We start from the raw sequence: 141,187 nt of genomic DNA, 5'->3' as shown, positions 1-141,187 counted from the left end.
ATCCACCTGCCTGGGCCTCCCAAAGTGCTGGGATTACAGGCGTGAGCCACCGTGCCCTGCCCAAACTTGTCCTATTCTTGACCCCACATGAACAGAAATAAGAGGTAACAGGACTGTCTCAAATAACCTCAATCTCATATGCACATTAATGTGAATTTTTGGATGCCCTGAAAGGCAGATTTTGTGTGCAGAAAAGATTATCCAGGGGTTTTCTTAAGTTTTAAAAATTACTATTCAATTTATTAAAGTTATAAATAAAAGGAAAAACCTAGTTTGTCCTTACACTTTTAATTTCAGCTTAAGTAAATTATTATTTTAATTATAGATCTAGCAAATTTAACAATCACTTCTAAGAAGGCTCTGATTAATTTTGGTCTCATTTACGAACTTAAACTCCTTTAAACTTTTCATATTGCATTATTCATCACATATAATATATTTGCTTAACTTCCTAAGTATAATTGGCTGACAAACCTTCTTAAGTGCTGAAGCAATTCTTATAAATTGAATGCATTTAGCATATAAATATGAGCTTGAAGTCTGACTGGCTGTTCCAGTACTATGTGTAAAAGAGGAAATCCCAAGTCCAGATCATTTATTCAGTTACACATTTAAAATTTTAATCATGAAGCAATCTATTATTTTAATAGACTGAGTTCTCTTAAATATTATAAGAATGTAAAATAGAAAAACCACCTTAATATAAAAGATGGCTGGATGCGGTGGCTCACGCCTGTAATCCCAGCACTTTGAGACACCAAGGTGGGTGGATCACCTGAGGTCGGGAGTTCGAGACCAGCCTGGCCAACATGGTGAAGCCCCATCTCTCCTAAAAATACAAAAATTAGCCGGGTGTGGTGGTGCATGCCTGTAATCCCAGCTACCTGGGAGGCTGAGGCAGGAGAATCGCTTGAACCTGGGAGGCGGAGGTTGCAGTGAGCCGAGATCGAGCCTCTGCACTCTAGTCTCGGCGACAGAGTGAGACTCCATATCAAATAAGTAAATAAATAAATAATTAGGATTTTGTTCTTTTTACATTTTTGTATATAATTCAAGTCTTCCTGGGGGCAAAAACTACTTACTCACTAAGGGAATAATTCAGTCATTTCAAACCATTTTTGAGGGTCTCTACTCAGCTGTTTGATGTTGTGTAATGATTCAGGATTCTTCTCTGTGACCCTGATGGGCCATTCTGAGGCCTATTTATAGATGCTTATCTAAAGACCTTCTGTGTGGGTCGTCTCAGAGACATTGGGACTGCCTTTGTCCACAACCTTGGGTTTGAGTCTTATCACTACCGAATTCTTCCCTCTGTTCATGGAAATATGGTAACTACATCAACGAGGTAGTTTCTACAGAACTGATTGGGTTTTTTGTTTCTTTGCCTCATAAGATATAAAAATGTCTAAAGGGCTTGGAACGTCACAGTATTAATAGCTGACGCATATGGACGGCCTACTATGTACTGGGCATCATTCTATGTGTTCTTCATTCGTTAATTCACTCAATCCTTTTTTTTTTCTTTTGAGATGGAGTCTCACTCTCTCTCCAGGCTGGAGTGCAGTGGCATGATTATATTCACCTAGAAGTTTGTGAACACTGTTCCTCTTTCAGCAATCCATGTTATAGATGCTGCTGGATTTTAGGCATCCAGAAAGGCCTGAGATTGTCAGCTATTTGTTGACAATTCAATGGGCATAAAAGGTAAGCGCTTAAGATAACCAACTATTAGAAGACTGAGAATGAGGGCGGATCACGAGGTCAGGAGATTGAGACCATCCTGGCTAACATGGTGAAACCCCGTCTCTACTAAAAATACAAAAAATTAGCCGGGCGTGGTGGTGGGCGCCTGTAGTCCCAGCTACTCGGGAGGCTGAGGCAGGAGAATGGTGTGAACCCGGGAGGTGGAGCTTGCAGTGAGCCGAGATCGCGCCACTGCACTCCAGCCTGGGTGACAGAACGAGACTCTGTTTCAAAAAAAAAAAAAAAAAAAAAAGAAGACTGAGAATGAGAGTGGTGGGGAGTATTCAGGGGACAGGAGAGCAATACACTCTGGTGATGTCATTTTGGTTCATTATTCAGCAATTTTTTTTTTGATGGAGTCTTGCTCTGTCGTCCATGCCAGTCTCAGCTTGCTGCAACCTCCACCTCCAGGGTCCAAGCGATTGCCCTGCCTCAGCCTCCTGAGTAGCTCGGATTACAGGTGCCTGCCACCATGACTGGCTAATTTTTGTATTTTTAGTAGAGATGGGGTTTCACCACATTGGCCAGGCTGGTCTCGAACTCCTAACCTCAGGTGATCTGCCAGCCTCAGCCTCCAAAAGTGCTGGAATTACAAGTGTGAGCCACTGTGCCTGGTCTGAATTAATATTGTTAAAATGTCCATACTACCCAAAGCAATCTATAGATTCAATGCAATGTCTATCAAAATTTCAATTGCTCATCTTTAAGTGGAGGCCTCTGGCAAAAATAAATAAATAAATACATACAGGAAAAAGAAAAAAATCCAGTAGAATCCTTCACAGAAATAGAAAAGAAAAATCCTAAAATTTGCATGGAATCAAAAAAGGCCTTGAATACCCAAGCAATCTTGAGAGAGAATAACAAAGCTGGAGGCATCACGTTCCTGCTTTCAAACTACATCACAAAGCTACAGTAATCAAAGCAGCATGGTACTGGTATAAAAAGACACATAGACTAATGAAACAGAATAGAGAGCCCTGAAATCAACCCATGCTTATACTGTCAACTAATCTTTTACAAAGGTGCCAAGAATACACAATGGTGAAAAAGTAGTCTCTTCAATAAATGTGTTGGGAAAACTGGATATCCACATGGAAAACAATGAAATTAAACCCATGTCATACACCACACACAAAAATTAACTCAAAATCGATTGAAGACTTAAATGTAAGAACTGAAACTATGAAACTCTTAGAAGAAAACAAAGGGAAAAAGCTCCTTGACATTGGTGTTGGTAATGATTTTTTGTGTATGACACCAAAAGCATAGGCAACAAAAGTAAAATAAACAAGTAGGATTACATCAAGCTAAAAAGCTTCTGCACAGCAAACAATCAATAAAATGAAAAGATAACTGATGAAATAGGAGAAAATATTTGCAAGTCATATATCTGATAAGGAGCTAACATCCAAAATATATAAGGAACTCATACAAGTCAATAGCCAAAAAATAAATAACCTGATTTAAAAATGAGCAAAGAAATAATAATCGACATTTTTTCCAAAGAACACAGTAAGTATATGAAAAATGTGCTCAGCATTGCTAATCATCAGGCAAATGCAAATCAACACTACATGAGCTAGCAACTCACACCTGTTAGAATGGTTCTTTTGAAAAAGACAGAGATAGTAAGTGTTGGCTAAGATGTGGAGGAAGACAAGGGAAACCTGGACACTGTTGATGGGAATATAAATTGGTACAGCCATTATATGAAACAGTATGAAGATTCCTCAAGCAATTAAAAATAGTGCTACTATTTCATCCAAGAACCCCACTTCCGGATGTGTAGCCAGATAAAATGAAATCAGTATCTTAAAGAGAAATCTGCTCCATCATGTTCATTGCAGCATTATTCACAATATCCAAGATGTGGGAGCAACATAAATGTCCACTAGATGAATGGCTAAAGAAAATGGGAAATATATACAATTGGAATATTATTCAGCCATAAAAAAGGAAATCTTGCCATTTGTGACAACATGGATGAACCCAGAGAACACAATGCTAAGAGAAATAAGCCAAAAACACAAAGAAATACTGTATGTCTCACTTATATGTCGAATCTAAAGCACACACACACATACATGTAACTATGTGAGGTGATGGATTTGTTAATTTGCTTGGTTATGATAATCATTTCACAATGTATACATATATCAGTGTGTCATATATCAAATCGTCATGTTGTATACCTTCAAAATGGTCATTTTTTTGTCAGTTATACTACCAGTTTTCTCAATAAAACTGGGAAAAAACAAAACAACGTATAGTAACAATGGCAAAAAAGAAGCCAGTAAAATATATCCTATTGTTCAATCCAAATAATCAATGGTAGAGCTGACTGTAAATTTTAAGAAAGAGGAAAGTATAAACATTTATTGAGTGCTTGCTTTTTTTTTTTTTTTTTTTTGAGACGGAGTCTTGCTCTGTCGCCCATGCTGGGGTGCAGTGGCATGATCTCAGCTCACTGCAAGCTCCGCCTCCCAGATTCACGCCATTCTACTGCCTCAGCCTCTCGAGTAGCTGGGACTACAGGCGCCCACCACCATGCCCGGCTAATTTTTTGTATTTTTAGTGGAGACGGGGTTTCACCGTGTTAACCAGGATGGTCTTGATCTCCTCACCTCGTGATCCGCCCGCCTCAGCCCCCCAAAGTGCTGGGATTACAGGCGTGAGCCACCGTGCCCGGCCTGAGTGCTTGCTTTAAGCCAGGCATTGTTCTAAGTTCTTTCTGTACCTGTATCATCTCATTTAACCCTCAGAGTAGCCCTGTGAGGTTTTGTACTACTATCAGCCCAAATTAGTCTTTTAAATGTTTATTTATTTTTGAGACAGGGTCTTACTCTATCACACAAGCTGGTGGAATCTTAGCTCACTGTAACCTCGAACTCCTGTATCATCCCAAATTTAAACGAGTCAAAGGGCAGTTAAAGGACCTCTCCAAGAACACAGAACTAATGAATAACACAATACAGATCCAGACCTGAGCCCAGGCTGTCTGGTTCCAGCACCTGGTTCTCAGCCTTTGCAGTGTAGTGCAATTTTTACCAAAGAGTTCCTGAGATGAAAGCAACATAATTAAAAAAAAAAAAAAAAAAAAAAAAGGCCAGGTGTGGTGGCTCACACCTATAATCCTAGCACTTTGGGAGGCCAAGGTGGGTGGTCAGGAGTTGGAGCTTGACCAACATGGTGAAACTCCGTCTCTACTAAAAAAATACAAAATTAGCCAGGCATGGTGGCATGCACCTGTAATCCCAACTACTTGGGAAGCAGAGGCAGGAGAATTGCTTGAACCTAGGAGGCGGAGGTTGCAGTGAGCAGAGATGGCGCCACTGTACTCCAGCTTGGGCAACAAGAGGAAACTCCATCTCAAAAATAAAAAATAAAAAAATAAAAAAAATCACAGATGGAAGCTTGAGCTGATTTTAATGAAATCTCTGTGAAGCAGGGAGGGAAAAAGGTGTGCTAAAATTATATCACTTTTAGAGCAGAGAATTTTATACATATTGATGAATTCTTTTTAAACTTTTCAAAAGTGCTAACAGCTAATTTTATTTATCCCAAAATAGGAATCACTTTGTTTCTCTTGATTATAAAAATGATATATAGTCATGGTAAAAAAATTAAACACTCCATAAAGTCCATAGAAGGTAAATGTCATTCTAATTCCCACTACCCACTGATAACCTGCAGTGCAGTGTGGTGAATGACCTTCTAGACATCTTTTTTTTTTTTTCAAATATGTACACAGATGACTATGTGTATATCAGATCGGCATGTGGGTGTGTGTATAGGTGTATCCACCTACCTCCATGTCAAGAAATATAGATCTTGCCAGGCAGTGGCTCATGCCTGTAACCCCAGCACTTTGAGAGGCCGAGGAGGGGGTGGATCACCTAAGGTCAGGAGTTCGAGACCAGCCTGGCCAACATGATGAAACCCCATCTCTATTAAAAGTACAAAAATTAGCTGGGCATGGGCACACCTGTAGTCCCAGCTACTCAGGAGGCTGAGGCGGGAGAATCGCTTGAACCTGGTAGGTAGAGGTTGCAGTGAGCTGAGATCGCACTACTGCACTCCAGCCTGGGTGACAGAGCAAGACTTCATCTCAAAAAAGAAAAAAAAAGAAAAGAAAGAAATATAGATCTCCAGTATCCCTTTAACAGTGTAGAGTAATCCACTGTATGGATGTGCCATTATTCATGTATATAGTCATAAGTTGATGGATCTAAATGTATGGTTTTCAGTTTTTTGAAATTACAAACAGGCTGCGATGAATATCCTTAAACACACGTCTTCATGCACTTGCCCAGTTGTCTTCCTGGGATACTGTTGGTGGAATTTAGAGAAAAATCACTCACATTAGGGAGGGTATATACTGCTGACTTTGACCTATCAAATCCAGCCATGGATTCTCTGCAAACTGAGGAGCCACCCAGCTCCCTGAACAGTGGTCTTATTCTGCTGGGTCCTTGTGAGGGCGTAGCATAGCCTCACATCCTAAATCAAAGTCAGTTCACTGGCTGCTGCCCGGGTAACTGGCAAGAGAAAAGCGCCTTTGCCTCTCCGCAGCCGGGGAATTTCCAAATCCTGAAATTGTCCCGTCCAGACACACTAAATAGTTTGGCCACAACAAACTCTGCGTCCGCCTCCCTCCCATCTGTCTGGGCTGGGCATGCCTGTAATAAGTTTTTCATTCTGTGACAGGCTGGAGCATCCTTTTCTTAAAAGAGACAAAGGAGATAAAAGGGCCTGGGCTCAGAATTTTGCAAGCAGAACACACGGAGTCTGTGCCAAGACGGAGATGGTGGCTCAATGGCCAGCTAATTCTTGTTTATCCAACAAGCTGTGCTAGTTGCTGGGGAGACCCAGAGAAATGAGACACAGTCGCTGTTCATTGGGGTTAGCTGTGTAGTAGAGTTGATAGACCCACGGGGCCATGGAGCGGGTGTTGGGGGTGGGGCAGAGGCTACTCCACTATCACAGACTTCAGAGTCTTTCCAGCAAGACTAGCCACATAGTCTGCCTTTAAAGTCCCCTGGTAAGTCACTCAAAATGGTATTTTCAAGTGTCTAGCGTTTACATCTTCTGGGTGTTGGGGATCGACATCTGTTATCACAGGAAATGGTGCTTTTATTATCATCGGAACAGGTGGATGGGGATGTCAGCCCTCCTCTGGCGGGACCAAAGCACTGGCCATCTGCAAAGGGAGGACATTTGGGTGTCCTCGGACTTGGGCAAGGGTGCACCGTAGGCTTTAGAGAGCCCAAACCAATTACCCTCCAAATGTCCTCTATACCTGGTTTTTCTACATTCGGATTCAGGACCCAATCTGCTTACATCCACAAATCTCTTTTAATTTGGAACAGTCCCTATTTTCATACCGTGAATTGAAGGAATTAAGCTACTGTCCGATAGAATATTCTACCTTCTAGATTTCACTGACTGGTTTCTTACTGCGAGTTTGGATAGTTCTGTCTTGTCTAACATACCTCACTGAGTAATTCAGAGGGAGAAAGCAGAAAAAAAAAAAGTCAGTGAGCATAGAAAAGATGAGAGATGAGAATTATGGAATTACAAATTTTACTTAATGGGAATTTCCAGAACATTTCACCAAGTAACTGCAGACATTACATTATTTTCAAGCACGTCTGGAACATTTATGAAAATTGACCATTTATCTTGCCAAAAAGCAATCTTTTGTTAATGCCAAAAGGATGGACTGAACAAACAATATTTTCTGACCACCATGTACTTCAATAAGAAATAAATAACAAAAAAGCGTAGAAATAGAAAAAACCTTTAAATAATTCATGGGTAAAAAAAGAAAGCATAACAGGTTTTAGAATATGCTCAGAAGCAAACAACAATGAAAATTCCACGTATCAGAACATGTGAGAGGCTTATGATATAGGAGAAAAAGGCTGAAAATCCAACCAAACATTTAACATGAGAAGTTAGCAAGAGAACAGCTGAGTAAATCCTAAACAGTAGAAAAAAGAAAATTTACAGGTAAGAACAGAAATAAATGAAACAGACAGCAATCACAAAATAGACGTGACAAACAAAGCCAAATTGTTTTTTTGAAAAAACTAATAAAACTGGCAAACCTTTGGCAAGACTAATTAGGAAATAGAGATGGGACCCATAAAGTATAGCAGAATTGAAAGGAAATTGGCTGGGCGCCGCGGCTCACGCCTGTAATCCCAACACTTTGGGAGGCCGAGGCAGGCAGATCACCTGAGGTCATGAGTTCAAGACCAGCCTGACCAACATGGAGAAACCCCGTCTCTCCTAAAAATACAAAATTAGCCGGGCGTGGTGGTGCATGCCTGTAATCCCAGGTGCTTGGGAGGCTGAGGCAGGAGAATCACTTGAACCTGGGAGACGGAGGTTGCAGTGAGCCAAGATTGCACCATTGCACTCCAGCCAGGGCAACACTCCGTCTCAAAAAAATTAAATAAAAATAGAAATAAAAATAAAGAAATGAAACATGACTTCGATGAAGAATCAATTTTAAAAATGTAAAAATATGATGCAACTTTATGCCAATAACTTCGAAAATGTAAATCAAATTGCACATATTTTACATTTAAGACATTTTAAATGTAAACAATGTTTTAACCATTTAAAAAATTGAATTGGTGACTAAAAATCTTCATATCAAAGAAACAGCAGGACTAGACTTTTTTTTTTTAAACAGAAGGGTTTTACCAAACATTTAAGGAATGAATACTTTCAAATACAAACTATTCCAGCAAGTAGCAAAATTACCAATACTCGCTAATAATTTTTACGAAGTTGGCTTAATCTGCTTGTTATCCCAACCAAAGACTGTTTGAGGAAGGAAAATATAGGACAATCTTTTCCGTAAACAAAATATCAGTAAACGGAATCCAAGATAATATATCACGACCAAATTGGATTAGAGTACACTAGAATAGATTAGAAAATTAAGTAACGTAATTTTTCACATTAACAGATAAAAGGAGAAAAACCATAGGATCATCTCAATAAATGCAGAACAGGTGTTTGATGAAATTCAACCTCTATTTATGATTAAAAAACTAAACAAATTAAGAATATAAAGAAACTCTTTTAACATAATAAAGGATGTCTTTTTATTATTTATTTGTTTATTTTATGAGATGGAGTCTCGCTCTGTCACCCAGGCTGGAGTGCAGTGGCGCAATCTTGGCTCACTGCAACCTCTGCCTCCTGAGTTCAAGTGATTCTCCTGCCTCAACCTCCTGAGTAGCTGGGAATTACAGGCGTGCGCCCCTACGCCCAGCTAACTTTTGTATTTTTAGTAGAGACAGGGTTTCACCATGTTGCCCAGGCTGGTCTTGAACTCCTGACCTCTGGTGATCCACCTGCCTTGGCCTCCCAGAGTGCTGCGATTACAGGCATGAGCCACCACGCTCAGCCATAAAAGATGTATTTTTTTAAAAAATTCTCCACAGTGAAGACTTTAGTAAATATTAAAATGTGAAGATCAATAACAAGCCAGGGAAACTTACTTTCACCATTCTATTAAACATTACGAAGTATAGTAGGGCCAGGAAAAATGAAGGATATAACATTGGGACAGAAGACAAAACTGCCATAACTTCCAGATAATATGACTACTCTCTCTCATAGTGGAACTGCCTAGAACAGTGCCTGGCATGCTGTAGGCACTCAAAAAATATTTGTTGATCATTACTAGTGTGTTTTCATGCCTTCCAGGATTTTCAGTGCACATATTAGGAAATGAGCGCATTCTAAAAGAAAAGAGTTATGAGTTCATACTGATATTTCCAATTCAAATTTATGATTACAAGAGTTTAACTCAAAATATTTGATTTAATACTTGTACATATTTTTTTCTTTCACTGAAAATCTTGGTTTTTGTTTTGTTTTGTTTTTAGAGATGGGGGCTCTTTATGTTGCCCAGGCTAGGGTGCAATGGCTGTTTACAGGCACAATTGTAGCACACTACAGCCTTGAACTCCTGAGCTCAAGCGATCCTCCTGCCTCAGCCTCCCAGTCTATAGGTGTGCACCAGTGCACTCAACTGAAAATTTTGTTTTTTTTAATGAGCAAACGTATGTATTATTTGGCTTATCCTGTAATATATCTATAGGTATTCCAAAATTAATAATTTCAAAATTACTACTAACAACAAGACGCTGAATATAGTTTGACATTTCTATGTAGTTCTTATTGTCTTTAGAATATTTTCCACTAGGAATGTACACTTAAAATACTGTGTTTTAAAGTAACATGAAATAATTTTTTAATGTGCCTATGCTACTAACTTGATATATTTTAGTTTAGCTTGTTTAAATTTGTTTTCAATTTTTAGGGATTTTTTTCTATTTTGATTTAACTTTATTTTGTATTTATGTAAAATTTGTTTTATTTTAAAGCGAAAACTGTAAAACCAGGTGTCTTCACAGAAGTCTCCTTTCCATCCTACTTTACCCTGTTTACTGCCTTCCTCTTCATATGGTATAAATTTTTGGTTTGGTTTGTCTTCACCTTGCATTGCTCCCTTTTTGGAGACACATATTTTTCTTTTTAATCACATACAACACTTCTTTATCAACTTGATATATCAGATTTTGTATGATAACATCAGGGTTTCAGACTATAAATCCAAATTATTCTCCCAAGCAGTATTATCTAAATCCAAAACCATCTTTAATCTTTACCTAACCCCCTCCCCACACACTTAGAAGTTTTTTTTTTTGAGACAGAATCTCCCTCTGTTGCCCAGGCTGGAGCACAGTGGCACGATCTTGGCTTACTGCAACCTCCGCCTCCCAGGTTCAAGTGACTCTTGTGCCTCAGACTCCTGAATAGCTGGGATTACAAGTGTGCACCACCACACCTGGCTAATTTTTTTTGTATTTTTAGTAGAGATGGGGTTTCACCACGTTGGCCAGACTGGTCTCGAACTCCTGGCCCACTTAGAGGAATTTTATTTTAAAATTATTTATTTGTTTTTTGAGATGGAGTTTCACTCTTGTTGCCCAGGCAATTGCCCAGTAAGGGAAATTCAGAGGTCAAATGGTTAACCTGCAACTCTACAGTTAAGCAGAGTCTTCTAAGTCTCTCTACTTCTCTTTTCTTTTCTGCCTTCTTTGAATCTGCTGTTATTAAGCTACTGGTGTTGAGATAAAACTTACTATTTCCATGTTACTTGTTTTTCTTATACATTTCAGCCAGTTCTAGCTAAAATGGAAACACTAGAAACTCACTTGAAGCTGCAGAAAAAAGAACGGTAAGAAGGTTCTCAAAACCAAACTGCCATAGAAACTACTTTACCCAAATTTTGGTTCACAGCTTTCCTTAAATTGGAGCAAACAGCTTTCCTTAGCCATGTGAACAGGTTCCAATTTCATCAGAAAAATAATTTGGATCCAGCTATCTTTTATGAAGTGGTGAGTCTGTACTGCTACCTTATGGCTGGAGTTCCAAAGTAAAAGCTATTGGATCTTTGTGCACATAGGTATACATGTTTAGATATCCTTGTGTGTACATACATGTATTATGTTGCATATTGTGTCTAGCATGCTACCAAATTGGATTATAAGTAAATGAGTACTCATAAATTAAATAAGTCCAGATGCTTTTCAAATTCACATGAATCTTTGGTAAAGAAAGCTAAAATTATTGATAGAAATGTCTTCAGAATTGTCAGCATACATTTTCATCTGAGTTTATTAACCAAATGGTTTTATATTTGTCTCTGTCTACATGTTAAGGTGTCAGAGTTTCACATAAAGGTTATAGGACTATAAACCCAAACAAAACCAAAATTATCCTTGTGTAATTTTTTTTTGACAAAAAGACTAGATTGTTGGTTTAATTAAAAGAGCCGAATCTTCTGAGTTATTGGCAAAACGTGTTTACCTTTAAGGTTCTTGGGTGTTCACCTGCTATTCAGACTTTTAAAATGGTTAATAAATAAATAACTTTATTTATTTATTTATTTTTGAGATAGGGTCTTGCTCTTTTGTCCAGGCTGGAGTACAATGGTGCAACCTTGCCTCACTGCAACCTCCTCCTCCCAGGCTTGAGTGATCCTCCCACCTCAGTCTCCCAAGTAGCTGAACTATGGGTGTGTACCACCACGTAGTACCAGCTAATTTTTGTATTTTTTTTGTAGAGATGAAGTTTCTCCATGTTGCTGAGGCTGAAATAAATTTAAATAATGACTAGATTTGTGTAACATCTCAGTTTTCAGAAGTAATCTAGATAAACTGTTAAAAATGGAAATAATTGAGTACATGTAAATGAGATAAATGCTTGTAAGTGGACTTCTTGTATAATTTAAAACCTTCACATTATTTTGAATTAAATAATAGATGCTTTTTTGGATGTCTGGGTCATTTCCAATTAAGAAAAAAATAATGTGTGAAAACATGTTATAATATTATAATATGGGAAAACGTAATATTATGGAATGGTTTATAATATTATGGAATAGTTTCATCTATAAAATGCTAATATCTAACAAACAGTTCAGGATTTCTTGCTTCATATAGGTTTTTACTAAAATTTAAGGTTACCAAGAATAAAAATTCTAATTAATATATAATCGTGTAAGTTGTGTTATTGAAAACTAACACAACACTTTTATGTAATTTGGGGATTATTTAAAAGTTACTTCTAAAAGAAGGTAGAAAGGACCAGTAAGTAGGAGAGAGATGTTAAGAAAGTTGTGGTTATGAAGATCTGTTTTTGGTAAGAAAGTTTATAAAGAAAAGAAAACGATTTTGTATAAAAATATAGCCTCATATGATAAATTTTTTTCCTAAAGAAAAATGATTATTTACGAAAGAGAGAAGCATAGGACAAGTCAGAAATTCCAAGCGTGTCATAGACGGTCTGTGTAAGTTGCAAAATGTTCATGAAGGGGAATTTATAAAAGGAATTTTGTGGGTTTTTTTTTTTTTTGAGATGGAGTCTGCTCTGTCGCCCAGGCTGGCGTGCAGTGGAGTGATCTTGGCTCACTGCAACCTCTGCCTTCCAGGTTCAAATGATTCTCCTGCTTCAGCCTCCCAAGTAGTTGGGTTGGCCAGGCTGGTCTCAAACTCCTGACCTCAGGTGATCTGCCCGCCTTGACCTCTCAAAGTGCTGGGATTACAGGCATGAGCCACCACGCCAGGGCTATAAAAGGAATTTCATCTTGTGGTTAAGTTAGCTATGATTAAAAGGGAATTATTTATGATAGTATTTCTAAAGAACAGTCCCCTATGTTAAAATGGGGCTTTCTTAAGGTATTGATTTGCTCTTAATGAAATTACAAGAAAATTTGCTTTTTAATTCTATATCCTGTTTCTTTTGAAAACTTCTCAGATTCATATCTCAAAAGTTCAGCTTTTGTTGTATCTCACTGCATTCAGCTTTTTCTCCCTTTGAGAAGGCCTAAGATGATAACTCTCCTTCAACTTTGTCCATCAGCTCCTGTAACTTTTTCCCCTCTGGTTTTAATTGCTGTGGCCAGATGCTGAAATGTTTTATCTTAGAAGTCTGTAAAAGCAGTGGTTTCCTCCAGTATAACTTGATTCTGTTGTCTTGGCTTTTCTTGATATGTCTAAATTTTCAGCTAATCAGGAAACTTCTCATGCAATTACTAAGAGTCATGTATTCCCCTGTTATACTCATGATCTTGAACACACACTTTCTGTGTCTAATTAAATTAAAGCACTTTTTTTCAACAAGTTTGACTTCCAGGTTGTCTAAATGGGCTTCCCATAAGGAGAAGCAGTCACACTGCAGAAAGTTTTTCTTTGCCTTTTTGGCAACTGGCTCAAGAAACAAGATTCTACATTTTATGGAGGTAATTCCTATGCTGTCTGTTTTTTTGTTTTGTTTTGTTTTTTTTTTTTGAGATGGAGTCTCACTGTTGCCCAGACTGGAGTGCAATGGCACGATCTCGGCTCACTGCAAGCTCCACCTCCCGGGTTCAGGCCATTCTCCTGCCTCAGCCTCTTGAGTAGCTGGGACTACAGGTGCCCACCACCACGCCTGGCTAATTTTTTGTATTTTTAGTAGAGACGCAGTTTCACCGTGTTAGCCAGGATGGTGTCGAGCTCCTGACCTCGTGGTCCGCCTGCCTCAGCCTCCCAAAGTGCTGGGATTACAGGCGTGAGCCACAGCGCCCAGCCCCTATGCTGTCTTTATTAGGTTTTGTTTGTTTGTTTGTTTTTGAGACAGAGTTTTGCTCTTGCCATCCAGGCTGGAGTGCAATGGCACGATCTGGGCTCACTGAAACTTCCACCTCCAAGATTCAAGCAATTCTTTCTCAGCCCCCTGAGTAGCTGAGATTACAGGCATGCACCACCACACCCAGCTAATTTTGTATTTTTAGTGGAGATGGGGTTTCACCATGTTGGCCAGGCTGGTCTCAAACTCCTGACCTCAGGTGGTCCGCCTGCCTCGGCCTCCGAAAATGCTGGGATTACAAGCATGAGCCACCGCACCCAGCTATAGGTTTTCGATTGCTTAAAAAAACTGAGATTTAAAAGGGTTAAGGCTTTTATGTCCATTTATCCTTCTGTATTGCCTTTAAAGTCTTTTAGTTATCTCCTTGTTTAAATGAGTAACTACTATTTTACAATGACCGTTATTCTGTTTTGATAAAATGTTTTGAGCTTTTTAACATCTTTGAGAAACATCCTCAAATCGAATCCTAAATTAAGAGCCTGACTTATTGCTGAGGTTTATCAAAGCTATAAAAGTTAATCACTGGAAGGCTGTAAAATCTTTTTACAGCTTCCAGTCAGGTCATGAACTCAAGTATCACCACCTTCAGCCTCAAAAAAGACCTAAAAGGTGCTATTAACTAATCTTTGTGCTGTTAAGTTATAGGGCTTTGACTCCTGGATACACATATCTCATCTAAAGAAGGCATTGGCTCCTGCCAGTCTCTGACACTAAACTCGAGTTAGCAAAAGCCTCATCTTTAGACCTGGGCAAAGGCGACAATCAAAGCAAACTGCTTTCATGAGACATCGGGATAGGTTTGTATTGAACAACATTAAGATTCATTTAATAATTTTGCCTCTATCTGAAACAATAAAATTTGTTCTATGCCTTGATACTAAATAATTTAAATGTTTAATGACCTATAAGCTTCCTTTCCTGTCCTCCTCAGAACTAGGCAGGGCTTACGATCTTTTTGTTTAAAACATTGCTAATTCTTTATGTTTTGTTTTACCTTCAAAATTTGAAACTATTCAATCCCTGCAGGCCCAGGGACTATTGCATGAGATTTTAAGGGCTGACTTTGAGAGATAAAATTATTTCAGAACCTCCAAATCGAGAACTAGCACACAGATGCCTAAACGGCCGAACAAAATGCTTGTGTTTTGTATAGCTAATTTCTACAAGCCAAGATTACAGTAGTTCAATGCATTGAATTTATAGAGAAGTCAATTTTAGAAGCTTGCCTGTTGGCTTTTGGTTTTTGGCTCTTAATTGCTTAAAGGGGGTTTCCCCTCTGGCCTAGAATGTTTAATTAGCTATAAGTCTTTTGATTTTAAGTCCCTTTGCCAAAGGGGCTCCACTGAGGGACGTGATGAACTTGGGGCAGATAGCGTGGATATTGGATAAAATAAAAGCTTGGCCATTGATGCTACATCTAGCATACCTTGAAAAAAAGGGGGAATATAAACAGAAAAACAATCCTAAGCCTCCCAAGAGACAGAATGGACCCCCTTTCCCTCCCCCACCTTCCCCCATCTTGGCCAAAAGGGATCCCAAAGAAACCTGAAAAACTGTTCAGTCCATGACAGAAAGCAGGGGGTCGGACACACCTTGCTACACCTTCCCCAACTGACCATCATTACCATTAAAATGGAGATCATAAAACTGACACAACTTTGAAATTCTTTGTTTCCCTCCATTTCCCACCAGGTGCTCCCATGCACAGCGCTTGCTTATCTAATTATGTGCTTGCTTAGAAATTCCAGGGACCAGTTTTGAAACAAGCCAGGCAGAGAGACCCAGCTGCAGAATCCTCCCCTCAGGGGGTGTTAGGAACAGTTAGCCCACCACCATTGAGTCGAAGTCAGGATGATGCCAAGTGGACCCCTGTAGAGCGATTACTCAAGATAACCATCAGAAACAGACACGCACACCTACACCCCCCTTTTCATAAGTCCCGCATATTCCCCACACCTTTTTCCTTCTTAAATCCCTTCACTCAGCCCAGAAGGCAAAGATGGTTTCTTTGAGGCTTTAGCCTGGCCATTCTCCCATCTGCTGGCATTTCACCACTAGAAGCTGCTTTCCTCTCGCCACACCTTGCTTCTTATGCTTTGACTTGTGAGCAGTGAGTAGCCAGACTTGAGCCAGTTACAGTACTGCCTTCTCTAACCTGTTCTTCAGGAGAACATTTCAAGTAAACTATTTACACTCCTTACTAGTTTCTGTAATCTCAGTGGGTGTCTCCCTCAACAGACCTTGTCATAACCCCATGTAATGGATCAGCTGGTAGACTGAAAGAAAAAAAAAAAGAAATTACCTTCCTTCTAGTTGCTGATCACCAGAGCTAGGCTAACTTCTTACCCTTTTCTAACTCTTCCCATAATGCTAAGCATCCTAACCTCAATCATGGCACTATTCTCTGCTTACCATCCTTCACCCCATTCTGTCCTCCCTCCCTCACCCTCTCTTTCCCTCTCTCCCTCCCCACCACCTTCCATCATGGTCTGACTGTGAGTGGAGGGGGTCTTCTGTTGATGATACTTTTTCCTACTTAAGAAATTGGGATACAAGTTAGAATTCACATACCATAAAATTCACTCTTTTAAATGGTAAAATTAAATGATTTTAAGTATATTCACAGGGTGTAACCATCATCATAAATAACTTTAGGACATTTTTTGTTTTGAGATAGAGTCTCCCTCTGTCACCCAGGTTGGAGTGCAGTGACGTGATCTCAACTCACTGCAACCCCTGCCTCCCAGGCTCAAGCAATCCTTCTACCTCAGCCTCCCAAGTAGCTGAGACGGTGTGTGCCACCATGCCTGGCTATTTTTTGTAGAGATAGGGTTTCACCATGTTGCCCGGGCTGGTATCGAACTCCTGACCTCAAGTGATCTGCCTGCCTTGGCCTCCCAAAGTGCTAAGATTACAGGTGCGAGCCACTGCACTCAGCCCCTTTAGAGCATTTTTAACACACACACCACACACACACACACACACACACACAAAACAAAACAAAACAAAACAAAACAAAACAAAAAAAACCCAACTCTGTACCCATGAGCAGTCATTCCCTATTTTCCCTAGTTCCCCCAGCCCTCAGTAACTACTAATCTACTTTATGTCTCTATGGATTTGCCTACTCTAGACATTCATTAAATGGAATCATTTAATATGTGGCTTTTTTTTTTTTTTTTTTGAGACGGAGTCTCACTCTGTTGCCTGGAGTGCAGTGGTGCAATCTTGGCTCACTGCAAACTCTGCCTCCAGGTTCAAGTGATTCTCCTGCCTCAGCCTCCCAAGTAGCTAGGATTACAGGTGCCCATCACTACACCCAGGTAATTTTTTGTATTTTTAGCAGAGATGGGGTTTCACCATGTTGGCTAGGCTGGTCTCGAACTCCTGACCTCAGGTGATCCACCTGCCTTGGCCTCCCAAAGTGCTGGGATTACAGGTGTGAGCCATCGCACCCGGCCTAATATGTGGCCTTTTATGTCTGGCTTCTTTTACTGATCATAATGTTTTCCAGGATCATCACCTTGTATCAGTACTTATTTTTTATTTATTTATTTTTTTTTGTAGGAACAAGATCTTACTATATTGCTCAGGCTGGTCTTGAACTCCTGGGCTCAAACAATCCTCCTACTTCAGCCTCCCGAAGTGTTGGAATTACAGGTGTGAGCCACCGTGCCCGGTCTTCATTCCTTTTTATGGCTGAATAATATTCTCTTGTATGAATGTATGACATTTGGTTTATCTGTTCCTTAGTTGATGGATTTTTTTTTTCTACTTTTTGGCTATTGTGAATAATGCTGCTATGAACATTCATGCACAGATTTTTGTATGGGCATGTTTTCCTTTCTCTTGGGTATATACCTAGGAGTGAAGTTGCTGGGTCATATGGTAATTCTGCTTCTTGAGGAACTGAGAAAATATTTTCTAAGAGGCTGCACAGTTTTACATTCCCACTAGCAATGTATGAGGGTTCCAGTGTCTCCACATCCTCATTAACACTTTTTATCACCTGTCTTTGATCATTTTGGCCATTCCCATGAATGTAAGTGGTATCTTATTATGATATTGATTTGCATTTCCCTAATGACTAAGGCTGAGCATCCTTTCATATGCTTATTGACCATTTGTATATCTTATTTGGAGAAATGTCTTATTGAGTCCTTTGCCCATTTTAAATTCGGTTGTCTTTTTGTCGTTGAGTTGTAAGAGTTCTTTACATATTCTGGATACTAGACCCTTCTCAGGTACATGATTTGCAAATATTTTCTCTCATTCTCTGGGTTGTCTTTTCACTTTGTTAACAGTGTCTTTTGACACACAAAAGTTTTGAATTTTGAGGAAGCCCCTTTAATCTATTTTTCTTTGATTGTGCGTGCTTTTGATGTCATAGTTAAGAAACGATTGCCAAGGCTGGGCATGGTGGTTCACGCCTGTAATCCAGGCACTTTGGGAGGCCATGGTGGGTGGATCACTTGAGGCCAGCAGGTCGAGACCAGCAGGTCGAGACCAGCCTGGCCAACATGGCAAAACCCCTTCTCTACTAAAAATACAAAAATTAGCCGGGTGCAGTGGCAGGTGCCTGTAATCCCAGCTACTTGGGAGGCTGAGGTGGGAGAATCACTTGAACTGGGGAGGCGGAGGTTGCAGTAAGCCGAGATTGCACCACTGCACTCAGCCTGGGCGACAGAAAAAGAAAACAAACAAAAAAAAGAAATGATTGATGAATCCTAGGTCATGAATGTATACACCTATGTTTTCTTCTGAGAAGGTTTTACACCTTTAGCTCTTATCCAATCCTCTTTACCATTCTTCTCCCATTGTTTCTTTATCATCTTTTTTATTAAATCAACTTATCTTTACTTTCCTTCACATCATCTCAAATCAAAACTTCCAGAAACTTGCTTGCTGCTTCCCAGCTTTTCACAGTAGCTTGATTCCAACGCCATGGATTTGTTTCCAAGTAATCTCCTCCCCACATCCCATATCCTTGTTCCTTCTTTTTAGTTCATGTAAGTGCAACAACACAGTGACAAGCTCACACTGCCTTGCCAGCATCCACGCTGGGCTCCTGCAAAAATGATCTTTATGGTCACTTGCTGTGTCCGATGATGTGAACCAACCTAGGCCAATTTGGCCAAGCCAACTCCTAGCTTTGTTTTGGTAGATGTTGTTTAACTGTTAAAAGTTCGAGGTCGATAAGGAGGTGTGTCTATTTATGTAGCAGAATTTGGAGTGGGGGAAGCAAGTAGCACCTCCTTTTCCACCTCAGGACACTCTCAGACAAAAACTGAGTTTAACACCAACAGACTCTCGTTTTAGAACTAAAATGTGCTTATCACAGTGACTGCGATCACTTTAAAACACTTCATCATAGATAGTGTGTACCAGTGGTCAGCTGGCATCATATTAGAGGTGGATTTCAGAGGAAGGGACCACTTTTGCTATCATATCTAGAACAATACCTCAGGCTTGCTAAAAAGTAAATTTAATGTCAGAAATGAGTTTTCACTGATGAAATTAACAACTTTTTAATTAGTATGATGACTCTTAACGAAAGGCTCTAATGGTTAAATTAAAGATATTAATTTCCAAATTTGGATATTTTAAGGTTTTTTTAGTTACTGAGTTCTAATTTAATTACATTTTAATAAGAGTATATACTCTATATGATTTCAATCCTTTTAAATTTATTGAGACATCTTATGCCCCAGTGTATGTCTAAACTTGGTAATGATCCATGTACATTTAAAAAAAAGGTATATTTTACAGTTTTTTGATGTACTGTCCTACAAATGTCATTTAGATTAAGCTGGTTGATAGTGTTGTTCAAATCTACCGTATCTTTATTGATTTTTTTATCCATTTGTTCTATCAATTACTGAAAATGGAGTATTAAACTCTCCCACTCTAATTGTGTTTTTTCTGTTTTCCTTTTAGCTTTATCAGCATTTGTGGAATGCGGCTAAAGCAATTCTTAGAGAAAAATTTATAGTTTTAAATGCTGTTATTAGAAAAGGAAAGAGGTTTGAAATCAGTGATCTGTGGTTTCATTTTGATTATATAGAAAAAGAAGAGCAAATTAAACCTAAAATATGCAGGAGGAAGGAAATAATAAAGATAAGAGTGGAAATGAAATAAATAGAAAACAGATAGGCAACAGGCCAGGCGCGGTGGCTCACACCTGTAATCCCAGCAATTTGGGAGGCTGAGGCGGGCGGATCACGAGGTCAGGAGTTCAAGACCATACTGGCTAGCACAGTGAAACCCCGTCTCTACTAAAAATACAAAAAAAATTAGCCGGGCATAGTGGCGGGCACCTGTAGTCCCAGCTACTCGGGAGGCTGAGGCGGGAGAATGGCGTGAACCCAGGAGGCGGAGCTTGCAGTGAGCTATCACGCCACTGCACTCCAGCCTGGGCAACGGAGCAAGACTCCATCTCAAAAAAAAAAAAAAAAAAAAAAAAGAAAGCAGATAGGCAACAGAGAAATACCTACAAAGCCAAAAATTGCTTCTTTAAAGTGAGTAATAACACTTCTGACTAAAAATATAATACTGAAAAACAATGACATGTAATTCAAGAAGGAGTAAATCAGTGGTAAAGTATTCTAAGGTCTTGAATTTTTCAGGAGGGGGTAGAATAAGATATTAATTTTAAACTTTGTTATATATGCCTGCAGAACCTCAAAGGTTATCCCTAAAAAGAAAATAAATTGAGCATATAAATTCAAAGCAGTATAGGAAATAGGAAATACAAATAGGAATAGGGAAAACAAATAAAAGAAGCCCAATCAGTAAAACAAAAAACAAAAAAACCAGAAAGAAAAACAAAGAAGCATGAAAAAAATGCAAAAAAGAATAAGATGATAGAGGTGAGTTAAAAATAACAATAATCACAGAGGCATATGGACTAAACCCACCAGTTAGAGGACAGAGATTTTCAAAATGGATTACCTCTCCCCCATCCAACTTTCTAAGAGATGTATTAAAAGTCAAAGAACACAGAAAGCTTGAAGATAGAAAGATTTTTTAAGTGCCAAGAAAGCAAGTTTATGATACTAACATCAGATAAAAATATTCTTTTTTTTTTTTTTTTTGAGACAGTCTCGCTCTGTCACCCAGGCTGGAGTGCGGTGGCGCAATCTTGGCTCACTGCAAGCTCCGCCTCCCGGGTTCACGCCATTCTCCTGCCTCAGCCTCCCGAGTAGCTGGGACTACAGGCACCCACCACCACGCCCAGCTAATTTTTTGTATTTTTAGTAGAGACAGGGTTTCACTGTGTTAGCCAGGATGGTCTCGATCTCCTGACCTCATGATCCACCTGCCTCAGCCTCCCAAAGTGCTGGGATTATAGGCGTGAGCCACCACATCTGGCCCAGATAAAAATATTCTTTAAAGAAAAATCATTACTAAGGATAGAGAGGGTATGTACATAAAGTATTTTAATTCACCAAGATGATAAACTGACTTAAAACTTGTACATATCTTATAGCCTTAAAATGAATACAGCAAGAATCAACAGAAAAAAGAAAAGAAACCCAAGAAGAACTTGACAAATCCACCACCATTATAGAAGATTCTAACATATTTCTATCATTGGTAGATCATGCAGAAAAAAAAACCTGTAAAAGTGTAAAAGATTTGAACAATACTGCTAACCAGCTTGATTGAATGCTCATTTATAGAATGTTTTGCATAAGAATTAGATAATACACATTCATTTGAAACTCCTGTGGAACATTTGTGAAAAGTGACCATATATTATGCCATAATCAAGTCTCAACAAAGACCAAAGATTGAAATTATACAGATCACCTTCTGTGATTATATTGCATAAATTATAAATCAATGACAAAAAATAAATTATTAATACATTTGGAAATGAAGATGTTCACTTTTTATACAATCCATTAGTCAAAGACAAAATTCTAATGGAAATTAGAAAAATGTTAAACTGAAAGATGATGACAATATCACATATTAAAACTTGTGGCATGCAATTAAAACAGTACTTAGAGAAAAATTGATAGCCTTAATTTCATACATTGGAAAACAAGGGAGACTAAAAATTAATGAGTGAACCATCTATCTCAAGAAGTTAGGGAAAAAACTGCAGCAAAATAAACTCAAAGAAAGAGAAGGAAGCTAATTACTATTGTCTGAATGTTTGCGTCTCCCCCCAGAAACATATATTGAAATCCTAACCCCCAATGAAATGGTATCAGGAGATGGGGCACTCGGAGGTGAACAGGTCATGAGGGTGGGGCCCTCATGAATGGGATTATAAGAGGCACAAAAGAGATTATCTGTGTCTGCCATGAGAGGGCATAGCCAGGAGGCACCCTCTATGAACCTGAAAGTGAGCCCTCATCTGTTCTAAAGAATCTGTTAGAGTCTTTATCTTAGACTTCCCAGCCTCTGGAACAGTGAGAAATAAATTTCTGTGTTTATAAGCTATCCAGTCTATGGTATTTTATTATAACAACCTGAGCAGACTAAGACAGAAATGAAAAAGGGTAAGCCAGGTGTAGTGGCTCACACCTGCAATCCCAGCACTTTGAGAGGCCGAGGTGGGTGGATCGCTTGAGCTCAGGAGTTGGAGACCAGCCTGGTCAACATGGCAAAATACCATCTCTACTAAAAACACAAAAATTAGCTGGGCGTGGTGGCATGTGCCTGTAGTCCCAGCTACTCAGGAGGCTGAGGTGGGAGGATTGCTCAAGCACGGGAGGTCAAGGCTACAGTGAGCCATGAACACACTGCTGCACTATAGCCTAGGTGACAGAGTGAGATCCGGTCTCAAAAAAAAAAAAAGAGAGAGAGAGAGAGACAATAGCTTAGTAAGTGGCATAATCCATCTTTCTGGCTTCTCAGCATTTGTATACACAAATCTGACTTTCAAATAAGAGGACAGGCCGAGCGCGGTGGCTAACGCCTGTAATCCCAACACTTTAGGAAGTTGACATGGGCAGATCACTTGAGGCCAGGAGTTTGAGACCAGCCGGGCCAACATGGCAAAACCCTGTCTCTACCAAAATACAAAAATTATCTGGGCATGATGGCACACACCTGTAATCCTAGCTACTGGGGTGGCTGAGTCAGGAGAATCGCTTGAACCCAGGAGGCAGAGGTTGCAGTGAGCCAAGATTGTGCCACTGCACTTTAGCCTGGGCAACAGACAGAGACTCAGTCTCCAGGAAAAAAAAAAAAAGACAACTGTATGTTTACACTAAACAGGATGCAACTATCCTTCATGCAAATGAAGGCATTCTCAGTCTCTCCCCAAAATGGGGAGATGCAAAGATTCCAACCACATTGTATCCATCTCTGGACAATGTTAATAACCCCTCAAATCCAGTCACAGTGCCGGCTGAATATTCCATTATCTAAATACCGAATTGGAAAGTTAACTTCCAACAAAACTTATCAAAAAATAAATAATAGGAAGGGAGAGAAAGGAGGAAAAAAAGTGGTTAACATATACAAACACATACACACACACACAAACACAGCAAACAAGGAAGAAAAGGTTCACTACTGCTACAGTCCTTGTTTCTGTAATAGGCCATGTGGCTGTAGTTGACATTTCAATTCTGTCTTCCACTCTTCCTTGTGCATATCTTTTGCTCTCAACTGGATAGACCTCTTTGCCTGATGGAATGACCTAAATCTTCATCCTGAGGTGTCTGGATCCTTAGTGGTCCTGCCTTTTTTGACTGTCATGTTTTTTCACTCATTTTTATGGTTGGACATGGAAGTCGTAAGGGGCATCCTAGAGCATCCTTGGGGGTTCAGATGTGTTCCATTCTACTTCCACCATGTGGCAGCAACCCAATTTCTCCTTGTAATAGGGATCAGTCGCCCCAGGCAGTAGAGTAACCCCTTTCTTTTCTTGGTTCAGTGGCATGAAGACTCCCAATGGCCAGCAGCAATCCCAACATCCAATTCAATGGAGCTGCAGTTGTATCCTCTGGTGGAAGGATTCATCTCTTGGGAGCCATGACCATGACCTCCAAACCTGCAGAGCTCAGAGCTGTGGAGATGGGAAGAAAGATTCTGCAAGCAGGTTATTAGGTGTGCAGTGAGAGGAGCCGCTCCCACATCTATCTGGAATTCCATATTCTGGTGATGAGAGAGAAAGTACCACATACTAATTTCTGATCCAGAGCATAAACTGCATCCTGTAGGATAGAAGTCAAATCCTTTCAAGTTCTTCATTCACCCTGGACGATTCTCTCTTGAGAGATCATTTATCGTACCAGAAATCTGGTATAGTAAAGCAGATTTTGGAGGCAAAGACAGGGAGGTGAGGCCTGAGGCTTGAGACAGAAAGAAAAGAGGACCATAGAGACAGGGCACACAGAGGGGCCCAGACTTTGTGTTGTTCATGTCCTTGAGTGAGGGGTTAGGAGGGATAAGAAGAGTCAGTAGAGGAGTTATCATAAGAATAACAGAATCGCCACATGCATTGCTATAAAAACAGAGTCTCAAGGAGAGAGGGTCAGCACTTCCAGGCACCACAGGTTAGCCAGCAGAGAAGGATGAGCTTGGCTCTGGGCATCCCTTGCTAGGGCACCCATTCTCTGTGAACTCTTGTGCCTGAATCTCATTGACTGGCTTTCGAGGCTTAAAGCAGAAAAGCATTGTGTAACTTGGCTTAGGAATTGCTCTTAGGCAAATCTATAGATCCCGGTCTCTTTACATCTGCTCTCCCCAGAAGCCAGCAGTGGGGGCTCCCCTTTCTCCACTGATGGGTCCAAATGGAAGTGTTCCTGGGTATTTTTGGTTCTCAGCCCCATCTTCCAGCCTGGAGGGGAGGCATGTAACAGTTCACAACATTAGCACTGGTGAAAATCCAGTTACTCCAGCAGCAAGAGCACAACCTATGAGAGGCAGGGGGGTTCTGCCCTCAGACTGCCTCTTGTACAGGGAGAGACCTTGTGTTGATAGGACTCACCTGTTTGGCACAGGAGGCACCCATCGGCGCTGTTCATGGTCCTGAACTACAGCTGCTGGTCTCTCTTTTTTTGTTTTTGTTTTTTTGAGACAGAGTTTTGGCTCTGTTGCCCAGGCTGGGGTGCAGTGGTGCGATCTTGACTCACTGCAACCTCTGCCTCCGGGTTCAAATGATTCTCCTGCTTCAGCCTCCTGAGTAGCTGGGATTACAGGCACCCACCACCACGCCCAGCTAATTTTTGTATTTTTAGGAGAGACGAGGTTTCACCGTGTTGGCCAGGCTGGTCTCAAACTCCTGACCTCAGGTGATTCACCCGCCAAAGTGCTGGGATTACAGGTGTGAGACACCGCACCCGGCCCAGCTGCTGGTCTCTATTGCACTCTCCTTCCACTTTCCAGAGTCAGTGGTGACTTCAGTCCAGCCTCTCCCAAGAATTGGGAATCAAGTTAGCAAGGACGTGAGAGGAGAGGAAAAAATGGCTGGAATCCTTTGGAGAATACTGCTGTTGAGACCTTTCCAGGGAGAAGAAAATGGGACTTTTTCTTTTGGTCATCTTTGACAAAGTTTTACAATTACCAAGACCTCTGAGAAGCTAGGAAGCGCATGACACCACTACACCACATCCCTCTGCTGGTAAGTTCATAGAAGGGGATGGAGACCCAGGACTGTGAATTCCAGGAGTGCAGGGTCCATATTGGACTCCCTTATCCCTTGCCAGTGTACAAGGCAGGCATTCAATAAGTGTGGTTGAACTGATAAGATATTGGGTGTAAGAGACTAAGTACAGGAATACCTCAGAGGTACGGTGGGTTTGGCTCCAGGCCACCACGATAAAGCGAATATTGCAATAAAGCAAGGCACACAAATTTTATTGTTGCTGAGTACATATAAAAGTTATGTTTACTCTATATTGTAGCCTATTAAGTGTGCAATAGCATTATTCTAAAAAAGTACATACCTTAAAAATATTTTATTGCTGAAAAGGCTAATGATCATCTGAACCTTCAGTGAGTCGTCACCTTATTGCTGATGGAGGGTCCTGCTTTGATGTCGATGGCTGCCGACCGATCAGGCTGGTGGTTGCTGAAGGCTGGGGTGGTGGTGGCAATTTCTTAAAATAAGACAACAATGGGCTTGGCATGGTGGCTCACGGCTGTAATCCCAGCCCTTTTGGAGGCCAAGGTGAGTGGATCACCTGAGGTCAGGAGTTTGAGCCCAGGCTGGTCAACATAGTGAAACCTCGTCAACGTGGTGAAAAATACAAAAATTAGCTAGGCATGGTGGCAAGCACCTGTAATCCCAGCTACTTGGGAGGCTGAGGCAGGAGAATCATTTGAATCTGGGAGGTGGAGGTTGCAGTGAGCCAAGATCACGCCACTGCACTTCAGCCTGGGCGACAAGAGTGAAACTCTGTCTCAATAAATAAATAATAAATAAGACAATGATAAAGTTTGCCACATCGGTTGACTCTTCCTTTCATGAGAGATTTCTCTGTAGCATGTGATGCTGTTTTATAGCATTTTACCCACATTAACATTCCTTTCAAAATTGGTGTCAATTCTCTCAAACCTGCTTTATCAACTAAATATCTTTTTTTTTTTTTTTTTGTGAGATGGAGTCTCGCTCTGTCGCCTAGGCTGGAGTGCAGTGGCGCGATCTCCGCTCACTGCAAGCTCCGCCTCGTGGGTTCTCGCCATTCTCCTGCCTCAGCCTCCCGAGTAGCTGGGATTACAGACGCCCGCCACTACACCCGGCTAATTTTTGTATTTTTAGTAGAGACAGGGTTTCACCGTGTTAGTCAGGATGGTCTCGATCTCCTGACCTCATGATCCGCCCACCTCGACCTCCCAAAGTGCTGGGATTACCGGTGTGAGCCACCGCGCCCAGCCTTTATCAACTAAATTTCTATAATATTTAAAATGCTTTGTTGTTATTTCAACATGTTCACAGCATCTTCACCAGGAGTAGATTCCATCTCAAGAAACCACTTTTGTTGCTCATCTGTAAGAAGCGACTCATCATTCACTCAAGTCTGATCATGAGATTGCAGCAACGCAGTCACGTCTTTAGGCTTCACTTCTACTTCTAGTTCTCTAGCTATTTCCACCACGTCTGCAGTTCTTTCTTTTACTGAAGTTTTCAACTCCTCGAAGTCATCCACAAAGGTTGCACTTAACTCCTTTCAAACTCCTGGTAGTTTGATATGTTCATAATGGCACCTAGAATGATAAATGCTTTCCAGTAGGTCTCAATTTACTTTGCCAAGATCCAGACTTGAAAGCTGAAAGGACTCCTTGGCCCATGGGCTGCAGAACGGACATTGTGTTAGCAGGCAGGAAAGCAACATTCATCTCCTTGTGCACCTCCAGCAGAGCTCTTGGATGACCAGGTGCATTGTCAATGAGCAGTAATATTTTGAAAAGAATACTTGAAAAGAATATTTTTTTCCGAGCAGTATATATCAACAGTGGGCTTAAAATATTCAGCAAACCATGCTGTAAGCAGATGTGCAGTCATCTAGGCTAGAGCACTGGCAGAGTAGATTTAGCATCATTCTTAAAGGTCTTAGGATTTTCAGAATGGTAAATGAGCATTGACTTCAACTTAAAGTCACCAGCTGCACTATCCCCTAACAAGATAGCCTGTCCTTTGAAGCTTCAAAGCCAGGCATTGCCTTCCCCTTTCTAGCTATGAAAGTTCTAGATGGCATCTTCTTTCAATAGAAGGCATTTCATCTACATGGAAAACCTGTTGTTCACTGCGGCCACCTTAATCAATGATCTTAGCCAGATCTTCTGGACAATTTGCAGCTGCTGCATCAGCACTTCCTGCTTCACCTTGCACTTTTATGTTATGGAGACAGTTTCTTTCCTTAAATCTCATGAACCAACCTCTGCTAGCTTCAGACTTTTCTTCCACAACTTCCTCACCTCTCTCAGCCTTCATAGAATTGAAGAGAGCTAGGGCCTTGCTCTGGATTAGGCTTTCGCTTAGGAGAATGTCATGGTTGGTTTGATCTCCTATCCAGACCACTCAAACTTTCTCCACATCAGCAATAAGCCTGTTTCACTTTCTTATCATTCATGTACTCATTGGAGTGGCACTTTTAATTTCCTTCAAAAGCTTTTCCTTTGTATTCACAAGTTGGCTAGCTGCATAGTGGAAGAGGCCTAGCTTTCAGCCTGTCTTGTTTCTTGACATGCCTTCCTCATTAAGCCTAATCATTTCTAGCTTTTGATTTAAAGCAAGAGATATGTGACACTTCCTTTCACTTGAACACTGAGAGGCCATTGTAGGGTTATTAATTGGCCTAAGTTCAATATTGTTATATCTCAGAGAATACGGAGGCCAGAGCAGAGGGAGAGAGATGGGGAACAGCTGTTGGTGAAGCAGTCAGAACACACACAACATTTATCAACTAAGTTTGCTGTCTTATGTGGGTGTGGTTTGTGGTGCCCGAAAACAATTACAGTGGTAACATCAAAGACACTGATCACAGATCCCTGTAACAGATATAATAATGATGAAAAAGTCTGAAATATTGTGGGAATTTACCAATGTGACACAGAGACCCGAAAGTGAGTACCTACTGTTGGGAAAATCATGCCAACACACTTGCTCGATGCAGGGTTGCCAAAAACCTTCCATGTGTAAAAAAACACAGCATCTGTGACTCAATAAAGTGAATCCCAATTAAATGAGGTGCATCTGCACTCAGGATAAGTTTTGCTTTCGTCCCTCCTCTAAGGAGAGCAAAAGAGCTCAAAATTGAGGTCCAAGTATGTGTCAGGCATTTGATATTAGGGTCTTTCACTTAATTCTCACAGGAGATTTATCACAAATTTCCCAATCAAGATTCAGCCTTATAGAAGTGAGCCTCCTGAGTGAGACTTTATGGCTCCTAAGTGGAGAATCTAGGGCTCAAACCCAGGTCTTGCTGATCCCATGTTTTTCTCACCATCACTGGATACTTCCTTCTTATGCAAGGAGAGAAATGCAAATTCTACAAAAGAAAAATGGGCTTGCGGTCTAGACAATCATCTTGGTTAATGTCTGGAGGTCATGTTAAAAGGTTAGAAAGTTGGTTTTGTCTGCTGGGCATGGTGGCTCATGCCTGTAATCCCAGTACTTAGGGAGGCCGAGGCGGGAGGATCACCTGAGGTCAGGAGTTCGAGACCAGTCTGGCCAACATGGTGAAACCCTGGCTCTACTAAAAATACAAAATTAGGTGGGTGTGGTGTCATGTGCTTGTAATCCCAGCTACTCAGGAGGCTGAGGCAGGAGAATCACTTGAACCCAGGAGGCAGAGGTTGCAGTGAACCGAGATTGCACCATTGCACTCCAGCCTGGGCAAAAAGAGAGAAATTAAAAAAAAAAAAAATTGGTTTTGTGACAGCAGCTGTTGCTAATCAGGGTGTGGAGTCAGGAGCTTAGGTCTAGGGTTGGAGAGCTTAGGAGCTTAGGTGTAGGAGCTTAAGTCTAGTCAGGAGCTTAGGTCTAGGGTTGAGCTCAGATCTCGACATGGACCAGGCTTTTCCCCTGTCTCAGTGCCTCATTTATGGTTCAGTTTCAGGCAGCAAAAGTAATGAATGATTTCCAACCACAGAAGCCGTCACTGGGAGAGCCAATAAAGATATGACAGATCTGGCAGGAGAACAAGATCCAGCCCAGGTGATGGGGTGTGAGGCTTGGTCTTAGCTACAGGTAGGTCGTTTCTCTTAGCTCCTGGATGACTCAGCTTGGCAGCCACCCAGACTTCTATCAGGACCCAGAGGTGCTGCCAGCTCTGGAGCCGTATCAGGCCAGCTTTCTCCCCATGTCACCAGGGAATGGAGATTTTTCTGGTCTGCTGGGGCTTTTCCTAATTCTGCGTGGTCGGCTTGAGTGCTACTCTCCACCTATTGCTCCATCTAGGCTGCGTTGCCCTTATGAGCCATCTTCACAAGGTACGTTTGGAGGATGTCAGTATGTCTTTCAAAGGATTTGTAGACATGCATTAAAGTACTTATGGAGTCAATGTCCCCTTTGCTTCAAGCTTCTCTCCTACTGTAGGAAATAATGTCTACGGTGGTCCATTCCCAAGGCAAAGTGCCTCGAATAGGCTTGGGCCCACAACCTGCAGATGGACAGGATATACTAGGCCCCTGCTTGTCGGGGCCCCCTTAGTTACCCTCACCCAAAGCAAAGAGTTTAGTCTAGAATGAAAGTTTACTAGCCTGCAAAATAGCTCGCTTTATCTATTCTTATCAGCTTGCCTGACCACCTGGGTCATAAGTCAAATACTTGAAGACCACCTTAGCTGACTATGATTGCAGTGCATTATGGGCCACAACAAACTGCAGCGAGACAACCCTAAAACAAACACCTAAAAGCCCCAACCCAACAACCAATAGGTGATGTCTGGGAAGATTGTGACCCCATAGTACTCAGCCTATGAGGAACTGGGGGAGGGACTTGCCCACTAGGGGATAAATTGCTTGTTGTAACTGTACTGGGTGTGCCTGCCTACCAGACACCAGATCTTGCAAGACTGTCATTAAAAGTCTCACTTCTGGCTGGGCGTGGTGGCTCATGCCTGTAATCCCAGCACTTTGGGAGGCCAAGGCAGGCAGATCACCTGAGGTTGGGAGTTCAAGACCAGCCTGACCAACATGGAGAAACCCCATCTCTACTAAAACAAAACAAAACAAAACAAAACAAAACAAAACACTACAAAATTAGCTGGGCATGGTGGTGCATGCCTGTAATCCCAGCTACTTGGGAGGCTAAGGCAGGAGAATCACTTGAACCCGGGAGGCAGAGGTTGCGGTGAGCTGAGATGGCACCATTGCACTCCAGCCTGAGTGACAAGAGTGAAACTCCGTCACAAAACAAAACAAAACAACAACAACAACAACAACACAAGTCTCACTTCTGCAATTCTCTGTGTCTCTAAGTTCATCCTTTGGGTTTGGACAGGTGAGTGTGTTTCTCATACTACCCACACTGGTGGGCCCCACAGGCTTCCTGGTTGGTCCGGGAGTGGATGCCTGATGCAGGCTGCGCAAATTAGATTCTCTCCTCTGGAGATTTGGAATCGAGAGCCAGTGGTTCTCACAGGTTAGTCTTGGCTGTCAGACCTGAAAGGTCAGGAGATCTGGGGCTGAGGGTGCCCTTTTGGGACAGGCGTCAAGTCCTTGTACAAACAGAGAAACCAGACTGACAAGGGGGTGGGATGAAGGACCTGAAGGAGAAGCAGAGCCACAGAGGACCGGGCAGAGAGAGGGGCTGCCTTGGTGGGGACAGCCTGTAGGCAGCGCCGACGACGTGGGTCTGGTGCTGTCCCCACTGTGGTCTCAAACAGCAGACTAGTGCCCATTCAGCACAGAGTTCAGGACAGTGGCGCAGCTGACACCCAGAAAGACACCACAGTGGAAAGTCTGGCCTGACGCTCCCAGCTCTCTCCCTGCCATGCACTGACTCCATGTCCTGTGAGGAGGAGGTGGGAGGAGAGTTTTATTAGGGGAATTCATTTGTAATAATTGCCTAAGTATTTGCTACTTAGGAGAACATGGATCTGCAAAGGGTCCATGACCCTTTGAGTCAGAGTTTTGCTCTTGTTGCCCAGGCTGGAGTGCAATGGCGCCATCTTGGCTCACTGCAACCTCCGCCTCCCAGGTTCAAGTGATTCTCATACCTCAGCCTGCCAAGTAGCTGGGATTACAGGGGCCCACCACCATGCCCAGCTAATTTTTGTATTTTAGTAGAGACGGGGTTTCACCATGTTGGCCAGGCTGGTCCCAAACTCCTGACCTCAAGTGATCCGCCTGTCTCGGCCTCCCAAAGTTCTGGGATTACAGGCATGAGCCACCACACCTGGCCTGCAAGGGGTATTTTTAGGTGTTAGAAGCATCTCGAGGCATCCTTTCTCAACGTTTTCACACTACAGACCACTGAATGGGCATTTGGCACATTCATAGATCATCAATTTGTAATTCAAAAAAAAGTAAGAGTTTCATCAATGATTTTAAATTTAAAGAGAGTGTTTGAAACATTAATAATGATCTCATATCCATGAGATCTTCATTCCTTTCTTCCTTTCTCTCCCTCCCTCCCTCCTTCCTCTCCTCCCTCCTCCTTTCTTCCCTCCCTCCCTTCTCTCCTTCCCTTCCTCTCCTCCCTCCTCCTTTCTTCCCTCCCTTCCTTCTCTCCTTCCCTTCCTCTGCTCCCTCCTTTCTTCCCTCCCTCCCTTCTCTCCTTTTTGCTGCTGCTTTGCTGTTTGTTGCCATCAGGGCAGGGGTGGAGCAATAAGTGGGTTCCACCCCCAGCCACACTGTGATTGGCTCAGGAGTGGACACGTGCCCTAAGCCAGTCTAATCCCTGCGAACCTCAGGACCTTCCTGGGAATTGTGGGACACACAGACTCTCTGTTGGTCCAGATAGGCGGGGTGTGCTGTGGGCTTGGCGCTGCTGTAACAATTTTTCTACCACAGGAGACGCTGGTCTGAAAAGAAGGCAACGCAAGGAAGAGAACAGAGCCAAGGCACCTGCAGCGAGCCAGAGCCAGAGCCCTGACATCACAAATGCTCTAATTGGTTCCATTTATTGTTTAATCCACTTGAAATTGAATTTCTGTCATCCCTGACTGGAAGTGTACTGACCTGCATACTACCTGTGTTTCCTCACAGCGGGCTGAAAAGCTGTGCCAATATTGAGCTCATCCAGAATTAGACGAAGTTTGTATTCTTTTTATTACTTCCTTTAACCCTGAATCAGGGTCCAGAAGCATTTTGTTGACCATTAACTCTTCTCTGTGAATAAAGCAGCGTGAGGAACAACCTCTTTTATTCTCAGAGCAAAGCTCTTTCCTGCTCAGCCACAGTGGCTTCAACTCTGGCACGGGTCCTGAAGTGCCATTTCTAGCACATGACTCACAAAGTAAATAATCTGTAAATGAAAAGCCTCTTATCATACTTTGGCACGAAAAACAAGGCGACAAGCCAGGCAGCATTTTTCCCTCATGTTTGAACCCCACATGCACCAAGGGCTGTTTTATGCCTTGCACATGAGGAGTTTGGTTTGCTCAAAAGCAAAGTATTGGCTAACATGTGCGTGCACTAGTAATTGCGTTTCTGCTTTGTGTGGTCTGTTATCTGATAGAGGAGCTTTGTCAATATCCTTTGGATCTCTCTCCAAGCGTAGTCTTCATTATGATCACTGAGCTCATTTACAGGCTTCTTGGCAGTTTTACGACTGATATCTAGGTGCATTTGCTAAGAGGACAGCAATTTAGAATGATATTTCTGTAGCTTTAGTCTCCTCTGCACCTTTAATAAGAAGAATAATCAATTTTACATTAGAAAGTTATTTTGTGCTTGTTCTGGAAAAAATGGAATTGGTTGCTTTTTCTAAAGATAATGAGAAACACTTTTTATGGCTCCAGACTACTATATATCAGCATTTTCATTTTAACAGTAATATATCGAGGACTAGGGGCAAATGGATTGCTTGTCCAATAAATGAAATGTTCAAGTATTCTTCACTGAACTTAGACTCACAATTTTCATTTATGGTTGCATGTGTAAAATCACCACTCAAGAACTTGTTTGTCCTTGAATATATAGTTTTGTATTTCATAGTTATATTGCAGAACTATTCACTCATTATGTTTACAGCGCCCTTCTGAGAATTTATGCTGCCATTTTCATCATTACTTTGCATTTTATAGAACCTCTTTTGAGTCATTGATCCATTTTGGTAAATTGGAGATACAGTGTGACATATCTACTGCAATAACCATGAAATTAAAAAATAACAAACATAAACTACAACTTGCAAGCGAGAATCCCTATGTGAATACGATTCAGTAATACTTTGTCTTAAGTCTCTTTCCCCCGGTTCTCACCTACTGAATCTTTTTGCTTTTCTGTCGGCCAGGAGGTGCCGGGTAGATAAGGAGCATACTGGGTAACTGTGTACTCCGTGCCCAGGCCTACTCGTGCCTCTGTGGGCTGGGCACTGACACAAACTTCTGCCAGATGTTGCCCTCTTAAGTGGACAGAGGATAGAAAAGTAACCTAGAAATGATGACAAATGTGGCTTCTTTCCAGCGATCACATCTCTTCCCTTTTCCTTGGCTTACTTATTGGTTCAGACCTTCACAAAGAAGTTGACCAAGTGCAGTGACAGGATGATGTCCTGCATCATTGGGGTTAGGTGTGAACATGTGATTTGCTTTGACCAATGAAATGGGAGTGAAAGTGACACATCCCTGCCAGGCACAAGCTTTAAGGGCCAGGGAACAACATGCATCATCACTGCCTTGACCCTGTGATCAATGTTCCAGACAGGGGTCTGTGTCAGCCTGTGTCCCTTAGTGAGGACTGGGTATGGACTGCCCCTCCCCACTTCATGGATATTTAACTTAAGCAAGAAAAAGGCTTCATGAACTTAGGCCACTGAGATCATGGAGGTTTGTTCCTGCAGCATAACCCAGCCTCTTCTGTCCAAAACAAGTGGGTACACAAATCCAAAAAGGACAGAAATCCTTTTGCCCAGTTCCCTTCCTGAGAGCTGACACTGACTGGCACCCAGCCTCAGCCCCCAGCCCAGGGCCCTCGTTTATAAACACTCATCTGTGTCCAAGTTTTATTCTTCTAGTTGCCATTCTTCCATTTTCTCTTTGCCAGTAACACACCAAAAATGAGAGATTTTCTCAGTATTGGTATGGATTTTCAATTAACAACAACAACAACAAAATACTCCCAATATAATAATTCTTAATTTTTTTTGAAACAGGTTTTCGCTCTGGTCACCCAGGCTGGAGTGCAATGGTGTGAACTCAGCTCACTGCAACCTCTGCCTCCCAGATTCAAGTGATTCTCCTGCCTCAGCCTCCCAAGTAGCTGGGATTACAGATGTGTACCACCACACCTGGCTAATTTTTGTATTTTTAGTAGAGACAGCATTTCGTCATGTTGGCCAGGCTGGTCTCGAACTCCTGACCTCAGGCGATCTACCTGCCTCGGCCTTCCAAAGCGTTGGGATTACAGGTGTGAGCCACCGCGCTCAGCTTCCCAACAGGAGTGCTTAAAAACACTTGTTTTTAAAAACGAGTCCAGGCGTGGTGGCTCACACCTGTAATCCCAGCACTTTGGGAGGCTGAGGCAGGTGGATCACCCGAGGTCAGGAGTTCAAGACCAGTCTGGCCAACATGGCAAAACCCTGTCTCTAGTAAAAATACAAAAATGAGCCCGGCATGGTGGTAGGTGCCTGTAATCCCAGCTACTCAGGAGGCTGAGGCAGGAGAATCGCTTGAACCCAGGAGGCAGACATTGCAGTGAGCCACGATCACACCACTGCACTCCAGTCTGGGTGACAGAGTGAGACTCTGTCTCAAAAATAAATAAATAAATAAATAAATAAATAAATAAATAAATAAATAAATAGAAAAGAGAGTGTTGAGTCTAAGGGCGACAGTGGTAATCAAAACACAAAGATCAATGCACTGTTCAAAGATTCCCAGTGCGCTGTGCTGCTAGAGTTGCTGAGTCCTCACAACCCGGGCTCGTGGCTTGAGCCTGGTCCCACCGGGGCGGCGGTGGGGGTGTCGTGGCCCGGGGTGGGTGGGATTCAGGCTGCTGGGGGGGGGGTGCTGCAGCGGAGGGGGCTGGGGAGGGCGGCACCCCCCATTGCGCCTCCTGGGCCCTGCGTCCCCTGGTGGGCTGCGGCCGCAGCAGGTGGCAGCACCGGCAGGCACTGGAGGTGGCACATCCCCGGGAGTGAGCAGCGGGATAGATCACCGGCTGCAGGGCAGGGGGCGCCGTGAGTCGCCCTGGCTGAGCTGCCGGAGGGGAGATTACTCAGCAGCTGGTAGTGAAAGGAGATGCCTGGGCAGATTGGAGCAGAACCGAGACTCAAAGCCGGGACTGGATTGCCTGTTCTTTTTTTTTTTTTTTTTTTTTTTTTTGAGACAGAGTCTCGCTCTGTCACCCAGGCTGGAGTGCAGTGGCGCAATCTCGGCTCACTGCAAGCTCCGCCTCCCGAGTTCACGCCATTCTCCTGCCTCAGCCTCTCCGAGTAGCTGGGACTACAGGCGCCCGCCACCACGCCCGGCTAATTTTTTGTATTTTTAGTAGAGACGGGGTTTCACCGTGGTCTCGATCTCCTGACCTCGTGATCCGCCCGCCTCGGCCTCCCAAAGTGCTGGGATTACAAGCGTGAGCCACCGCGCCCGGCAAATTGCCTGTTCTTACAGTCACTGACCCCGACCTGTTCGAAGACTGGCAAGATTCTGTGAATATGGGGGAGGAAGAGCCAATGATTCCCAGCAGAAGACGCAACATTCTCCAGTGTCATAAACTGGATAGTATATGCAGAGTATGTGGAAAACGCTAGCTGGGTTGTTCCCCAAGCAATGCAAACGCCATCGTCCCTTCCCTCCAAACCATGCCTTGTTTGTACCAAGAACTGCACAGAACATGAGGTGTCACCGAATGAGAGAAAAAGGACCCAACACGGCGCAACCGCTCAGCCCAAGAGGCGGGTGTATTGTCCTCAGCCAACATCCGAATGACGCTTGCAAACTGAATTTCGTGCGGGGTTTCCAAAAACAGGCATGTTTTCCAGATGCTTTGACATCCTCTTTTTAAAAAGTGTACAAGAGGCCAGGCCCAGTGGCTCACGCCTGTAATCCCAGCACTTTGGGAGGCCGAGTCGGGCAGATCATGAGGTCAGGAGTTCGAGACCAGTTTGACCAAGGTGGTGAAACCCTGTCTCTACTAAAAATACAAAAATTAGACAGGCATGGTGGCCCGTGCCTGTAATTCCAGCTACTCGAGGGGCTGAGGTAGAAGAATTGCTTGAACCTGGGAGGCAGAGGTTGCAGTGAGCCAAGATCACACCACTGCACTCCAGCCTGGGTGACAGACCGAGATTCTGTCTCAAAATAAAATAAAATAAAAAAGTATACAAGGCTGGCTGCAGTGGCTCATGCCTGTAATCCCAGCCCATTGGGAGGCCGAGATAGGCGGATCACCTGAGGTCAGGAGTTCGAGACCAGCCTGACCAACATGGCGAAACCCTGTCACTACTAAAAATACAAAAGATTAGCCAGGTGTGGTGGTGGGCACCTGTAATTCCAGCTACTTGGGAGGCTGAGGCAGAAGAATTGCTTGAACCCAGGAGAGGGAGGTTGCAGTGAGCTGAGATCACGCCATTGCACTTCAGCCTGGGCAACAAGAGCTTAACTCCATCTCAAAGAAAAAAAAATACAATATTTTAATAAGCCACCTTCTTTTCTTTTTTTTTTTTTGAGATGGAGTCTTGCTCTGTCGCCGAGTCTGGAGAGCAATCGGCTCACTGCAACCTCCGTCTCCTGGGTACAAGCGGTTGTCCTGCCTCAGCCTCCCGAGTAGCTGGGATTACAGGCACCCGCCATCATGCCCAGCTAATTTTTGTATTTTTGTAGAGACGGGGTTTCACCATGTTGGCCAGGCTGGTCTTGAACACTTGACCTCAGGTGATCCATCCACCTTGGCCTCCCAAAGTGCTAGGATTACAGGTGTGAGCCACCACACCCAGCCACCACCTTCTTTTTTATACATCTTAACTGTGCCTCTCTCCCTTGTATTTTGTGGGGGTCATTTGTCTTTTCACAGCATTCAAATGTTTCTATTTGACATCAGTCTGTGGTTTATTCGTAGCCTTAAAAGTCAGATCTGGCCAGGTGCGGTGGCTCATGCCTGTAATCCCAGCACTTTGGGAGGCTGAGGCAGGCGGATCATGAGGTCAGAAGATCGAGACCATCCTAGCCAACATGGTGAAATCCCATCTCTACTAAAAATACATAAATTATCTGGGCATGGTGGCCCATGCCTGTAATCCCAACTACTCAGGAGGCTGAGGCAGGCAGATCACCTGAGGTCAGGCGTTCAAGACCAGCCTGGCCAACATGGTAAAACCCCGTCTCTACTGAAAATACAAAAATTATCCAGGTGCGGTGGTGGGCACCTGTAATTCCAGCTACTGGGGAGGTTAAGGTGGGAGAATTGCTTGAACCTGGGAGGGGGAGTTTGCAGTGAGCCGAGATCGCACCACTGCACTCCAGCCTGGGCGACAGAGTGAGACCGTGTCTCAAAAAAAAAAAAAAAAAAAAGATGGTCTTTGTGTCTTAGTCCATTTGTATTGCTGTAAAAGAATTCTTGAGGCAGGGTAATTTATAAAGAAAAGACGTTTATTTGGCTCATGGTTCTGCAGTCTGCAGGCTATACAGTAAGCATGGTGCCAGCATCTGCATCTGGGGAGGGCCTCAGGCTGCTTCCACTCAGGGCAGAAGGCAAAGGGGAGCAGGTATCACATGGCAAGAGGGGAAGGAAGAGAGAGAGGGGAGGGAGGTGCCAGGCTCTTTTTAACAATCAGCTCTCAAGGAATGAATAGAACAAGAACTCATTCATTACCTCAAGGACAGCAGCAGGCTTTTGAGGAGGGATCTACTCCCATGACCCAAACACCTCGCACTAGGCCCCAACTCCAACATCAGGGATCAAACTTCAACATGAGACTTGGCTTTCAACATGAGACTTGGCAGGAGACCATGCAAACCACAGCATTTGGCTACATTGTATTCCCTTTGCTTTTTTGTCAAAGATCAGTTGACTGTTTATGTGGGTTTATTGCAGGGCTCTCTATTCTGTTCCATTATCTATTTGTCTATTTCACCAATACCACATGGTCTTGATTACTATAGCTTTTAAGTAAGTTTTAAGTCAGCTAACTTCAGGCCTCCAACTTTGTTCTTCTCCTTCAGTGTTATGTTGCTATTCTGGGTCTTTGGCCTCTCCATATAAACTTCAGAATGTTTCTTGATATCCACAAAATAACTTGCTGACATTTTGATTTAGATTGCATGGAATCCATAGATGAAATTGGAAAGAATAGACATCTTGGCAATATCAAGCTTTCCTATCCATAAACATGGAATATATTTTCTTTTCTTTCTTTCTTTTTTTTTTTTTTTGAGACAGAGTCTCACTCTATTGACCAGGCTGGAGTGCAATGGTACCATCTCGGCTCACTGCAACCTTCGCCTCTTGGGTTCAAGTGATTCTCCTGCCTCAGCCTCCTGAGTAGCTGGGATTACAGGCACGAGCCGCCACACCTGGTTAATTTTTATATTTTTAGTGGAGATGGGGTTTTACCATGTTGGTCAGGCTGGTCTCGAACTCCTGACCTTGTGATCCACCCACCTCAGCCTCCCAGAGTGCTGGGATTACAGGTGTGAGCCACCGCGCCCAGCCATATCTTTTCATTTATTTAGTTTTTTATTTCTTTCATCAGTTTTATGGTTTTCCTTATATCTATCTTGTACATTTTTTGCTATACTTATACCAAATTATTTCTTTTTTTGAGTGCTACTGTAAATGGTATTGTGTTCTTAATTTAAAATTCACTTGCTCATTGCTGGTATAAAGGAAAGCTATTGACTTTTGTATATTAACCTTGTATCCGGCAACCTTTATATAATTGCTTATTAGTTCCAGAAGTTTCTTTTTGACAATTCTTTCAGATTTTCTATGTAGACAAATGCTATGTGGTATGAATGTTTGGATCCTCTCAAAATTTATATGTTAGGCTGGGTGCGGTGGCTCACGCCTGTAATCCCAGCACTTTGGGAGGCTGAGGCGGGCAGATCACAAGGTCAGGAGATCGAGACCATCCTGGCTAACATGGTGAAACCTCGTTTCTACTAAAAATACAAAAAAATTAGCCAGGTGTAGTGGCAGGCGCCTGTAGTCCCAGCTACTTGGGACGCTGAGGCAGGAGAATGGCGTGAACCTGGGAGGCAGAGCTTGCAGTGAGCCGAGATTGTGCCACTGCACTCCAGCCTGGGCGACAGTGTGAGACTCCATCTCAAAAAAAAAAAATTGTATGTTAAAAACTGATCCCCAATGCAATAGTATTAAGAGGTGTGGCTTTTGGGAGGTGATTAGGTCATGAGGGCTTCACTCTCATAAATGGGATTAGTGCTCTTATAAAAGAGGCCAGAGGGAGCATGCTTGCCCCTCCCACCATCTATGAGGAATGGGCCCTCACCAGATACCAAATCTGCTGGAACGTTGATCTTGGACTTCCCAGTCTCTACAAATGTGAGCAATACATTTCTATTGTTTATAAATTACTTAGCTTAAGATATTTTGTTATAGCAGCCCCAATGGACTAAGACAATGGTCATGTTATCTGCAGACAAAGACAGCTTTATTTCCTTGCTCCTGATCTGTATACATTTTATTTCTTTTCCTGTCTTATTGCATTAGTTAGGACTTCCAGTAAGATGTTGAAAAGCAGTGTGAGAGAGGGGGCATCCTTGCTTTGTTCCTGATTTTAGTGGAAAAGCTTGTAGTTTCTCAATTTGCCTCAATTTTCACAGCTGGTATTTTGTCACTGGCTACCGGCTACCTGCTATGACTATTTCCCCTAATAAGTTAAGATTCGTTTCAATACAATGTATAACTCTTGAAGCTGGTGACTTTTAGGGAGGCATTGTTAAACAAATGCAAATAGTAAATCCATTTTATCATGAAAGTTGAATTTGATTTAGCATGCTCAGTTGCCAACTCCTTTTATCCATAATCTCCCTTTGCGTGGAATAATTTTGAAGCCTATTTGCTTCAATGTTATTTTTAAAAGTATTTTCAGTTTTTGAATTTAGTGACACCTCTTCAATTAAATTTGCCTGTCTACCAGTGACCACAGGATTTGACTCAAACCTTGCAGACTATCTGAATTTGCCTAGTGCTTGTATTCCAGGCAACTTGCAAACTTCCCAAGACTTCTATTTCTATAATGAAACAGGATACAGTTGTCACACTTTGAATTTGTGGTTATTTAATCTGATTCTGGAGCCCACTTGAGCACAATTAGAGGAAAGACCCTAAGGAGATTCAGTTTTTTTAAAAGAATGAGCCAAACATTTCAGGCTACAACAGTCAACCCTACATAGATAACAAACAGCATCTACTATCTCAAGCCTCCCAAAGTTGCAATGCCGGGGCTACCATTTGTGCTCTCTGAGTGATGGACAAACTTGGGCAGCTAACCTTTACAATCCTACGTGCCTTCCAAATTTAGAAAAAAGGAAAAAACAAAACAGACAAGAATTAGTCATTATAAACTCGTACTTGCAGGCATGAGGTAGACGCTATCCTGCGTGTTTCGTAAACAAGTGACATTTTACCAAGGGTGGAGGTAGGAGGAAATGCGGAGTTGGTGTTTAATGGCTACAGAGTTTCCATTTGGGATGATGAAAACGGTATGGAGATGGATGGTGGTGATGGTTGCACAACACTGTGAATGTACTTAATGGTGAATTTGATGTTGTGTGTATCTTACTACGCATTACTTTTATTTTTATTTTGTTTTTTTGAGACGGAGTTTCACTCTGTCGCCCAGACTGGAATGCAGTGGTGCAATCTCGGCTCACCGCAACCTCTGCCTTTCAGGTTCAAGCAATTCTTCTGCCTCAGCCTCCCGAGTAGCTGGGATTACAGGCGCGTGCCAGCATGTCTGGCTAATTTTTGTATTATTAGTAGACACAGGGTTTCACCATGTTGGCCAGGCTGGTCTTGAACTCCTGACCTCAAGTGATCCACTCGCCTCTGCTTCCCAAAGTGCTGGGATTACAGCGTGAGCCACTGCGCCTGGCCCGTACCACACTTTTTAAAAAGGCCTTCTGTGTGCTGATTCCGCTGCCTGCTCAGCCCTGTTTCTGCTCCTCATGGCCCTAAGGCCACCTCCCTGAAGCAGCAGCAGGTTGTAGTTTCTGGCCTCTCCTCTCCCACACCTGGCTTCTACTCGCCTCTCTCCTCTGCTCGGCTCTGCTTCCTGCCTGCCATGCCCTCCTCTTACTCTTCACCTGCTCATTCCACTCCCATCTTTCTGACTTAGGAACTGAACATTTGGGAATCAGATGCCTAATGAAAACCAGCTGTGGGAGTCATAGACGGTCTCAGCCCTTCCCCTCTCTTTTCTTTTCATTTGCAGCCAAGTAGCCATTAAGTCAAAAGGCACGGGGGCAGGATCTGGGGACCCTGGAATTAATTATTGACATTTACCTTGGTTTGGCCCCCAGCAGCTTTGATGCAAACTCCACCCTTGTTGGGAGCCCCATCCCCTGCCCCACACCACCCAAGAGCATTTCTTTTCTTTTTCTTTTCTTTTTTTTTTTGAGGCAGAGTCTTGCTCTTTTCGCCCAGGCTGGAGTACAGTGGTGTGATCTCGGCTCACTGCAACCTCCGCCTCCTGGCTTCAAGCGATTCTCCCTGCCTTAGCCTTCTGAGTAGCTGGGATTACAGGCGCCCACCACCACGCCTGGCTAATTTTTTTGTATTTTTAGTAGTGATGGGGTTTCGCCATGTTGGCCAGGCTGGTCTTGAACTCCTGACCTCAGGTGATCCGCCCACCTTGGCCTCCCAAAGTGCTGGGATTACAGGGGTGAGCCACCATGCCCAGCCCTTAATAATGTTTTCTGATGATAAAAACAACACTCACTCATCACAGGCAATTTGAAAAGCAGAGAAAAATTGCAAAAGGAAATTATCCCTATTACCATCTAGAGATGGTGAATACTTGAATTTTTTGTTTAAACTTTGAATTTTATTTCAAATTGACAGAAAATTGCATAAAAAGAGGATCCATATACTCTTTGCCCAGATTCATCAGCTGTGAACATTTCCCCGGTTTGCTTTAACCCTGTGTTTGTTCTATCAATCGTGTGTTTCTCATTTGGATTATAAAATTGACACTTTGCTTTATTCTGGTGTTCCTCAGCTTTGGTCTCTTTGGTGTTTGACCATGATTATGTGACAGATGGAGGCTGGCCACCGTGTCCCTGGCTGCACCCCAGGCCCCAGCCTAGCCCTCATTTGCACCATGGGGTGTGATCATCCCCAGCTCCCGGGCACCGTGCCATGCCAAAGTCAGGTGTCGCCATGCCAGGGCTGTGGGCAGCCTGCCAACAAGACTGCAGGTTCCGCCTTTATAGCAGAGTGTGCACCAGCGCTTCACTGCTCCTGCCTTCTGTCCTTGTGACCTTGTAAGATAAGGGCGTTAGGCAAGGAAAGTGCAGGTAGCAGCAAGGGAAACGAAGGAGATGTGAATGAAATAGTTCAATTCAGGTAGATCTGGGCATCACCAGGCCCGAGGAAAGGTGTATTTTCACTGATGAAGGAAACCATGTTTTGTTGTTGTTGTTGTTGTTTGTTTTTTGTTTGAGACAGAGTCTTGCTCTGTTGCCAGGCTGGAGTGCAGTGGCGTGCTCTTGGCTCACTGCAAACTCCACTTCCTGGGTTCAAGTGATTCTCCTGCCTTAGCCTTCCAGGTAGCTGGGATTACAGGGGTGCACCACCACACCTGGCTAATTTTTGTATTTTTAGTAGAGACGAGGTTTCACCATGTTAGCCAGACTGTTCTTGAACTCCCGACCTCAGGTGATCCGCCCGCCTCGGCCTCCCAAAGTGCTGAGATTACAGGCCTGAGCCATCGCACCTGGCCGGAAACCATGTTTTAAGACATGTTTTAAATGCTGAAACCAAATGGCCAACAATCGTATCTAAAAGGGAAAATATAATCAGAGATTTTGAGACATCTTTTAGTTCCCGAGGAATGGAATCCTGAAAATATGGAAGTTGAGTATTCTTTCTTTTTAATTTTTTCAGAGACGTTGTGGATACAATTTCTTCAGACTTGTTCTACTTTATTCATGTTCTACATTGTCAGAGATTCTGTGGATGCATCACTTTAATGACAAAGTTATAATATTTTAAGCATTGTTAAATTAGATGGCAGTTAGAATAGGAACAATTAGTAAGCTGGACTTAAGGGTTAGTTGAACACTCTTCTCACAGTTGACAGTGTACTCATAGGAAATGGTACAACCTTGGCTGAAGTACCTGCTTTTTGAGTCATAAGATCTGAAATAAGGACATTTTCTGTACATTTTTGTAAAGTTTGCTGAAGTGGTTTAAAATCCATTTTGACATAGTTTCGGTTCCACCTGAATCAGCATTCTGAAAAGAACATTCCAGAGGTTTCCTGAAACTTACAGAGCTGAAAAGCCAGTGTGCCTCCTGGAGTCGGGCTGGAGAAGCAGATTTGGGGGCTGCAGCAGAGGTGTCCTGGCTGGGGTGAAGGGCAGAGCCAGTTCCTGGAGGGAGGGAGCCCAGAGAAAGGGCGGGTGGCCTGAGCTGAGCTAGAGAAGACCTAGAAAGAGGCCAGGAGGAGAGGAGAAGCCTTTAGGGGAAGGAGCTGAGTTCACCACCCTGGAGGTCCCAGGAAGCAGAGAAAAGGTGACACTGACTCACTGCTGCAGGGGTCGGGAGTACCTGGGTCTCAGCTCTGCCCTTGAGTCCAACACCCTTCGTCTCTGTCTCTGAGTCTGGCCTCTGCGTCTTCCTGCTCCCATTCCCAGTTTCGTTTGCATTTTCTGTCCCAGGAAGCTCTCTTTGGTCTTTGGAGCTGCATATATCTGTAGACAGCGGACCCTGCTGCCACATGGCTGGGCCTACCGCTTCTGTGGCTTGGTCACACTCACATGCACGCACGTACGCATGAACACGCGCACACACACACATGCATACACACGCGCACACATGCATGTACATGCACACAGGCACACACGCACACATGTGCATGCTTGTACGAACACACACATGCACACACGCAGAATCAGAAAAGGATCCTGCCCATAGCTCACCCCAGACTCCCCTGGGTGTCGCATCTTGTACCACCCAAAGTCAGGGTGTCCCAGCCGTCTCCATTGCTTCCCATGCTCTGCCATTCCCAGAAGCAGGGGGCTAGCATGTGACAAGGAGCGCTTAGGCTCAGGTATAGTCAGTCTGGGTAGCAGGGACCAAATCCCAGTGGAAAGGCACAGACTGGTGAGTGAGTGAAGTCCTGGTGTCCATCTGATGCTTCCAGAGGGCAGGAGCCAGCCTGGACTGATCTGCACCACACAGGGCCCCAGCCCAGGGCTTCCCACGGCATGGGCGAACCGGGTCAGGTGGGCTTCACAAGGTGCGGGAAGAGAAAAGACACTGGCCTGGGAATCGGCCACCTGGCTTTCTTTCCTGGCCCTATGGAGGGAAGGGAAGGAACATTGAACTCCCCCAAGTCAGGCCCTGGACCGAGTCTCCCACTCAGTTGTAGAAGCCATCATGCTGGAAAGTGGTTTTATCCCCGTTGAAGAGAGGAGGAAGCAGTTCCACTGAGAGGTGAGGTCGTGATGAATGTGTGCATGAGTGTGTGCGTGTGTGTGGGTGTGTGCGTGTGTGTGGGTATGTGCATGTGGGTGTGCATGTGTGCATGGGTGTGTGTGTGTGTGCATGGATGTGTGCATGTGTGTGTATGCATGTGTGTACATTGGTGTGCATACATGTGTGTATGCATATGAGTGCATTGTGTTCACATAGGTGTGTGTATGGGTGTGTGTGCATGTGAGTGTGTGCATGTGTGTGAGTGTATGTGTGTATGTGGGTGTGTGCATGTGTATGAGTGTATGTGTGTGTGCATGTGTGTGTGCATGTGTGGGTGTGTGTCTGTGTCTGTAGGCATGTACTGAGGGGCTGGGAAGTCTAGTCAAGATGGGGATATGTCCTGGTCCTGTTGAAAGTCTCCCTGCAGCACCTCTGTAGACACTGACTGTAGCGAGATTGAGAGTCAGAAGGTTCTCCACCATCCCAGTGAGAGGTGATGGTGCAGGCTGTGGGGACAGAGATTAGCAGGCGAATAGGGATAAGTTTGGAGGTGGCATTGGGAGGACTCAGTGATGAACTGGGTGTCAGGAGAAAGAAGAATCCTGGTAACACCTTGGGTTCGGGCTTAAGCTCACTGCTCGCTGGGTGAATGCTGGTGTCCTGTGTAAAGTTGGTGAAGTCTGAGGAAAAATACACTTTTGGGGGGAACCCACAAGGAGTCAGGAATGTGAATTATGATGCCCATCAGACGTCGAGAGTGGATGCCCAGTAGGAAGTGGGTGTCCGAATCTCGGGCTGAGGCGAACTTGAGGACTGGAGAGGTGAGTGGTGCGCACGTGGGGCAGGCCGATGTCTGCTGGGAGAAAGTGGGAGACACAAGCGGGGAGGACGCCCAAGTCTGGTACTGGTGTTTACAGATCCTGGAGAAGAGGAGGAGCTACTGAGTGAGCAGAAGAGAGAAAGCCGCGGGTCAGGGGTGTCACCAACAATGAGAGAGGAGACGGCTCAGGAAGAAGGTGTGTGCAGCTGGGTCATCTGCTGCCGGTGGAGGGGCAAGGTGAGAACTGAAAACTATCCCTTTCTCCTGGCAACCTGGAGGTCGCTGGTGTTGTGGCCAAGAGCAGTTTTCTTAAGAGTGTTGGGGAGGGGACAGGAGCCAGATTGCAGGGGGATGAAAGTGAACAGGAGGCAGGAAACTGGGACAGAACATGTAGATTTTACATCTATAAATCATATATAATTTTTTTCTATGAAGGGATGCCAAGAATGGAGGAAAATATGGCTCCACAGGGTGGAGATTGCAGTCCACATGGCTTGCTGATGGGAAGGAGCCTCCAGTAGGGGAGATGGTGTGGAAAGCTACAGAGGGAAACCCACTGAAGGAGAGGCCGAGCCCTGAGCAGGAGCAGAAGGCTGGGCTTTGACAGGGCACAGACTATGGCAGGCCGTGAAGTCAGGAATTGTGTCTGTTTTTGTTTGAGTCTGTATCCAGCTCCTAGAATAGCACCTGTCACATAGTAGCTGCTCAGTAAAAACAATGTTGCATGAATGAATATGGACACCCAAGGAGGCAGGGTTTTAGAGGTGGAGTGAAGGTGAGTGTGATCCTTTCTGCTTTTTGGTGCTCAGTGACGGCTGAGGTGGGGTCATGGGCCGAGGACTGGGAGGGGATGGGCTGGGAACGGGTAGCTGCGGGAGCAGCTGTGCAGGAGAGGAGCTGTGCTCACTGTGCCCCGGGAATGCCAGGAGGATTCATTTCTCATCCACTGGACAACACCAGCTGAATCGAGGCCCATCTTTCCACCCCTGAATTGCAGCTCCACCTTGGCCATATACCAGCTTCCCAAATATCCTTGATTCTGTGTGTGTGTGGCATTTTCCTCATCTCTATTTCTGCTCCTGGTGCATATACTACTCTTTTGATTACAGTAGCTTTATAGCATTCCTAGTTTCTTTCTTTTTTTTTTTTTTTAGACGGAGTCTCACTCTGTTGCCCAGGCTGGAGTGCAGTGGCACAATCTCGGCTCACTGAAACCTCCGCCTCCCAGGTTCAAGCAATTCTCCCGCTTTAGCCTCTCTAGTAGCTGGGATTACAGGTGCACGCCAGCATGCCCGGCTAATTTTTGTATTTTTAGTAGAGACAGGGTTTCACCATGTTGGCCAGGCTGGTCTCAAACTCCTGACCTCAGGTGATTCTCCCACCTCGGCCTCTCAAAGTGCTGAGATTACAAGCGTGAACCACCATGCCCGGTCAGCTTCCCTAGTTTCTGATATATTGTAAGTACCCCCTCATTTCCTTCAATCACAATTATTCTGTCACTTGGACTTAAATAACCCGTTTACTATTTTTAAAAAAGAAAGAAAGCTAAGAGCAATCATGGTGATTCTATTTGCATTTGTGTTGTATTTCTGTCTGTCAATGTATTTGGGATATTTTATGTCTGTTAGTAAAACTGTTCCCTTCTTAAAAAATACAGGCTTTGAAACTTTGTTTTCTTTCAAAAATGTTTGTATTGGAATAAAACTTAGAGTTAATTGCAAAAGCTTAGGTTTGCAGCTGATGTAACCCCCGGCCAGATGGGGTGGAGGCTTTCTCCAGAATCTTAGGCGGTTCATGCCTGTCATTCGAGTTGTCCCCCCTCCACGGGAAACTGGTGTTCTGACTTCTATTATCGTAGATTAATTTTGCCTGTTTTTGAACTTCATAGAAATTATACAGTATGAATTCTTTTATGTGTGACTTCTTTTGTTCAATATTACTATCGTGGGTTTCACTGATGCTTTATATGCCACGAGTTCATTCATTTTTATTGCTGTATAGTATTCCATTGATGGAAAGAGTACAATATATTTACCATGTATAACATATTCACAATATATTTTAATATGTTTTAAATTATAATATATTAAAATTACATTATATAATTTATATATTAAAATAATTTTATATATTATAATATATTTTAACATATGCCATTGTTGCTGGACAGACCAAGTTATTTTGAGTTTTTGGCTGTCATGAATAAAACGCCATGAATGTTCTTTTTTTTTTTTTTTTTGAGAGTCTCGTTCTGTTGCCCAGGCTGGAGTGCAGTGGCACCATCTCTGCTCGTTGCAACCTCCACCTCCCGGGTTCAAGGGATTTTCCTGACTCAGCCTCCCGAGTAGCTGGAATTACAGGTGCATGCCAACACGCCTGGCTAATTTTTGTATTTTTTTTAGTAGAGATGGAGTTTTGCCGTGTTGGCCAGGCTGGTCTCAAACTCCTGACCTCAGGTGATCCACCTGCCTCACCATCCCAAAGTGCTGGGATTACAGGTGTAAGCCACTGTGCCCAGACTGTGAACGTTCTTATGCAGCCTTTTGGTGGACATAGCATCCATTTCAGTTGGATATTATAATACCTAGGAGTGGCATTGCTAAGTCATGGAGTAGATGCTTACTTCGCCTTAGTAGCTGCAACGAAACATTCTATGCTGCCCCTTTTATGCTACCATCAGCATTGTAAAAGAGTTCCATCCTTGACATATTTGGTGTGGTCAGTCTTTTGGATTTTAGCCATCCTGGTGGTGAGGGGATAGTGGTATCTCACTGTGGTTTTACTTTACATTTCTCTGATGATTAATGACGTTGACCACATTTTCATGGGTTCACAGGCCATTTTGATATTCACTTTTGTAAGCTGCTCCTTCAAGATTTTGGCCCATTTTTATAATGGGCTCTTTTTCTTACTGATTTTCTGGAGCTCCTTATATATTTGGGAGATAAACCCTTTGTTAGGTAGATGTAGTGCAGACATCTTTTCCCAGTATAGGCCTTTATATATATTATATATATATATATATATAATTAGATAGGCCTTTTCACTCCCTTTATGGTGCTTTCTGATGAAAGTCTGTGCTTTTCTTACTAATTCCTGGTTATTGTATCGTTTTATTTCACATTGTGGATGAGGTTAAAAGTTGTCGATATAACACACACTAGTTAAGACAACATCGTGGAGAAGGGAACGCGGCGCGGAGGATTTTCTCCTCTAGGCTGCTTCTGGTTTTCGGAGACAGTCATCAGTCATACTGACCCTCTGGTTTTAGTTCCTTGGGTGGTTTCCTCCGGGAACCACTATTTCTTGATTTACTAGCTCTTGATGGTATCTACTGCCTTCTCTCCGCGAATATGAGAGTTTCGCTCTTATAATTCTCCAGAACTTCCCCTTCCCTCCTCTCCCCTCCCCATGTAGCTGCATCAGTGCCCTCAGGTCGCCCATGGGCAAACGCCCACAGCTTCAAACACTTGCTGAAACTCACCCAGAAACAGAATCACTTGACTCAACCTTGTGAATCAGCCGCTGACATTTCCCTCACTCCTCTTCCAGCCTCCCTCTTCATTCCGTCTTGACTTCTTTCACTTTCGCCTTCACGTTATTAAGGTTGAGAATGTTTATATTAATTTTGTGAACATATCTCAGCCTCCTATGTCCTGTCTATAGATTGAATCTAAATGTTGAAAACCCAGTCTTTGGGGTTTACATCACCGTACTTATAGGAACGTCCGTCTCACCAACCTCGGTCATGATAACTTCCCTCTCCCGGACCTTCCTGTCTTAATGCTGTTCCAAAAAATATCTTCTTCACGTGGCATGCAAATGGTTCTGCCTTTTTGATTTTCCACCGATGACACTTACAATCGTGCCATGATCTTGTTGGCCTCCTCTTTGGACCGTGGCTGTAGAGTGTGGAAAAGTGTTAACTCTTCAACCTTTTCTGTCTGTCCAGTGCAGAAAAGGGTTAACCTTTCCACTCTGTGAGCCCCCCGCCATGTTTCCTTTTTTTTGAGATGGAGTCTCACTCTTGTCACCCAGGCTGTAGTGCAGTGGCACGATCTCAGCTCACTACAACCTTCGCCTCCCGGGTTCAAGTGATTCTCCTGCCTCAGCCTCCCAAGTAGCTGGGATTACAGGTGCCTGCCACCACACCTGGCTAATTTTTGTGTTTTCAGTAGAGACGGGCTTTCCCCATGTTGGCCAGGCTGGTCTCGAACTCCTGACCTCAGGTGATCCACCTGCCTCGGCCTCCCAAAGTCCTAGGGTTACAGGCATGAGCCACTGCACCCGGCCTCCCCCATGTTTCTAGGTAGCCATGGTAAGTTTCTTTTGCTTGCAACCAAAGATCCCTAATAGGTAGAGAAGGTGATCCAAGATTCCAGGAAACAGGAAACAGGAAACAGAAAGAACTTGCCTTGGGGAGATGAAACAAGCTCGGGGTGAGACAGGGCAGCACTGATCGCTCCACAGCACCTGGCTGTGTAGCTGCTCTGGGTTGGACTCGCCTGCCCAGCATCCCTTCCTCCACTGCCTTTGGGGAACCGCCTCTCCTTTGATTGTCATCTTGATGGATTTGTGGACAGACACCCCAGGCCCCTGCCCTCTCCAGGACTAGGGCCCGTTCAGAACCCAAACCCAATCTGACTCCCCTGGAGCTCTGACTCTGAACAAAATAAGACAAAACCAGAAAACACGGTCAGAGCAATGTGGATCCCAGTGGTTGAGCCCTCCAGGGCTGTGCATGTGCTCCTGGACTCTGCACTGTCACTCGTTCTTGTGCTTCCTGATCCCAGATTCTGTAATTTACCCTTCAACCCCGTGAGCTCTGTTATGTTTCTCGTTAGCTATGGTCCACTTCTTTTGCTTGAAACCGAAGATCCCTAATGGATAGAGAAGGTGACACGAGATTCCAGGAAACAGGAAGCAGAGGGAATGTGCTGTGGGGAGACAGAGGCGCCACAGCCCCGCATCGGCGACACCTGGCTCCAAGCAGTTTTTTTCTCTGGTTCTTGAGCCTCTCTCCTCCCCGACTCACCCTCTCTCCCTGAAGGTGTCTTCTCCGCTCTCGCCTTTGGGATGGCCTCTTCCTTCCCCTTTTCTGGTCTCCTTCCCTCTGGGTCCCTGCCCTGTCCGAGGCTTCAGTGCTCCCTTCTCTGACGATGCCTCCCAACGCTGACTCCTGCTGAGCTTCTCAAAGCTCCATCTCCTGGCCAAGAACATTCGGTGTCACCTTCTACCCTGTGCTGACTCCTTCCTGCTTGGTCCTGTCTCCTTCCTGTTTGGCCTTTTGGTCACACTTGTCTTTCCTCAGTGAGGTCTTTGGAGCCCAGCAGACCTAACCTCAAGTTGGGTTTCTGCCTTTTCTGCGCTGTGTCTTTGCACAGTGGCTTCACCCATAAAACGAGGGTCATAACGCTTGCCTTCACTGCAAGGAGATCGTAAAAGTTAAATAGGAGCCTGTGTGTGGAGTGCAGATACAGACAGTGATCAATGTTCCTCTATAAACAGAAACAGAGTAAAAAAATCCTCCAAGACCCTCTACCTCCACCTCTTGTGAATCTAAAGGTCTCTTGCTGCTGTGTTTTTGAGCATAAATCTGTTTATTAATTTATCTCTAGGTCATTTCTCTCATTTCCTTCCTTCCTCCCTCCCTCACTCCCTCCCTCCCTCCCTTCCTTCCTTCCTTCCTTTCTTCCTCCCTCCCTTCCTCCCTCTCCTTCCCCTCCCTCCCTCCCTCCCTCCCTCCCTCCCTTCCTTCCTTCCTTCCTTCCTTCTTTTTCTTTCATCTCACTCTGTCATCCAGGCTGGAGTGCAGTGGCATGATCATGGCTCATTGCAACCTTGACCTCCTGGGCTTAAGTGATCCTCCCACCTTTCAGCCTCCTGAGTAGCTGGGAGAAGAGGCATGCACCATCACGCCTGGCTAATTTTTGTATTTTTGGTAGAGATGGGATTTCACCATGTTGCCGAGGCTGGTCTCGAACTCCTGGGCTCAAGCGATCAGCCCTCCTTGACCTCCCAAAGGACTGGGATTACAGGCGTGAACCACCATGCTCAGCCCTTTCTCTAGGAATTGTGTGTGAGCTGACGAGATTTCAGTGTGTGCCTAGCCCATCCTTTTGAAGGCTAGGGTTGTCGGTGGTTCTCGGAGGGGGTCCAGCCTCTTGATACCTTGGTCTTAAAGCTCAGGAATCTCGAAGAATCAAGCTCCGTTTAGGCTGCTCCTCTATGTTCACTCCATGTTCCGCTCACAGGGGCTGCTTACCGCCCATGCTTCCCTTTCGCCCTCCTTCCCCTCTCCTGGGATTAGAGAGCTCATGGAAGCACCGATTCTGCATCTCATCAGGGGACCTGCTGGGGACCACTCAGGAAGGGTGTGGGAAGGTGGCCTTCGGCCGCTGGTTCAGATTTGACTCTGAGAGCAAGGGAGTGGGAAGATCTCGGCTCTCTTTAGAACACTGCTGTGCCATCAGTCTCCTGAAGGTCACACAGGTGGCAAATACACGCCCCAGGCTGGGCTGTCTCTCGGCTCACCTGTGCGGCACTCGCTGAACAGAATTGACAGTGACACGTTCAATATCATGCACCCAGACGCCTCTGCATGCGAGACCCCTTGTGTCATGACTGTCCCTGCCATTCACAGCCCTCTAGCCTGGCTGACTCCTATCTGCCTTTAGGATTCATTTCAGGGACCACCTTCTCAGGGAAGCCTTCTCAGCCCTGTCCCCTCTGGGTTTTGTGAAATGCCCCAGCTCTAAGCACCCCCACCTCCTCAGCACATTCCCCTCATCGTGTGGTGGTTACCCATTGTACCCAGGGATGAAACTAGACTCTCAGTGTCTTGAGGACAGAGTTAGTGGCTATTGATCTGTAGGGAGCAAAGAAAAAACATCCCCTTCGCCCTCTGAAGTTTTGCTGAAAGAGGAACTCACAAAAGGCAGACAACTTGGCCGGGTGCGGTGGCTCACCCCTGCAATCCCAGCACTTTGGGAGGCCAAGGCGGGCGGATCACCTGAGGTTAGGAGTTCGAGAACAGCCTGGCCAACATGGAGAAACCCCCTGTCTACTAAAAATACAAAAAATTAGCCAGGTGTAGTGGCAGGCTCCTATAATCTCAGTTACTTAGGAGGTTGAGGCAGGAGAATTGCTTGAATGAGGGAGGCGGAGGTTGCAGTGAGCTGAGACTGTGCCACAGCACTCCAGCCTGGGCAACAGAGTGAGACTCCGTCAAAAACAAAAACAAAACAACAACAACAACAACAACAACAACAACAACAAAACAGACAAATTGGAGAAAAGGCATGCATGTTTTATTTAACGTCTATGATGGAGCCTTCAGAATGAAGACCAAAAGATACAGGGGAAGTCATCCATTTTTATGCTTAATTTCAACCAGGTATGGGCAGCCGTGTAGAAATATAGCTGGACAAAAAGGGTTTGATCTAATGCTAATAGACTGAGGGGGAAATCCGGCAGGGCTTGTCTCTCTAGATTATTCTTGGCCTCTCTGAGCAGCATTCCTTCCTTCTGGGTGTGGAGCAAGGTCCTCTCTGGACTGGGAGTCTTATGACCTACAGTCAAAGTAGGTCAGAGAATTTCTTCTTTCTTTTCTGCTTTCTTTCTTTCTTTCTTTCTTTCTTTCTTTCTTTCTTTCTTTCTTTCTTTCTTTCCTTTTCCTTCCTTCCTTCCTTCCTTCCTTCCTTCCTTCCTTCCTTCCTTCTCTCTCTCTCTCTCTCTCTCTCTCTTTCTTTCTTTCTTTCTTTCTTTCTTTCTTTCTTTCTTTCTTTCTTTTTCTTTCTTTCAGACAGGGTCTCGCTATGTTGCCCAGGCTGGAGTGCAGTGGCACAATCTTGGCTCACTGCAACCTCCACCTCCCAGATTCAAGCAATTCTCCTGCCTCAGCCTCCTGAGTAGCCGCCATCATGCCTGGCTAATTTAGATATTTTTAGTAGAGACGGAGTTTTGCCATGTTGGCCAGGCTGGTCTCGAACTCCTGACTTCAGATGATCCACCCACCTCGGCCTCCCAAAGTGCTGGGATTACAGGCATGAGCCACCGCACCCAGCCCAGAGAATTTCTTTATGAACAGTTTTTATATAGAAAGGCAGAGACAAAGTTAGAATAATATTTTTGGGTTTTATGGCTGGTTTGGGGGGGAAAAGTAAAATTTTTAGGTTTTATGGCTGTTTGCAGTGTGGGGGTGGAAAGGGGATTCGAGTTCCTATGGCCACCTTAGCAAGAGAATGAGACTGAGGACAAAAGGGCAGGCAAAGGTCAGAGAAAAACTACTGCTTCTGAGGCTGCTTCTCAGGCCTTCATTTTGAGATGTCGTTTTCTGAGTCCCAACATGTTCTTTCACTGAGTTTTCCCCAAACATTGAAAAAGCACTGACCATGTGCTAGGAGTTCAAAACCAAAAAGGAGGGTTGATTTTAGTCAAATGGGAGATAGTTTCAAAATGTGTGGCTCATGGCAGGGAAATGAGAGCACTGGAGACTACTGGAACAGAACTGCCTGGCCCGGGAGAAGCCAAGGAAGTCTTCCTGGAGGAGGAATGGCAGAGCGGACCTCTGCTACTGCAGCAGGAATGCCCCCAGCTGCTGCTGGGGAAAGGCTTATGTTGGCTGGGTTTGCCTTTGGGGCAGAGTGGCTCGTTGTTCCCCTTGCCCAGCGAGGGTAGTTCTGGGGAGAGTTGCCATGCTCGGACCCCATTTCCCATCATCCCCAACACTTTGCATTGGTTCTTTCCAGCAGATGTGAAGATAAAAAGCTGGCCGGACTTCCCACTCTCCTTCCGCTTCTATCCCTGTGTGCAGAGGCCTCCGAGGAGCCCTCTGAGGTTTCTGATTTGCGACCTGGAGGAAATTGCCCACGTGCTCGGAGGAATGCCTGCATGACACTCTCGTGTGAGGGAGAAATAGACATCTTTTGTATTAAACCACTGCAGTGTCGGGTTTTATTTGTTCCCTATGCAGTGCCTCTTACTTCACCAGCACCCAGCCTACCAGATCGCTTGAGCTCTGAACCTCTGGTGGAGCTGAACGGCGGGATTAGGAAGTGATACCAGTCTTTGAAAGTCTCCCTCACTGAGTCACTCGATCCTCATTCACTCAATGCTCATAAGCCGAATACCTGGCACTGACGATGCAGAGATGACACTGCCCTGCTCTTACAGGAGGCACAACCCAGTGGAGAGAACAGGCGGAAAGTCCAGCAGCCACGCCCCTCTCTCTCTACTCATTTTCCCCCAGGGTCTTCCTGGGCTGATGTTTCCTAGAGAGTTGAGGGAGATGTTCCAAGCTGAGCAGGTGAAAGGGACAGTCCTAGGGAGAGGGCCATCTGCCAGAGAGGTCGGTGGCAGGTAGGAGCAGGGACACGTTGTAGGTGGAGGAGAGACATTGGTCCTGGGGCTGCTAGGGGCTGACATGCTGATGTTAACTGCCGGGATCACCGTCAGCCAATCAGGGCTGCCACGTACAGTTGCTCAGCCTTGCACTGCTCAAGGAGGATGAGTAGAGGCTGACACCTGGGGAAATGTGTCTGTACAGAGCAGGGGTACTTTTTTCTGACTATCACAAAGGTGCCAAATGAGTCAAGTGCCCTGATACCAGTGAACTCAGGGTCAGCACTTAAACTCATTGCTTATTAGTGATGAGACTGCACAGAAGTAGGGGTGAGAAGTGGGGGTGAGGGTAAGAGAAATAATGCAGCCACTTCTGCTGCTGCACGTGAGTGGCACCTTCTTGCTTAAGCCTCACGGCATCCATGTGGGCGAGGGGTTCTTCTGGTGCAGGGGAGGGAGTTAAGGTTAGGTGGCTTGCCCAGATCTATATTCGGGACATCTCAGAGCCTCAGCCTCCCTGTCCATGTAATAGCAATTGATAGACTCCCTCTGAATAGGGTGAACCTGTGTCCCTTTTGCCCTGGATGGGGATGCTCTAGGCCTGCTGTCCCTGCCATGGGGGACGGCACCCCTGTCACTCTTGAAAGGGTCCCGGTTCAGATGAAAAGTGCCACAGTGACCCTACTTCCAAGGCAAGGTGTGAGGCTAGAAATGACCAATTGGCAGAAAGAGCTTGCCAGGGCAAAGGCATCGCCTGGCAACATAGTCAGGGAGGACAGAGCCTGAGAGGGAAGCGCTGGGGCTGCCCAGAGAGGCATCTATCCAGGAAGCTGCACAGAAGGGGCTGAGGGTGCAGCTGAAGGACAAGCACCTGAATTCAAACTCTGACCTCACTCAAAGAGCTCCCCGCTGCTGGCCAGCCCTGGTCAGAAGGGACAGGCCAGGCAATAAGAGGAGAGCCAGCAGTGAGTCTCCCTGTTGAAAAGGGGCCGCACATGTGCAGTCAGGGAGCCTTGGGACTAGCCCTGTCCCCACCCCTCCCTGATCCCAACCCACTAGAGAGGGAGCTCAGAGGTGGGTAAGGGGCCTACCATGCCCCGTGCCACTTCCTCCTGCGTGTCCTTGGCCAGGGGACATCCCCTGCCTGAACCTCAGCATCCACATCTGGAAGTTGGGAGTAATAAGAGGTGCTCACCTAGGGGGATGGGATGAAAATTAAACAAGATTCTGCCGGCAAGGTCCTTGGGTTTGCCCCCAGCTCCTCACAGCCTCCCTCTCTCTCCCATCTCTCGCATCCCTCCCTCCTCTCCCATCATTGTCTCTGTCCCCAGGCCTCCTCCCTGTGCCCTCTTTCCACTCTCTCACCTCCTGCTCCATTCAACCCCCCTGCTCTTCCAGAATCAGGGAAACTGAAGGATGGGCCTCAGTCTCTAAGGAAAGCAGAGACCTGGGTTGAGCAGCAGAATGAAAGATCTTCTTCCAAGAAATGCAAACAGGCCGTTCACCACCATCTCCAGCTGCTCACAGACGCCAGCAAAGCAATGCACTCCTGACCAAGTAGATTTTTAAAAAAATCAGAGTGAATTAATTTTAATTAAAAATTTATCTTATGTTTTGGCCGGGCGCAGTGGCTCACGCCCGTAATCACAACACTTTGGGAGACCAAGGCAGGTGGATCACCTGAGGTCAGAAGTTCAAGACCAGACTGACCAACATGGTGAAACCCTGTCTCTACTAAAAACACAAAAATTAGCCAGGTGCGGTGGTGTGTGCCTGTAATCCCAGCTACTCAGGAGGCTTAGGCAGGAGAATCACTTGAACCTGTGAGATGGAGGTTGCAGTGAGCTGAGGTCTAGCCTCGGTGACAGAGCGGGACTCTGTCTCAAAAAAAAAAAAAATGTTTCAAGAATTAAATTGTATGATTATGGTTAATACTCTGGGAATAGTTTTTGATTTATTAATGAAATGATTATTTTAATTGGCTTTGAAGCTACACTTCTAAAATAAAATGTTAAGAATCTTCCATAATTTGTTAGGTAATTGTACCATGAATTGCAAGTGTGTAAATAAACACTAGGAAATGAATAAATGTCATTCCTTTTGGAGTGGACCTTCATGTAGGGCAAAAGTCACACTAACTCCTTCTAGGATGAGAAAACACAGCTAACCTTTCTGGGACAAGCACCTGAGTTCAAACTCTGACCTCACTCACAGAGCTCCCCACTGCTGGCCAGCCCTGGTCAGAACGCACAGGCCAGGCAATAAGAGGAGAGCCAGCAGCGAGTCTCCCTGTTGGAAAGGAGCCACACACGTGTAGTCAGGGGGCCTTGGGAGCAGCCCTGTTCCCACCCCTTCCGGATTCCACCCCTTAGGGAGCCCAGGTGGGAGGGGTTCCACATGGAGGATGGACTCTGCCCCTGGACAGCAGCCCCCACCTCCCAACCTCAGCCATGGCGGGCACTGGCACTCTCTTGCCTCTCCATCTGCAGAGCCTGAAGCCCCTGGGTCCAGCCTCCCAGCCCTGGTCACCCTGGATGACAGGATTGTCCAGAAAGGGGAGCCTTCCCCAGGTCTCCGCTTGGGAAACTTCTGCTCACATATCTGGGGCCAAACTGTGCCACAACGTTGACAGTGACTATATAGGCCTGGGGGAAAATAATTATTTAGTGGAGGGGATTAGGAGAAGCAACGAGAGGGGATGGCGCAGGAGGGCAGGAAGAAGTCTGGCAGCCTTTCAGGCCCGAAGGGAAGCGCTAGTAGGCTCAGATCCCTGGAGAGATGGAAGGAAAGGAGAAGAGAGGAGGGAGGAGAAGGGCAGGGCAGGGCTGCAGGCAACTGCGGGAGGACAGGAGGCAGTGGACACGAAGGAGACAGGAGGACAGGGGCGTGGGAACAGAGGGAGCTGGAGGGAGGTCCGTGGCTGTGGGGACCAGCAGAGCTGCCTGAGGGGCTGAGCAGCGTTCGGTTATTACACACAACAAGACCCAGGCCCGCGGCCACGCTCAGGATCCAGGCTCTGCCCCCACATCTGCTCCTGCAGATGCGGCTCTCCTGCTGGTCACCTGGTGGCCCCCAGAGGGATGGCTGGCCATCTCCAGGCACTGGGCCTCATCCCAGGGAGGAAGAAAGAGGTCGTGGCCAAGCTGTGAGTGAAGCCCCAGGGGACAGGGGGCCTGGGCCCTTGGAAGGGGGGTTCTGGGGGACGGTGGTCAGGTCTCCCTGAGACCTTCCCTGTGACATGACTAACTGCGGGGTTCTTTCACCAGGGTGAGCCCCTCTTGCCTCCCCTACACTGGCCCCTTTGCCCAGAATGACTGCACAATTTTTATCACTTACTTCCAATGAGTGGAGTCAGGGCTGTTGTCAAACCCAGACACACAAGCAAAGGGCAGGGCGTCACGTGGGGGTGGTGAAGGCGGCTCTGGGGACCCTCCAAGCTTGGCTGCCATGCGGTGCCAGGACAGGAAGCACACTGTCCTTCCTTAAGCTCCCACAGTGTGTCCAGCCCTTGATGGAAGTCTCAAATCAATTATAAATGCAGGCTTGAGGTTGCCAGTATCAATCATCTACCCAACTAATCTATAAATGAGTGCAAGCACATTAAAAATGTTGATAGGGCTTTACTGGAACCTGACAAGCTGGTCATTGCATTCATAGGACTTGGATCCACTAATTTGATTTCGAAAACTACGAAAGATAAAGAGAGTTGAGGTAGAAAATGTCAATACATGGCTGGGCATGGTGGCTCACGCCTGTAATCCCAGCACTTTGGGAGGCTGAGGTAGGCAGATCACCTGAGGTCAGGAGTTCAAGACCAGCCTGGTCAACATGGTGAAACCCCGTCTCTACTAAAAATACAAAAATTAGCTGGGCGTGGTGGTGCACGCCTATAGTTCCCAGCTACTCAGGAGGCTGAGGCAGGAGAATCGTTTGAACCCGGGAGGCAGAGGTTGCAGTGAGCTGAGATCACAGGACTGCACTCCAACCTGGGTGACAGAGCAAGACTCTTGTCCCCCACCCCCCCAAAAAAAAGAAAAGTCCATACTATTTTAAAGCTATAACAATCGGAAGAGTGAGCTGTACAAAGTCTCAATACAATTATAAAGCTATAACATTCAGAAGAGTGTGAGTAGGAGGGTGGGCGGGTACTCAGAAGGAAGCTCTAAAGCCACAAGGAGAAATTTCACCCCCTTTGCACTGGACATGGGCTGGGCTCTGGCAAATTGCACAATGCAAGCTGCCGACATTCTTGCCCACTAGGTCACATTGCCTAAGAGTAGCAATTTATAAAATCTCATTAGAGAGTGCTTATGTAAATTCTTTATTTCTGTGCCACCCGTGTACTTCCTCATTAGTAAGGAGGAGAATTGGGTGAAGCTCATGGTTGTGGATTGCTGCAGTTTGCACAGACTTCACAAAAAAGAGCTTCAGCTGGTGTTCTGCCCCTCTAGGGCACTCACTGGAGCTTTCACGCTGGCATTGGAAGAGTGGGCATCGGCAAGTTACGTGGCTGAAGAGGAAAAAGAAAAGCGAGCTTTCACCCGCCCTGGGTGACCCGTGAATTCTAAAGTGTGTCCCAAGGAATACTGGGACACCTCAGCAGTTTACACTTGGTGGGTTGAACAGGGTTTGTTAGTATGAATTATTCATCCAGTATTGAACACCTACCTGTGCACGGCACGCTTGCCCAGTGAAGAGGGCAGGGCTGCTGTTCCTGCTCTGTGCCTGGGAGGGAGGCAGACACACGGGCTGTCATGGGAGAAGCTGGGCTCAAGCAGCCCATGAAAAGGGACCCATGCACAGGCACAAAAGCCCTGAGGAAGAAGCCAGCTTGGTGCACTTGATAGAGCATCACCCACTTGGCTCAACAAATGTGTGGTGGTGTGTGCCTGTGTGTGTGTGTGTGTGTGCACGTGTGTCTCACACATGCGTATTTATCTACATATGCAAGAGAATAGGAAGAAATACAGGAAAACACTTTTGTAACCTTGTGGTTGAGAAAGCTGGCATAAACAAGGCACACAATGCCAAACACTACGGCCCTCAGGCCTCCCTGCCCCGGGGATGCCGCCTTTTCTACTCTGGGTGTTTCCACGAGGCAGGCACGGAGTCTTCCCTGGAGAGGCGACATGCCGTGGAGAGACAGGTAAGAATTTCTACACATAGGAAGGGTGGGGCAGCCATGACCTTAGATGTGAGCCCAAGGGAAGACAGCCTGATATATTTGACTGGGCTATATTTGAAATTTCTGCACAGTGGAAGACACCATACAGTACACAGGAGCCTGCGAGAGAAACTCTGCCCAGCACGAGTGAACGGCCAAGTGACACGAGTGACACCGTGGGCTTGGTGCCCTCTCCATCCACAGCCAGAGATGGAAGCCAGGCCCTTCCTCCCAGCCCAGACTCCTACATCCCCAACTTGAGCCATGGCGCACATGCTGGGCACTTACTGTGTGCATAGCAGAGGGAGCTGAGCTGCATCCAGAAACAGACCTAGGAGCTCACAGAGCCAAGGCCTGGGTCTCCACCCCTGGAGGAGGGTGGTGCCGAGAGCAGGGCCCCCGGCTGTCATTGGCCAGGAGCTCACCGTGCAGGGGCAGCCCAGGCCCTCCAGGGATGGCATTGGGGTGTCGGAGGCCAAGGAGCAGAAACAGTTGTGGATGCTTCCCTCGGAGGACTGGGTGGGGCCAGGACCAGCAGGACCTGCCCACCGCCTTCTCTATGGGGCATCTGGCTGTGTCTGGGAGTATCTCGTGGAAAGGTCCTTTTTATCATGTGGGATCGGTGGTCCAGACTTGTCTGGGAGCCAAGGATACCAGGCATGTCAAGTAGGCTCTTCCAGAAGGTTTTCCCTCCTGGAATGTCTGTGACTCTGCCCCTCTCCTGCTGCCTACATCAGGAAGGGAGGGAGCGGATGGGTTGGTGAAGTGAGCAATGTCAATCACATGCATGGACCGTCCAGGGCTCATTCTGTGCTGAGGGTCCTCCCGTGAATACGTGGCTCACCAGCGTCCCACCCCATAGAGAAGCGGGGGGGCTGGCCCTGGCAGCCAGGGCTGGAGCAGGAGGAGGTTGACCAGGAGCATGGGGGTGAGGGAGGGAGAGAGGGGCCCCACTGTGCTGCCCCAGCACAAGGGACACTGGTCTTTCCAATTCCTGGCCTTCCACGAGGTGGGAAGTCCCTCCTTCTCTGGGCTCCTTCTCTGCCCCCCGGGGTGGTGGATGCAGTATGGGGCTTCCACCTCAGGACCTCAGGAGCCGCATATGTGGTACACAGCGGGCCTCCTCAACAGCTGCTCATGAGCAAACAGGCCCAGCTCCTTCTGGCGGCAAAGACACAGACACACACAGACACACAAGCACACACAGACAGTGAAAAGACAGAAAGGAACCTTCCCCGGGGTTCCCCAGACACACCCAGATGTCTACCTCAGCTCTGCCCCAAGTCAGAGGATTGCAGCAATTCTTACCAGGAAGAATGCTGGGGAAACCACGTCATCAACCCCGATCCTCTCGTTTTCATTTCTGGGTTCTGACAACAGCCCCAGCTCCACCCCTTGAAGCAAGTGACCAAAAAATGGACAACATGTAGTCACTCTGGGCAAAGAGGCCACCCCAGTGGGGGTATGGGGGACAGAGGGCCCCACCCTGGGAGGAGAGCACTGTCCCCTGTCCAATGGCCAGTGCAGCCACCCCCTCCACCTCCCTATTCTCCCCACCCTTTGTCCCCCCACCCCCCCAGCTTGGCCCCTTTGCTTGGAGAGATCCTTTGGTTTTTTTGATCACTTGCTTCTAGAATGAGGAGGGGGGGTCTGTTGTCAGAGCCCAGAATCAAAGCCAGAGGAGCAGGTGGATGCTGAGGCTGTCCCCTCACCCTGCTCCGGGGCAATGTTGAAGTGGGCATCTGTGTGTGTCTGGGGTATCCCAAGGAAGGGTCCTTTTTGTCATGTCACTCTGTTGGGGACGGGGCACAGGAGCAGGGAGCCCCTTCTCTCCCAAGCTCCTCAGACTCCCAGCTTCCCTGGGTCTCATCTCAGAGCTTTGCCTATGACCTGGGAGCCCTGTGGGTCCAGGGGAGGGGACTGGATGCAGCCCCATGACACTGCTCAGACCTGGGCTAGGAACTGGAAGCTTGTGGTTCCTCTGGGCTGTAGCGGTCAGGGCCCCACCGTGGTGGCAGAGCCGGGACCTCGTACACAGCAGCATGGACTCCAGACCCGGGCGGGACCTCCGTTCTGGTCCCAGGGTGACCTGGGCTGAGGGGCCCAGCAATCAGGGACCGCTTCAGGGTCCCTCTGCCCTGGTCTGGCCCTGTCACCCAGTCTGGACCCCTGTGGGGCACTTGCCCTGTCCCCAGTTTTCCTTACAGGGGACCTGAGCAAATCCCAGGGAAGCTTGCACCTGTAAGGAGGCCACTCTCCTGCTTCCGCCTTGGGGATCCAGTTTCTTTCTCTCCCCTTGAACCTTCCCCAGGCTCCTATGGAAACTCTAGCAAGACCTGGTATTTTATCAAATTTTCACATTTATCACATTGATTGTTCAGCCAACATTCCAGGGACGGAAATGGGGGAGGGGCTGTCCTTCCCCAGGAAGGGGTGGAATCTCCTTCCGTCTTCCTCACAGTTGGCCCAGGGAAGGTGCATACTCTTAACCAGCCCTGGGTTCCCCTGATGCCTTACAGACCCTGCCCTGCCCCCGCTGCAGGGGGACCAGGAAGGGGCCAGTTGTGTCTGGGACATTCCTGCCTGGAGAGAGTCAGGACCTAGTGCATAGAAGGATATGGGGGCACTGGCAGGGGGTGCAGCACATAAGTCCCTGGGGAGCTCACTCAGAGGTTCCAGGTTGTGGCCCTTATGGAAGTTCCTGGGTCCAGGGGCTAGAGTGAGACTGTTCCCCACTCATGTCTGGGCTGCAGACGCCCACCAGTGGCTCCCCCGTCCACCCTTGGCCAGGGAGGGTCCTGGCCTCCCTCTCTGCTGGTGGGGATACCCCAACACCCTCTCTTCTCTCCTCTCTGGAGCCCTGCCTGGGTGCATGGCTTGTACAGTGAGTTACTGAGAATTGAACTCTGGACAGTAGCTGGGCCCCACTTCGCTTTAAACATTTTAGTCTGAGGCCGTCTTTGTTATCAAATGAGAAGGTTCACAGATGTGCAGATGTGCTGATAGTCTAACCTTACTGGTTTGTAAAACTAGAAAGAGAAACAGACAATGTGCCTATTTCTGTGATGGGCCATAAAGTGGATCTTATGGATTTGGAGACATTCTGGAAGATTCGGACCTGTCTGGGTCAGAGAGGGGAGGCAGGCATGGGGCAGTCAGGAGTCCAGTGCGGCCTGGGCTGGCTGGGGCAGCAGGGAGGAGGATGTGCCCAGGGTGGGTGAGCTGGGGAGACCCTGGAACCCAAGGCTGAGGACCCAGAGGCAGGAGATGCAGGAGACGCCCCAGAGATGCTGAACAAAGCGCTGTCCCCTGTTGCAGCTCTGCTGGGTCTCCCCGTAGAAAGCTCATGTGGGGGCTGTCCTGGCCATGGGTCCAGGGGTGTATTTGCTCCAGGGGCATTTGACGCATGTTGAGCCAGGGGAAAGGCCATCACTCTGGGCAGCAGGAGCCACCGGGAAGGGTTGGGGAAGGGTTGGGTCCTCCCAAAGTTGGTACAGGTGCGGTCTGTGGCCCAGGTGGGCTGTGGGTACTGCGGGGCATCCCGCTGTGTGTGCCTCGAGTGTGAACTAGGAAGGGTGGCCTCTGGTCAGACTCACACAACACACCAAGATGAGCTCACACCGGAACCACCTGAGACTCAAATGGGAGTTGACAGCCCCCAGGGGACATCTTCTTGACTAGAGGAGTCCAACATCTGGAGACAGAATGGGAGGGGTCCTCACGGCAGAGAACAGGGCCTCCTCTAGTCTGTGGTGCCCACCAAGATGGCAGGGACACTGTGCTGAGGTGGGAGGATTGCTGGCCAAGGACAGGGGGGTCTAGTAAGAGCCAGGACAGGGGAGCAGGCAGGACAGGGACAGCCCCTGGGCCCACAGGGCCAGCACCTTCCAGGGGCAGCTGTGCTGGGTGTAGCAGGTGGACCTGGGAAAGGATGGCGCCAGGCCTGCTGCCAGGACTCAGGGGCTCACTTGGGGCAGGAGCGCAGTGTCCCTCACACTTCTGCAGGGCGCAGAGGTGGGAGAAAAGGCACAGGGTGGCCCTTCTGATGGGGTGGGGGTGTGTCCCTGCTGGGGACTCTGATTCCTGCCTGAATCTCTAGGTACCTTTCAGAGCCTTTAGCATCTCCTCTGGGTAATGAGGATGAAAACACTCCTCGCTCTAGTTTATAATTATTAGATACACTGATGCATAGGAGGATGCAGGACCTGCTGGTCTCCCATCTCCACAGCCAGGGAAGAAGATGCAGGACCCTAACAGACAGCCCAGGATGCAGCAGGTGCCAGGGAACCTGGACCAGGCACGTCCTGCACTGGCCGCAGGGGAGGACACAGGGGTGGCTGCCCTGGATCCTGCTCTCCGGAGCCCTGAGTGTTATTCAGGGCCTTTCTCCAGGGTGTGGACACTTGTCTTCTCACCTGCCCCCGGTCTCCTGCCTTCCAGATTCCTGTGGCCCAAAGGGAGCAAATTGTGGCCAGGTCTACATCCCCATTGTCACTCCACAGTGTCTGGTGGGTCAGTTGTCAGAGTGGGCACATCAAAACCAAAGCTTGCCCAAAGGCATGGCAGAGAACTTCCTTGTTCTGATGTTAATGTGGGTGGCATGCGTGGCCTGAGTTGGAGAAGGGGTGGGGCAGGGTATCGCTGACTCAGCAGCTTCCAGGTCGCTCTGATAATATATTAAGGCTCCCGAATCCTAAGAGAATGTTGGTGAAGATCTTAACACCACACCTTGAGCAAGTCGCAGGAGTGGGAGGACACAGACCAGGAACTGAGAAGGGACAAGCACATGGAAGCCAACTCAGCATCCAGGCCCAGGTATGGGAAGCCCCTCCGAGCACCTCTGAGCCTCAGCCTCCTCTTCGAGCTTTTCTGATGAGCACTCACCTCTCACCCTCAAACCCCTGGGGCCTCTCTTTTCCTCCTGACCCTCTCTCTGGACCTGGCCTCTTGCTCTAGGTTCCCAGTTTTGGTCCCAGCGCTGGTCTCTCCTCTGATGGTACCAAATCCAGGTCTCCTTCCACCTCCTGGGGCAGGTGCACAGGGAGCCTGAAAATCCCAATAGATAATGGTGCTGTCCCCCAGGCAGTGAAGACGGTCAGAGAGGGGATTCTCCTCACTTGTCTTTAAATGAGCATCTACTATTTCTTGCAAATGTACCATGTGTCTGGACTTGGCCTAAGCCCTTTTTATGTTCAGTGTCATCTTGTTCTCCCTAATATTTAGAAAAGGGGGTTGCTTGTAGGACTGCTTTGCTATGAGGAAGCCTTGTTTCCTTTTCTTGAGAACACAAAGCAAGTGAGTGGTAGGGCCCAGATTCATACCCAAGTCTACTCGAAATGTTAGGGAACATTTTGAACCCACCTACCTTTCTTTCTTTCTTTCTTTCTTTCTTTCTTTCTTTCTTTCTTTCTTTCTTTCTTTCTTTCTTTCTTTCTTTCTTTCCTTCCTTCCTCCCTCCCTCCTTTCTTTCTTTCTTTCTTTTCTGTCTTTCTTTCTTTCTTTCTTTCTTTCTTCTTTCTTTCTTTCTTTCTTTCTTTCTTTCTTTCTTTCTTTCTTTCTTTCTTTCTCTTTCTTTCTTTCCTTCTTTCTTTCATTTGCTGCTACATCCAAACAGAGATTTTTCTAATTCTGGTTATGTCAGGATGCGTAGAGAGGGGCTGGGAGAGGCCTTCAAGGTGGGGCTGGTGTTCCAGCCCAGGAGTCCTGAACTTCCCCGTCTCAACTGCCTGAGAAGCACATTTGGGAGACCTCAGGGCACCCTAAGGGATGTGGAAAATCCTATGAATTATCCGAAAAGAAGTCCCTGGCAAGTTCCTCTCCCCAATGATCCCCCTCAGGAGTGTCACTGTCCCCATGCTGGGTGTGGAAGGAGTTAACCCCACCGGCAGGAGAAAGCCCCAGTGGGTCCATCTCCAGCAGGGACTGAGGGCAAGCTGAGCCAGGACAGGGGTGCATGGTGAGGCCAGGGAAGAAGACCCAGCCCCACCCCAGGGAGAGGAGCAGTTTCCTCCCCGGAGACCCTGAGCACACTGAGCTGACCCTGGTGAGACCCTGACAAGGCTTAGACAGGCCTCCAGGCTGCAGTGATCTCCCAGTGAGCCACAGAAGTGATCAGAGGGGAAGGTTTGGAGGCGGTGCTAAGGGATGTGGGGAGCAGGGGGAAGGAGGGTGGGGTGAAAGGGAGGAAGCCTGGGGAGGGAGGCAGAAGCAGAGCAGTCCAGAAGGGCTCTTCCTCATCTGGTCTTTTCTCCGGCTGTCCACAGACACTTGATGGATCCACACGTATTCACTTCCAACTTTAACAATGGCATTAAATGTCGTAAGACCTATCTGTGCTACGAGGTGGAGCGCCTGGACAATGGCACCTGGGTCAAGATGGACCAGCACAGGGGCTTTATACACAACCAGGTGACCAACCCAGCCACTCACATCCAGGCCGGGCCCTCCCAATCCAAGGACACTCACAGGTAGAAGGTTCTAGGTGGTACCTGTGGTGTCCTGCAGTGTTTGTCACTTGTGCTTCCTGCAGCTGCTGCTGCTTGGCCCTGGGGTTGGGGGGAGACTTCGGCTTCAGTGACTCTCCATGGCCAGGTGGGGTTGAGTCTGCCCGATGGCAAAGTGCTTCCTGAGGACCCTCCCAGGATCCCCTCACACTCGCAGCTCTCACCAGGAACCATTCGGAACTGTGGGATGTGAGGACTCAGGGCCTGCCTGACTCACAAGGCCAGGATGACCCAGTGCCCGCTCCTGGGTCTCATCCTGCGGGGAGAGAGACTGAGGCAGGAGAGGCCGATCAGGGGTTCTGTCCTGCCCAGGGTGGAGCCCACAGCAAGGCCAGGACAGGTCCCATGTCAGGATGTAAAGATGGCCAGCATTTGGGGAAGAACTGGGCCAGGAAAGGCTGAGGGGGCCAGGCTAGGCTGAGGAGCCCTGAGCCCAGGGGACTTTCTTCCCTGGCCCCTACCCAGCACAGCCTCTGTCTGGAGAGGCCAAGTTCTGCTTGGCTCTGGTGCTGGAAACTGGGGACTTCTCTAGGCTCTATGAGCTCAATGTGGGCCTTGCTGGATCCACACACACTGCTTGGAACATCCTTTCAAGGGTGCCAGTCTCCATCACCGCCTAAGCAGTGGGACTCCCCCAGGAATGACCCACAGCCCCTTCTCAGCACAAACCATGTCATCCACTCCACCCTGCGTCCCCTCTGAATGGAGTCCTTCCCTGTCCTTGTCCCCATCACAATCACAGTCCTTGCTGCCCTGCTGTCCCCAGCCTGATCAGTTCCTAGTCTTAGTGGAAAATCATTTTCTCTGAAGTTTGGAGTAAATATCATATTTCTATAAGTCACGATAATGACAATTATGCCATGTCCCAGGGACCTTCCCACGTTGGAGTGAGTCCTGCTGGTCTTCTCTTCCCCACTACTTTTGGTGGAATTCGTTTTGGCCTAAGTTTATATCACATTTGGGCTCAGCACAGGTTGTGGCACAGAATAGAAGCTTCCAGAATTATGGGCCACAGATGGGATGGGAGTAGGAGAGTTGATGAGTAGAGCTGGTCAATCTCCCCTTGAAGGAACCACACTCACTCAGGGGCATCAGGCCAATGACCTTGGGGCTCTGCCGGCCCCTCCTCCCTGCCCCCATCTCTGTAGCCCCTCCCTGCAGGGTTGGGCCTGGGTTGAGGGTCCTGAAGGCTCTGACCTTGGGTACAAAATTGAAGGGGGCTCCAAATGTTCAGTAATTAGAGAAAACACATTTTAATTTAATAATTAATACAATATTTTAAAACACAAATTTAATGCAAATAGATCATGATGAATAAAACCAAAGACTTTAATAAAGCCTGACAGGAGAGTGCTGTCCTGTGTATATCAGAGCTGGGGCAAAATAAAACATCATTGCTCCTGATCTGTTTGTATTTAAGTGGACAATATTTTGCTTATCTTAGGATTTTTGGGTAACATCTGATATTTTTAATATTGCATAGAAAATCATGCATCCTAATAACTGGGGTTTTGGGGACGCCTCTAATTTTGTGCTGGAGGCCCCTGCCTCCTCAGCCCCACCTGGTCCAGGCCCTCCCTCCCTGTTCACCACACATCACTTCACACTCTGTTTCCTTTTCTAGGCTAAGAATCTTTTCTGTGGCTTTTACGGCCGCCATGCGGAGCTGTGCTTCCTGGACCTGGTTCCTTCTTTGCAGCTGGACCTGGCCCAGACCTACAGGGTCACTTGGTTCATCTCCTGGAGCCCCTGCTTCTCCTGGGGCTGTGCGGAGCAAGTGCGTGCGTTCCTTCAGGAGAACACACACGTGAGACTGCGCCTCTTTGCTGCCCGCATCTATGATTACGACCCCCTATATAAGGAGGCGCTGCAAATGCTGCGGGGTGCTGGGGCCCAAGTCTCCATCATGACCTACGATGGTAAGAATGGAAGGTTCAGGTGGGGTGGGGTGGGGTGGGGACAGGAGAGGTTCCTGGGAAGAAAAGGAGAAAGGCCTTGGTCTGCTGCCTGCAGAGACAACGGTTGCACTCTGGACCTGACTTTGGGGTCGATGGGAAGAGAGAGGCCAGGCCAGGAGATGTGACCCCGGGAAAGGCAGGGAGGGTGGCTGGAAGTGGAAGCAGAACTTGGGGCTTCCTGAAAGAATGAGAACTGGGCTGGCCCAGATTCCAATGGGAAGGAATTACTCGATGAAGGAGCTAAGTCCCTAGGGGAGGGAGAGGGAAAGGAGGGACTGAAACCAGGATGTGGGAAGTCTGTCCTGAGAGTCATGGGCCCTTGGTGCCACCCCGATCCCACAGCGGGAGCATGACTTATCTCCCCTGTCCCTTTTCAGAATTTAAGCACTGCTGGGACACCTTTGTGGACCACCAGGGACGTCACTTCTTGCCCTGGGTTCGACTAGAGGAGTACAGCCAAGCCCTGAGTGGGAGGCTGCAGGCCATTCTCCAGGTGAGGGCTTCCTCCCTCTGCCTGGTGCGGCATCAGCCTCCCCCTCCTCCCCTCTCCCCTGGGCCTTGCCTTCCCCTCTGCTCAGAGCCTCCTCTGGGTTCCCTGCTCCCCACAGGGTGCCCAGCTCCGTCCCTCCCTTTCCTTCTCACAGCCTCCCTCTCTCCCGCCTCCGGCGTCCCTCCCTCCTCTCCCATCATTGTCTCTGTCCCCAGGCCTCCTCCCTGTGCCCTCTTTCCACTCTCTCACCTCCTGCTCCATTCAACCCCCCTGCTCTTCCAGAATCAGGGAAACTGAAGGATGGGCCTCAGTCTCTAAGGAAAGCAGAGACCTGGGTTGAGCAGCAGAATAAAAGATCTTCTTCCAAGAAATGCAAACAGACCGTTCACCACCATCTCCAGCTGCTCACAGACGCCAGCAAAGCAGTGCGCTCCTGACCAAATAGATTTTTAAAAAATCAGAGTGGGCCGGGCGCAGTGGCTCACACCTGTAATCCCAGCACTTTGGGAGGCCGAGGCAGGTGGATCACGAGGTCAGGGGATCGAGACCATCCTGGCTAACATGGTGAAACCCTGTCTCTACTAAAAATACAAAAAATTATCCGGGCGTGGTAGCGGGCACCTGTAGTCCCAGCTACTCAGGAGGCTGAGGCAGGAGAGTAGCGTGAACCCGGGAGGCAGAGCTTGCAGTGAGCAGAGATTGCGCTACTGCACTCCAGCCTGGGCAACAGTACCAGACTCCATCTCAAAAAAAAAAAAAAACAAAACAAAGCAGACTGAATTAATTTTAACTGAAAATTTCCCTTATGTTCCAAGTACACAATAGTAACAATATGCTCAATATTCTCAGAATAATTTTCAATGTATTAATGAAATGATGATTTGGCTTTGTATCTAGACTAACAGAAAATTAAGAATCTTCCATAATTGCTTTTGCTCAGTAACTGTGTCATGAATTGCAAGAGTTTCCACAAACACTAGCACATGTGTAGATGTCTTTCCTTGTGTAGCGGACCTGTAGCCTGGAAAGGTCACACGACATCCCTCTGGAGCCAGAAAACTCAGCTAAACCTCACCGGAGAGGAACCTAAACGTAGACCCCACCCTCACTCACAGAGCCCCGCCCACCCTCACTCAGAGCCCCGCCCACCCTCACTCACAGAGCCCCGCCCACCCTCACTCACAGAGCCCTGGGCGCTGATTGGAAGGGACAGGCCCAGCAGTAAGAGGACAGCCAGCAGTCAGTCTCCCTGTTGGAAGGGAGCCACACACGTGCACAGGGGCCCTCGGGAGCAGCCCTGTGTCCACCCCTTCCTGATTCCACCTCCTAGAGAGGGAGCCCAGGGGAGGCCATGGCTGAGACCCAGGACAGGCCCAGTCGGGGGAAGGAGCCCAGGGAGGGGGCAGGTGTCCAGGCTGGGCCCAGAGAGAGCGCTGGGGAGAGGAGCAGCCCAGGAGGCAGAGCCCAGCCACAGAGGGGAGGGGAGCTGAGTCCCGGGGACAGGAGGCTCTGGAGGCAGAGACGGAGCCCAGGGCTAGGGCGGAAGGTGTCAGGGCTGTGGCTTCAGCTTGGCATCTGTCCTGGGCATTCTGTGCTGGTTCCCAACTCTGGGATGTGTGACTTATATGCCTGATTACAGCGGCGGCTCCCACCTCACGATTTCTGGAAAGTCCTCAGAAGCCGCGTATATGACCAAGAACGGGCCTCACACGCAGCTGCTCCTGGGCAGAAACGACTCACTGTTTCCCTGGCCTAGACACACACAACACAGACACACACACGACACACATACACACAACACACACAACACATACACACACAACACATGCACAAAACACATACACACTCGCACCCACACACAGTGACAGAGACTTGACGAAAAGAAACCTCCTCCAGGTGCCCCAGAGCACTCCGGGGCGCAGCCCAGCCCCGCCCCGAGCAGAAGACTGGCGTTTTCCATGCAGGGGCGGGTGCGGGAGGGACCGGGTTGTCAAAGCTGCCCTTTGCTTGTGTCTCTGGGTTTGATAACAGCCCTAACTCCACTTGTTGGAAGCAAGTGATGAAAAATGTGCAGTCATTCTGGGCAAAGGGACCAGTGTAGGGGAACTCGAGGCACACCTAAGCCTTCACTTGTGCTGTGCGGAGTCCACACTTCCTTCCCCACTGGACTCTCAAAACCTCCCCTCATTCAACAGGGAGGTGCTGCTCAAAGCTCTGGGCACACATTAGGGCTGGGGAGGGAGTGGTATAGAGGGGACTCCAGCCTGCCCATCTACCAGGCAAGGGGGCACCTGCTCCTCTCTCAGCTGGATCTGGACCCGCCTTCCGGGCTCTGGCTGCAATGCCTTTCTCTTTCTCTTTGCAATTCCGTTGGGTCCTGCCCAAGACAGATAAAGACAGAGCAGCCTGTCTTTATCGGAGGTTCCTCTGCCAGCAGGAAGGGCCCAGGGAAAACCAGAGCCAGAGCCAGAGCCAGAGAAACATAAAGCACCCGGGGGCCTCCCACACCAATGCCTGAGCAGGAATGGGGAGGGGCCATGACTCACAAGGCCCTGAGAGGTTATTTTAAGGAGGGCTGCCCAACTGCAAGGACGCTGTAAGCAGGAAGTGAAAACACAGCACTTCAAAAAAAGAGCAGGACTGGGACAAGCTTATCTAAGAGGCTGAGCATGAATCCACAGATCAGGTACCGCTGCCCACTATGTCCACTGGGCCCCTCCTGTCCCTTCCTGCCTGGTGGTCCTGCTGGGCCTCAACCCTGGCCTCCCCCTGCCCCTGCCCCAGCCCTGGGCTCCCTCCCCTCTGGCTCCCCTGCCACCTGAATCCCAGTCAGGCTCTTTGCCCTGCTGTGTGATCACCCCACTGCTGCTTCTGAATGGGCCCCCTCCCCCACCCGCACCAGCCGAGGCCCCCTGCTGAGACTGTCCCTTAAAGTCATGCCCGGACTAGTCCCCGCCCTGAGTGGGTGCTCCCTCTGTGTGCTTCCCACCATTTCTGAGCTCAGGAACTGGGAGAATTGAACCAAAGGATGATTGGAGCAATCAGGCATTTTGTTCTCAGCGCTTTGATGAAATTTCTGTAAGAATTACTTTGCTTAAATACGAAGTCTTAGGAGAGGGTGTGGGGGCAGGAATGGTCTCTGAAGCACAAGATAAATCATGTCATCCAAGGATGATTCCACGGTGAGCAGATGTCCCCAGACAGGTTCCACTCCAAGGTCACTCTTCATCTTTTAGAACGTGACCAGTGGCCAAGTGTGGTTGCTCACACCTGTAATCCCAACACTTTGGGAGGCCAAAGCGGGCAGATCATGAGGTCAGGAGTTTGAGACCAACCTGGCCAATATGGTGAAACCCCGTCTCTACTAAAAAACATACAAAAATTAGCTGTGCATGGTGGTGCACGGGTTGATACTCGGGAGGTTGAGGCAGGAGAATCGCTTGAACCCGGGAGGTGGAGGTTGCAGTGAGCTGAGATAATGCCACTGCACTCCAGCCTGGGCAACAGAGTGAGACTTCATCAAAAAAAAAAAAAAAAAAAAAAAAAAAGAACAGTAACATGGAATGTGAGGATGTGAGAAAAAAATGCAATGATTAGGAGAAATGCTCCTATTTTAAAATTTAGTGAAAAGAGAGCCCAGTCCCCATCAGTTTTCTCCTACAGGGCCCGTGATGCAGATGCTGGATAGGGCTGGCCTGGAAAGGGGCCCCTGCTCCATCCGTCCCCAGCTCTGTGGCCTGGGCAGGTTACCTCACCTCTCTGTGCCTCTGGCACCTCCTCTGTAAGATGGGAATGGCCCCTGCAGGCCTAGGGCAGCCTCACATGAGCCCACACCTGCGCAGCACTTAGAAGAGTGGCCTGGGCCTCAGAATTCGGTTCTACCATGATTTTAAAATAATGTTAACATGCAGAGTGAAACATCAGGAGGGAATTGAGCTGAAAGGTTAAAAGCTATTTTTTAGGGGTGAAGAGTTTTATTCTCTTTTGCATTTTCCTAATGGGTTGGGGAGTGGGTGGGCAGAAATACTAGGAGGGTGGGGAATGTACCCCTGGAAAGGCCAGAGTTGGGCCAGAGCTGGGAGAGATCACCCCCGCCCCCCTGCCAGCATCCCCTCCTCTTCCTCTCCACTCAGTCTTCCTGCCTGGGAAGGCAGCAGAAATTCTCAGGGCTGTGGAGGGGTGGGGGAGGCCCAGGGCCGTCCCCAGAGCTGTGTTCAGTGGACATGAGCCCCGAGGACTCCAGGGAGGACTCCCTGCATGGGCCGGTTTCTCTCTTGTGCCTTCAGAAATCCGGTGGAGCGGATGTATCGACCCACATTCTACTACAACTTTGAAAATGAACCCATCCTCTGTGGTCGGAGCTACACCTGGCTGTGCTACGAAGTGAAAATAAGGAAGGACCCCTCAAAGTTCCCTTGGGACACAGGGGTCTTTCGAGGCCAGGTACCACCCAAACTTCAATAGAATCACAGGCAGTGTTGCAGGAATTAGAGGACTGGAGAGACTGATATGGGTGAGACAGGAGGATTTATTTAGGTGCACTGGCTCAGCAGACTCACATCCAAAAAGGCTGAGCCCTTAACAAAGACAGATTGAGGTATTTATAAGCAAACTTACAGAAGCAGAACAAAGGCAATTAATCAAACAGTGACAGGCCACATAATCTATAGCATAACAGATGACTTGGCATAACTTGGGGCCTTCTATAGCTGGTGGCCTTGCAGCTACATCAAAAGAAAAACAGGAACTGGCTAAATACAGACATTTGTAAAATATAGTTATAATTAATGGTTCTGGAAAGGAGAGACAGTAAAGGAATTTGTCTTTTTTTTAATTTTTTTTTTAATTTTCTTCAACCTTGCTCTGGAGGGGTGTGGGGGTGGTGTCTGGAGCCCATTCCTTTGGCCTTGACTTTTCAGGCAGTGTTATAACTGTCCTTGGAGTGAGCTGGCTAGGCAGAGGAAAACTTGTTCTTCTTTTCTTTTGTAACCCTTGCTACAGTAGGACCTAAGCAGCTGGAAATGCAGAAAACACAACAATAAATAAAATGCCCAGCAGTAGGCTCTCAATTGTGTATTTTTCCCACATTTCTTTTTTCTCTTTTTTTTCCTTTTTTTTTGAGATGGAATCTCGCTCTGGCACCCAGGCTGGAGTGCAATTGCACAATCTCGGCTCACTAAAACCTCCACCTCTCAGGTTCAAGTGATTCTTCGGCCTCAGCCTCCCGAATAGCTGGGATTACAGAAGCCCGCCACCACACCCAGTTAATTTTTTCTATTTTTAGTTGAGACAGGGTTTCACCATGTTGGCCAGGCTGGGGAATTCCTGACCTCAGGTGAGTCACCTGCCTTGGCCTCCCAAAGTGCTGGGGTTACAAGCATGAGCCACTGCACCTGGCCACTTCCCACAGTTCTGTTTTTGTTTTGTTTTGTTTTGTTTTGTTTTAAGACCGAGTTTCACTCTTTGTTGCCTGGGCTGGAGTGCACTGGCTCACTCTCAACTTGCACCTGCCAGGTTCAAGCGATTCTCCTGCCTCAGCCTGCGAACTGAACAGTCACGTGAGGGTGAAGGTTGTTGCCAAAAGCTCAGGGGATGCTCCAGACAGAGTGGCCTGGGATGTCGAGTCACTGCTGCTCCATGCCACGGGGGCAAGAGGAAGCAGGAGTTTAGTCTGACATGCTGCCCTTCCAGATAGAGGGCAAGAGACAGAAAAGAGGTGCTGAAGTCGCCCTTGAATAACCACAGCAGTGGCACCCACAAAGGTGTAGTCCCCACAGCCTCATAGCCTCTTCTAGGTGCCACCTCTTAAGGCCATTACTATAGCAATTAACACTGAACGTGAGCTTTGGAGCAGACAATCACTCAAACCAAACAGGGGGGATGGAAGAAAGGAGCTTCAATGGCAAGATCCCCTGGGCTCCTGTCCTGGCCCCTGACTGACCCCTGCCCCACTCCTGCTCTCCTCCTGCTCCCCCTCTCAGAGCATCCCCTGCCCCCTGCTCCTCTCTCAGATGTATTTCCAGCCTGAGCACCACGCGGAAATGTGCTTCCTCTCTTGGTTCTGTGGCAACCAGCTGCCTGCTTACAAGTGCTTCCAGATCACCTGGTTTGTATCCTGGACCCCCTGCCTGGATTGTGTGGCGAAGGTGGCCGAATTCCTGGCTGCCCACCCCAATGTCACCCTGACCATCTCCGCCGCCCGCCTCTACTACTACTGGGAAAAAGATTGGCAGAGGGCGCTCCGCAGGCTAAGTCAGGCAGGGGCCCGCGTGAAGATCATGGACTATGAAGGTGAGAGGTGGAGGGGTCAGGGGAGCGTGAGCAGGTGGAACAGCATGAAAGATGGATGGATCTGCAATGCCAAGGCTGGGGGTGTCCCAGGGCAGCCTGTAGGGGTGGGACTGTCACTGACTGCAACTGACAGCCAGGAGACCAGGCCTGGGAGGACGTGCCAGGGTCAGGGGAGAGCCTGACTGCTTCCCGCTTGTTCATCTCAGAATTTGAATACTGCTGGGAAAACTTTGTGTACAATGAAGGTGAGCCATTCATGCCTTGGTACAAATTCGATGACAATTATGCATTCCCGCACCGATTCGATGCCAATTATGCATTCCTGCACCACACACTAAAGGAGATTCTCAGGTGAGGGTCTCCCTCTGGCCTCATCGTCTCTCTCCTCTCACCTCCTGCTCATCCTCCTGAGGCCTCCCTTGGCCTGGCCCTCCCGCCCTCCCTCTTGACCCACTGCCTGCCCTCATGGTCACACTGCCTTCCCTTAACTCCTGATGCTCCCACCACACTGCCTCCTCCCTGCTTTCCTGGGCCCTTCCTGTGAGTAAGAGGCCCCTTGTGCCTCTAAGGCACCTGGGTCTTGGACTAGAGGAACAAACAGCAAGACAGAGTGGCCTGGGACACCAGCCGCTGCCTTCTGTGACATGGGGACAAGAGGAGGCAAGAGCTCAGCCTGCCAGGGAACAACTCTGGGCAGGAGATGTGGAAGGAAGGAGCTCAGTGTGGGGGCACCCATGGCATCCTGGGGGGACATCTGAGGGCCCCCCCACCCGCTATTCCTCCCTCCAGTGGTGGCCTCTGAGTGTGAAGGCATGGGGGAAGCAGACACCTGCCCCTCACTCTCCCTCCCTACTACATAGCTGCTGGGTGGGGGACGTCCCTGGGATGATTCCTGAGGGCAGGATCCAGGGGTCCCTCCGGAGGTCCTCCCATCCAGGTGAGAAAGCAGCATAAAGTGAGGCCTGCACTCAGATGGGCCTGGGAGGTCACTCACAGCGCAGGTGTCTCCTGCGACAAGGGCCCTGGAAGATCGAAATAGAACCCAAGCCCAGGACTAACATCAGGGCCAGGACAAGCCTGCCAGGGAGGGTGCACGTGAAGCCCCAGATCAGGGACCACTGCCCGCTCTGCCCACGGGGCCTCTGCCGCCCCTTCCTGCCTGGGCCTCAGCCCTGGCCTCCCCCTACCCCAGCCCTGGGCTCTCTCCCCTCCTGTTCCTCTGCTGCTCCCACAACCAGCCAGGCTCTTTGTCCTGCTATGTGGTCGCCCCACTGCTGCTTCTGAATGGGCCGCCTCCCCCAGCTGCCCCAGCCCAGGCCCCCTGCTGAGACTCTTCCCTGAAAGTCACCACTGGGCTGGTGCTCCCTGCCCTGGGAGGGTGCTTCCCCTGTGCGCTTCCCGCCATTCCTGAGCTCAGGAACTGGGAGAATTGAACCAAAGGATGATTGGAGCAATCAGGCATTTTGTTCTCAGCACTTTGATGGAATTTCTGTAAGATTTACTTTGTTTCAACACGAAGTCTTAGGAGAGGGTGTCGGGGAGGGAATGGTCTCTGTACCAGAAAATCAGTCATTTCTTCCAAAGATGCCTCCACTGTGAGCAGAGGAGGACGCACACGACCCCAGACACAGGCTCCTCCTCCGTGAGCACCATTCCCCTTTTAGAATGACACCTGCAACATGGAGTATAGGATAAAATATGATGATCAGGAGAAATGCTCTTATTTTAGGCAGGACATCGTAGCTTATGCCTGTAATCCTAGCTCTTTGGGAGGCTGAGGTGGGTGGATCACTTGAGGTCAGCAGTTGGAGACCTGCCTGGCCAGCATGGCGAAACCTCCTCTCTACTGCAAATACAAAAAATGAGCCGGGCATGGTGGTGGGAGCCGGTAATCCCAGCTACTTGGGAGGCTGAGGCAGGAGGATCACTTGAACCCGGGAGGCACAGATTGCAGTGAGCCAAGATCATGCCACTGCACTCTAGGCTGGGCGACACAGTGAGACTCCATCTTAGGAAAAAAAAAGAAGAAGAAGAGTAGCCTTGGCCTGGGAATTCGGTGTGATCCCAATGTAAAAATAATAATCACCATCATCGGACAGGTGAAATGTGAGGAAGGAATTGAGCTGAAATGTTCAAGCAATTATTTCAGGGTGAAGAGCTTTATTGTCTGTTGCGTTTTCCTAATGGGTTGGGAGATGTGTGGCAGAAAAACTGGGAGGTTGAGGGTGTCCCATTGGTAGCCCCAGAGCTGGGGTTCCAGCTAGGAGAGGTCACCCCGGCCCTGCTGCCCCTGCCAGCATCCCCTCCTCTTTCTCTCTCCCCCCGTCTTCCTGCCTGGGAAAGCAGCAGACATTCTCAGGGCGGTGGAGGGATGGGGGAGGCCCAGAGCCCAGGGCTGTCCAGGGAGTGCTGTTCAGTGGGCATCAGCCCCGAGGACTCCGGGGCGGTCTCTGCATTGGGGTTTCTCCCTTGTGCCTTCAGAAACCCGATGGAGGCAACGTATCCACACATATTCTACTTCCACTTTAAAAACCTACAGAAAGCCACAGATCAGAATGAAACCTGGCTGTGCTTCACCGTGGAAGGTATAAAGCACCACTCAACTGTCTCCTGGAAGAGGGGCGTCTTCCGAAACCAGGTAGCACCAAAGTCCTAGTTATACCCCAAATAGGAGCTAAGCAGCTGGGAATGCAGAAAACACAATAATAAGTGATGTGCCCAGCACGGGCTCTCCTGTGTGCACTTTCCTCCCACATGTCCTGTTTTTTTTTTTGAGACAAAGTCTCACTCAGTCGCCCAGGCTGGAGTGCAGTGGCGCAGTCTTGGCTCACTGCAACCTCTGCCTCCTGGGTTCAGGTGATTCTCCTGCCTTAGTCTCCCGAGTAGCTGGAATTACAGGTGCACGCCACCACGCCCAGATAATTTTTTTGTATTTTTAGTAGAAATGGGATTTTACCATTTTGGCCAGGCTGGTTTCGAACTCCTGACCTCAAGTGATCCACCAGCCTCGGCCTCCCAAAGTGCTAGGATTACAGGCATGAGCCACTGCGCCCAATCTCCTCCCACATTTTTTAAGTCCGTGGCCCAGATCTTCCTCCCTGACTCTCCCAGGATCGGATCGTGGTGGGGGTTTGCTTCTTCCCAAAAGGCCTTGTTTAGCGCCCAGCACCCTCACTCTTGACTTTGTTTCCCAAAATCTTGTCATGGAGCCGTGCGTCCAGCAGTCCTCGGGAAACAGCAGCTGTGGGAAGCGGGGGGTGTGGTGTCCAGCACTGTGCCTGGGCCAGTCACTGCGGGCTGGTGGGGCCGCCCCCACCACTGCCCTGATTCCTCGATGTCAAGGACACATCATCACAGGATGGTGAATCCTCACTCCTAACTCTGCCGCCCCCACAGCTGCCACTGACCTCCCACCCACCCTGTCGTGTCCCACCCACCCCTGCGGCCCCCTCCGCCCAGGCAGGAGACTTTTCAGAGTGTGTTTGAGGAGGGAGCCGTCTGTGCTGGGCAGGCCTGGCCTACAGCGGTGCTGGCCTCGGAAACACCCAGGACTCAGGACTGAAGCACAAGTGTTTCCAGTCCCTACACTCTGGAAAGGCGACAAGAACTCCTCTTCGAGCTTTTCTGATGAGCACTCACCTCTCACCCTCAAACCCCTGGGGCCTCTTTTCCTCCTGACCCTCTCTCTGGGCCTGGCCTCTTGCTCTAGGTTCCCAGTTTTGGTCCCAGCACTGGTCTCTTCTCCAATGGTACCAATTCCAGGTCTCCTTCCAACTCCTGGGGCAGGTGCACAGGCAGCCTGAAAATCCCAGTGGATAATGGTGCTGTCCCCCAGGCAGTGAAGATGGTTGGAGAGGGGATTCTCCTCACTTGTCTTTAAATGAGCATCTACTATTTCTTGCAAATGTTCCATGTATCTGGACTTGGCCTAAGCCCTTTTTATTTTCAGTGTCACCTCGTTCTCCCTAATATTAAGAAAAAGGGGGTTGCTTGTCCCTCACTTTGCTATGAGGAAGCCTTGTTTCCTTTTCTTGAGAACACAAAGCGAGTGAGTGGTAGAGCCCAGATTCATACCCAGGTCTACTCGAAATGGTGGCGAACAGAGATTTATTTATTTATTTATTTATTTATTTATTTATTTATTTATTTATTTCTTCTTTCTTTCTCTTTCTTTCTTTCTCTTTCTTTCTTTTTCTTTCTTTCTTTCTCTCCTTTCTTTCTCTCTCTCTCTTTCTTTCTTTTCTCTCTCTCTTTCTTTCTTTTCTCTCTCTTTCTTTCTCCTTCCTTCCTTCTCTTTCTTTCTTTTTTCTTTCTTTCTTTCTCTCTCTTTCTTCTCTCTCTCTTTCTTCTTTTGCTGCTACCTCCAAACACAGATTTTTCTAATTCTGGTTATGTCAGGATACGTAGAGAGGGGCTGGGAGAGGTCTTCAAGGTGGGGCTGGTGTTTCCAGTCCGGGAGTCCTGAGCTGCCCCATCTGGCCTGAGAAGCATATTTGGGAGACCTCATGGCATCCTAAGAGATGTGGAAAATGCTATGAATTATCCGAAAAGAGGTCCCTGGCAGGCTCCTCTCCCCAATGATCCCCCTCAAGAGTGTCCCTGCCCCGATGCTGGGTGTGGTAGGAGTTAACTCTGCAGGCAGGAGGAAGCCCCAGCGGGTCCATTTCCAGCAGGGGCTGTGGGTGAGCTGAGCCAGGACAGGGGTGCATGGTGAGGCCAGGGAAGGAGACCCAGCTCTACCCCAGGGAGAGGGGCAGGGTCCTCCCCAGAGGGCCTGAGCACACTGAGCTGACCCCGGGGAGACCCTGACAAGGCCTAAACAGGCCCCAGGGCTGTGCTGACTTCCTGATAATCCCCCAGAAGGGGTCAGGGAGAGAGGATCAGTGGCCTCCACAAAGGGAGTGGAAGCGCCTCCTCTGACAGGTGCCTCAGTATATGGGGAGCAGGGAAGGAGTGGGGAGTGAAGGAGAGGAACGAGGGGTAGTCCCAGGAGGAGTCTCAGGGCTTTTGGTTTCCCCCATCTTTGTCCACAGACACCTGATGGATCCAGACACATTCACTTTCAACTTTAACAATGACCCTTTGGTCTTTGGACGGCACCAGACCTACTTGTGCTATGAGGTGGAGCGCTTGGACAATGGCACCTGGGTCAAGATGGACCAGCACAGGAGCTTTCTACACAACCAGGTGACCAACCCAGCCACCCACATCCAGGCAGGGCCCTCCCAATCCAGGGACACTCATAGGTAGAAGGTTCTGGGTGGTACCTGTGGTGTCCTGCAGTGTTTGTCACTTGTGCTTCCTGCAGCTGCTGCTGCTTGGCCCTGGGGTTGGGGGGAGACTTCGGCTTCAGTGACTCTCCATGGACAGGTGGGGTTGAGTCTGCCCAATGGCAAAGTGCTTCCTGAGGACCCTCCCAGGATCCCCTCGCACTCACAGCTCTCACCAGGAACCATTCGGAACTGTGGGATGTGAGGACTCAGGGCCTGCCTGACTCACAAGGCCAGGATGACCCAGTGCCCGCTCCTGGGTCTCATCCTGCGGGGAGAGAGACTGAGGCAGGAGAGGCCGATCAGGGGTTCTGTCCTGCCCAGGGTGGAGCCCACAGCAAGGCCAGGACAGGTCCCATGTCAGGATGCAAAGATGGCCAGCATTTGGGGAAGAACTGGGCCAGGAAAGGCTGAGGGGGCCAGGCTAGACTGAGGAGCCCTGAGCCCAGGGGACTTTCTTCCCTGGCCCCTACCCAGCACAGCCTCTGTCTGGAGAGGCCAAGTTCTGCTTGGCTCTGGTGCTGGAAACTGGGGACTTCTCTAGGCTCTATGAGCTCAATGTGGGCCTTGCTGGATCCACACACACTGCTTGGAACATCCTTTCAAGGGTGCCAGTCTCCATCACCGCCTAAGCAGTGGGACTCCCCCAGGAATGACCCACAGCCCCTTCTCAGCACAAACCATGTCATCCACTCCACCCTGCGGCCCCTCTGAATGGAGTCCTTCCCTGTCCTTGTCCCCATCACAATCACAGTCCTTGCTGCCCTGCTGTCCCCAGCCTGATCAGTTCCTAGTCTTAGTGGAAAATAATTTTCTCTGAAGTTTGGAGTAAATGCCATATTTCTATAAGTCACGATAATGACAATTATGCCATGTCCCAGGGACCTTCCCACGTTGGAGTGAGTCCTGCTGGTCTTCTCTTCCCCACTACTTTTGGTGGAATTCGTTTTGGCCTAAGTCTATATCACATTTGGGCTCAGCACAGGTTGTGGCACAGAATAGAAGCTTCCAGAATTATGGGCCACAGATGGGATGGGAGTAGGAGAGTTGATGAGTAGAGCTGGTCAATCTCCCCTTGAAGGAACCACACTCACTCAGGGGCATCAGGCCAATGACCTTGGGGCTCCGCCGGCCCCTCCTCCCTGCCCCCATCTCTGTAGCCCCCCCTGCAAGGCTGGGTCTGGGTTGAGGGTCCTGAAGGCTCTGACCTTGGGTACAAAATTGAAGGGGGCTCCAAATGTTCAGTAATTAGAGAAAACACATTTTAATTTAATAATTAATGCAATATTTTAAAATGCAAATTTAATGCAAATAGGCCACGATGAATAAAAATGAAGATTTTAAATAAAGACTGACAGAAGAGTGCTGTCCTGTGTGTACCGGAGCTGGGGCAAAATAAAACATCATTGCTCCTGATCTGTTTGTATTTAAATGGACAATATTTTGCTTATCTTGAGATTTCTGCATAACATTTGATATTTTTAATATTGCATAGAAAACCATGCATCCTAATAACTGGGGTTTTGGCAACCCCTCTAATTTTGTGCTGGAGGCCCCTGTCTCCCCAGCCCCACCTGGTCCAGGCCCTCCCTCCCTGTTCACCACACATCACCTCACACTCTGTTTCCTTTTCTAGGCTAAGGATCCTCTCTATGGCTTTGATGGCCGCCATACGGAGCTGTGCTTCCTAGGCTTGATTCCTTATTGGCAGCTGGACCTGGCCCAGACCTACAGGGTCACTTGGTTCATCTCCTGGAGCCCCTGCTTCTCCTGGGGCTGTGCTGAGCAAGTGCGTGCGTTCCTTCAGGAGAACACACACATGAGACTGCGCATCTTCGCTGCCCGCATCTATGATTACGACCGCCTATATAAGGAGGCGCTGCAAATGCTGCGGGGTGCTGGGGCCCAAGTCTCCATCATGACCTACGATGGTAAGAATGGAAGGTTCGGGTGGGGTGGGGTGGGGGCAGGAGAGGTTCCTGGGAAGAAAAGGAGAAAGGCCTTGGTCTGCTGCCTGCAGAGACGATGGCTGCACTCTGGGACCTGACTTTGGGGTCGATGGGAAGAGAGAGGCCAGGCCAGGAGACGTGGGCCCAGGGAGGGTGGGGAGGGTGGCTGGAAGTGGAAGCAGAACTTGGGGCTTCCTGAATGAGAACTGGGCTGGCCCAGATTCCAATGGGAAGGAATTACCCGATGAAGGAGCTAAGTCCCTAGGGGAGGGAGAGGGAAAGGAGGGACTGAAACCAGGATGTGGGAAGTCTGTCCTGAGAGTCATGGGCCCTCGGTGCCACCCCGATCCCACAGCGGGAGCGTGACTTATCTCCCCTGTCCCTTTTCAGAGTTTGAGCACTGCTGGGACACCTTTGTGGACCACCAGGGACGTCCCTTCCAGCCCTGGGATGAACTAGAGGAGCATAGCCAAGCCCTGAGTGGGAGGCTGCAGGCCATTCTCCAGGTGAGGGCTTCCTCCCTCTGCCTGGTGCGGCATCAGCCTCCCCCTCCTCCCCGCTCCCCTGGGCCTTGCCTTCCCCTCTGCTCAGAGCCTCCTCTGGGTTCCCTGCTCCCCACAGGGTGCCCAGCTCCGTCCCTCCCTTTCCTTCTCACAGCCTCCCTCTCTCCCGCCTCCGGCGTCCCTCCCTCCTCTCCCATCATTGTCACTGTCCCCAGGCCTCCTCCCTGTGCCCTCTTTCCACTCTCTCACCTCCTGCTCCATTCAACCCCCCTGCTCTTCCAGAATCAGGGAAACCGAAGGATGGGCCTCAGTCTCTAAGGAAGGCAGAGACCTGGGTTGAGCAGCAGAATAAAAGATCTTCTTCCAAGAAATGCGAACAGACCGTTCACCACCATCTCCAGCTGCTCACAGACGCCAGCAAAGCAATGCGCTCCTGACCAAGTAGATTTTTTAAAAATCAGAGTGAATTAATTTTAATTGAAAATTTCTCTTATGTTCCAAGTGTACAATAGTAAGATTGTGCTCAATATTCCCAGAGTAGTTTTCAATGTATTAATGAAATGATTTATTGGCTCCGTATTTAGACTAATAAAACATTAAGAATCTTCCATAATTGCTTTTGCTCAGTAACTGTGTCATGAATTGGAAGAGTTTCCGCAAACACTAGCAAATGTGTAGATGTCTTTCCTTGTGTAGCAGACCTGTAGCGGGGCAAAGGTCACACGACATCCCTCTGGAGCCAGAAAACAGCTAAACCTCACCGCAGAAGAACCTAAACGCAGACCCCACCCTCACTCACAGAGCCCCGCCCACCCTCACTCACAGACCCCAGGGCGCCGATTGGAAGGGACATGCCCAGCAAGAAGAGAACAGCCAGCAGCCAGTCTCCCTGTTGGAAAGGAGCCACACAAGTGCAGTCAGGGGCCCTCAGGAGCAGCCCTGTGTCCACCCCTTCCTGATTCTACCTCCTAGAGAGGGAGCCCAGGGGAGGCCATGGCTGAGACCCAGGACAGGCCCAGTCGGGGGAAGGAGCCCAGGGAGGGGGCAGGTGTCCAGGCTGGGCCCAGAGAGAGCGCTGGGGAGAGGAGCAGCCCAGGAGGCAGAGCCTAGCCACAGAGGAGAGAGGAGCTGAGTCCCGGGGGCAGGAGGCTCCGGAGGCAGAGACGGAGCCCAGGGTTAGGGCAGCAGGTGTCAGGGCTGTGGCTTCAGCTTGGCGTCTGTCCTGGGCCTTCTGCGCTGGTTCCTAACTCTGGGAAGTGTGACTTATATGCCTGATTACAGCAGGCGGCTCCCACTTCACAGTTTCTGGAAAGTCCTCAGACCAAGAACCGGCCTCACACGCAGCTACTCCTGGGCAGAAATGACTCACTGCTTCCCTGGCCTAGACACACACAACACACAAACACGCACAAGACACACATACACACACAACACACGCATGACACACATACACACACGCACCCACACACAGTGACAGAGACTTCACAAAAAGAAACCTCCAGGTGCCCCAGAGCACTCCAGGGCGCAACCCGGCCCCGCCCTGAGCAGAGGACTTTGACGTTTTCCACGCAGGGGCGGGTGCGGGAGGGACCAGGTTGTCAAAGCTGCCCTTTGCTTGTGTCTCTGGGTTTGATAACAGCCCTAACTCCACTTGTTGGAAGCAAGTGATGAAAAATGTGCAGTCCCCAACACAGGAGCACCCAGATTCATAAAGCAAGTCCTCAGTGACCTACAAAGGGACTTAAACTCCCACACAATAATAATGGGAGATTTTAACACCCCACTGTCAGCATTAGACAGATCAACGAGACAGAAAGTTAACAAGGATATCCAGGAATTGAACTCAGCTCTACATAAAGTGGACCTAATAGACATCTACAGAACTCTGCACCCCAAATCAACAGAATATACATTTTTTTCAGCACCACACCACACCTATTCCAAAATTGACCACATAGTTGGAAGTAAAGCTCTTCTCAGCAAATGTAAAAGAACAGAGATTATAACAAACTGTCTCTCAGACCACAGTGCAATCAAACTAGAACTCAGGATTAAGAAACTCAGTCAAAACCGCTCAACTACATGGAAACTGAACAACCTGCTCCTGAATGACTATTGGGTACATAATGAAATGAAGGCAGAAATAAAGATGTTCTTTGAAACCAACGAGAACAAAGACACAACATACCAGAATCTCTGGGACACGTTCAAAGCAGTGTGTAGAGGGAAATTTATAGCACTAAATGCCCACAAGAGAAAGCAGGAAAGATCCAAAATTGACACCCTAACATCACAATTAAAAGAACTAGAAAAGCAAGAGCAAACACATTCAAAAGCTAGCAGAAGGCTAGAAATAACTAAAATCAGAGCAGAACTGAAGGAAATAGAGACACAAAAAACCCTTCAAAAAATTAATGAATCCAGGAGCTGGTTTTTTGAAAAGATCAACAAAATTGATGGACCGCTAGCAAGACTAATAAAGAAGAAAAGAGAGAAGAATCAAATAGATGCAATAAAAAACGAAAAAGGGGATATCACCACCGATCCCACAGAAATACAATCTACCATCAGAGAATACTACAAACACCTCTATGCAAATAAACTAGAAAATCTGGAAGAAATGGATAAATTCCTCGACAAATACACCCTCCCAAGACTAAACCAGGAAGAAGTTGAATCTCTGAATAGACCAATAACAGGTTCTGAAATTGTGGCAATAATCAATAGCTTACCAACCAAAAAGAGTCCAGGACCTGATGGATTCACAGCTGAATTCTACCAGAGGTACAAGGAGGAACTGGTACCATTCCTTCTGAAACTATTCCAATCGATAGAAAAAGAGGGAATCCTCCCTAACACATTTTACGAAGCCAGCATCGTCCTGATACCAAAACCTGGCAGAGACATAACCAAAAAAGAGAATTTCAGACCAATATCCTTGATGAACATTGATGCAAAAATCCTCAATAAAATACTGGCAAACCGAATCCAGCAGCACATCAAAAAGCTTATCCACCATGATCAAGTGGGCTTCATCCCTGGGATGCAAGGCTGGTTCAACATACGCAAATCAATAAATGTAATCCAGCATATAAACAGAACCAAAGACAAAAACCACATGATTATCTCAATAGATGCAGAAAAGGCCTTTGACAAAATTCAACAACCCTTCATGCTAAAAACTCTCAATAAATTAGGTATTGATGGGACGTATCTCAAAATAATAAGAGCTATCTACAACAAACCCACAGCCAATATCATACTGAATGGGCAAAAACTGGAAGCATTCCCTCTGAAAACTGGCACAAGACAGGGATGCCCTCTCTCACCGCTCCTATTCAACATAGTGCTGGAAGTTCTGGCCAGAGCAATCAGGCAGGAGAAGGAAATAAAGGGTATTCAATTAGGAAAAGAGGAAGTCAAATTGTCCCTGTTTGCAGATGACATGATTGTATATCTAGAAAACCCCATTGTCTCAGCCCAAAATCTCCTTAAGCTGATTAGCAACTTCAGCAAAGTCTCAGGATACAAAATTAATGTACAAAAATCACAAGCATTCTTGTACACCAATAACAGACAAACAGAGAGCCAAATCATGAGTGAACTCCCATTCACAATTGCTTCAAAGAGAATAAAATACCTAGGAATCCAACTTACAAGGGATGTGAAGGACCTCTTCAAGGAGAACTACAAACCACTGCTCAATGAAATAAAAGAGGATACAAACAAATGGAAGAACATTCCATGCTCATGGGTTGGAAGAATCAATATCGTGAAAATGGCCATACTGCCCAAGGTAATTTATAGATTCAATGCCATCCCCATCAAGCTACCAATGACTTTCTTCACAGAATTGGAAAAAACTACTTTAAAGTTCATATGGAACCAAAAAAGAGCCCGCATCGCCAAGTCAATCCTAAGCCAAAAGAACAAAGCTGGAGGCATCACGCTACCTGACTTTAAACTCTACTACAAGGCTACAGTAACCAAAACAGCATGGTACTGGTACCACCACAGAGACATAGATAAATGGAACAGAACAGAGCCCTCAGAAATGATGCCGCATAGCTACAACTATCTGATCTTTGACAAACCTGACAAAAACAAGAAATGGGGAAAGGATTCCCTATTTAATAAATGGTGCTGGGAAAACTGGCTAGCCATATGTAGAAAGCTGCAACTGGATCCCTTCCTTACACCTTATACAAAAATTAATTCAAGATGGATTAAAGACTTATATGTTAGACCTAAAACCATTAAAATCCTACAAGAAAACCTAGGCAATACCATTCAGGACATAGGCGTGGGCAAGGACTTCATGTCTAAAACACCAAAAGCAATGGCAACAAAAGCCAAAATCGACAAATGGGATCTCATTAAACTAAAGAGCTTCTGCACAGCAAAAGAAACTATCATCAGAGTGAACAGGTAACCTACACAATGGGAGAAAATTTTTGCAACCTACTCATCTGACAAAGGGCTAATATCCAGAATCTACAATGAACTCAAACAAATTTACAAGAAAAAAACAAACAACCCCATCAAAAAGTGGGCAGAGGACATGAACAGACACTTCTCAAAAGAAGACATTTATGCAGCCAAAAAACACATGAAGAAATGCTCCTCATCACTGGCCATCAGAGAAATGCAAATCAAAACCACAGTGAGATACCATCTCACACCAGTTAGAATGGCCATCATTAAAAAATCAGGAAACAACAGGTGCTGGAGAGGATGTGGAGAAATAGGAACACTTTTACACTGTTGGTGGGACTGTAAACTAGTTCAACCATTGTGGAAGTCAGTGTGGCGATTCCTCAGGGATCTAGAACTAGAAATACCATTTGACCCAGCCATCCCATTACTGGGTATATACCCAAAGGACTATAAATCATGCTGCTATAAAGACACATGCACACGTATGTTTATTGCGGCACTATTCACAATAGCAAAGAGTTGGAACCAACCCAAATGTCCAACAACGATAGACTGGATTAAGAAAATGTGGCACATATACACCATGGAATACTATGCAGCCATAAAAAATGATGAGTTCGCGTCCTTTGTAGGGACATGGATGAAACTGGAAAACATCATTCTCAGTAAACTATCGCAAGGACAAAAAACCAAACACCGCATGTTCTCACTCATAGGTGGGAATTGAACAATGAGAACTCACGGACACAGGAAGGGGAACATCACGCTCCGGGGACTGTTGTGGGGTGGGGGGAGGGGGGAGGGACAGCATTAGGAGATACACCTAATGCTAAATGACGAATTAATGGGTGTAGGAAATCAACATGGCACATGGATACATATGTAACAAACCTGCACATTGTGCACATGTACCCTAAAACCCTAAAGTATAATAAAAAAAAAAAAAAAAAAAAAATTACACAAATCGAAGCCCAAAAAAAAAAAAAAAGAAAAATGTGCAGTCATTCTGGGCAAAGGGACCACTGTAGGGGAGGCGTGAGAGGCTCATCTGGTGAAAGAACACCAGAGTTAGTCATGTCACAGGGCAGGTTCCAGGGAGACCTGCCCCTTGTCCCCCAGAACCCCACCTTCCAAGGGCCCAGGGCCCCATCCCCCAGGCCTCAACTCACAGCTTTGCCCATGACCTGGGAGCCCTGAGGGTCCTGGTGAGGTGACTGGACACAGCCTCATGACACTGCTGGGACCTGGGCTGAGAACTGAGAGCCTGTGGTCCCTCTGGGCTGTAGGGAGGTGAGGCCCCACAGTGGCGGCAGAACTGGGACCTTGTACACAGCAGCATGCACTCCAGACCCAAGTGGGACCTCCATTCTGGTCTCAGGGTGACCTGGGCTGCATAGCCCAGCACCTGCCCAGGGTCCCTCTGCCCTGCTCTGTCCCTCAATAGTCTGGACCCCTGCTGGGTACCTGCCTTGTTCCCCCTTACAGGGGACCACGGTGAATCTCGGGCAAAGCCTGCACCCGTGAAGGAGGCCATTCTCCCTGCTCCCATCCCTGCTGCCCACATGGGGAACCAGCTCCTTCCTGTCCCCGGGGACCTTTCCTGGGCTCCGGCGGAAACTCCAGCGGGATGTGGGGTCTTTCATTTTCCCTCAGTGTTGCAGAGGCCGAAATGGGGAGGGGCTGTCAGTCCCCAGGAAAGGGCACAATCTCCTTTCTTCCCTCCAGCTGGCCCAGGGATGGTGCACACTCTTATTTCAGTCACTCTGAGGACTGCAGCCCTGATACAAGCCCAGAGTCACTCCCAGGTTCTATGGATGCCTTACACACTCTGCCCTGGCCTGACTCAAGAGGACCAGGAAGTGCCTAGGACCCCTGGGGACAGCAGCCCTGCACACACACTCTGGGCCTTTCTCTCCCCCTTTCAGCCTTGTCCTTGGATGTCCCCCAAGTCACTCTTGCTCAGGACCAAGCAGATTGACTGGGGACAGCAAATGTAACCATAAAAGGGGATTCTACAAGGATTCCCCTCAGGGAGCAGGTGCCAGCGGTGGGGACTGGGGAGCAGATAGGAGGTGGCTGGGAGCTAAGATAGGAGTAACAGCCCAGAGTTCCTGGATCCTGGCTGAGGCTGGGTCCCAGGCCCCAGGACAGCCCTGCAGACCCCGGAATCAGAGACTGAGGAGTCAAAGACAGGCAGGAGACGCCTCTGGGGATGCCCAGCAAAACACTGTCCCCTGCGTGCGGCTCTCCCGGGTCTCCTCAAAGAAAGCTCAGTGACGGCTGTCGTGGCCACTGGCAACCCAGCCACATTTGCTCCACTGAGAGGCCATTGCTCTGGGCAGCAGGAGCCACCCAGGAAGGTTTGCAGGAAGGCAAGGGCTCTGCCCTCCAAGGGTCCTGCAGGGCACAGGGTCTGCATAGCAGGAACCCCCAGACTCCTTGTGCCTCATCCCCACTGTAGCTCAGAGCTCTGTGCTAAGGAGAGCCTCATCACACCCTCAGGGGATTCAGAAGTACTTTGTGGGGCTGCGACCAAACATTTGGGGCTGGGAGCAGAGCTGGCTGGATCAGGACGACACCCCCTCCAGGAAGGGCAGGCCTGTGGGGGGCATGAGCAGGAACCACAGCCTGTTCGTGTCTGCTGGTACAGGTGTGCTCTCTGCCGAGGTGGACTGTAGGTACTGCAGGGCACCATGCTGTGGTGCCTCAAATGTGAACTGGGAAGGGTGGTCTCTGGTCAGACTCACACAACGCATCAAGATGAGCTCACACCAGAATCACCGGAGACTCAAATGGGAGTTGACAGCCCCCAGGGGATGTCCTCTTGACTAGAGGAGTCCAAGGTCTGGAGACAGAATGGGAGGCGGCGTCCTCATGGCAAAGAACAGGGCCTCCTCTTGTCCGTCCATGAGGAGTAGTGCCCACCAAGATGGCAGGGACACTGTGCTGAGGAGGGTGGATCACTCCCACCTTCTTCTGAGGTTTCCACCTCAGCGAGCGCCGGCCAGCCTGGGAGGGTGAGGAGATGTGCTCAGTACGGGTGGCCAGGGCGGGACTGTCCCCAGGACGGGGACTCCCTTGCATGAGACGGCTAGCCAAGGGGAGGACTCCCTTCTCCCCTGCCAGCTTTGTCACCCTCTACTTGTTTTTTTTGTTTTTGTTTTGTTTTTGAGATGACGTTTTGCTGTTGTTGCCTAGGCTGGAGTGCAGTGGTGCGATCTCGGCTCACCGCAACCTCCACCTCACAGGTTCAAGCGATTCTCCTTCCTCAGCCTCTGGAGTAGCTGGGATTACAGGCACACGCCACCATGGCCAACTAATTTTGTATTTTTCATAGAGACGGTTTCTCCATGTTGGTCAGGCTGGTCTCGAACTCCCGACCTTAGGTGATCCGCCCGCCTTGGCCTCCCAAAGTGCTGGGATTACAGGCATGAGCCACCAAGCCCGGCTCCTCTACTTGTTTTCTGTGATGTCTGGCTGGTGTCTGTTCTAGTCCAGGGCACCCAGCCCTCTCTCGCCTCAGACCACGGCACCTGCCATTCCCTCTCTCTGGACGGCGCTTCCCTCGGCTCTTCCCATTGCTATCCCTTCTCTCCCTCAGGACTCAGTTCCCAAGTCACCTCCCCTGGCCTCTTGAAGCGAGCTGCCCACACAGTTCCCTTCTACCCCATCTCCATGTCTATTTCCTGCACAGTCCTTGTTACAAACTGGGTTTATCTTCCCCGTGTGTAGATTCTCATTTCTTGACCATCTGCCTCCACTTCCCGTAAATGCACTGAGGTTGGAGTCCACCGCTTCCTGCATGTGCTTTGACTTCAGTGCCTGCAGTCAGCCTTGCCCCCTGGGTAGGAATCCATTTACAATTGTTGAAAGAAAAAAATGAATGATTAAAAACAGTATAGACCTAGCTCAGTGGCTCATGCCTGTAATCCCAGCACTAGGAGGCAGGGGCAAGTGCATCTCATCTGAGGTCGGGAGTTTGAGAAGAGCCTAACCAACATGGTGAAACCCCGTCTCTACTAAAAATACAAAAAATTAGCTGGGCGTGGTGGTGCATAACTGTAATCCCAGCTACTCAAGAGGCTGAGGTAGGAGAATCGCCTGAACCCGGGAGGCAGAGGTTGCAGTGAGCCGAGATGGAGCCATTGCATTCCAGCCTGGGTGACAGAGCAAAACTTGATCTCAGAAACAAACAAACAAACAAACAAACAAACAAAAACAGTATAAAGGAATAAGAAAATGGTGGATGGTAATACACAAATTATTCATTAGCCACGAGGAGGTATACAGGGCAGACAGTCACATACTCTGTGATACCTGTTTGTATTGGGCTCTTGAGTAATTGACAAAATGATAACACTGCCACCAGAGATGAGCTTTCCATGACGACCAAGGTGGGAGCAGTCAGGTTCTGGGTGCTGCGGCCAAAGTACACATTTCAAAATAAATTGGTAAAGAAATTCATCACTGGTGGCCGGGCACGGTGGCTCACACCTGTAATCCCAGTACTTTGGGAGGCTGAGGCCAGCGGATCACGAGGTCAGGAGATCGAGACCATCCTGGCTAACACAGTGAAACCCCGTCTCTACTAAAAAATACAAAGAATTAGCCGGGCATGGTGGTGGGCACCAGCTACTCAGGAGGCTGAGGCAGGAGAATGGCTTGGAGGCAGGAGAATGGCTTGAACCCAGGAGGCGGAGCTTGCAGTGAGCAGAGATCGCGCCACTGCACTCCAGCTTGGGCGACAGAGCGAGACTCCGTCTCAAAAAAAAAAAAAAGAAAGACAGAAAGAAATTCATCACTGGAGACTGGATAAAGGTTGGGGCAATTGCTGGAGCCTTGCATGGAGAATCACACCTGCTTCAAAGATCCATTGCTGTGCTACAAACCACCTTACCTTAAAGCTTACCATAAGGTGTATTGTTCAGGCTTCTGTGGATCGGGACTCAGCTGGCCTGTCCACTGGATGAGCCAGCGGCTGGCTCACTCGTGCAGCTACAGTCCGAAGGTGGCCAGGTGGGCTGGACGGTGCCCAGTGGTCTCACTTACCTGCCTGGTACTTGATGTGGGCTGTCAGCCGGGCACCCAGCTGGGCTGTCAGATGCTCTCCCTGTGGTCACCCCATGCATCCAGCTTGAGCTGCCTCATCAAATGGCAGCTGGGTTCCAAAATACCAAGTCTGGTCAAGTCTCTGCCTACATCACATTTGCTAATGCCCTGTTGGCCAAGGTAAGTGGTCAAGCTCAGTGTTGTTATGGGAAGACGAGGCTGGGCACAGTGGCTCTCACCTATTATTCCAGCACTTTGGAAGACCAAGGCGGGTGGATCGCTGGAGCCCAGGAGTTCAGGACCAGCCTGGGCCATATGTGAAACCCTGTCGCTACAAAAAAAAAATACAAAAATTATCCAGGCCTGGTGGTGTGCACTTGTAGTCCCAGCTACTCCAGAGGCTGAGACTGGAGGATGGTTTGAGCCCAGGAGGTGGAGGTTGCAGTGAGCCATGATGGCACCACTGCACTCCAGCCTGGGTGACAGAGCGAGATCCTTTTTCAAAAAGAAAATATACGTGTATGTGTGTGTGTGTTTGTGTGTGTCTATGTGTGTGTGTGTGGGAAGCCAGTCACGAGGATGTGAATATCAGGGGGTGTGTTTCACTGGGGATCGCCAACATGACAGTTTATCACAGTCTTCCCTGTGTGCCAATGCATCCTACTCCACCCACATGAAAATAACCCACCCACTCCCAACAGCCACAAAGTGTCACCCCAGTGTGGAATCATGTTCAGACGTCACATCCAAGATTCTGTCATCTAAATCAATCCCAGGTGTAGACGAGGCACCTTCGGTTTGTTTTGTGGGGATGAGGTGCCTCAGGTTCAGAGATCTGTGCTCTAAAAACCAAGTGATCTCCAGCTGGGCTCGGTGGCTCAGGCCTGTAATCCCAGCACTTTGGGAAGCCGAGGAGGGGAATCACCTGAGGTCAGGAGTTCAAGACCAGCCTGGCCAACATGGTGAAACCCGGCCTCTACTAAAAATAGAAAAATTAGCTGGGTGTGGTGGCGGGTGCCTATAATCCCAGCTACTTGAAAGGCTGAAGCAGGAGAATCGATTGAACCTGGGAGGCGGAGGTTGCAGTGAGCTGGGATGCCTTGGTAACACCAGAATAGAGCCTGGACCCAGGCTCTGGGGCACACAGAACCTTTTCACCAAAGCCTGCTGTCACCACCCAGGCTGCTTTACCTTGACAGCCCCTCGTCAACTGTAAGAAGGTGAGAAAAATGCGACTTCTCAAGTGTGCCGTTCAGGGCATACCCTCTAGAGGGCGAGCATGCAGCAGAGACTGGCGGCATAAACCTTTGTCCCTTTCCTAGGCAGGGTCGGGTGAGAGTCAGGTCACAGGACCCCCAGGCCACACTGCAGGAGACCCTGCAGCTCCGCTTGGACACCCAGGAGTCCGTGCCATGCAGAGCCTGGGCCAGGTGCTGGGAAACACGGGGATGGGGCTGGCCTGCACCTGCCCTTGCTTGTCTTTTTTTTACTTTTTTTTTCTTTTTCGAGATGGAGTCTCCCTCTGTCAGTCATGCTGGAGTGCAGTGACACCATCTCGGCTCACTGCCACCTCTGCCTCCTGGGTTAAAGCGATTCTCCTGTGTCAGCCTCCTGAGTAGCTGGGATTACAGGCACACCACCACACCCAGCTAATATTTCATATTTTTGGTACAGACGGGGTTTCCCCTTGTTGGCCAGGCTGGTCTCAAACTCCTGACTTCAGTGATCTGCCCATCTTGGCCTCCCAAAGTGCTGGGATTACAAATGTGAGCCACCGCGCCCGGCCTGCGCTTGCTTTTTGGGTTTTGTCTTTGCCACCCAGAGTGGCATCACCTGGACAACCTGCCCTAAGGCTGCAGGGATGTAGGTGAGTCTGTCCCAGTCCAGGAAACGAAGGCTAGGATGACATCAGCTTTCATGGCTTCTGGACAGAACCCAGATCTGCACCTCATGTGTCCTGGAGTCAGGGAATGGTGAGGCTGGCTTCCCCAGTTCTGCCCTCTGGACGGGCGCTCCGTTGACAGAGACCCTGAAGAGCATCATGCCAGGTGAGGCCTCAAATGGTAAAGACAAGAGAAACAGAACTCGAGGAGAAGAAATATAGAGGCCAGGCCAAGGCCGTGCACAGCCCCCTGCAGCATCTGGCACTGTGGTCGCTTCTTTACTCTGACCCCCTCCTCCGGGAGCTCCCGTGGCTGTGAGCATCCTCCTCCCGGCTGGACGGCATCTCCTCTCTCTGGGCCTTCTGCCTTGGCCCCGTCCTCCCTCTGACTGGGTCCTGAGTCTCAATGTTGGTCACTTATGACCCCAAATCGCATTCTTCAGCTGGACACCCCCAGTCTCCTGGGCTGGACTCTGCAGTCACCCTTGGTGCTCCCAGCCCTTCCTCCCCTGTTCCTAAGCCCTGCTGTTTCTACCTTTGGGAGGACACGCAGGCTGTCAGCCCGTGTTTGCCGAGTGCTACGGTGCTTGAGTGTGCGTAGCCCTAAACTGGGAGCAGGCACTGGGTGTTGTGACTCCCCTTGCTGTAAACTTTAAGGACTCAAACAGAAGCAGAAATAAGTGAAAATAAGCAACATCTACTGAGTGCTGACCACCCACCAGGCTCCGTTCCTTATGCCTGAAGGGGAGCGGCTCATTTAAACCTTACACCTGAATGGGAGCGCTCATTAAACCCTTGCGCCCAGCCCCACAGTGAAGAGTCATCATTTTCACCTTCCCTGTTCAAATGAGGAAACGGACTATTGCAGTTAGAGGTTGCAAAGCCAAGCTGGGGTTGACCCAGCCAGGTAGGTCTCTACCCAGGTGCTCAAACCCAGCCGGGGCAATTGAAACAAGTCTTGAAATCAGTTACAAAGATTCTTTCTTTCTTTTTAGTATTTTACTATTTACCTAACTTTACATGCAACTTCCTTAGTTCAGATACAATGTTTCATTTAAAAAAAAAAAAATCTGGGCTGGACATGGTGGCTCATGCCTGTAATCCCAGCTCTTTGGGAGGCTAAGGCAGGCGGATCACTTGAGATCAGGAATTCGAGACCAGCCTGGCCAACATGGTGAAACTCTGTCTCTACTAAAAAAAAATACAGAAATTGGTCGGGCATGGTGGCACATGCCTATAATCCCAGCTACTTGAGAGGCTGAGGCAGCAGAATGGCTTCAACCCGGGAGGCGGAGCTTGCAGTGAGCCAAGATAGCGCCACCGCACTCCAGCCTGGGAGACAGAGTGAGACTCTGTCTAAAAAAAAAAAAAAAGTCTGCTTTTTTTAAGAGCAAGGGTCCCCAACCCCCGGGCCTCGGATGGGTACAGGTACATGGCCTATTAGGATCCCGGCTGCACAGCAGGAGATGAGCTGTGGGTAAGTGAGCATTACCGCCTGAGCTCTGCTTCCTGTTACATCAATGGCAGTGTTAGATTCTCACAAGAGCGAGAACCCTATTGTGAACTGCTGTGAAGTGCACATGTGAGGGATCCAGGTTGGGTGCTCCTTATAAGAATCTAATGCCGGCCAGGCACGGTGGCTCACACCTGTAATTCCAGTGTTTTGGGAGCCTGAGGCAGGAGAATCACTTGAACATGGAGATTGCAGTGAGCTGACCGTGCCATTGCACTCCAACCCCCGGTGACAGTGTGAGACTCTGTCTCAAAAAAAAAAAAAAAAAAAATCTAATGCCTGATGATCTGAGGTGGAACAGTTTCATCCCAAAAGCATCCTCCTCACCCTGTCAGTGGACAAATTGTCTTCCACAAAACGATCACTGGTGCCAAGAAGGTTGAGGACTGCTTCTCTAGAGGAAATCATACAGTGTCCTACTGGGAAACTAGCTTTAAGAAAGGAAGTTAACTTGTTCTTTAATTCACAGATGGAATTCTCAAGTATTTGCAACCCAAATTATTCCTATTTTAAATTATAAGTGCACCAGTAAAATTTTTTGTTTTTTGAGACGGAGTCTCAAATGTTTTTTGTTTTTTTTTTTTTAAAGTTTTTGGCCAGGCGTGGTGGCTCACACCTGTAATCCCAGCACTTTGGGAGGCCAAGGTGGGTGGATCATGAGGTCAGGGGATCAAGACCATCCTGGCTAACACGGTGAAACCCCATCTCTACTAAAAATACAAAAAATCAGCCAGGCATAGTGGTGGGTGCCTGTGGTCCCAGCTACTTGGGAGGCTGAGGCAGGGGAATGGCGTGAACCCAGGAGGCGGAGGAGCTTGCAGTGAGCCGAGATTGTACCACTGCACTCCAGCCTGGGAGACAGAGCAAAACTCTGCCTCAAAAAAAAAAAAGAAAAAAAAAAAAAAAGTTTAGGCTAGGTGCGGTGGCTGGTGCCTATAATCCCAGCACTTTGGGATGACAAGGGAGGTAGATCACTTGAGGCCAGGAGTTCAAGACCAGCCTGGTCAACATGGTGAAATCCCGTCTCTACTAAAACTACAAAAATTAGATGGGCTTGGTGGCACATGCCAGTACTCCCAGCTACTCGGGAGGCTGAGGCAGGAGAATCGCTTGAACCCACGAGGCGGAGGTTGCAGTGAGCCAGGATCTCACCATTGCACTCCAGCCTGGCTGACAGAGCGAGACTGTATCAAAAAAAAAAAAAAAAGAAATTACACAGTTAATAACAGACCATCAAAATATATGAAGCAAAAATTAACAGAATCGAAGGAGAATTAGAGTTCTACAATAATTGGAGACTTCAATACCCGATGCTCAATAACGGACAGAACAACCAGCTAGAAAAAAAAAGGAAGGAAATAGAGAACTCAATACAATAAGCCAACTAGATCGAACAGACATATACGGAACACTTCACCCAATAACAGCAGACAACCGCTGTGGAAAACAGCATGGCAATTCCTCAAAAAAACAGAATGGCCAGATGATCCAGCAATTCCACTGCCGGGGGTACACTCAAAAAAATTGAAAGCAGAGTCTCAAGGAGATATTTGTACACCCATGGAAGCAACCCAAGTTTTCATCAACACATGAATGGAGAGGCCAGATGTGGTCTACACATACAATGGAATATTACTCAGCCTTGAAAAGGAAGGAAATTCTGACCCATGCTACAACATGGTTGAAACTTGAGGATATTATGCTGAGTAAAATAAGCCAGACACATAAAAAGAAATACTGAATGATTCCATTTATATGATGCACTTAAAATATTCCCAATGGCCAGCCCGGCGCAGTGGCTCACGCCTGTAATCCCAGCACTTTGGAAGGCCCAGGTGAGCGGATCACCTGAGGTCAGGAGTTTTTTGTTTTTTTTTGTTTTTTTGTTTGTTTGTTTTTTGTTTTGAGACAGGCTGTGTCATCCAGGCAGGAGTGCAGTGGCGTGATCTTGGTTCACTGCAGCCTCCACCTCCCGGGCTGAAGCAATTCTCCTGCCTCAGTCGCCCGAGTTGCTGGTATTACAGGGGCCCGCCACTATGCTCGGCTAATTTTTTTTTTTTTTTTGAGACAGAGTCTTGCTCTGTTGCCCAGGCTGGAGTGCAATGGTGTGATCTCGGCTCATTGCAACCTCCACCTCCTGGGTTCCAGGGATTCTTCTGCCTCAGCCTCCTGAGTAGCTAAGACTACAAGCACACGCCACCACCCCCGGCTACCTTTTTTGTGTGTGTTTTTAGTAGAGATGGGGTTTCAGCATGTTGGCCAGGATGGTCTCGATCTCCTGACCTTGTGATTCACCCACCTCGGCCTCCCAAACTGCTGGCATTACAGGTGTGAGCCACCGTTCATAGCCAATTTTTGTATTTTTAATAGAGACAAGGTTTCACCATGTTGGCCACGCTGGTCTCGAACTCCTGACCTCGTGATCCATCTGCCTCGGCCTCCCAAAGTGCTGAGATTACAGGCATAAGCCACCTCACCCAGTGGGGTCACGACTTCAAGATCAGCCTGGCCAACATGCCGAAACCACATCTTTACTGAAAATACAAAAATTAGCTGGGCGTGGTAGGATACACCTGTAATTCCAGCTACTTGGGAGGCTAAGGCACGAAGAATCACTTGAACCTGGGAGGCAGAGGTTGCAGTGAGCCAAGATCGCACCACTGCACTCCAGCCTGGGTGACAGAGCAAAGCTTCATCTCAAAACAAACAAACAAACAAACAAAGAATATTCAAAATGTTAAAGACAGAAAGTAGCATGGTGGTTGCCAGGGGCTGGCAGAGGAGAGAATGGGGAGGAGGGAATGAAGAGTTTGCATTAAACGGGTACAGAGTTTCAGTCTTACAAGATGAAAAGAGCCAGCCGGGTGCAGCGGCTCACGCCTGTAATCCCAGCACAGGTGGATCATTTGAGGTCAGGAGTTCAAGACCATCCTGGCCAAATGGTGTAACCCCATCTCTACTAATAATACAAAAATTACCTGAGTGTGGTGGTGTGCACCTGTAATACCAGCTACTCGGGAGGCTGAGGCAGGAGAATTGCTTGAACCTGGGAGGCGGAGGTTGTGGTGAGCTGTGATCGTGCCACTGCACTCCAGCCTGGGCAACAGAACGAGACTCTGTCTCAAAAAAAAAAAAAAAAGAAAAAGAAAAGAGCCATGGAGAGGGATGGTGGTGGTGGTAGCAACATTACAAATAGGTTTAATATGTTTAATACCACTAAACTCTGTACTTAAAAATGGTCAAGATGGTAGATTTTATGTTATGTATAATTTACCACGACATTTTTTTCTTTTTTTATTATTATTATACTTTAAGTTTTAGGGTACATGTGCACAACGTGCAGGTTTGTTACATATGGATACATGTGCCACGTTCACAGCATTTTTAAAATTGGAAAAAAAGAAAAGCAGGAGCAAGGATTTTATCCGAGCAATAAGTAGATGACAGTCACATGAAAAAGACATTCGACATCATTAGCCATTAGGGAAGTGAACATTAAAATCACAATAGTACTGCAGATCTATCAGAATGTTACCACAGACTTATCAATGGCTAAAATAAAGCATAGTGGCAGTGCCAAATGCTGGAGAAACTGTATCATATATACATTGCTGGTGAGAATGTAAAATAGCACAGCTATTCTCCAGTTTAATTTAGTAGTTTCTTTCTTTCTTTTTTTTTTTTTGAGATAGTTTCTTGCTCTGTCCCCCAGGCTAGAGTGCAGTGGCACGATCTCAGCTCACTGCAACCTCCACCTCCCGGGTTCAAGCGATTCTCCTGCCTCAGCTTCCTAAGTAGCTGGGACTAGAGGTGTGAACCACCATGCCCAGCTAATTTTCGTATTTTTAGTAGAGATGGGTTTCATCATGTTGGCCAGGATGGTCTCGATCTCTTGATCTCGTGATCCACCCGCCTCAGCCTCTCAAAGAGCTGGGATTACAGGTGTGAGCCACCATGCCCGGCCAAGTAGTTTCTTATAAAACTAAACGTGTACTTAATATACAATCCAGCAATTGCACTATTGGGCATTTATTCCAGAGAAATGAAAACTTATGTTCACATTTAAAAAACAAAAACAAAAACAAAAACCTGTGTTTATAGCAGCTTTGTTCACAATAGCCAAAAACCACAACCAATCTAAACGTCCAGTGGGCGAATAGTTCAACCTGCTGTGGTACATCCATGCCATGAGTCGTGCCCTGCAATGAAAACGAACAACCTATGGAAACCAGCAACAATTCAGATGAACCTCAAGGGTATTATGCTGAGTGAAAAATGTCAATGACAAATGATTCCATACATACATTCCATATATAATCATATACTGATGATTCTATATATATCAAAAGAAATCATATCAAAAGATCTCATATATATATACTAGATATATATTTCATATAATCATATACTAAAGATCCCATATACATAAAACCTTCTTTTTAATATTTATTTTTATTATTTTATTTTGTTATTTTGAGATGATGTTTCATTCTTGTTGCCCAGGCTTGAGTGCAATGGTGCAATCTCGGCTCACCACAACCTCTGTCTCCCGAGTTCAAGTGATTCTCCTGCCTCAGCCTCCCGAGTAGCTGGGATTACATGGTGGCATGCACCACCACACCTGGCTAATTTTGTATTCTTTTTTAGTAGAGACCGGGTTTCTCCATGTTGGTCAGGATGGTCTCGAACTCCCAACCTTAGGAGATCCCCCCCGCCTTGGCCTCCTAAAGTGCTGGAAGCCACCACACCTGGCTTATTTTTTTTATTTTTTCAGATGGAGTCTCACTCTGTGGCCCAGGCTGGAGTACAGTGGTGAGATCTCTGCTCACTGCAACGTCCACTTCCCAGGTTCCAGCTACTTTCCTGCTTCAGCCTCCCAGGTAGGTGGGACTACAGGTGCATGCCACCATGCCTGGCTAATTTTGTATTATTATTTTTATTATTTTTTAGTCATGACGGGGTTTCACCATGTTGGTCAGGCTGGTCTTGATCTCCTGACCTCAGGTGATCTGCCCGCCTCAGCCTCCCAAAGTGCTGGTATTATAGGTATGAGCCACAGCAATCAGCCATATATAACCTTCTTCAAATAAAATTACACAAGTGGAAAATGTTTTTCTTTTTCTTTTCTTTTTTTTTGAGACAGGGTCTCACTCTGTCGCCCAGGCTGGTGTGCGGTGATGCAATCATGACTCAAGTGATCCTCCCCATCAGCCTCCCTAGTAGCTGGAATTACAGGTGTGCACCACCACATCTGGCTAATTTTTTTTTGTTTTTGTTTTCGTAGAGATGGGATTTCACCATGTTGCCCAGGCTGGTCTTGAACTCCTGACCTCAAGTCATCCGTCCGCCTCAGCCTCCCACAGTGCTGGGATTACTGGTATGAGCCACCACACCTGACCCAAAAACGTTTTCAAAATAATAAAATGGGCTGGACAAGTGGCTCATGCCTGCAACTAGAGGTCTGGAGACATTAAGTAAACCACCCAAGGTCACACAGTAAGGAAGGGGCAGATCTCAGAGTTGCCTGGCTGCAAAGCTGGTGTCCCTTCCCCACTGTGCCTTAGCTGGCGCCTTACAGCTGCGTTGGAGGATGCCTCCCTGGTCTAGGGTCATTATTACATTTTCTTCTACGAAGTATGTTTCTGATTAACGGAACTGATTATTTTCCACCTATGGTCTTATCCTTTGCCCATCTCTTTCTCATGGCAACAGAAAACTTCACCTTCAAGAAAAGCGCCTCTGCCCGGCCCCCGCACCGTCTGGGAAGTGAGGAGCGCCTCTGGCCGGGTAGCCCCACCGTCTGGGAAGTGAGGAGCGCCTCTGGCCGGGTACCCCCACCGTCTGGGAAGTGAGGAGCGCCTCTGCCCGGCCCCCGCACCGTCTGGGAAGTGAGGAGCGCCTCTGCCCGACCCCCGCACTGTCTGGGAAGTGAGAGCGCTTCTGCCCGGCCCCCGCACCGTCTGGGAAGCGAGGAGCGCCTCTGGCCGGGTCCCCCCACCGTCTGGGAAGTGAGGAGCGCCTCTGCCCGGCCCCCGCACCGTCTCCCCCCACTGACTGGGAAGTGAGGAGCGCCTCTGCCCGACCCCCTCCATTGTCTGGGAAGTGAGGAGCGCCTCTGGACCGCCACCGAGCAACCCTCCAGGTGTGAAGTGGCAGCCTGTGTGTGATCTTTCTGCCCTCCCCAAGTTTTCATTTTCGACAGTAAAATTTACTTTTAAATGAAAAGGTTTATATTGGGGAAGATTAAAAAAAGAAAGAAAGGAAAAGAAGGAAGGAAGGAAGGGAAGGAAGGAACGAAGGACAGACAGAAAGAAAGAAAAGAAAAGAAAGAAAAGAAAAAATAAACGAAAAAAGAAAACTTCACCTTCCAAAAACAACCACTGGGAGTCCGCTTTGTGCAGAGATAGGTAAGCTTCCGTGCAGGAAGGGGCGCTGCTGCACCCCCTACCACCCACGCAGCCTCCTCCCTATCTGCCTTCCGGTGGTAGCCAGAGGAGTTCAGAGCCTCTACAGAGAGCACAACTTCTCCAGCTGGAACTGAAAGGGGCCTGCCCCTCCACACCTGTGGGTATTTCTCGAAAGGTGGAGACGAGAGACTGAGAAAAGAAATAAGACACAGAGACAAAGTATACAGGAAGAAAAGTGGGCCCAGGGGACCGGCGCTCAGCATATGGGGGACCCGCATGGGCACTGGTCTCTGAGTTCCCTCAGTATTTATCGATCACAATCTCTACCATCTCAGCGAGAGGGGTAATGGTGGGGAGAGGGTCAGCAGGAAAACATGTGAGCAAAGGACTTTGTGTCATAAATAAGTTTAAGGAAATGTGCCGTGCCTGGATGCGCACGTAGGCCAGATTTATGTTTGACTTTATACAAACATCCCAGTGCAGTAAAGAGCAGTATTGCCGCCAGAATGTCTCACCTCCAGCCATAAGGCAGTCTTCTCCTATGTCAGTAAATAGAATGTACGATCAGGTTTTACACCAAGACATTCCATTTCCAGGGATGAGCAGGAGACAGATGCCTTCCTCTTATCTCAACTGCAAAGAGGCTTTTCCCTTTCACTAATCCTCCTCAGCACAGACCCTTTACGGGTGTCGGGCTGGGGGACGGTCAGGTCTTTCCCTTCCCATGAGGCCATATCTCAGGCTGTCTCAGTGGGGCGAAACCTTGGACAATACCCAGGCTTTCCTGGGCAGAGGTCCCTGTGGCCTTCCGCAGTGCATTGTGTCTCTGGGTACTCGAGACTGGAGAATGGCGGTGACTTTCACCAAGCATACTGCCTGCAAACACATTTTTAACAAAGCACATCCTGCACAGCCCTAAATCCATTAAACCTTGAGTCAATACAGCACATGTTTCTGCGAGCACAGGGTTGGGGCTACGGTTACAGATTCACAGCATCTCAAGGCGGAAGAATTTTTCTTAGTACAGATCACGATGGAGTTTCTTATGTCTTCCTCTTTCTACACAGACACAGTAACAGTCTCATCTCTTTCTTTCCCCCACAGGAACAAACTCCCCTTAAAGGAATCTATTTAGGAAGATTATTTCAAGGATACAATGTACATTCATTCCTCCAAAATATGCTTAGATGAACTTAAATAATCAGAAAGTTGTGCGTGTATGTGTTTCACGTTTTCTTGGTCCACACGGAACCCCTTGAGAGGTCCCTGCGGGCCGTGAGCCTGTTTATAGACACCTGCTTCCCCTCCTTGATGTCGCAGACATCGCAGTCCCTGATTTAGGGTCTGGCCCTATGGGGCTTAGTGGGTGTTCTCCCCATGTGTGGAGGTGAGAAATCGTAAAAAATAAAGACACAAGACAAAGAGATAAAGAGAAAACAGCTGGGCCCGGGGGACCACTACCACCGAGACACGGAGACAGGTAGTGGCCCCAAATGGTTGTGTGCGCGGTTATTTATTGCATACAAGACAAGGGGGCCAGGGTAAGGAGGGTGAGTCGTCCAAGTGATTGATAAGGTCGAACAAGTCACGTGATCATAGGACACGGGGCCCTTCCCTTATAGGTAGCCGAAGCAGAGAGGGAAGGCAGCATACGTCAGCGTTTTCTTCTATCTACTTATCAGAAAGATCAAAGACTTTAAGACTTTCACGATTTGTTCTACCGCTATCTTCTAAGAACTTCAAAGAGGAACCAGGAGTATGGGAGGAAAGTGGACAAGGAGCGTGCCCATTGAAGCACAGCACCACAGGGAGGGGTTTAGTCCTCTGGATGACTGCAGGCAGGCCTGGATACTATCCAGCCTCCCACAAGAAGCTGGTGGAGCAGAGCATTCCCTGACTCCTCCAAGAAAAGGGAGACTCCCTTTCATGGTCCGCTAAGTAACGATGCCTTCCTAGGCACTGGCGTTACCACTTGACCAAGGAGGCTTCAAGTGGCCCTTATGTGGGCATGACAGAGGGCTCACCTCTTGCATTCTTGGTCACTTCTCACAACAGCCCTTCAGCACCTGACCCTATACCCACCGGTTATTTCTTGGTTATATTAGTAATACAATAAAGAGTAATATTAAAAGCTAATGATTAATAATGTCTACACTAATGATTGATAATGTCCATAATCATCTCTGTATCTAATTTGTATTATAACTATTCTTACTGTAATTATATTCTTTATTATACTGAAACAGTTTGTGCCTTCAGTCTCTTGCCTCAGCACCTAGGTAATCCTCTGCCCACACCTCTGAGGGGCTGACCTGCCCCCCACCTTCTGGAAGCTGAGAGGTTGGAAGAGGGGATGTGTGCGATGGACCCAGCACACAGCTGGGAACTCGAGGCACACCTAAGCCTTCGCTTGTGCTGTGCAGAGTCCACACTTCCTTCCCCACTGGAGTCTCAAAACCTCCCCTCACTCAACAGGGAGGTGCTGCTCAAAGCTCTGGGCACACATTAGGGCTGGGGAGGGGGTGGTGGAGAGGGGGCTCCAGCCTACTCATCCACCAGGCAAGGGGGCACCTGCCCCTCCCTTAGACTGGTCTGGACCCACCTCCCAGGCTCTGGCTACAATGCCTTTCTCTTTCTCTTCTTTTTGCAATTCCATTGGGTGCTGCCCAAGACAGATAAAGACAGAGCAGCCTGTCTTTATCAGAGGTTCCTCTGCCAGTAGGAGGGGCCCGGAGCAAACCAGAAAGAGGCCAGAGCCAGAGAAACTAAAGCACCCGGGGGCCTCCCACACCAGTGCCTGAGCAGGAATGGGGAGGGGCCATGACTCACAAGGCCCCGAGGTCACTTTAAAGAGGGCTGCTCAACTGCAAGGACGCTGTAAGCAGGAAGAGAAGCCACAGCGCTTCAGAAAAGAGTGGGACAGGGACAAGCGCATCTAAGAGGCTGAACATGAATCCACAGATCAGGTACCTCTGCCCACTTTGTCCGCCGGGCCCCTCCTGCCACTTCCTGCCAAGCGGTCCTGCTGGGCCTCAGCCCTGGCCTCCCCCTGCCCCAGCCCCACCTCTGGGCTCTCTCCCCTCTGGCTCCCCCGCTGCCCCCACTCCCAGCCAGGCTCCTTGCCCTGCTGTGTGGTCTGCCGACTGCTGCTTCTGAATGGGCCACCTTCCCCACCTGCCCCAGCCCAGGCCCCCTGCTGAGACTCTTCCCTGAAAGTCACCACCGGGCTGGTGCTCCCTGCCCTGGGAGGGTGCTTCCCCTGTGTGCTTCCCGCCATTCCTGAGCTCAGGAACTGGGAGAATTGAACCAAAGGATGATTGGAGCAATCAGGCATTTTGTTCTCAGCGCTTTGGTGCAATTTCTGTAAGATTTACTTTGTTTCAATACAAAGTCTTAAGAGAGGGTGTGGGGGGAGGGAATGGTCTCTGTCCCAGAAAATCAGTCATTTCTTCCAAAGATGCCTCCACTGTGAGCAGAGGAGGACGCACACGACCCCAGACACAGGCTCCTCCTCCGTGAGCACCATTCCCCTTTTAGAATGACACCTGCAACATGGAGTGTAGGATAAAATATGGTGATCAGGAGAAATGCTCTTATTTTAGGCAGGGCACGGTGGCTTATGCCTGTAATCCTAGCACTTTGGGAGGCTGAAGCGGGCGGGTCACTTGTGGTCAGGAGTTTGAGACCAGCCTGACTAACATGATGAAACCTCATCTCTACTGAAAATACAGAAAATTAGCCAGGGATGGTGGCGGGTGTCTGTAATCCCAGCTACTTGGGAGGCTGAGGCAGGAGAATCCCTTGAACCCGGGGGGCAGAGGTTGCAGTGAGCTGAGATTGCACACTCAAGCCTGGGGAACAGAGCGAGATGCCATCTTAAAAAAAAAAAAACAAAGTGGAAAAACTGGGAGGTTGAGGGTGTCCCATTGGTAGCCCCAGAGCTGGGGTTCCAGCTAGGAGAGGTCACCCCGGCCTTGCTGCCCCTGCCAGCATCCCCTCCTCTTTCTCTCTCCCCCCGTCTTCCTGCCTGGGAAAGCAGCAGACATTCTCAGGGCGGTGGAGGGATGGGGGAGGCCCAGAGCCCAGGGCTGTCCAGGGAGTGGTGTTCAGTGGGCATCAGCCCCGAGGACTCCGGGGCGGTCTCTGCATTGGGGTTTCTCTATTGTGCCTTCAGAAACCCGATGGAGGCAATGGATCCAGGCACATTCTACTTCCAATTTAAAAACCTACGGGAAGCCAACGATCAGCGTGAAACCTGGCTGTGCTTCACCGTGGAAGTTATGAAGCACCACTCACCTGTCCCCTGGAAGAAGGGCGTCTTCCGAAACCAGGTAGCACCAAAGTCCTAGTTACACCCCAAATAGGAGCTAGGCAGCTGGGAATGCAGAAAACGCAACAATAAGTGACGTGCCCAGCACGGGCTCTCCTGTGTGCACTTTCCTCCCACATTTCTATTTTTTTTTTTTTTTTTGAGATGGAGTCTTGCTCTGTCACCGAGGCTGGAATGCAGTGGCGTGATCTCAGCTCACGGCAACCTCTGCTTTCCAGGTTCACGCGATTCTCCTGCCTCAGTCTCCTGAGTAGCTGGGATTACAGGCGCCTGCCACCATGCTCAGCTAATTCTTTTGTATTTTTAGTAGAAATGGGATTTTGCCATGTTGGCCAGGCTGGTTTCAAACTCCTGACCTCAAGTGATCCACCAGCCTTGGCCTCCCAAAGTGCTAGGATTACAGGTGTGAGACACCATACCCCTGGCTTCCTCCCCACATTATTTTTTTTATTTTTTATTTTTTTTTGAGACGGAGTCTTGCTCTATCGCCCAGGCTGGAGTGCAGTGGCGCAATCTCAGCTCACTGCAAGCTCCGCCTCCCAGGTTCACGCCATTCTCCTGCCTCAGAGTCCCAAATAGCTGGGACTACAGGCGCCCGCCACCACATCCGGCTAATTTTTTCTTTTTTCTTTTTTTTTTTCTTTTTTTTTTTTTTTAGTAGAGACAGGGTTTCATGGTGTTAGCCAGGATGGTCTCAATCTCCTGACCTCATGATCCGCCCGCCTCAGCCTCCCAAAGTGCTGGGATTACAGGCATGAGCCACTGTGCCTGGCCCTCCCCACATTTGTTAAGTCCGTGGCCCAGATCTCCCTCCCTGACTCTCCTGTGATCAGATCGTGGAGGGGGTTTGCTTCATCCCAAAAGGCCTTGTTAGCGCCCAGTACCCTCACTCTTGACTTTGTTTCCCAAAATCTTGTCATGGAGCCATGTGTCCGGCAGTCCTCGGGAAACAGTAGCTGTGGGAAGCGGGGGGTGTGGTGTCCAGCACTGTGTCTGGGCGAGTCACTGCTGGGCTGGTGGGGCCGCCTCCGCCACTGCCCCGATTCCTCAGCAGAAGGCAGGCAGGGAACAAAGCCGACCCCAGAGAGCCAGGCCATAGCAGGGGCTGAGGATGCCTGGTGAATGATGCCTGGGAGAAAAGATGGCAGAATTCACACATGAGTCTATGAGACAGGGAAAGACTCTATAAAATAAAGAAGGAAGGGGCCGGGCACGGGCGTGGTGGCTCATGCCTGTAATCCCAGCACTTTGGGAGGCTGAGGCAGGCGGATCATGAGGTTAGGAGTTCAAGACCAGCCTGGCTAACATGATGAAACCCCGTCTCTACTAAAAATACAAAGATTAGCCAGGTGTGGGGGTGCATGCCTGTAGTCCCAGCTACTCAGGAGGCTGAGGCAGGAGAATTGCTTGAACCTGGGAAGCAGAGGTTGCAGTGAGCCGAGATTGTGCCACTGCACTCCAGCCTGGGGGACAGAGCAAGACACCATCTCAGAAAAAAATAAAAATAAAAGAATAAAGAAGGAAGGAGAAGGATGGAAGAAGGGAAACTCAATGAATAAAACACCCTGGGGCCTACTATATAGCCAGAAAAATGAAAGGTAAAGAAATAAAATAAGGTCATACATGTGGTTTATGCTCATAGTCCCAGAACTTTGGAAGGGTGAGGCAGGAGGACGGCTTGAGCCCAGGAGTTCAAGATCAGCCTGGGCAACATGATGAAACCCCGTCTCTAAAAAAATTATTAAAAAAATTAGGCAGGCGTGGTGGCACGCACCTGCATTCCCAGCTAATCAGGAGGCTGAGGTGGGAAGATTCCTTGAGCCTGGGGGGTCAAGGCTGCAGTCAGCCCAGATCCCACCATTGCACACACACCTCCCCTCCCCCCCCCATCCCGGGCAACAGAGAGAGACCCTGTCTCAAAAATGAATAAATAAGGAAACGCCCTGGGGCTCCAGGCCCGCCCTCTGCTCCCATCACCCCACCCCTGCACTCCTCCTGCTCCTGGTCTGAGCTCCCCTGTCCTCCTCCTCCTCCTTCCCCAGGTGGATGCTGAGACGCATTGTCATGCAGAAAGGTGCTTCCTATCTTGGTTCTGCAACAACACACTGTTGCCTAACAAAAACTACCATGTCACCTGGTATTCATCTTGGAGCCCTTGCCCAGAGTGTGCCGGGGAGGTGATCAAGTTCCTGGCCAGGCACAGCAACGTGAATCTCACCATCTTCACCGCCCGCCTCTACTACTTCCAGGATCCATATTACCAGGACGGGCTCCGCAGCCTGAGAAAGGAAGGGGTCACTGTGGAGATCATGGACTATAAAGGTGAGACGTTGGGAGCTGAGGAGAGTGGGTGTGGGAGGGACAGCCTGAGGGGCAGATGGTTCTCCAATGCCGTGGGGCGGGTCAGTGTCCCCTGAGAGTCTGTGGGGACGGGGCCGGCGCCCACTGCAACTGGCAGCCAGGAGACCTGGCCTGGGAGGGGAAGGCTCAAGGCCGGGAGAGAGGCCGTCTGGGCCCTCACTGCTTTCTCCTCGTTTTTTTCTCAGATTTTAAATATTGTTGGGAAAACTTTGTGTACAATAATGAGTCATTCAAGCCTTGGAAGGGACTAACAACCAACTTTCGATTTCTGAAAAGACAGCTACGGGAGATTCTCCAGTGAGGGGTCTCCCCGGGCCTCATGGTCTGTCTCTAGCCTCCTGCTCATGCTGCGTGGGCCTCCCCTCCACCCTGGACCAGCTCTGTTTCTGCCTGGTCATCCTGAGCCCCTCTTGCCCTCAGGGCCATTCCACAGTGCTCCCCTGCCTCACCGATTCCTCCTTGCTCCCAGACTCTTCCTGCAGAGGCCCCTTTCTGCCTCCATGGCTATCCATCCACCCCCACAGACCCCGTTCCTCCAGCCTGCACGCCCCTAACCTGGCTTTTCCCATCTCCCCAGCATAACCAAATCTTACTAAACTCATCCTAGGCTGGGCATGGTGACTCACGTCTGTAATCCCCCAGCAATTTGGGAGGCAAAGGTGGGAGAATTGCTTGAGCCCAGGAGTTCGAGACCAGCCTGGGCCACATGACAAAGCCCCATCTCTCAAAAAAAAAAAAAAAAAAAGCCAGATGTGGTGGCATGCACCTGTAGTCCAAGCTACTTGGGAGGCTGAAGTGGGAGGATTACTTGAGCCCGAGAGGTGGAGGCTGGAGTGAACAGAGATCACGCCACTGAACTCGGGTCTGGGCAACAGATAGAGACCCTGCCTAAAAATAAATCCATAAATAAACTCAACCTAAACAGGTGTGAATATATGTAAGTTGAAAACCAGAAGTTTTGAGAAACATCCTTTGTAAATTTCATCCTATGAATTGGGTCATTCATGTCCTACCCAGCTAAAACAGAGGCCAGGAGCCAGGGAGGAAAAGCAGTCAGGCCACACAACATTGTTTCCGAAATGGACTTCTCTGCAAGCCTGACTCCTGAGACTGTGCATTGTACCCTGAAACCAGCTTTATCCATAGCTTCTGCGATAAATGGCTGTAAGTCTTGGACTCCTTGCTCCAAACGCAGCGGCTCAGCAACGGAACCTCCCAGCTCCCAGTACTTCCTAGTGCCCATGGGCTTTACACAGGGCAAGAGAACATTTCTCCTTCTATAATGGCCATCCCTTTGCTCTCCCAACATGGTGAACACCATCCGGACTCCGTGTATGTCTCAAATTACAATTCTTTCTTTGCAAATGAAATACGAAATTTAGAGGCCCTTCTAAACACTTTAAATTTGATTTGACATTTTCAAAACAGATGTAAGTTTTAGAGAATGAAATTCTCCATAAAAACGACCCCTTCATGCTGTGGCCTCCATAGAAGATGTCCCAGGCCAGGTGCCCACATGGCAGGCATTTATTTTCTCACAGATCTGAAAGCTGCAGGTCCAACTTCGAGGGGTGGGTGGGGTTGTTTCCTCTGAGGCCGCTCCTTCTGGCTGGCAGGGAGTCTCTTCCAGCTGTGTCCTCTGTGGCCTTTCCTCTATGCACAGGCACCTCTGGGGTCTCTCTGCCTCCAAATATCACTTTTTTTTTTTTTTTTTTTTTTTTGAGACAGAGTGTTGCTCCTGTTGTCCAGGCTGGAATGCAATGGCACGATCTGGACTCACTGCAACCTCCGCCTCCCGAGTTTAAGCGATTCTTCTGCTTCAGCCTCCTGAGTACCTGGGACTAAAGGCATGCATCACCATACTTGGTTAATTTTGTAGTTTTAGTAGAGACAGGGTCTCACCATGTTGGCCAGACTGGTCTCGAACTCCTGACCTCAGGTGATCCGCCTGTCTCGGCCTCTCCAAGTGCTGGGATTACAGGCGTCAGCCACTATGCCTGGCTGGGATCATATGTTCCACACATGTTTGTTCAATAAGCATGGACTGCAACCACCTACATGAATATTCATAGCTCCTCCTGTAGCCTGTTGAATATGTATGTTTAGCCAACCTCTTCAGCATAAAGCTCCTGCCCCAACCCCTCCTGCTTCTAAATGTCTGTCTCTGGTGTTAACCAGAGGCTGCTCTTCCCAGGCTGCGGGATGGCTACCTTGCAGGCTGTCACCCTTAACAAGAAATAAAGTGTCTTTTGCAAATGTACACCTTGTGTAATTTTTAGGTCACCGCACCGTGGGAGCACACTACCAGGGGAAGGGAGCTTTGAGACGCACAGGGAGGCTCCAGACAGGCTGGCCTGGGACACCAGCCGCTGCCCTTCCATAACATGGGGACAAGAGAGGGCAAAAGTTCAGCCCACCAGGGAGGAACTCCGGGCTGGAGATGGGGAAGAAGGAGAAGCAGGAAGGAAAGAGCTCAGTGTGGGGGCGCACATGGTATCCTGGTGGGACATCTGAGGCCCACACCCACCTGCTGTCCCTCCCTCCCACGGTGGCCTCCGAGGGTGAAGGCCTGGGGGGAGGCAGACGCCTGGCCCTTCACTCTCCCTCCCTGTCCCCATGGCTGCTGGGTGGGGGCCATCTCTGGGATGATCCCTGAGGGCAGGATCCGGGAGTCCCTGTAGAGGCATCGGCCTGTCTGTCTTGAAGGTGGAGAGGCGGCTCCAGCTGGGCGGGACCACCAGGGGAGGGGCTTGTGCTCTGCTGGCTCAGCCTGGTGTGGACCCACCTCCCGGGCTCTGGCTGCAATGACTTTCTCTTTCTTTTTGCAATTGCCTTGGGTCCTGCCGCACAGAGCCGCCTGTCTTTATCAGAGGTCCCTCTTCCAGGGGGAGGGCCCAAGAGAAAACCAGAAAGAGGGTGAGAGATTGAGGAAGATAAAGCATCCCAGGGCCTCCCACACCAGCGCCAGAGCAGGAAGGGGGAGGGGCCATGACTCACCAGGCTCTGGGAGGTCACTTTTTTTTTTTTTTTTTTTTTTTTTTGAGAGGGCGCCTCGCTCTCTCACCCAGGCTGGAGTGCAGTGGCAGGATCTTGGCTCACTGCAACGTCCGCCTCCCAGGTTCAAGCGATTTTCCTGCCTCAGCCTCCAGAGTAGCTGGGATTACAGGCGCACGCCACCACAGCTGGCTAATTTTTGTATTTTTAGTAGAGACGGGGTTTCTCCATGTTGGTCAGGCTGGTCTCGAACTCCTGACCTCGTGATCCGCCCGCCTCGGCCTCCCAAAGTGCTGGGATTACAGGCGTGAGCCACCGTGCCCGGCCAGGAGGTCACTTTAAGGAGGACTGTCCAACTGCAAGGACGCTGTAAGCAGGAAGTGAAACCACAGCGCTTCAAAAAAAGAGGGAGACTGGGACAAGCGTATCTGAGGCTGAGCATGAATCCACAGATCAGGTACCGCTGCCCACTCTGTCCGCAGGGCCCCTCCGGCCCCTTCCTGTCTGGTGGTCCTGCTGGTCCTCAGCCCTGTCCTCCCCCTGCCCCAGCCCCAGCCCTGGACTTCCTTCCCTCTGGCTTCCCTGCCGCCCCCACTCCCAGCCAGGCTCCTTGCCCTGCTGTGTGGTCGCCCCACTGCTGCTTCTGAATGGGCCACCTTCCCCACCTGCCACAGTCCAGGCCCCCTGCTGAGACTCTCCACTGAAAGTCATGGCCAGGCCTGTGCTCCCCGCCCTGAGAGGGTGCTCCCCGCCCTGAGTGGGTGCGCCCCGCCCTGAGTGGGTGCTCCCTCTGTGTGCTTCCCGCCATTCCTGAGCTCAGGAACTGGCAGAATTGAACCAAAGGATGATTGGAGCAATCAGGCATTTTGTTCTCAGCACTTTGATGAACTTTCTGTAAGATTTACTTTGTTTAAATACAAAGCCTTAGGAGAGGGTGTGGGGAGGGAACGGTCTCTGAAGCACAAGGTAAATCATATCGTCCACAGTCAGCCGATGTCCCCAGACACGTTCCACTCCAAGGTCACCCTTCATCCTTTAGAACATGACCAGTAACGTGGAATGTGAGAAAGAACGCGATGATCAGGAGAAATGCTCTTATTTTAAATTTAGTGAAAAGAGAGCCCAGTCCCCAACGGCTTTCTCCTGCAGGCTGCACAGGACTGGCCTGGAAAGGGGCCCCTGCTCCATCTGTCCCCAGCTCTGTGGCCTGGGCAGGTTACCCCACCTCTCTGTGCCTCTGGCCCCTCCTCTGTAAGATGGGAATGACCCCTGCAGGCCTAGGGCAGCCTCACATGGGCCCACACCCGAGCAGCACTTAGAAGAGTGGCCTGGCCCTCAGAATTCGGTTCTACCATGATTTTAAAATAATTTTAACACACAGAGTGAAACATCAGGAAAGAATTGAGCTGAAAGGTTAAAAGCTATCTTTTAAGGGTGAAGAGTTTTATTCTCTTTTGCATTTTCCTAATGGGTTGGGGAGTGGGTGGGCGGAAATACTGAGAGGGTGGGGAATGTACCCCTGGAAAGGCCACAGTTGGGCCCGAGCTGAGAGAGATCACCCCAGCCCCCCTGCCAGCATCCCCTCCTCTTCCTCTCCCCTCAGTCTTCCTGCCTGGGAAGGCAGCAGAAATTCTCAGGGCTGTGGAGGGGTGGGGGAGGCCCAGGGCCGTCCCCAGAGCTGTGTTCAGTGGACATGAGCCCCGAGGACTCCAGGGAGGACTCCCTGCATGGGCCGGTTTCTCTCTTGTGCCTTCAGAAATCCGATGGAGTGGATGTATCAACGCACATTCTACTACAACTTTAAAAACAAACCCATCCTCTGTGGTCGGAGCTACACCTGGCTGTGCTACGAAGTGAAAATAAGGAAGGACCCCTCAAGGCTCCCTTGGGACAAAGGGGTCTTTCGAGGCCAGGTACTACCCAAACTTCAATCGAATCACAGGCAGGAGGTAAGGCAGCTGGGAATGCAGAAAACACATAAGTAAAATGCCCGGCGGCGGGCTCACAACTGTGTATTTTTTTCCCACATTTATTTATTTTTTCTTTTTATTTATTTATTTATTTTGAGACAGAGTCTCCATCTGTCACCCAGGCTGGAGTGCAGTGGTGTGATCTCAGATCACTGCAACCTCCGCCTCCTGGGTTCAAGCGATTCTCCTGCCTCAGCGTCCTGAGTAGCTGGGACTACAGGCGCATGCCACCACGCCCGGCTAATTTTTGTATTTTCAGTAGAGATGGGGTTTCACCGTGTTGAGCAGCCTGGTCTGGAACTCCTGATCTCAGGTGATTCACCTGCCTCGGCCTCTGAAAGTTCCGGGATTACAGGCATAAGCCACCATGCCTGGCCACTTCTCCATATTTCTTTTTTCTTTTCTTTCTTTCTTTCTTTTTTTTTTTTTTTTTTTTGAGACAGGGTTTCGCTTTTGTTGCCCAGGCTAGAGTGTAATGGCTCAGTCTTGGCTCACTCAACTTCCACCTCCTGGGTTTAAGCAATTATCCTGCCTCAGCCGCCTGAATAGCGGGGATTACAGGTGCCCGCCATCACACCCAGCTAATTTTTTGTATTTTTAATAGAGACAGGATTTCACCATGTTGGCCAGGCTGGTCTTGACCTCCTGACCTCAGGTGATCCACCCAACTTGGCCTCCCAAAGTGCTGGGAATACAGGTGTGAGCCACTGTACCTGGCCTCCACTTCCCACATTTCTTAAGTCTGTGGCCCAGACCTTCCCACTTGACTGCCCCGGCCACTGCCCGGATTCCTCCGTGGCAAAGATGCATCATCACAGGATGGTGAACCCTCACTCCTCATCCTGCCACCCCCACTCGGGACACTAAGTTCCCCGCCTTGTCCCACCCACCCCTGCAGCCCCCTCCGCCCAGGCAGGAGACTTTTCAGAGTGTGTTTGAAGAGGGAGCTGTCTGTGCTGGGCAGGCCTGGCCTACAGCGGTGCTGGCCTCGGAAACACCCAGGACTCAGGACTGAAGCGCAAGTGTTTCCACTCCCCACACACTAAAAAGGCGACAAGAACCAGTGAAAGTAATTTTAATATTTTATTTAATCCAATGTAGCTAACATATTACTTCAACATTGATTAACATAAAATTCTTCATGAGATAGTGAAGTTTCTTTTTCTTCTCACACTGAAATGAGCAGTGTATTTTTGATGTGCCGAGGTCTCTCATCAGAGCCCCGTTTCAGGTGCTCAGTAGCCCCTTTGGCCAGTGCCACCCCACGTGGGACAGCGCAGGTCCAGCGGCCTCCCCAGCGGGGAACAAGGCAGACCCCAGAGGGCCAGGCCACAGGAGGGGCTGAGGATGCCTGGTGAATGGATGCCTGGGAGAAAGGATGCCAGAATTCACGCACGAGGGCGTGAACAGGGCTGGGAAAACTTCCAAACACAGGGAAGCACGTGTCTTGGTGCACCTTGTGATGCTTCAACCACATGACTGAGACGGGGACATTTACAATGAACGGAAATGTGTGGGCTCGAGTTCTGGACTCCGGGAAGTCCAATGTCAAGGCACCAGCAACTTTCCAGGGCCTGCAAACTGCACAGTCAGGTGCGAGTGAAGGTTGTTGCCAGAAGCTCAGGGGATGCTCTAGACAGAGTGGCCTGGGATGTTGAGTCACTGCTGCTCCGTGACATGGGAACAAGAGGAAGCAGTTTAGTCTGACATGCTGCCCCTCCAGCTAGAGGGCAGGAGACAGAAAGAGGGGCTGAGGTCACCTTTGAATAACCACAGCAGTGGCACCCACAAAGGTGCAGTCCCCACAGCCTCATAGCCTCTTCTAGGTGCCACCTCTTAAGGCCAGTACCATAGCAATTAACATTGAAGGTCAGCTTGGAGCAGACAAACACTCAAACCAAACAGGGGGGATGGAGGAAAGGAGCTTCAATGGCAAGATCCCCCGGGCTCCTGTCCTGGCCCCTCCTCCCCCTGCCCCACCCCTGCACCCCTGCTGTTCCCCCCTCCCAGAGCTTCCCCTGCCCTTGCTCCTCTCCCAGGTGTATTTCCAGCTTGAGAACCACGCAGAAATGTGCTTCCTCTCTTGGTTCTGTGGCAACCAACTGCCTGCTAACAGGCGCTTCCAGATCACCTGGTTTGTATCATGGACCCCCTGCCTGCCCTGTGTGGCGAAGGTGGCCGAATTCTTGGCTGAGCACCCCAATGTCACCCTGACCATCTCTGCCGCCCGCCTCTACTACTACCGGGGTAGAGATTGGCGGAGGGCGCTCCGCAGGCTGCATAAGGCAGGGGCCCGTGTGAAGATCATGGACTATGAAGGTGAGAGGTGGAGGGGTCAGGGGAGCTTGACGGGGAGGAACAGCCTCAGAGATGGATGGATCTGCTATGCCATGGCTGGGGGTGTCCCAGGGTAGCCTGCAGGGGTGGGGCTGGCACTGATTGCAACTGACAGCCAGGAGACAAGGCCTGGGAGGGCAGGCCCAGGGTCAGGGGAGAGCCTGAGTGCTTCCTACCTCTTCATCTCAGACTTTGCATACTGCTGGGAAAACTTTGTGTGCAATGAAGGTCAGCCATTCATGCCTTGGTACAAATTCGATGACAATTATGCATTCCTGCACCACCAGCTAAATGAGATTCTCAGGTGAGGGTCTCCCTCTGGCCTCATCATCTCTCTCCTCTCACCTCCTGCTCATCCTCCTGAGGACTCCCCTGGCTGGGCCCTCCTGCCCTCCCTCCTGCCCCCCTGCCTGCCCTCATGGTCACACCCCTTCACCCCAGCTCCTGGTGCTGCCTCCACTTTGCTGCCTCCCCCCTGCTTTCGGGGGCTCTTCCTGTGAGTGAGAGGCCCCTTCTGCCTCCAGAGCGACCTCCATCCACCCCCACAGCCTGGGAGCCTCAACCTGGCTCCTTCCATCTCCCTGGCATAACTGAATTTGTCATAAAACTGGATTTAGTAAGTGAGCATGAATAGTCACAAGCCTGACAGTCAGAAGCTTTGAGCACCATCCTTAAAGGCCAACCTGAGCCCCTGAGAAGGAGCCGCCACCATGGAAACAGCTTCAGGCTTCCGCTGCCATAGAAGATGGCCGGGCCGGGTACCCACAGGGCAGGCATTTATTTTCTCACAGATCTGGAGGCTGCAAGTCCAAGGTGGAGGGGTGGGCGGGGTTGTGTCCTCTCTGGCCTTTCCTCTGTGCACCTGCACTCCTGGGGTCTCTCTGCCTCTAAATGTCCTCCTTGTTTATGGACCTCAGTGAGACAGAATTAGGGCCCACCCTAGGGGCCATGAGTTCATTTAATCACCACTTTAGTGTCCTTGTCTCCAAATACAGTTATCCTGTGGGGAGGTGGGGTTGAGGGCTTCAACATATCACTGTGGGGAAGATACAATTTAGCCCATGACAACGACCCAGGGGGCTTGGGCCAAGCTTGGGTGGGGCATGCAGGGGTCCCCGTTCTGTGTGTCCGTCTCCCAGGCGAGTCCTGCCCTGACCCTCACAGCCCCTCCCTCCAGACCATGGCTTCTCCACATAACAGCACCCAGCCTGGCCTCCTGCTCACGCCTGTCCCTTCTCAAATCCCCGCCACAGGGATGGAGATGCAGAAAGAGCCAAGCAAACACTCAGTGATCAAGGTCCCATTTTTTTTTTTTTTTTTTTTTTTGAGACAGCGTCTCCCTCTTTCGCCCAGGCTGGAGTGCTGTGGTGCGATCTCGGCTCACTGCAGCCTCTGCTTCCTGGTTCTAGCAATTCCCTTGTCTCAGCCTCCCAAGTACCTGGGATTACAGGTTCATGCCACCATGCCGGCTAATTTTTCTATTTTTAGTAGAGACGGGGTTTTGCAGTGTTGACCAGGTGTTGAGTAAGATTTTACAAAAGAGTAAGCTTGGACAATGGGAGGCTTGAGATGCCAGGAGCTCTCCAGGAAGCACCATAGAAAAGGGCAACCAGGGACCAGAGAGGCCATAGAAAGGGATCTAAGGCCCTCGGGAGAGACGGGAACTGAGCACCTGGGTCTTAGTTCGGAGGAGCAAACTGCAAGACAGGGTGGCCGGGGATACCAGCCTCCGCCCTTCTGTGACATGGGGACAAGAGCTCAGCCTGCCAGGGAACAACTCGGGGCAGGAGATGTGGAAGGAAGGAGCTCAGTGTGGGGGCACCCATGGCATCCTGGGGGGACATCTGAGGGCCCCCCCACCCGCTATTCCTCCCTCCAGTGGTGGCCTCTGAGTGTGAAGGCATGGGGGAAGCAGACACCTGCCCCTCACTCTCCCTCCCTACCACATAGCTGCTGGGTGGGGGGCGTCCCTGGGATGATTCCTGAGGGCAGGATCCAGGGGTCCCTCCGGAGGTCCTCCCATCCAGGTGAGAAAGCAGCATAAAGTGAGGCCTGCACTCAGATGGGCCTGGGAGGTCACTCACAGCGCAGGTGTCTCCTGCGACAAGGGCCCTGGGAGATCGAAATAGAACCCAAGCCCAGGACTAACATCAGGGCCAGGACAAGCCTGCCAGGGAGAGTGCATATGAAGCCCCAGATCAGGGGCCACTGCCCGCTCTGCCCACGGGGCCTCTGCCTCCCCTTCCTGCCTGGGCCTCAGCCCTGGCCTCCCCCTACCCCAGCCCTGGGCTCTCTCCCCTCCTGTTCCTCTGCTGCTCCCACAACCAGCCAGGCTCTTTGCCCTGCTATGTGGTCGCCCCACTGCTGCTTCTGAATGGGCCACCTCCCCCAACTGCCCCAGCCCAGGCCCCAATGCTGAGATTCTCCCCTGAGAGTCATGCCCGGGCTGGTGCTCCCCGCCTTGGGAAGGTGCTTCCCGCCATTCCTGAGCTCTGGAACTGGGAGAATTGAACCAAAGGATGATTGGAGCAATCAGGCATTTTGTTCTCCGCGCTTTGATGGAATTTCTGTAAGATTTACTTTGTTTCAATACAAAGTCTTAAGAGAGGGTGTGGGGGGAGGGAATGGTCTCTGTCCCAGAAAATCAGTCATTTCTTCCAAAGATGCCTCCACTGTGAGCAGAGGAGGACGCACACGACCCCAGACACAGGCTCCTCCTCCGTGAGCACCATTCGCCTTTTAGAATGACACCTGCAACATGGAGTGTAGGATAAAATATGGTGATCAGGAGAAATGCTCTTATTTTAAAGTTTAGTAAGAAGACAGCGTGGTTCCCTACAGCTCCTCACCGCAGGGCCTGTGATGCAGAGGCTGCACAGGGCTGGCCTGGAAAGGGGCCCCAGCTCCATCTGCCGCCCCAGCTCTGTGGTGTGGGCAGATTATCTGGCCTCTCTATGCCTCTGGCACCTCTTCTGTAAAATAGGGATGGCCCCTGCAAGCCTCAGGCATATGCCATGAGCTCAGACATATGCAGCACTTAGGAGAGTAGCCTGGACCGTCTGGGCTCAGTGGCTCATGCCTGTCATCCCGGCACTTCGGCAGTTGAAGCAGGCAGAACACGAAGTCAGGAGTTCAAAAGCAGCCTGGCCAACATGGTGAAACATGATCTCTACTAAAAATACAAAAATTAGGGCCTGGTGCGGTGGCTCACACCAGTAATCCCAGCACTTTGGTAGGCCGAGGTGGGTGGATCACAAGGTCAGGAGTTCAAGACCACCCTGGCTAATGTGGTGAAACCCTGTCTCTACTAAAATACAAAAAATCAGACGGGCGTGGTGGCATGCACCTGTAGTCCCAGCTACTTGGGAGGCTGAGGCAGGAGAATCGCTTGAAACCAGGGGGCGGGAGTTATAGTGAGCCGAGATTGCACCGCTGCACTCCAGCCTGGTGACAGAGTGAGACCCTGTGTAAAAATAAATAAATAAATTCGCTGTGATCCCAATATAAAAATAGTCATCACCATCATCGGACAGGTGAAATGTGAGGAAGGAATTGAGCTGAAATGTTCAAGCAATTATTTCAGGGTGAAGAGTTTTATTGTCTGTTGCGTTTTCCTAATGGGTTGGGAGATGTGTGGCAGAAAAACTGGGAGGTTGAGGGTGTCCCATTGGTAGCCCCAGAGCTGGGCTTACAGCTGGGAGAGGTCACCCCGTCCCTGCTGCCCCTGCCAGCATCCCCTCCTCTTTCTCTCCCCCCTGTCTTCCTGCCTGGGAAAGCAGCAGACATTCTCAGGGCGGTGGAGGGATGGGGGAGGCCCAGAGCCCAGGGCTGTCCAGGGAGTGCTGTTCAGTGGGCATCAGCCCCGAGGACTCCGGGGCGGTCTCTGCATTGGGGTTTCTCCCTTGTGCCTTCAGAAACCCGATGGAGGTAACGTATCCACACATATTCTACTTCCACTTTGAAAACCTACGGAAAGCCTATGGTCGGAACGAAACCTGGCTGTGCTTCACCATGAAAGTTATAAAGTGGCCCTCACGTGTCTCCTGGAAGAGTGGCGTCTTCCGAAACCAGGTAGCACCGAAGTCCCATTTACATCCTAAATAGGAGCTAAGCAGCTGGGAACGCAGAAAACACAACAATAAGTGACAACAATAAGCCCCCGGCATGGGCTTTCCTGTGTGTACTTTCCTCTTACATTTTTCTTTTATTTCTTTTATTTATTTATTTATTTTTTGAGATGGAGTCTCGCTCTGTCACCCAGGCTGGAGTGCAGTGGCGCGATCTCGGCTCACTGCAAGCTCCGCCTCCCGGGTTCACGCCATTCTCCTACAGGCGCCCGCCACCACGCCCGGCTAATTTTTTGTATTTTTAGTACAGACGGGGTTTCACCGTGGTCTCGATCTCCTGACCTCGTGATCCGCCCGCCTCGGCCTCCCAAAGTGCTGGGATTACAAGCGTGAGCCACCGCGCCTGGCCTTTTTCTTTTATTTTTTTTGAGACAGAGTCTCCCTCAGGCAACCTCTGCCTCCTGGGTTCAAGCGATTCTCCTGCCTCAGCCTCCTGGGTAGCTGGGATTACAAGTGCCCGCCACCACACCCGGCTAATTTTTATTCTATTTTTAGTAGAGACGGGGTTTCACCACGGTGGCCAGGCTGGTTTCGAACTCCTGACCTCAAGTGTTCCGCCCCCCTCGGCCTCCCAAAGTGCTAGGATTACAGGCATGAGCTACCGCGCCCAACCTCCTCCCACATTTTTTAAGTCCGTGGCCCAGATCTTCCTCCCTGACTCTCCTGGGATCGGATCGTGGAGGGAGTTTGCCCCTTCCCGAAAGGCCTTATTAGTGCCCAGCACCCTCACTCTTGACTTTGTTTCCCAAAATCTTGTCATGGAGCCGTGCGTCCGGCAGTCCTCGGGAAACAGCAGCTGTGGGAAGCAGGGGGTGTGGTGTCCAGCACTGTGCCTGGGCCAGTCACTGCGGGCTGGTGGGGCCGCCCCCACCACTGCCCTGATTCCTCGATGTCAAGGACACATCATCACAGGATGGTGAATCCTCACTCCTAACCCTGCTGCCCCCACAGCTGCCACTGACCTCCCACCCACCCTGTCGTGTCCCACCCACCCCTGCGGCCTCCTCCGCCCAGGCAGGAGACTTTTCAGAGTGTGTTTGAGGAGGGAGCCGTCTGTGCTGGGCAGGCCTGGCCTACAGCGGTGCTGGCCTCGGACACACCCAGGACTCAGAACTGAAGCACAAGTGTTTCCAGTCCCCACACGCTGGAAAGGCGACAAGAACTGGTGGAAGAAATTTTAATGTCTGCATTAGCTCAATTATCTCACATACGATTTCAACATACACTTAATATAAAATGCCTCATGAGAGAGTTAAAGTTTGTCTATTCTCACAATGAGATTTTGAAATGAGCTGTGTATTTTACACATGCCAACGTTTCTAATCAGCGCCCCGTTTCAAGTGCTCAGTAACCCCTTTGGCCAACCTTCAACTCCATGGGATAATGCTGGTTCAATGACCTTCCCAGCAGAAGGCAGACAGGGGACAAGGCAGATCCCATAGGGCCAGGCCACAGCAGGGGCTGAGGATGCCTGGTTAATGGATGCCTGGGGAACAGGATGCCAGAAATCACACTTGAGGGCATGATGAGACAGAGAAAGACTCAATAAAATAAAGAAGGAAGGGGCCGAGCACAGTCCTCACGCCTGTACGCGGTAGCTCAAGCCTGTAATCCCAGCACTTTGCGAGGCCGAGGCGAGTGGATCATGAGGTCAGGAGTTCGAGAACAGCCTAGCTAACATGGTGAAACCCCATCTCTACTAAAACTACAAAAATTAGCCAGGCGTAGGGGTGCGCGACTGTAATCCCAGCTACTTGGGAGGCTGAGGCAGGAGAATCGCTTGAACCCAAGAGGCAGAAGTTGCGGTGAGCCGAGATCGTGCCATTGCACTCCCACCTGCATGACAGAGCAAGACTCCATCTCAAAAAAAAATAAAGAGGAAGGAGAAGGATGGAAGAAGGGAAACTCAATGAATAAAACGCCCTGGGGCCTACTATATACCCAGAAAAATGAAAAGTAAAGAAATAAAATAAGGTCGTGCATGTGGTTTATGCTCATACTCCTAGAAATTTGGTAGGCTGAGGCAGGAGGATCGCTTGAGCCCAAGAATTCCAGATCAGCCTGGGCAACATGGCAAGACTGTCTCCACAAAAATTGCAAAAAAATTAGCCAGGCGTGGCAGCACACACCTGCAGTCCCAGCTAATCAGGAGGCTGAGGTGGGAAGATTCCTTGAGCCTGGGAGGTCAAGGCTGCAGTCAGCCCAGATCGCACCACTGCACCCCCGCCTGGGCAATAGAGAGAGACCCTGTCTCAAAAATAAATAAATAAGGAAATGCCCTGGGGCTCCAGGCCCGCCCTCTGCTCCCATCGCCCCACCCCTGCACTCCTCGTGCTCCTGGTCTGAGCTCCCCCTGCCGTCCTCCTCCTCCTTCCCCAGGTGGATCCTGAGACCCATTGTCATGCAGAAATGTGCTTCCTCTCTTGGTTCTGTGACCACATACTGACTCCTAACAAAAACTATGAGGTCACCTGGTACACATCTTGGAGCCCTTGCCCAGAGTGTGCAGGGGAGGTGGCGGAGTTCCTGGCCAGCCACAGCAACGTGAATCTCACCATCTTCACCGCCCGCCTCTACTACTTCTGGAATACAGCTTACCAGGAGGGGCTCCGCAGCCTGAGTGAGGAAGGGGCCTCCGTGAAGATCATGGAGTACAAACGTGAGACGTGGGGGGCTGAGGAGAGCGGGTGCGGGAGGGACAGCATGAGGGGCAGGTGGGTCTGCAATGCTGTGGGACAGGGCAGTGTCCCCGGGAAGCCTGCAGGTATGAGGCCAGCGCCCACTGCAACTGGCAGCCAGGTGACCTGGCCTAGGAGGGGAGGGCCCAGGGCCGGGAGAGAGGCCTGCTGGGCCCTCACTGCTTTCTCCTTGTTTTTTTCTCAGACTTTAAATATTGTTGGGAAAACTTTGTGTACAATGATGATGAGCCATTCAAGCCTTGGAAGGGACTAAAAACCAACTTTCGATTTCTGGAAAGAAAGCTATGGGAGATTCTCCAGTGAGGGGTCTCCCCGAGCCTCATGGTCTGTCTCCTCTAGCCTCCTGCTCATGCTCTGCGGGCCTCCCCTCCACCCTGGATCAGCTGTGCTTTTACCTGGTCATCCTGAGCACCCCCGGCCTCAGGGCCATTCCATAGTGCTCCTCTGCCTCACCTCCTCCTCCCGGCTCTCCCAGGCTCTTCTTGCAGAGGCCCTCCATCCACCTCCCCAGTCCTGTTCCCCCAGCCTGGGTGCCCCTAACCTGACTCTTCCCATCTCCCCAGCATAACCAAATCTTTTTTTTTTTTTTTTTTGAGACGAAGTTTTGCTCTGTCGCCCAGACTGGAGTGCAATGGTTGGATCTCAGCTCATTGCAAAGTCCGCCTACCGGGTTCAAGTGATTCTCCTGTCTCAGCCTCTGAGTAGCTGGGATTACAGATGCCTGCCACCACGCCCAGCTAATTTTTTTTTTTTTTTTTTTTTTTTTTTTTTGTATTTTTAGTAGTGACTGGGTTTCACCATGTTGGACAGGCTGGTCTTGAACTCCTGACCTCAGGTGATCTGCCCATCTCTGCCTCCCAAACTGCTGGGATTACAGGCGTGAACCACCCTGCCTGGCTGCATAACCAAATCTTATTAAATTCAATCTAGTCTTGGCCGCGGTGACTCACGCCATTGGGAGGCAGAGGTGAGAGAATTGCTTGAGCTCAGGAATTTGAGACCAGCCTGGGCGACATGACAAAGCCCCATCTCTACAAAAAAAAATACAGAAAAAAAAAATAGCCAGATGTGGTGGCATGCACCTGTAGTTTAAGCTACTTGGGAGGATGAAGTGGGAGGATTGCTTGAGCTGGGGAGGTGGAGGCTGCAGTGAACTGAGATCACACCACAGAACTCCAGTCTGAGCAACAGATCGAGACCCTGCCTGAAAATAAATCAATAAATAAACTCAACCTAAATTGATATGAATATATGTAAGTTGAATACCAGAAGTTTTGAGAAACATCCTCTGTAAATTTCATCCTACGAATTGGGTCATTCATGTCCTACCCAGCTAAAACAGAGGCAAGGGAGGAGAAGCAGTCAGGCCACACAACATTGCTTCTGAAATGAACTTCTGTGCAAGCCTGACTCCTGAAACTGTGCGTTGTACCCTGAAACCAGCTTTATCCATAGCTTCTCAGATAAATGGTTGTGAGATAAATGGTTGGACTCCTTGCTCCAAACGCAGCGACTCAGCAATGGAACCTCCCAGCTCCCAACCCTTCCTAGTGCCCATGGGCTTTCCCATAGGGCAAGAGAACATTTCTCCTTTTTTTTTTGTTGTTGAAATGGAGTCTTGCCCTGTCACCCAGGCTGGAGTGTAATGGCGCGGTCTCGGCTCACTGCAACCTCTGCCTCCCTTGTTCAAGTCATTCTCCTGTCTCAGCCTCCTGAGGAGCTGGGATTACAGGTGTGCACCACCAAGCCGGACTAATTTTTGTATTTTTAGTAAAAATAGGTTTCATCATGTTGCCCATGCCACTCTTATTTTTATTTTATTTTTTTGAGACGAAGTCTTGCTCTGTCACCCAGACTGGAGTGCAGCGGTGCGATCTGGGCTCACTGCAACCTCTGCTGCCCAGATTCAAGCTATTCTCCTGTCTCGGCCTCCTGAGTAGCAGGGATTACATGCACGTGCCACTACACCTGGCTAATTTTTGTGTTTTTAGTAGAGACGGGGTTTCAGGATTTTGGCCAGGCTGGTCTTGAACGCCTGACCTGGTGATCCACCCGTCTCGGGCACCCAAAGTGCTAGGATTGCAGGCGTGAGCCACCTGGCCAGGCTTAGGCTGGTCTTAAACTCCTGACCTCAAGTGATCCGACCTCTTTGGCCTCCCAAATTGCTAGGATTGCTGGTGTGAGCCACAGCGCCTAGCCCACTTCTCCTTTTTATAAAACCTGTTGCTGTCTCTGTTCTCCTGACATGGTGAACACCACCCGGACTGCATGTATGTCCCAAATTACAATTCTTTCTTTGCAAATGAAATGTGAAATTTAGAGGCCCTTCTCCACACTTTAAATTTGACTCGACATTTTCTGGGCAGATGTAAGTTATTAGAGAATGAGATTCTCTACAAAAATGACCCCTTCATGCTGTGGCCTCCACAGAAGATGCCCTGGGCCAGGTGCTCACACGGAAGGCATTTATTTTCTCACAGATCTGGGAGCTGCAAGTCCAAGTTCGAGGGGTGGGTTGGGTTGTTTGCTCTGAGGCCGCTCCTCCTGGCTGACAGGGCGTCCCTTCTGGCTGTGTCCTCTGTGGGTTCTCTCTGCCTCCAAATTTCTTTTTTTCTTTTTTTTTGAGACAGAGTTTTACTCTTGTTGCCCAGGCTGGAGTTCAATGGCATAATCTTGGCTCACTGCAACCTCCACCTTCAGGGTTCAAGCGATTCTCATGCCTCAGCCTCCTGAGTAGCTGGGACTACAGGCATGCGCTACCACGCCCAGCTAATTTTGTAGTTTTAGTAGAGATGGGGTTTCACCATGTTGGCCAGGCTGGTCTCGAACTCCTGACCTCATGTGGTCTGCCCGCCTCGGCCTCCCAAAGTGTTGGGATTACAGGCGTGAACCACTGTACCCAGCCTCAAAGACTTTTTATAAATAGAGATGAGATCAAGAGACGTGGGCCCGGGGAGGGTGGGGAGGGTGGCTGGAAGTGGAAGCAGAACTTGGGGATTTCCGAAAGAATGAGAACTGGGCTGGCCCAGATTCCAATGGGAAGGAAGTACCCCATGAAGGAGCTAAGTCCCTAGGGGAGGGAGAGGGAAAGAAGGGACTGAAACCAGGATGTGGGAAGTCTGTCCTGAGAGTCATGGGCCCTTGGTGCCACCCCGATCCCACAGCTGGAGCGTGACTTAACTCCCCTGTCCCTTTTCAGAGTTTGAGCACTGCTGGGACACCTTTGTGGACCACCAGGGACGTCCCTTCCAGCCCTGGGATGAACTAGATGAGCACAGCCAAGCCCTGAGTGGGACGCTGAGGGCCATTCTTCAGCTGAGGGCTTCCTCCCTCTGCCCGGTGCCCCATCGGCCTCCCCCTCCTCCCCGCTCCCCTGGGCCTTGCCTTCCCCTCTGCTCAGAGCCTCCTCTGGGTTCCCTGCTCCCCACAGGGCGCCCAGCTCCGTCCCTCCCTTTCCTTCTCACAGCCTCCCTCTCTCCCGTCATTGTCACTGTCCCCAGGCCTCCTCCCTGTGCCCTCTTTCCACTCTGTCACCTCCTGCTCCATTCAACCCCTCTGCTCTTCCAGAATCAGGGAAATTGAAGGATGGACCTCAGTCTCTAAGGAAGGCAGAGACCTGGGTTGAGCAGCAGAATAAAAGATCTTCTTCCAAGAAATGCAAACAGGCCGTTCACCACCATCTCCAGCTGCTCACAGACGCCAGCAAAGCAATGCGCTCCTGACCAAGTAGATTCTTTTAAAAATTAGAGTGCATTACTTTTAATCAAAAATTTATTTATGTTTCAAGAATAGAGTACTAAGATTGTACTCAATACATTCAGAAAAGTTTCAAACCTACTAGTCCAGTGACAATTTGAATCGGTTTTATATGTAGAGGAATAAAATGAAATACTAAATTTTTCTGTATATGTTTCCCTGTGTGATTGTATCATGAATTGCAAGAGTTTCCACAAACACCAGCAAATGTGTAGATGTCTTTCCTTGTGTAGCGGACCTGTAGCCGGGAAAGGTCACACGACATCCCTCTGGAGCCAGAAAACTCAGCTAAACCTCATGGGAGAGGAACCAAAACGCAGACCCCACCCCAACTCACAGAGCCCCGCCCACCCTCACTCACAGAGCCCTGGGCGCTGATTGGAAGGGACAGGCCCAGCAGTAAGAGGACAGCCAGCAGCCAGTCTCCCTGTTGGAAAGGAGCCACACAGGTACACAGGAGCCCTCGGAAGCAGCCCTGTGTCCACCCCTTCCTGATTCCACCTCCTAGAGAGGGAGCCCAGGGGAGGCCATGGCTGAGACCCAGGACAGGCCCAGTCGGGGGAAGGAGCCCAGGGAGGGGGCAGGTGTCCAGGCTGGGCCCAGAGAGAGCGCTGGGGAGAGGAGCAGCCCAGGAGGCAGAGCCCAGCCACAGAGGGGATGGCAGCTAAATCCCGGGGGCAGGAGGCTCCGGAGGCAGAGACGGAGCCCAGGGCTAGGGCGGCAGGTGTCAGGGCTGTGGCTTCAGCTTGGGGTCTGTCCAGGGCGTTCTGCATTGGTTCCCAACTCTGGGATGTGTTATTTATGTGCCTGATTACAGCAGGTGCCTCCCACCTCATGATTTCTAGAAAGTCCTCAGAAGCCGCCTATAAGTCCAAGAACGGGCCTCACACGCAGCTGCTCCTGGGCAGAAATGACTCACTGTTTCCCTGGCCTAGACACACACAACACACACACACACACACACACACACACACGCAATACTCGCACTACACACAACACACACAACACACACACAATACTTGCACTACACACAACACACAAACATACAAGACACACACAAACACACATGCACATACACAACACACACAACACACGTGCACACACGCACACACAGTGACAGAGACTTGACAATAAGAAACCTCCTCCAGGTGCCCCAGAGCTCTCCGGGGCCCACCCCAGCCCCGCCCTGAGCTGAGGAATTTGGGGTTTGCCACGCAGGGGTGGGTGTGGGAAGGACCAGGTTGTCAAAGCTGCCCTTTGCTTGTGTCTCTGGGTTTGACAACAGCCCTAACTCCACTGTTTGAAGCACGTGATGAAAAATATGCGGTCATTCTGGGAAAGGGGCCAGTGTAAGGGAGGCCAGAACCCCACCTTCCAAGGGCCCAGGCCCCTGTCCCCCGGGCCTCAACTCACAGCTTTGCCCATGACCTGGGAACGCTGTGGGTCCTGGGATGGGAACTGGACACAGCCCCATGACACTGCTGAGACCTGGGCTGGGAACTGAGAGCCTGTGGTCCCTCTGGGCTGTAGGGAGGCGGGGCCCCCACAGTAGTGGCAGAGCCGGGACCCCGGACACAGCTGCATGGACTCCAGACCCAAGTGAAACCTCCATTCTGGTCCCAGGGTGACCCAGGCTGTACAGTCCGGCACCTGCCCAGGGTCCCTCTACCCTGCTTTCTCCCTCGGCAGTCTGGACCCCAGCTGCGTGCCTGCCTTGTCCCCCCTTACAGGGGACCAGGGTGAATCTCAGGTGAAGCCTGCACCTGTGAAGGAGGCCATTCTCCCTGCTCCCATCCCTGCCGCCCACATGGGGAACCAGCTCCTTCCTGTCCCCGGGGACCTTTCCTGGGCTCAGTCCCCAGGAGCTGACCCCTGTCACCTGTGCTTAGAAGTGTCTCCGGGAGGCACAGTGTTTTATCAGTGTTATCTACAAGCATTTTACAGTGTAGTTTGTTTTTTGTTGTGGTTATTTGTTTTTGGTTTTTTTGAGACAGGGTCTCGCTATGTCACCCAGGCTGGAGTGCAGTGGCGCGATCTCAGCTCACTGAAACCTCCGCCTCCCAAGTTCCAGGATTCTCCTGCCTCCAACTCTCGAGTAGCTAGGATTATATGTGTGCACCACCACACCCAGCTAATTTTTGTAGTTTCAGTTAAGATGGGGTTTCACCACTTTGGTCCAGGATGGTCTCAAACTCCTGACCTCAAGGGATCCGCCCACCTGGCGTCCCAAAGTACTTGGATTACAGGCGTTAGCCACCGTGTCCATCCGTGAGTGCTAGTTTTAGATCGGATCCCAGGCCCCAGGCTGTGTCTGTCATGGGCAATCATGATGAACTTTTGTTGTGCTATGCTCTGGGAAAAGCTGGACATTTTGCCACCCACTCCGCTCTACTCCACTCCACATAGCAAACAAAACAAACCCATCAGAATCCCAGCATGGAGGGCAATGCAGTCTCATGATGGTTGGACAGACTGGCAGAAGCAGCCCTGAGCAGTTCCTGGGTAAGTCCAAGGGAATAAGATCATGATTCCAGTCAATTCTTGGTGAATGTCATCCGCCTACCCTACCCTCAGAACAAATACAGATTTTCAAAATCTACCGCTTTTTTCTTTCAAATTGTCTACCCATGGAAGAATGAATGACCATCCGGAGACAGCAAGGGAAGGTTGTTGCTTAATCAAGATGCTGGTGTGTTTCAGGGAGCTGGCCAGGGTGGAGTGAGCTTGTGGCCACGTTCCCTGGGTGGGAAGACTGCCCACCATCAGGACTGCCCTGTGACCATCAGAAAATTCTGGACAGAGACTGTGACCCTCCGTGTCACTCTGGGGCAGGGGGTAATGGTTCCACACACTTCTATGGGGACCTGGAGAGTGGAGACCAGAGCACTGGTGGGCGGGCAGGCGAGCCTGGGTCTAAGAGCCCACTGTGCCTGCCACTGTGCGGTACCTCGGCACGTCACCTCCCCTGAAACCTCTCTTTACTCATCTGTAAAGTGGGGTCAATTATACCTCCCTCTCAACTGTGCACTTGGAGGGCAGTGGGGGCTGGATTTGGGACAGACCTGGCACGCACCAGGCGTTGGGCCAATCTGAGTCTCCTCCTCTCCCTGAGTCAAGCTGCCTGACGTGATGGCAGTCTTCCTGCCCACAAGGTCTGGTCCAGCCCCTCCACCCAGGAAGCCCTCGGAGAGGTGATGCCACCGGCAGCGCTGTGGTTTTGGCACCCACAGGCATAGGATGAGCTGCTGTGGAAGGTGCCTGCTGCCCCTCAGGGTCTGTACCTCAGCCGCCCTCCAGGATGGGGCCTTATCCTCCTCCCACTGCCTTCTCCAGCCCTCACCACCCCAGGCAGGCACTGCTTCCCAGAGAGCCACCTGGGTCAGGGGTAAAGTGGCCTCTATGGTCAAAGTCTGAAAAAGTTGCCCCCACACCTGCCTAACGGTGCACAGGGCTTTCTCGGGGGACAGTGGGGAGGCAGGCAAGACTGGCACCTTTTCTGAGTCACATCCCTTCTACCGGCGCCCTGAGTCTGCAGGACGGAAGGATGTGGCCTTGCCTGTCGGAGGGTTCTGAGAACACAGAAGGCTCCTGAGTCCTCGAAGGGCATCCTCAGTGGGAGAGTGGCCCTGAGCAGAGAGGAGCGTAAGGGGCAAGGCACACCCCTTGAGAGGTCGGTGTCATCAGGGAGCCTGTTTGCCTGTAGACATCCGTCTCCACTCTTTATTTATATATATTTTTTGAGTAAGGGTCTCACCCTGTCACCCAGGCTGGAGTGCAGTGGCAAGATCACAGCTTGCTGCAACCTCAACCTCCCAGGCTTAACCGATCCTCCCACTTCAGCCTCCCAAGTAGCTGGGACTACAGGCGTGCGTCACCACACCCAGCTAATTTCCGTGTGTGTGTGTGTGTGTGTGTGTGCGTGTGTGTGTGCTTAGTAGGGATGGGGTTTTTCCATATTGCCCCGGCTAGTCTTGAACTTCTAGGTTCAGGCAATCCTCCCACCCCAGCCCCCCGAGGTGCTGGGATCACAGGCGTGAGCCACCACTGGCAGGCATCTCCTCTCCTTGACGTTGCAGTGAGAAAGGGCAAAAGTAGCCGGTCTCACGGAGCAGAAATGTGCTTCCTGTCCTGACCTGCAACGCGCTGCCTCCTTACAAGTGCTACCAGATCGCCTGGTTCATATCCTGGAGCCCCAGCCCGGACCATGTGGTGAAAGTGGCCAAGTTCCTGGCCAAGCACAACAAAGTGAAGCTGAGCATCTTCACCGCCCGCCTCTACCACGACTGTGACCCGGGATTCCAGCATGGGCTTCGTAGACTGCAGGACAAAGGGGCACGTGTGCAGATCACGTCTTCTAAGGGTGAGAGGTTGGGGCCTGAGGGGTGTGGGGGGGAGGGACAGCATGAGGGGCAGGGGAGTCTGGGATGCCACTGGGACGATGTCCCAGGAGACCCTGCAGGGACTGAGCCAGCACTGACAGCCAGGAGATCACACCTAGGAGGGGCAGGCCCAGGGTCAGGGGAGAGAGGTCTGCTGGGCCTGACTTCTTTTTCCCCTCTTTTATCTCAGAATTTGAACACTGTTGAGAAGACTGTGTACAAGAGAGATGCGCCATGTCAGTCTTGCAAGGGACAGCGTGAAAACTACCCATCTCCGGTCACCAAGTTGGAGGGGAGCCTCACAGCTGATCCCCTCGCTCCTCTCAGGTCCTGCTCAGCCTCCTGATGCCTTCCTTCTGTCCTGGATCAGATTCACCCCTGCCTGGGCCTTCTGAGCTGCTCCTGCCCTGAGTACCTCCCCTCAGTGGCCCCCACCTCACTGCCTCCTCCCCACTTTCCTGACCCTGCCTGTGAGAGGCTGCTTTCTGCCTCCAGAGCAACCTCCATCCAACCCCCAGTCTCCTTCCTCCCATCCTGGTGGCCCCTAGCCTGGCTCCTTCCATCTCCTCATCGTACCTAAATCTTGTCATTGAACTTATATAAATAGGTAGTAGAAATATACATAAGTGTGAAAGTTCAGTTTTGAGAAACACCTTTTGTAAAAAACTAATGGTAAGTATTGGGTCATTCTTGTCATGCCCAACTCAAACAGAGCCCAGGAGCCAGGAGGGGAAACCGATCGGGCTACAGAACATCGCTTCCACAAGCCTGATGGCTGAAACTGCTCACTGTACCCTGAAACCAGCTTTACTTGTAGTTTCTGAGATAAATTGCTGCAACTCTGGGACTCACGATGCCTACCACAGTGCCTCATCAATGGAACCTGCCAGCTCCCAACCCTTCCTAGGGCCCATGAACTGTCTGAAAAGAGGAACAGAAATATTTCTCCTTTTTGTAAAATCTTTAACCTTCCCTTTGTTCTTCATGTACACACTGAATTGCAATTCTTCTTCCCAAATAAAACATTAAATTTAGAAATTTCTCTCCATAGTTTTATTTTGACTTCAACATACATGGGGTCAGAAGTGGAATCCAATTCTCACTTCCCTCCAGGGGACTCAGCAGCCCACAGAACGAAGGAGGGAGGTACCCACACTGGTAATCTCTTCTGCCCCCTGGCAGATCTTTCTTGGACAAAACTCCAGAACTGGGTTTGCATTCCTTTTCATTTGGGATAAGGTTGGGAAGGGGTCTTCCCCTTCCTGTTTGGGAGATTTTCTGTTAGGAGGGTTATTTTCTTCCCGTTGATCTGGGCTGTGAGGTCTGGACCTCGACAAGTTTGGAAGAGGTGATTCCCCCTCATTTGGAGAAAGCTATCATCCTTCCTGGTAAACACCTACTTTATTTCCCATCAGTGCTTGCATTTATTGTGCTTTTGTGTATTTGATGTCAAACTAAATTACCTAGATAAACTGAGCAACAGGCAAGGCGCGGTGGCTCACGCCTATAATCCCAGCACTGTGGGAGGCTAAAGCAGGTGGATCACCTGAGGTCACGAGTTTGAGACCAGCCTGGCCAACATGGTGAAACTCCATCTCTACTAAAAATACAAAAATTAGCTGGGTGTGGTGGCGGGCGCTTGTAGTCCCAGCTACTCGGTAGTCTGAGGCAAGAGAATTGCTGGAACCCGGGAGGCGGAGGCTACAGTGAGCCAAGATCATGCCACTGCACTCCAGCCTGGGTGACAGAGTGAGACTCTGTCTCAAAAAAAAACAAAAAAAAAAACTGAATTACAAATGAAATCGAAGTTCAAAGGCATGCCAAGATATTTTCTGGGACTCCAGCCTGTAACATCTTCAAACATTATAGGAATTATTCAAACTATTGTTTTGTTTTTTGAGATGGAGTTTTTGTTGTTGTTGTTTTGTTTGTTTGTGTTTTGGAGATGGAGTTTTGCTCTGTTGCCCAGGCTGGAGTGCAATGACTTGATCTCAGCTCACTGCAATATCTGCCTCCTGGGTTCAAGCAATTCTCCTGCCTCAGCCTCCCAAGTAGCTGGGATTATAGGCATGCGCCACCATGCCTGGCTAATTTTTGTATTTTTAGTAGAGACGGGGTTTCTCCATGTTGGTCCAGGCTGGTCTCAAACTCCCAACCTCAGGTGATCAGCCCGCCTCGGCCTCCCAAAGTGCTGGGATTACAGGCATGAGCCACCGTGCCCGGCCCAATCTATTGTTCTTAAAACTAAACCAAAAGACCATGGTTTAAAAATCATACACTTTAAATAAGATATGCATATCTCATTGATATCTTTTTTTTTTTTTGAGTCTCGCTCTGTTGCCCAGGCTGGAGTGCAGTGGCAGGATCTAGGCTCGCTGCAACCTCTGCCTCCTGGGTTCAAGCGATTCTCCTGCCTCAGCCTCCCGAGTAGCTGGGATTACAGGTGCGCCACCACCACGCCCAGCTAATTTTTGCAATTTTAGTAGAGATGGGGTTTCACCATGTTGGCCAGGCTGACCTCGAACTCCCAAAGAGCTGGGATTACAGGTGTGAGCCACCATGCCAGGCCCTGGATAACTTTCTTTAAATCAACAAAGTAATAAATTTTGTCACACTGTCAGCTCGCTTGCATGTAGACATGGCTTAGGTTTTACAATGGTAAGATTCCAATATAAGGAGAGTTTAAGCCAGGCACAGTGGATGAGGTCATCGGGGTAGTTCCTAATCCAGTAAATCTGGTGTCCTTATAAAGGGGAGATTTAGGCCGGGAGTGGTGGCTCACATCTGTAATCCCAGCACTTTGGGAGGCTGAGGTGGGCGGATCAGGAGTCAGAAGTTTGAAACCAGCCTGGCCAATATGGTGAAATCCCCTCTCTACTAAAAATACAGAAATTAGCTGGGTGTGGTGCTGCACACCTGTGATCCCAGCTACTCGGGAGTCTGAGGCAGGAGAATTTCTTAAACCTCGGAGGCAGAGGTTGAAGTGAGCCGAGATCACGCCATTGCACCACATCCTGGGTGACAGAGCGAGACTCCGTCTCAAAAAAAAAAAAAAAAAAAGAAAAAGCTTAAAACAAAGACGGGACGTTCTTCCTTCTGCCTCTGAGGCCTCCCTAGTCTGTAGTGCAGGAGCTTCTAATAAATGATCACAACTTCACCGCACCCTGTGGCTCACCTTGAGTTCTTTCCTGTGAGAGATCCAAGAACCCATTCTTGGGGTCCGGATCGGGTCCCCTTTTCCAGCAACAAACACAGGCCACAGTGACCAGGCCAAACCTCCCCTCCTCCTGGAGACAACACCTAAGCACAGGCCCGTCCTAGACACCACAGGGTCTCTGCTGCAGGAATTCTCTGGAGGAGCAGTGGGAATGCTGCCTGAGGGAAGGACCAGGAAAGGCTTCTGCCTTCCTTTCCACCCTCCCTGCTTCTCAGCCTGGGAGACTCAGCTCTGTGATTAACCAGCACTACAGTGTGCAGATCTGATATCTCTCCTGGCAGGACCCCGCTCATTCTGGAATCTTCCATGGACTGTAGCCCAACATTAGGACAGATAGGGTGGAAGGGATACCATTCCCAGGAACCTTCTAAATTCCCACCCAAGCTCCTGTGTCCCCAGGGGCCATGCAGGGTCTAGGGGGCGGTCGGGGTGTGCAGGGCGGGAGGATATGGGGGGACAAGCTGGGCAAGGTTCAGTGGGACTCCTTGGTGTGGAACCTAGACTCCACAGTGACTGCCCCTAGTCCTCGCCCTTGGGATTCAACTTTCCTAGGGGCTCTTTTGTTTTTCTTTTTCTTTTTCTTTTAGACAGAGTCTCGTTCTTGTCGACTAGGCTGGAGTGCAGTGGCACAATCTCGGCTCGCTGCAACCTCTGCCTCCTGGGTTCAAATGAGTCCCCTGCTTCAGACTCCTGAGTAGCTGGGATTACAGATGCCCGCCACCACGCCTGGCTAATTTTTGTATTTTTAGTAGAGACGAGGTTTTGCCATGTTGCCCAGGCTGGTCTCGAACTCCTGACCTCAGGTCATCAGCCTGCCTGAGCCTCCCAAAGTGCTGGGATTACAGGCATGAGCCATGGCACCTGGCCTGGCTCTTTGGTGTTTATGATCTGAAGGGTGTTGGTTGATATGCATGAAGAGGAGGACACAGGTTCCAGAATGCAAATGTGAAGTCCAGGTCCTTCATCTCTGACCTGGGAGGCCCTTTAGGAGCAGTAAGTCCCCTCCCTCGTGTCTCCTCTCCTGCTCCTTTCCATGGAGCAATGAAAAACCTCAAAGTAGCTAGCTGTGGGGCAGATGGGACACAGGAAGTCCTGGCCAGCACTCCAGCTCTGCTGTTGATTTGCTGTGTGACCTGGGGACAGTATCTTAGCCTCTCTGTGCTTGGGACCTCCTCCGACTTCAGGATCACTGTCCTCCCCTCCCAGTGCTATCTGGGGACTGGGTTAGGTAATGGGCACTGGATCCGCTGGAGATGCAGTCCTGAGCCTGACCCCAGTGCTCATTTCACATCAGCCTCAGGGTCCTGCCAGGAGGCTGAATGACAAAGGTCAGTGGGGTGGTGGGGAGGGGGCTGCAGCCTGCCCTGTCCACCATGGAAGTGGCATCTGGTCTATGGTGTCAGCCCTGGTCTGGATCCCTGTTCCTCTCTGTGGCTATTCCTTTCATTTATTTTATTTTAGTTTAGTTTTTGAGATGGAGTTTTGTTCTTATTACCCAGGCTGGAGTGCAGTTGGCCAGGTTGATTTTGAACTCCTGACCTCAGGTGATCCACCTGCCTCAGCCTCCCAAAGTGCTGGGATAACAAGCACCGTGAGCTGCCATCAATTCCTTTCTTTTTTCTTTCTTTTATATTTTTATTTATTTATTTATTTATTTATTTATTTATTTTTTGAGACAGGGTCTCGTTCTGTTGCCAAGGTGGAGTGCAGTGGTGTGATCTCGGCTCACTGCAACCTCTGCCTCCAAGGTTCAAGTGATTTCCCTGCCTCAGCCTCCCAAATAGCTGGAACTATGGGTGCAGGCCACCACGCCTGGCTAATGTTTTGTATTTTAGCAGAGATGGGGTTTCACCATGTTGGCCAGGATGGTCTTCATCTCCTTACCTCGTGATTTGCCCGCCTCAGCCTCCCAAAGTGTTGGGATTACAGGTGTGAGCCACTGCATCTGGCCTTTGTTCTTTTGTAAACTATACCTGGGGAGGAAGTTGGGTCTGGCTGTACCTGGAGAGGGAATTGGGGATGGGAGGATGGGAGGTGAGCTGCCTCCATCAGACTTTCCTTGCCAAGCCTGAGGAAAGTAGAGAAAGAAAGGAGCCTGAGGGATCTGAAGCACCCCAGGGCCCTCCCACTCCAGTGCCCCAAAAGGAAGAGGGTGGAGCCACCCTCATCAAGCCCTGGGAGGTGACGTTTTGTGACTTTTGGAGAGCTGCCAAAAGTGAAACTTAGTGCCCCAGACAAGCAGGGGCAAGTCTGCCAAGGAAGCTGTGGCCAGAAGCACAGATCAGGTACTGCTGCCCACACTGTCCACTGGGCCCTCTGCTGCCGCTTCCTGCCTGGCAGCCCTTCTGGCCTCAGCCCTGGCCTCCCGCTGCCCCAACCCCAGCCCTGGACTCCTTCCCCCCTGGCTTCCCTGCTGTCCCCACTCCCACCCAGGCTCTTTGCCCTGCTGTGTGGTCACCCCACTGCTGCTTCTGAATGGGCCACCTCCCCAGCCTGCACCAGCCCAAGCCCCCTGCTGAGACTCTCCCCTAAAAGTCATGGCTGGGCTACTGCTCCCCACCTTGGGAGGGTGCTCTCTCTTTGTGCTTCCTGCCATTCCTGGGCTCTGGAACTGGGAGAACTGAACTAAAGGATGATGGGAGCAATCTGGAATTTTGTTCACAGCGCTTTGATGAACTGTGTGTAAGATTTACTTTGTTTCAATACAAAGTCTTAGGAGAAGGTGTGGGGAGGGAATGGTCTCTGAAGCACAAGGCAAATCATCTCTTCAGGGATGTTTCCACTGTGGGCAGAGGAGGACGCAGACGACCCTGAACACACGCTCCTCCTCCACGATCAGCATTCACCGTTTATAACGACACCAGTAACACGGAATATAGGGAAAAACTCAATGATCAGGAGAAATGCTTTTATTTTAAAATTTAGTAAGAAGAGAGCCTGGTCTCCAACGGCTCCCTCCTGCAAGGCCCGGGATGCAGAGGCTGGACAGGGCTGGCCGGGAAAGGGGCCCAGCTCCGTGGCCTGGGCAGGTTACCTCACATGAGCTCAGATCCCCTTAGCACTTAGAAAAGTGGCTTGAGCCTGGGGATGGAAGTGCTACCCTGATTTTTTGTTTCGTTTTGTTTTTTTGAGAAGGGGAGTCTCAGTCTGTCGCCCAGGCTGGAGCGCAATCTCGGCTCACTACAAGCTCCACCTCCTGGGTTCATGCCATTCTCCAGCCTGGCCAGGCGAAATGGCTCATGCCTGTAATCCCAGCACTTTGGGAAGCTGAGAGGGGAGGATCAGCACTAAAGGCCAGGAGTTCCAAACCAGCCTGGGCAACATAGGGAGACCCCTTATCTACTAAAACTAAAAAAAAATAAAATTAAATAACATATATTTTACAATAGGTAAAATTCCAGGAATTAATTGAACTGAAATATTAAGAGCTCTTATTTTGAAGTGGAGAATTTTATTCACTTTTCTTATTTTTAATGGGTTAGAGGATGGGTGGCAGAAATACTGGGAGGATGGGAGATCCATCCCTGGAAAGACCAGAGCTGGGGCCCCGAGCTGGGAGAGGTCACCCCGGCCCTGCTGCCCTTGCCAGCATCTCCTTCTCTTCTCCTCTCCCTGGTCTTCCTGCTTGGGAAAGCTGCAGAAATTCTCAGGACTTGGAGGCTTGAAATGCTCAGGGGTTTTCCAGAAAGCAGAATAGAAAGTAGAAGGGCAACCACCAATCAGAGAGGCCAAAGAAAGGGAGCTCAGGCCCTCAGGGAGACAGGAAGTGAGCGAATGGGTCACAATCCTGGCAGGGTGCGGTGGCTCACGCCTATAATCCCAGCACTTTGGGAGGCCAAGGCAGGTGGATCACGAGGTCAAGAGATCGAGACCATCCTGGCCAACATGGTAAAACTCCATCTCTACAAAAATACAAAAATTAGCCAGGCATGAAGGAGGGTGCCTGTGATTCCAGCTACTTGGGAGGTTGAGGCGGGAGAATTGCTTGAACCCGGGAGAATCACTTGAACCTGGTAGGTGGAGCTTGCAGTGAGCTGAGATTGGACCATTGCACTCCAGCCTGGGCGACAGAGCGAGACTCTCTCTCAAAAAAAAAAAAAAAAAAAAAAAGCAAAATCCAACATTGAATCCTCTGTAGAATGTAATCAGAATTCAGGAGAGCAAAATCTATGTAATTCCTTCAGCCAAAAATCTGTCACAACACTCCCTTGGTGACAACAGCTTTTGTGTTCACTCAACTCTGTGTTTTGTGCAGACAAACTTGTCAAACACACACCTGAGCAAAGAGCACAGTGCTAGAGGAAGCCCCAGTTTCCACCCCGTCACTCCCCAAGGAGAAGGGTTCTGGTATTGGACATGTAGGGGTCGAGAGGCCTGTGGACCTCAAGGCGGGGGTGTCCAACTGCAGCTGGAAAGAGGGATCTGGGACTCAGGCGAGAGGCGTGTGAGCAGCTCAGAGCAGGTCTGAGCCCACGGGAGCCAGAAAGGCACACCCACAGTTCTCAGGCAGGGGATCCCCACCCAACCCAGGAAGAATAGTGACGAGCTCGGGGCATCCCCATGCAAAGAGCCTCAGCTGTGGGCAGCAGCGGGTGCCCTCCCAGATGGGAGGATGGAGGTAGCAGACAAGGTGGGAGGGAGCACTCCCCTCCTCCTGCCCTCCTGCCAGCCCTTCCTCCGCCTGCTCCACTGCAGTCCTCCTGGCCACAACTAAAGGGGAGACCCTTCCTCACCAAGGGGGAGGGGCCCAAGTGAACAGAAAGAGTTGGGTTTGGCTGGGCGCAGGCGCTCACGCCTGTAATCCCAACACTTTGGGAGACCAAGGTGGGTGGATCACCTGAGTTCAGGAGTTCGAGACCAGCCTGGCCAACATGGTGAAACCCCGTCTGTACTAAAAATACAAAAATTAGCCAGGTGTGGTGGTGGGCATCTGTAATCCCAGCTACTTGGGAGGCTGAGGCAGGAGAATCGCTTGAACTTGGAAGGTGGAGGTTGCAGTGAGCCAAGATCGCGCCACTGCACTCCAGCCTGGGTGACAGAGCGAGACTCTGTCTTAAAAAACAAAAAAGAGTTGGGTTTGAAAAGTGGCTTGAGCCTGAGGTGACTCCAGAGGACGCTCCCTTCATCTTTGGTTTTCCCCTTTCTGTTGCACAGAAACACAATGGCTCTGCTAACAGCCAAAACATTCAGGTTACAGTTTAACAACAAGCGCCGCGTCACAAAGCCTTACTACCCGAGGAAGGCCCTCTTGTGTTACCAGCTGACGCCGCAGAATGGCTCCACGCCTACCAGAGGCTACTTTAAAAACAAGGTGCCACACGGGCTCTCTGGGCACAGGGCCGGCAGGGGCTAACTGCATCTGATGTGTGCAGAAAATACATGAAATGCCTGCCTATGAATTTCTAAATTTTTGATTTAACACCCTCTGTGTTTTCCTAACCCTTGGTGCCTGCCTGGCTTTTGGCTTAGTTGGGTCTGAGTGGCCAAGCTTCCCCAGGACACTCCCGTTCCTTCCCGTCCCCGGACCTCTGAAGAGGCCAGCCCTTCTGTGGAATGCTCCTTCTGCCCCTCTCATTTACTCATTCTCCCGATCTCAGCTCAGTCACTACTTCGGGAAAGCCGAGGTGCCGTGTCACGGTCTGAGTGCAACTCCATCACACCCCTGTCCTCTCCGCTCTATTGCCAGCCCCGACCTGCCCTGCCTCCCCCCCTCCCGCCCCCGCCCCGGCTCTCACCTGCTGTTTAGGATCATCCCGGGTTGGATACAGCCTCCCAGGCGGGTGTCCAAAGGCCGGGTCCACAGAGCTTCGGGACTGGGGCGTGGAGGTGTTGTCTCCTCCTCTGGACACGGGGATCTTTGTCCAATTTAGAGAAAGCTGTGGAAGTCCTGGGACAGATGAATTAACACACGGGTGCGTGAGTGCAGGGCCCTATAAACCAGGGAAGGCAGGAAGCGGGTGCTTGCCCTGCACTAGGCCAGGCCACGCACTAGAAAGTTCACCGGACAGACCCCTCCGCCCCCCCATCCCCGCCCCTGTCCCGGCCCCCGCCCCCAGTCACATGACTCCTGGCCCCTCTCTTCTCACCTCCCTTCTCTCTGTTTGGGACCCTCCCCAGAAAAAGCGCCATGCAGAAATTCGCTTTATTAACAAGATCAAGTCCATGGGACTGGACGAAACGCAGTGCTACCAAATCACCTGTTACCTCACGTGGAGCCCCTGCCCCTCCTGTGCCCGGGAGCTGTTTGACTTCATCAAGGCTCACGACCATCTGAACCTGCGCATCTTCGCCTCCC

General features: G+C 49.2%; 4 protein-coding genes and 1 long non-coding RNA gene across 22 annotated transcripts in view; 4 read left to right on the top strand and 1 right to left on the bottom strand.

The window, feature by feature from the left end:
* Positions 1-65,173: 65,173 nt before the first annotated feature.
* LOC129468129 (DNA dC->dU-editing enzyme APOBEC-3A) lies at positions 65,174-70,400 on the top strand. Its single transcript, XM_055253294.2, has 5 exons — positions 65,174-65,285; positions 66,734-66,878; positions 68,598-68,892; positions 69,309-69,424; positions 69,704-70,400. The coding sequence occupies exons 1-5, from the start codon at positions 65,257-65,259 to the stop codon at positions 69,716-69,718; spliced, it is 600 nt and encodes a 199-aa protein (XP_055109269.2). The 5' UTR covers positions 65,174-65,256; the 3' UTR covers positions 69,719-70,400.
* Positions 68,825-70,672, bottom strand: LOC129468135 (uncharacterized). Its single transcript, XR_008652540.2, has 3 exons — positions 70,605-70,672; positions 69,671-69,854; positions 68,825-68,884 (listed from the first exon to the last, which is right to left on the bottom strand). It is a non-coding gene; the product is annotated as an uncharacterized lncRNA (long non-coding RNA).
* A 1,098-nt stretch (positions 70,673-71,770) lies between these two features.
* On the top strand, positions 71,771-111,673 carry LOC129468125 (DNA dC->dU-editing enzyme APOBEC-3B). 5 transcript variants are annotated; one of them, XM_055253278.2, is made up of 8 exons: positions 71,771-72,107; positions 73,708-73,864; positions 75,433-75,712; positions 75,919-76,063; positions 80,746-80,899; positions 82,619-82,913; positions 83,322-83,437; positions 83,717-84,047. In XM_055253278.2, the coding sequence occupies exons 1-8, from the start codon at positions 72,091-72,093 to the stop codon at positions 83,750-83,752; spliced, it is 1,200 nt and encodes a 399-aa protein (XP_055109253.2). In that variant the 5' UTR covers positions 71,771-72,090; the 3' UTR covers positions 83,753-84,047. The 5 variants fall into 5 exon arrangements, with proteins under 5 accessions (XP_055109253.2, XP_063478648.1, XP_063478649.1 ...); XM_063622579.1 differs by having other exon boundaries at positions 71,791-72,107; positions 75,403-75,712; XM_063622578.1 differs by having other exon boundaries at positions 71,783-72,107; positions 83,322-84,047.
* Positions 111,674-112,271: 598 nt separating this feature from the next.
* Positions 112,272-127,446, top strand: APOBEC3D (apolipoprotein B mRNA editing enzyme catalytic subunit 3D). 6 transcript variants are annotated; one of them, XM_063622583.1, is made up of 8 exons: positions 112,272-112,864; positions 114,164-114,356; positions 116,417-116,696; positions 116,904-117,018; positions 120,629-120,785; positions 123,221-123,500; positions 123,725-123,864; positions 126,740-126,877. In XM_063622583.1, the coding sequence occupies exons 1-7, from the start codon at positions 112,848-112,850 to the stop codon at positions 123,841-123,843; spliced, it is 1,161 nt and encodes a 386-aa protein (XP_063478653.1). In that variant the 5' UTR covers positions 112,272-112,847; the 3' UTR covers positions 123,844-123,864; positions 126,740-126,877. The 6 variants fall into 6 exon arrangements, with proteins under 6 accessions (XP_063478653.1, XP_055109257.1, XP_063478652.1 ...); XM_055253282.2 differs by having other exon boundaries at positions 114,164-114,320; positions 116,429-116,696; positions 123,725-127,446; XM_063622582.1 differs by lacking the exon at positions 123,725-123,864 and having other exon boundaries at positions 114,164-114,320; positions 126,740-127,446.
* Positions 127,447-137,076: 9,630 nt separating this feature from the next.
* Positions 137,077-141,187, top strand: part of APOBEC3H (apolipoprotein B mRNA editing enzyme catalytic subunit 3H) — a 6,660-nt gene continuing 2,549 nt past the window's right edge. For 4 of the 9 annotated variants that reach the window (XM_055252072.2, XM_063622586.1, XM_063622585.1 and 1 more), the window contains exons 1-3: positions 137,077-137,177; positions 140,047-140,203; positions 141,010-141,187. The exon at positions 141,010-141,187 is cut by the window's right edge and continues 90 nt beyond it. In XM_055252072.2, coding sequence (XP_055108047.2) covers positions 140,054-140,203; positions 141,010-141,187 — 328 coding nt within the window. In that variant the 5' untranslated portion in view covers positions 137,077-137,177; positions 140,047-140,053. The other 5 variants (XM_055252074.2, XM_055252073.2, XM_063622587.1 and 2 more) reach the window with 4 other exon arrangements.

This window comes from Symphalangus syndactylus, chromosome 18, assembly GCF_028878055.3.
Source record: "Symphalangus syndactylus isolate Jambi chromosome 18, NHGRI_mSymSyn1-v2.1_pri, whole genome shotgun sequence".
Classification (NCBI taxonomy): domain Eukaryota; kingdom Metazoa; phylum Chordata; class Mammalia; order Primates; family Hylobatidae; genus Symphalangus; species Symphalangus syndactylus.
This window is presented reverse-complemented; position numbering and strand designations above follow the sequence as displayed.

Coding starts and splice junctions, on each gene's coding strand:
- LOC129468129 (XM_055253294.2), top strand. CDS start 65,257: ATGGAAGCCAACTCAGCATCCAGGCCCAG. Junction 65,286..66,733: donor AACTCAGCATCCAGGCCCAG/GTATGGGAAGCC, acceptor GGCTGTCCACAG/ACACTTGATGGATCCACACG. Junction 68,893..69,308: donor CTCCATCATGACCTACGATG/GTAAGAATGGAA, acceptor GTCCCTTTTCAG/AATTTAAGCACTGCTGGGAC.
- APOBEC3D (XM_063622581.1), top strand. Junction 117,019..120,628: donor CAGCTAAATGAGATTCTCAG/GTGAGGGTCTCC, acceptor TTGTGCCTTCAG/AAACCCGATGGAGGTAACGT. Junction 120,786..123,220: donor GTGGCGTCTTCCGAAACCAG/GTAGCACCGAAG, acceptor CTCCTTCCCCAG/GTGGATCCTGAGACCCATTG.
- LOC129468125 (XM_063622578.1), top strand. Junction 73,865..75,432: donor CAGGGGTCTTTCGAGGCCAG/GTACCACCCAAA, acceptor CTCCTCTCTCAG/ATGTATTTCCAGCCTGAGCA. Junction 82,914..83,321: donor CTCCATCATGACCTACGATG/GTAAGAATGGAA, acceptor GTCCCTTTTCAG/AGTTTGAGCACTGCTGGGAC.